Genomic DNA, 109,427 nt, shown 5'->3' with positions numbered 1-109,427 from the left:
GCTTGGCAAGTTGCTGCAATGCATCTTGTAGACAGTACAAAAACAGAAAATGCTGGAAATACTCAGCAGGTCAGGCAGCATCTGTGGAGAGAAAAGCAGAGTTAACATTTCAAGTTGATGACCGTTCACTTGAAACGTTAACTCTGCTTTTCTCACCACAGATGCAGCCTGACTTGCTGAGTATTTCAAGCATTTTCTGTTTTTGTTTCCGATTTCCAGCATCCACTGTATTTTGTTTTTGTAGATGGTACTCTGCTGCCATTGTGCGCCTATGGTGGATGGAGTGTGAAATCAAGAGGGCTGCTTTATCCTAGATCATCTCATCCTATCAACATATCCTTCTATTCCTACCTCCCTCAAGTTAATATGTCACTTCCCTTCTGCATGTTGGCTGCCCATGTAGTCAATCTGTTGCTTTAAGTTCACACAGCGGTCAGCCCATTTGGTCACTGCTGAAACGTTAACTCTGCTTCTCTCGCCACAGATTCTGCCAGACTTGCTGAGTATTTCCAGCATTTTTTGTTTTTATTTCTACATAATGTGTCTTTGTGCCTTTTGCGATCGTCACATTCGCTCCTTGCCCTGGCGTAGCTCCAACCGACTCCTGTCCGGCACCGGGCTGCTCCTTCACCCCCTTAGCAACCGGAGGAGCGGCCGCTTGGTTACCGGCCCAGGGTGCAGCGCGGCCGCTTGGTTACCGGCCCAGGGTGCAGCGCGGCCCTCATCAATGAAGGGGAGGAAGATGGTGGCGAGTGTGCAGGTAAGAGGCTGTAGGTGGGCTGGTGTCCAAGTTTTTTATTTTTGGGATGCAGGACGCTCCTTGTAATGAGGAATAGGAGTTTGCCACCTGTCTGGATAGTGAGAGAGAGAGAGAGAGAGACACCCCGACCGTGCACTATTGATCGTTTCTGTTGGAGGATAGTAACCATAGAGATTATGGTGGAACCGCTAGTTTGCTAAACATTTCCAGTATCCCTTCTACCAGCTCACTTAATTCCCTGTTAGTTGCTACAACAAGTAAGCTGTGCGAATGCTGCCTAAAGTTGATGGTTGTTGGAGGGGAAAGCACTTAGGGGCTTGTAAGGTGTCTTGGGATGTTTAGGTTAAAAGCTCTGTGTAAATTAAGATTATCAATCATTTTAAAAGGGTCGTCCCGCCCATGCAGGTACAGTTGTTGTTTATCACCTGAAGGTGTGAACTTTCAAGCACAATCTCTCCGGTTTCTGAATTTGGTTGAGGCGGGCGTTCTTACATAAACTGATATTTAGATTATAGCGCAAATTTCTGTAATTTGCCTTCCATTTGTGCATTGCGATTTTTGGCAGTTGAAATAAAGAATACTCAACTGGTATTAAAAACAAGAAATGCTGAACATACTCAGGTCTGGCATCATCTGTGGAGAGAGAAGCAGAGTTAATGTTTCAGGTCAGTGACCCTTCTTCAGAACGGAAGAAAGTACCTGAAACGTTAACTCTGCTTCTCTCTCCACAGATACTGCCAGACCTGCTGAGTATTTCCAGCATTTCTTGTTTTTATTTCAGATTTCCAGCATCTGCAGTATTTTGCTTTTACTCAACAAGTATTACTTGCTTGTGAAAGCTTGTTCGAGATGCATTGGCCACACATGAAGTATTGTGCTATTTAAAAAAAAAGTAACCAGCCATTTCTAATCTACATAAAGTACCTATTCAGTTGGCATAACCCAGTCTGCTGGAGCTTGTAAGAATAAATTCCTTCCCTATCATTTTTCTAGTTTTTTTTATTGTCTCTTTAAAGTTGGAAAAGACCTTTTGTTATGTAATGAACTACAATTTCCCTGAGTCACAGTATGTACAGGGTCATTCTTCCAGTCACCAGTGCTGTGTATACTTTCAGACTACTTGATCCATGTAAAACCAGAATGTCACTTTTATCTGCTGTGTTACTCTCCCTTCATAAGTTATATATGAATTAGGAGCAGAAGTAGGCCATTCGGTGCCTCTAGCCTGCTCTGCCATTCAATGAGATCATGGCTGATCTGTTTGTCTCGAATTCCACACTCCCATCTACCACCAATAACCTTTGATTCCCTTGCCTAAAAAGAAACTATCTACCTCTGCCTTAAAAATATTCAATGACCCTGCCTCCTCCACCTTCTGAGGCAGAGAATTGCACAACCCTCTGGAAAAAAAAATTCTCATCTCTGTCCTAAAAGGGCAACCCCCTAATTTTAAAACAGTGCTCCCTAGTTCTGAACTCATCCGCAAGTGGAAGCATCCTTTCCGTATCCATCTTATCAAGACTGTTCAGCATCTTATAAACTTCAAATTCTGTCAAGTGCAATGAATGAGCCACCATCTTTACCTGAGAAATATACATATTTATGTTTTTATAAAAATTCTAACCAACTTACTGAAAATAGCCCTGGGAGAGTCATGAGTATGTTTAGATTTTGAAATAAAATTTGAAGTGTCAGTTAAACTTATAAAGAAGACTGCTGCTCATTTATAATTCTTGTCTGTTTAGGATAGTCATTCAAAGTTAATCCTTTATTTATACTGTCCTTCATACATTCTCAGGATGTGAATGTTGCTGGCAAGTGTGGAAAAATTAGCTTTTCCCAATATTCAATATAATTTTTTTAATTTATATTTTTATTTCCTAGTAGCTAGAAATCTTTGTTACATAAAAAGCATCATGTCAAATATCACCATGAGAGCATGCATTTTTAACACAAGCAGAACACTAAACAAAATTTAACAGGATGATTCAGGTACATTCTTGAATCCAGGGATTGTTGATCGATATTTCCCCAAATTTCCATACCAATTCTTCAACCCCTTGTTATTCATTGATTCAATCTCAGCTTTTACGATGACACAAGTGTTAATTTCATGCCTTCCTTCTGTGGCAAACCCCTAGTTGAGATGAAAAATGTCCAAATTAGCTTAACTCACAAAACCTTGCTGGGATTGGCAGTATTTGAGTTTGACAGGCACAAAACCCCCCTACATCGCTCCAGTTCTGCAGATTGGGCTGGGAGAGGAATCCATCCCGTCTTGGTGGCAGGAGAAAAACAATATGCTAAGTGGTCAAGAGTTATCTACGCTAGTAAGGTTGCAGCAGTAACAACTTTCCCTATATTTGTAAACTAATTGCACCAGAAATTCTCATTTTAGGAAATGTTAATGTATACAAATTTGCCAACCAATGAGAAGAGAAACTCTTTGACTTAAGTGTTATGACCCCTTCCCACTGGTTTTCCGATGGATATAGGATGGACAAGGCAGAATGTAATCCATTGCATCCTTATCTGCCGCCACCCGCCAACCTTTCCTTTTTCTGAGGGAAATTCCAGCAAATTCCACATATAAATCGTGGAGAACGAGGGAAATGAAATGCTTGGATGCAGGGACTACCTGTTGGCTGCCATCATTCAGTTATCAGTTAAAGGGGCATAGAAGTTAACTTCAGTAAAGCTCTCAGTGCACAACCATACATAAGCTCGAGCAGAAGCAGTTCAGAATTTTGAGATTGTTCTCTTGATGTAGTTTTCCACAGCAATCCTCCACGTTTGTACTGTCAAGGCTGTCCAGCAAAGGCCGGAGAATCTGCTTCCTTGTATGTGACAGACCCTGAGACCACGTATGTGGCCAGGACCAGTGGAGCTTCTCTTGGGTGGGTTTTTTAGAAATCCTTTAATGGGATGTGACAGTCGCAGGCAAAGCCAGCATTTATTTTCTGTACCAGGTTGCCCTTGAGAAAGTGGTTGTGAACCTTTGCCTTGAACTGCTGCAATGCATGCAGTGTATGTACACCCACAGTGCTGTTAGGGAGGGAGTTCCAGGATTTTGACCCAGTGACAGTGAAGGAGCGGCGATATAGTTCCAAGTCAGGATGGTGTGTGGCTTGGAGGGGAACTTGCAGGTGGTGGTGTTCCATTAGTCTGCTGCCTTTGTCCTAGGTGGAAGAGGTCATGGGTTTGGAAGGTGCTTTTGGAGGAGGCTTAACAAGTTGCTGTAGTGCATCTTGCATATGGTACAGAGTACTACCACTGTGTGGGGGTGGTGGATGGGGTGCCGATCAAGCAGGCTGCTTTGACCTGGATGGTGTCGAGCGTCTTGAGTGCTGTAGGAGCTGCTCTCATCCAGGTAAGTGGAGAGTATTCCGTTGCACTCCTTACTTATGCCTTGTAGATGGTGGACAGGCTTTGGGGAGTCAGAATGTGAGTTACTCGCCACAGAGTTCGCAGCCTCTGACCTCTTGTAGCCACAGTATTTATATGGCTGGCCCAGTTAAGTTTCTGGTCAATAATAACAGCAGTATTTTGATGGTGGGGGATTCAGCGATGGGAACGCTGTTGAATGTCAAGGGAAGATGGTTAGATTTTCTCTTCTTGGAGATGGTCATCACCTTGCACTTCTGTGGTGCGAATGTTACTTGCCTGAATGTTGTCCAGGTCTTGCTGCATGTGGAAATGGACTGCTTCACTATCTAAGGAGTTGTGAATGGTGCTGAACACTGGAATCACAAATCACAGAATAATACAGTGCAGAAGAGGCCCTTCGGCCCATCGAGTCTGCACCGATGCATTAAAGACACCTGACCTGTCTACCTAATCCCATTTGCCAGCACTTGGCCCATAGCCTTGAATGTTATGACGTGCCAAGTGCTCAACAAATCATCAGCAAACATCTGCAATTCTACCCTTATGATAGAGGAAAGATCATTGAAGCAGCTGAAGATAGCCTAGGGCACTGCCCTAAGGAGCTCCTGCAGTGATGTCCTGAGGTGGAGATGATTTGCCTACAATAACCACAACCATCTTCCTTTGTGCTAGGTATGACTTCAACCAGTGGAAAGTTTCCACCCCCCCCGCCCCCCCCCCCCCACCCCGATTCCCATTGAGTTCAATTTTGCTAGGGCTCCTTGATGCCACACTCTGTCAAATGCGGCTTTGTTATCAAGGGCAGTCAATCTAACCTCATCTCTTGAATTCAGCTCTTTTGTCCATGTTTGGATCAAGGCTGTAAGAGGTCTGGAGCCGAGTGACACTGGTGGAATCCAAACTGAGCATCGGTGAGCAGGTTGTTGCAGCATAAGTGCCGCTTGATAGTACAGTCGATGACATGTTCCATCACTTTACTGATGGTTGCAAGTAGACTGATGAGCAGTAATTGGCTGGATTGAATTTGTCCTGCTTCTTGTGGACTTCTCACTCCAACAAAGTAGACTGTAGTAAATGGCAAAACGTCCAGGCTATTATCTCCAAAAGCTGAATCATCAGTAAAGTTTTACACTCGTCATACTTCCAGATGGAATTGTTTTGGACCGTGGCACATATGAAACTCCAACAACCCCTGCCAATACTTTTTATAGTATCTGTGATCTTGAGATTTAAAACCTGTGCTTGTAAGCCCCTAAGGAGTTTAGTTCCTGGTTTTGACTGCCTATATATATGAAGCATTGAAATGGGGCTCTGTGACATCCTTGCTCATGTAACCTTTTAATCGGGTAATCAGTTCAAAGAATTTTTGACTCCTTTTTTTCAGCAGTTTTGTAAGTGAAGTATTGTACTTGTATCTGCTGTCCTATGCAATTACTAAAAATAAGTTAGTCCACTAGTTTTAACGTGAATGAGACATTTTGGATGTGTGATATTTACCAACTTTCAAAGTGGAACGAGCATGGTGGGGAACCCTCTGGTGCAAAATACCAAGGTAAAAGAGTAAATATGAGTCCTATGGCCTGCTTTCCCATTAATGTATAAAGTTAAAAGTAAAATATTGCAGATGCTGGAAATCTGAAATAAAAACAAAGTGCTGGAAATACTCAGGAAGTCAGGCAGCATCTGTGGAGAGAGCAGCAGAGTTAACGTTTCAGGTCTGTGACCTTTCATCAGAAAGTTGCAAGGTTCAGTTCATGGCAGATATAAGTGAACATTAGTTTTGAAGTTGACATCCCCAAAGCAAGAAACTGAGGTATGGTCATTTTGAAAATCGGGCTTTCTCAGTTGGTGCTATTTACTTCCCAAATGAAGTTACTGATTTGTTGCGCTATAATGATGACTCCGTTCCAGCCTCCAGAGCTTTGTGCACCACTTACAGCCAAAGAATTTGTAACCATTGGATAGCTGTTAAGAGCTCACTTCTTTAATCATTTGAGAACCATTGGGATGGAATGTTAGGCCTGCTTCCCAGTGCTTGGGAATGAGAATGATCAGATGTCCAGTACTACCTTTACTGGGCAGGAAAAAACTGAGTTGAGACTTTCAACAAGCTTTTAGCCCACTTCTTCATTGTTTTGTGCATAACCTAAACATGCTAAATATCATTGGATGTAGAAATTACCTCCGCAGTAAAGGACAAACTAACTATAATTTCTCTACAATTTGCGAGGGGTGATTTTTGTCAAATTAATAGAAAATTATATGCTAGCGCCAAATCCTTGTATTTCTACCTTTCTTTCTCCACCTTCATTCTTTGTTTTGGAGTCATTTTGATTACTGTAAATAGTTATAGTTACTGTGTTGTCATTGTAGTAATACAGTACTGACTGTATTCTTGCATTGCTCCACACAGTGGTTGGAGTCAGACACTACAAAAGTATGATATTTCAGCATAGCAACCATCACCTAATGGCAATAATTGAGTACTACATCAATATTAAGAAACCTATTTTCATGACAAATGTGTAGAAGTTTTTTCTTAAGAATCTTTTATGGGATTAGGATATTCCAAGCAACAAAGTTCCTTAGTTCAAAGTCTCCTCTGCAAGAAGGCACCTCCGACAATGCTGTAGTCTCAGTACTCCATTGGAGTGTCAACCTATATTGTAAGAAGAATATTCTCTTGATCCTGATCAAAAGCAGTAGATTGGGAATCTTGAGGGAAACAGTCTTTTGTCCTGTTTAAATGTTTAAATTTCAAGAGTATTTGTCTGTATCACTAGGTTTTGCAGAATATTGTATGAGCAAAGGCTCTGCCTATCTCATCTTTATCTCTCACCCTCAAAGTTTTTTTTGACTGTTATTACTTTAATACATTTTGCTAGTGAAGATTTTCTGTTTTATTAGTATTCACGTTGAGATTTCATTTCCTGTATAATGTCAGAACTATTCAAGCTTGCAATTGTAGCCTTCAAAAGATAAAATGAAGAAAGCATTTTTTAGTTTTACTTTGTTTGAACGAAAATTCCATTATCAATTTTCTCCCCTCCTCTTCATTCACTTCTGAATGATTGATTCCTTACTGGGGTGTAGTTCCATAGGCAATGGTCAGCACTTTGGATGGTGTGTGTGCGTGCGCGTGCGTGTGCATGTACGTGTGTGTGTACGTGTATACACCGACATGCCCATGCGCCCGTGGATACAGCAGCTGTGCTTTCACGATGTGTCGTTGGATGTATGGTGCATTCGCTGCACACAACGCGGCCATGTGGCCCATTATGGCGTTTGTCAACCGATAAAAAGCCTAATCTCACTTTCCTGTAGTCCTGTAGGTTATCGTACGTAAGTGCATTGCCAAGTTTTTTTTTTCATTGCAATGAGGGTTTCTACCTCCACCATCCTTTCACGCAGTTCCAGATCACCACCACGCTCTGGGTGAAAAAATTCTTAACTCCCATCCAATCCTTCTGCCAATTAACTTGCATCTATACTGCCTGGTTATTGACACCTCTGCTAAAGGAAACAGGTCTTTCCTACTCACTGTATCTAGGCCTCTCGTAATTTTGTACACTTCAATTAAATCTTCCCTCAGCCTCTTCTGTTCCAAAGAAAATAACCCTAGCCTATCGAACAAATTCTCAATTCCTGGCAACATTCTCGTAAATCTCCCCGTACCCCCTCTAGTGTGATCACATTCTTCCTGTAATGCGGTGAGCAGAACTGTAGCCTAACAACTGTTTTATATAGTTCCAGCACAACCTCCCTGCTCTTATATTCTATGCCTCAGCTAAGTATCTCATGTGCCTTCTTAACCATCTTATCTACCTGTCCTACCTTCAGGGATCTGTGGACATGCACTACAAGGTCCCTCTGTTCTTCTACACTTCTCAGTATTCTACAATTTATTGTGTATTTCCTTGCCTTGTTTGCACTCCCCAATAGCATTACCTCACATTTCTCCAGATTGAATTCCATGTCACTTCTTTGCCCATCTGACCAGTCCATTGATATCCCCGATAGTCTCTTTTTGTACCATCCGCAAACTTCTTAATCATGCCCCGACATTTAAGTCTAAGTCGTTGATAAATACTACAAAAAGGAAGGGACCTAATACTGAGCCCCCATGGAACCCCACCGGAAACAGTATTTCAGTCATAAAAACACCTATAGACCATTACTCTTTGCTTCCTGCCACTGAACCAGTTTTGGATAGAACTTGCCACTTGCCTTGAATCCCATAGGCTTTTACTTTTCTGACCAGTTTATCATGTGGGACCTTGTCAAAAGCGTTGTTAAAGTCTATAGACTACATCAAAAGCACTATCCTCACCGATACACTTGTTACCGCCTCAAAAAATTCTGTTAAGTTAGACAAATGCGACCTTCCCTTAACAAATCCATGCTGGCTGCCCTTGATGAATCCATACCTTTCTAAATGGCAAATTATACTGTCTCTCAGAATTTCTTTCCAAGAATTTGCCCACTACTGAGGTTAGGCTGACTGGCCTGTAATTACTCGGGTCTCTCGCTTCCTCTCCTTTTAAACAATGGCACATTATTAGCAGTCCTCTGGCACCATACCTGGAGTGAAGGCCTAAACTGCTCAATCTCTCTTCATAAGACAGACTGTCCCTTCTCTTGTTGGGCTTGTTATGAACTGGCTCAAAAAAAGGTTCTCCTGAATGCCTGTTAAGAATTCTGCACCCTGTATACCTTTTACACTAATTTTATCACAGTTAATATTAGGGTAGTTGAAACCCCTTCTATTACTACCCTATTGCTTCTGCACTTCTCAGCGATTTGACTACATTTTTGCTCTTCCAAAAGATGGCGTTGATGGTGATTAAGATGTCAACCTTGATTGATTTTGCCTGTTCCCTAACTCGGGGCACTCAGGCCAATGTGACATCTCATCGCAGTCTCAGCTGAGAACTACAATTACAAGGTACCACAGGATAGACATGGGATCCTCCTAGTCTGTACTGTGCAGCTACTCACTGCTTAAATTTATGGCATGAGAGGAACAGAGACAACACTTTTAATACAGACCACATAGCTCTGTATGCTGTGATTAACTATACAGAAGCAGTAGTACTTTCAGATTCTGTATCTTTAGTAGTAACAATTTTGTACAGATTGAATCATGGCCAAATTCACAGATGTATGGCTGAATTTTATTCGGGCACCACGCGGCAGCACCCTTTAAACTCTGCAGGGTGCCCGCATTTAGCGTCTGCCGCAGAGCCCCTGCGATATCTCGCACAGGGGTTCATTAGCATCACTGCGCCGAGCTGCCCCCATCCCCCCATATTACGTGGGGAGAGGCGGTACATTCGGCGCAGTGAGAGACATTTTGACAGCTGTGAAGCAGGTGCTGGGGCCCTATTTAAAGCGCCCCAGCACCTGCTTCCTGACAGCTGTCAAATAAATATTTACCTGACTGCTGAAGAGTTGGGCTGCTGTCGATCTGGCAGCAAAGCCGAAAGTGCTGGAGAAACTCAGGTCAGGCAGCATCTGTGGAGAGAGAGAAGCAGAGTTAACTTGACCAAGTTCACAGACCTGAAAGTTAACTGCTTCTGTCTCCACAGTTGCTGCCTGACCTGCTCAGTTACCTTGGTACTTTCTGCTTTGCTGCCACATACTTACCCTTCTTTGTCCCAGTGTCCGATGAAGTTGCGATCCTGTTCTTCCACTCAAGTGTAACATTCCTTCTTGTAGGCTGCACCTGGGTGAATGATCTTAATTTTGCACATTCCAGGACGTGACTTAAATCTACCATAAAAGGCAAATACACAACAGAAATAAAATCATAATTGAAGAATATCTACGTACTATGGGCTTCTAATCATCTGAGTGTGAAAAGCAGCAGACTAATATGCGTTTGGAATCTGTTTTCATTTCTCTAACGGTTATGTGAAAATACATGTAACTGCAATTGTGTGATCTTTGTTTTAAAAAAAACAGGAAAATATGTTCATATTCTAGCTGTGTTGCCAACTAGAAATATTACACCAATAAATATGATCAGCTGCTGCAGAAGCAAAGTGTTCGTGAACATGTGTCAATGTATAATAGTTGAAAAACCATGAAGCAGCACAGATTTCCCCACCAGTTCTGCATTAGTTTTCAAACATGTGCAAGACAAATCTTGCAGCCAGAAGTTAGAGCTGTTACATGGTGGAGTCACCTTTGCATTTAAAGGACAACACCAAATGCCGTGGATGGCAGAGGGGTACTCTAGGGTGGCCCCACAGTTCAGCGATGCCTCCCTGCTCACTCGGGCTGTGTGGGCAAGGTGGGAGGTCCTTTTCCGCAGCAACAGTAAGAAGAGGCCCTCCCGCCTGAACAAGGCAGTCTGGGTGGCGATGGCAGAGGAGGTGAATAGCCGTGGGGCCAGCCGTCGTCAAAGGGCCTGGTGCTGGAAGGGGATGAATGAGCACTCCTCCAGCCAGCCGGGGCCCATTAGGCCTCGTGTGCACAGAGTATGAACGCCAAAGTCATCCACAGCCAAAAGGCAATCAGATCAGCAGCCTTCCTCCAGTCAGGCTGCAAGCGCAGGGGTTGCACCAAGAAGAGTCAACCTCTTCGTTTACAGAGAGCACACTGACACAAATGGAAATGCAGTATAAATGCATTTCACTAAATGTTCCTCACCAACATGTGTGTCAATTTCTCTGTGTGAATGATGTGTGCCAGCATGTAGCGCCAATGTCATATCCCTTTCCACCATTGGCCCTTCAGGAGAGCCAACGTATGCAATAACATTGCCATGCCACCATTACTTGAGCGTCTCCACGGAAGCAATGACATGGACAGTCAGCTGCTGCCTCTAATGGTTTACACAGGGATGCTGCAGATGTGGACTGGAGCACAGTAGGTGAGCGAGGGTGATGTGTTGCTTGCAGAGCTCATGTCTGTTCTTATGGAGCAGACAGCCTTTGTCTGATAAGCCACTGTCATACATTCCTAATTCACTGCTAGTCCTGCATGCAGAGCCTCGGTGCCAACTGCCCTCCCATGTCTTTCATGTTGTCGGTCTTCAGCGTCCTCATAGTCTGAGGAGGAATCCTGTTGATGTCTCTCCTCGTCATGCCTTGCCTGGTCCCTATTGGATCCGTAGTTGTGCAGAGCATCAAAAAAAAAAGAGTTGGCCTTTTCGGCCTATAGTGCAGGCATTGGAAGCGCTCTTTCAGCATGCCGATCTGCTCAATGGTGGCTCTTGTAGCTCAGTGGCTAGCATTGTATCTCCTCTGCAGCAGTAATGGGGTCTCTCATCGGTGTCGGGAGCCATGTCTGCAAAAGATAGCCCTTGTCTCCAAGAAGCCACCCCTCCATCTGAGCCAGTTCAGTGAACAGCGGTGGCAACCGGGACTGGCACGGGTCCCAGGTGTCCTGGAAGCTGCCCGAGAAGCAGTCACAGATTTGCATGAAGCAACTGCGGTGATCACACACCAGCTTCACCTAGATTGAGAGGATTCCTTTAATGGTGACGTCTGCAGGTGGTAGCCTGGCGGGAGGCTTGATGGCCATATGTGTGCAGTCTATGAAGATTGCAACCTATGGTTCTCCGGCAATGGTGCCAGAACCAATGGCCCTCTGGGCCTGGCTGACAGAGTCCGTCCTGAAGCGGACATACTCACTGGCCCCCCCGGTGCAGGGCATTGGTGACCTCCCTGATGCGGGGGTGCACTGTTGACTGTCTGACCCCACAAATATCTCCGGTGGGCCCCTGAAAAGCTGCATAGGCGTAAAGCTTGAGAACCGCTGCCACTAGGAGGACCAAAGGCATAGGATGTCCACCGAAGCCATGGGCTGCATGTCATCTTTGAGCAGGGCACAGAAACGTGTCACCACCCTCTCTACATGTGCAATCACCTCTGACACTGGTGCTCTGACATCCGCTAGCATGTCATGTGGGGCCTGTAGATGCACAGCAATCGTAATGGCGAGCTCCCCATGGGGGCTGCCGCTCACGAGCAAGGGCCTCTACATGGATCACACCTGCCTATTAATTTTGCCTCTGGCACATATGGATCCTCAGGAGCACAGGATCACACAATGTAGGATGAGCCATACCTATTTCCATGTGATGAACAAAGTTGAACCCTTCATGTATTTGAAGGTTCCTAACGGCAGGGATTAGTGTTGACTGGTACATCAGCTGCTTTCATGGATCAGCTGTGTGGCGTGCCATGGCATCTTGGCAAACAGAGTGGCACAGCATGACCACATCAAGATCCTACCAGCTGAATCAATAGCCCCCACCATCCATATTACCTTCATGCTCCTACCCTTTCTGGTACCCTCCCCACACAAAGGGTGACTAGAGTGCCGTTGCTCCGTCACAAACAAACGCAGAGTGTACACTGTTTACGGAGGGAGGGTACACAGTACTTTGCTTCATGCCTGAAGAGCTTTCCCTCCAGTAATCCCAGTACCCCTCCCTCCTCCCTTTAAGAATGCAGAGCTGCGACCCCTGTAATACCCCCTCCTCCCTTCCAGTATGCAAAGTGAGACCTCTGTGATTCCCCCCTCCCTTCTCCCTTCCAGTATGCAGAGTGAGATCCCTATGATTCCCCCCTCCCTCCTTCCAGTATGCAGAGTGAGACCCCTGAAAATGGAACTTACCTTCTGTCACGAAACCTTCTGCCTCCGATGATCCGCCAGCTTTTCTAATTGTGAACGGGACGGCACATAACGCCGCCCGTTCAAAGAAAAATCAGGAAGTGTCCATGGAGAGGCGATGGGCAGCATAATCTGTAGAGGTAAGTACCATTTAACGTATTCTAATTGGGGTGCCGCCGCTGGTAATTTGCGGCAGTCCCTTCTTGATGTTGCAGGTCGAGATGGGCCTCTCCCCACAGAATTTTACCAGCCCCCGTGCCGCGGACCGCGGTGTTGAGGGGCCGGTAAAATTCAGCCCGTAAAGTGGCTTGTATCTGAAAGTTATAATGTTCATCAGCTTTACCTTTTTTTTGGGAGGACGGAAGGTGTGTGGTTCAAATTCAAATCCTTGTTTACATTTTCAACTTTGTGAAAATATGTGATCAACAGAATACGTTTTGTTTTAAGGAAACCATGGAGATGGATCAACGAAATACTGTAGTTTTTAATGCATCAAAGAAAGAGCTCTTTACCGCCAGTAGTGGATACAAGTCATTGCAGAAGAAACTTCGAGCCAACTGGAAGATACAAAGGCAGGTGTTTGTTTGCATTTTTAACTTGTGATTGCTTTATTTCAGGCCCACCTTAGATATTCAAGTCATTAAAACAAAACACTTTTCCTGTGCTTTAAGTACTTTCGCAATCTGTAGGCAAAACGCAAAGATTATTACTATTTGTACACTGGAAATACTCCAGGCCCTAGATTACACCAACTGGTGACAGAAACTACACAGACAAACCATGTGACTCAAACTGAAGTAACAAATCAAGTTTACTGAATAAAGAAAATTGATAATGGATTTAGTTACATTACAGTACTGTTTTGCATCAAAATATTTAAAGTATTAATACCTTAACAGTTCTCTTCAGTAACTTTGGAGCATACAGCCATGATTAAAATCTTCAAGTGTTGTCTATAGAAATTACTGACTAACCACAAGTATGGCCTACATTATGAGACCAGTTGACTGTCCAAGAAGAACCATTGTCATTTTAAAAGTTATTTGAGAAGTTATGAGTTCGGGAAGCTAGACAACTAGATATAAATCTCACCTTTCCATCTTTTAAACTCATAATACTGGAAAGCTATAAATTCCTAAAAAAAAAATAGAGATTCTTAAGATCTGAAACAAGATGGGTGTGTTTTTTTTATATATATCTAGGGTTAAGATTAAGTTTTACTGTTAGGGCAGCAAATAAGTAAATGTATTTGCTTTAACCAGCTTAGATATGTTTTTGAGAAAACAATTTCAGGCTTAATACTTTTCTTGTGTTTGACAGTTTTAAAGATGAAATCACAGAAGAAAAACTGATAGGTGTGAAACTGTGGATCACAGCAGGACCCAGAGAGAAATTCACTGCTGCTGAAGTAAGAAAGCACATTAATTCTGTAAATGGAGTTTACTATGTTCAAATTAATTTTGCAGGTATATGACAGTTTGTGATCCCAGCAACAAAATAAATGACCAGTTCCTTTAAGCTCCAGAATTCAATATAGCATCCTATTTTGGATTTAAAAATCTTCCTTTTAATTTCTTAAAATATCGGAAACCAGCTATTTCTGATAAAAGTCCCAAAAGATATAGCTTACATAATATATGCTTCTTTAAGTCAAACATTTAAAACTCCTGGGAACAGGAGTAGGCCATTCAATCCCTTGAGCCTGCTCTGCCATTCAATTAGTTCATGACAGGTCTGTACCTCAATTCCATTGCCCAACTTTGCTCCATATTTCTTGAAAGCCTTGCCTAACAAAAATCCATTGATCTCAGTCTTGGAAATTTCAATTGACCCAGTATCCACAGACATTTGAGGGAGAGTGTTCTAAATTTCCACTACCCTTTGTGTGAAAAAAGCTCCCAGATTTCACTCCTAAATGGCCTAGCTGAAAGATTGTGCCCTTTGTTCAGCATTCTAAGCAGGTCAGTTTATATTTCTGATTGACTCCATAGATGCATCCAGCAAAAATGAATTATTCAATAATTGAGACACATTTCACAAGACTTTAACCAAATGTCATGTAGCCCCTTTTAGATTTGAAAATTCCACTGTAACAATTTTTTTTGAAGAATTGTAGCAACGTTTATTTCCTTTTCTGTTTACCATGGCTTGTATTGCAGTTTCTTTTTTTTTAGTTTAGTTTATGTTTAGTTTAGAGATACAGCACTGAAACAGGCCCTTCGGCCCACCGAGTCTGTGCCGACCATCAACCACCCATTTCTACTAATCCTACACTAATCCCATATTCCTACCACATCCCCACCTGTCCCTATATTTCCCTATCACCTACCTATACTAGGGGCAATTTATAATGGCCAATTAACCTATCAACCTGCAAGTCTTTGGCATGTGGGAGGAAACCGGAGCACCCGGAGGAAACCCACGCAGACACAGGGAGAACTTGCAAACTCCACACAGGCAGCACCCAGAATTGAACCCGGGTCCCTGGAGCTGTGAGGCTGCGGTGCTAACCACTGCGCCACTGTGCCGCCCCAAATAATTTTTCCATAAACTTCCATAAACCAGTAGTTAATAACATACAAATGTGTGTTCAGTTGTATTAATAATAGTTTGGGAACTGTGCTGAACTTTAATAATACATGCATGTCTCTGTGTATATATCATTGTCATAATACAGTACTTACAAATTATTTCCTTTCTATTGACTATGTAAAGTGCCTTGTATGTGTGTCTGCACATAGGGGGCTGGAGTTTAAGAGCTCTGGCGAGCTCAAAATGTGGCTGGACACCAAAGAGACGCCACAGTCTTAAGCGCGGTGTCTCATTCAAATAGCCAGGGCAGCCCGCCCCGCAATCACATGGAGGGGACGGCCTGTCCATCCCTGGCAATGGCGTCAGCTGCCTGCCTACAGGTGCTGATGCCATTTTTAAGGACAGCCAGCCCTGCCAGCATATTTAATGTTTTCAAGAAAGATCCCCCAAAATTAAATAAATAAATTTCTTATGGCCTTTTCCCATCCCCCCCCCCCAATAACAATTACAATAACTATTTGCCCCCCCCCCCACCAAAACACACCTTTTACATCTGACCTCTCCCCCTCCACCCCTGCCCCCCAACTCCAAACTGCACAAAGTTTAAGGTTCCACCCTTCCCAACATTCCCTACACCCCTTACGTGTATTTGACCCCCTCTCGCACTGACAAACTTACCTCCTCCCCGCTCTCCACCAGTGTGGCACCGCATTTCCCTGGTTGGGGATCTGAAAGCACAGGGAGTGCCAGCTGCTGCGCTGTATATCGCGGCGGGCCCTCAATATTGAAGTTAAGTGTATTTAAATTGATCAATTTTATTGATTTGCATATTTAAATTGTTGCATTGCCCAGCAGCGGGGAATGTCCACCACAGAGCCTCGCCACTTCTGGGAGGATCGGGCCAGGCACTGCTGGCGTCGAGGTCCATGGTGGGCCTCATCCTGAGCCATCTTCAGACCCCCCCTGCCGCCATGGATCACGACGTCAAGGGCTTGGTAAAATCCAACCCAGGGCGTGCTGTAGAAAGACATATGTTAGTGTAAATTATTATCACCATGAAATTATGCTGTGGAGATATTAACAAAAAAGTTTTATACAAGAAAATTTGTGATCTGTTCATGTTTGTAGTTGATTTTGCTGGCTAAGTGCTTCAGTATTCCACCATAAAGTTAAAATAAAGAAATACAGGCTAATTTTCTGGACACTCAAACAAATTCAATGAATAAGATCCTCAGTTGGGCTTTCACTGCTTTACTATTAATTTGAAATGCTTCTGGGATTCCAGTAAACAAGGACTATAAGATTATCACTGATGCAGTACATTTAAGGTCAGTGACTGAGAATGTGAGTGATCTGATAGGCTAGTAAAGACTTTCCAGTGCAAACGCATCAAACATATGTAGGTTTCTGATAAATTGCCTCCTAATAAACACTGAACTGAAATTTCTGAAAAGTTGGTAATGATTTTTTTTCTCTGTAACTGATATCCCACTAATGAAATTGCTTAGTTAGAAATTGTACCTTGCAGATCTGCATGTTTTCATGAATTTGTTAGTAAAGAAAGAGCTTGCATTAATATAGCTCCCTTTTACATCCTCAAAGCATGCCAAGCACTTTAAAGTCAATGATATATTGTTGAAGTGTAGTAGCCAATGTGATGTAGGCAAACTGTTGAATTGTTGAAAAGTAAGTAATTAATTATGGGGTAAAACAAGATTTCTAGTATTTTTCATTAAAAAGGCATTTCAGGCCCATGTATTTTAATAAGATATATAGTAGATTTTCAGTTTAAGCTGGCAAACAGTTTTTTTAAACTGCAGGCTAGTCATTTCTGTATGTTACTGTACTTGCTATATAATCATTATGAGCCTTATTTTCAGGCTGTAAATTGAGACCAAGTTTTATTTTGAAGAATACTCTTTATTTATTGAATTCAGAATTGATCATTGTAATTTTTTCTTTTTTTTCAGCTTGAAATATTGAAAAAGTACCTGGAAACTGGAGGGCGTATTCTTGTCATGCTGGGGGAAGGTGGAGAATCTAAATATGACACAAATATTAACTTTTTGTTAGAGGAGTATGGAATTATGGTAAATAATGGTGAGCATTGTAAACTTTCTTTTAAATTCTGTTTGTTCATTTGTATCTTTCTGTATAAGGGTTTAAATCATCATTTTAAATATTTTTGTCCTCAAGATGCTGTAGTGAGAAATATGTACTACAAATATTTCCATCCTAAAGAAGCATTAATATCGAATGGGATTTTGAACAGGTAACCTTAAGATTAACCTACAGCTTCATCTAATTATTTTCATTCTGTGTGATGCTACTTGAAAAGTACTTGGAGATACTTTACATCTTTAGTTAATAAATTATTTGAGGGGAACAGGGCAAAATAATATTCCAATGACTCAGTTGGTAATTATAGAAAATGCATTCTGATTTTTCCTATTAATTTTTGAGAACGGAGCATGCTTCTGGCTCTTTTTTCCATTCATTTTTTGATATCTATGTACCTAGCTTTTGAGGGGGAAAGGAAGTACTTTCAGTTTTATTAATTTTCCTCATCTCAGTTGCTACTAAGCTTGTGTTGAGACCATGCTGTGTTGGCCAGCCTATGTTTTTCACCATGGTAATTGCTTTCTAATCATGATTGGACTTACTTGCTGACTTACTTTCAGGCACGAACAATAACGCAAAGTGTGGAGGCAATAAAACTGGGCTATTTTGCTGAACAGTAAATATACAGTAGTTAATGATTACAACTGGGGTGCCACTTTTCCATTGAGTCTTAAATTTTGGAAAATTGCTTCCCTCATTTGAGAATGCACATTGCTTTCCTGTTCTGTTTCATTTTCTTTGAAGTCCCAATGTTAAAATTACTGCAGCCTGAAAAATGGACCAGGTTGACAAATGGTCCTACTCCCAAATGAAAAAGTTTGTTGCGCTAATTTCTTAATCAGGAAGAGTTTCACTTTGGTTAGCCTTTTCAGTAACTTTCTCTTGCAAATAATAATGTAGGATTTGGGGAGAATTTTACTGCCACAATTTATAACACTTGATGCAGAGCTTCATCTAATCCTGCAATCAGAATCCCAAAGGTTATAATTGTATAGGATAGCAAGGAGGAAGGTGAGGTTTAGTTGTGGATCACAATTTTTTCCTGAAATGTATCTTAAGTGGGATTTGATCTTGTGTATGTTGATTATAAGTGGAATGAATTGCTTTAGAGGTTGCTATGGTAAAGGTGCTTTTCCTTCAAATGAGATTATGGAAAATTAATTGTTGTTCACAGAGAAATTAGTCGAGCTGCTGGGAAATCTGTGCCAGGCATAATGGATGAAGACAACAATGGCAACAACTTGCAGTAGGTTTTTCAAAAGTCATTAAACAGAAGCCTGGTTTCTGTCCCACAGAATTGTAATCATCTACCTACTCTGTTTATGTGGTACTTATGCTTGATAATCACTTATGATTTGAATACATAAATTGACCACTTAAAAGTATTGCAAAGAGACATTTTAATAAGCCAAACTACAGTTCAACAAAATGCACACAGTGGTACCTACATTGAGAATAAAGACAAAAGAATTTGCATTTATGTATTAACCTTGTTGTCTTAAGTGTGTCCAGTTGCTTTGTAAACAAACTAATGCATTGAGCAGCATAGAATGCTACAGACTGATTTACTGAAATTCAAAAGCTAACATTCCCTGATTAATGCTGTTTTCTTTATTATTGAAACAGTAATAAAAATCAAAACACATATAATTAAGGAGTATTAATTACATGATAAACCATCAGTGCAATAATTTAGCTGTCTCCAAAATTGATCTTTTATTCATTCTACCACTTACTTGTACAGCTACTCTGTGTACAATTACAATAGCATTTTTAGCAGCGAAATACATCAGTGCTCTACTGTACTGTGCCATAAAGTAGTAAGATATGAGTTGATGATTTCCGATTCCATATTAGTTCAGTGCAGAGAAAAAAATGTGAAATGGGATAGAGTTTTTTTTTAAAGATACATTTTTGGCAGTGGAAATGGGTAATTATGTATCAAATGCACAATTATTCAGATTTAAACAAAATTATAACATGATACTCATCGATAATGGGGGGATTCCCATTGTTTGAAAATGTAGGACTTAATGGATTTCTGGAAAACATCTTTATTATTTGGTTATGAAAAATAGTTTATGGACAAGATGGCTATCTTCTTGTACTTTTAATAACCTCACTGTTATGTGCTGCAGAGCCCTAACGTTTGTTTATCCATTTGGTGCCACACTGAGTGTAATGAAGCCAGCCATTGCAGTGCTATCGACAGGTTCTGTGTGCTTTCCTCTCAACAGGCCAATTCTGGCATTCTACTGTTCCAAGGTACTGTTTCAAATAATATAACTGCTATATATTTAAACCCGTGCATCAATGCGCAGTTCGGTCTACAAGACCTTACTTATCATCCAGGTGAAGCAGTAATTTACTTGTACTTCCTTCAATTTAGTATATTGTTTACGCTGCTCACAGTGTGGTCGCCCCTACACCGAGGAGTCCATGCGTAGATTAGGTGACCGCTTTGCGGAACATCTCCACTCAGTCCGAAAGCATGACCCAGAGCTTCCAGTTGCTTGCCATTTCAACACACCACCCTGCTCTCATGCCCACATTTCTGTCCTTGGCCTGTAGCGCTGTTCCAGTGAACATCAACGCAAGCTCTAAGAGCAGCACCTGGTCTTTCGATTAGGCACTCTACAGCCTTGCGGACTCAACATTGAGTTCAACAATTTCAGAGCATAACTGGCCTTTTTATTTATTTTGTTTTATTTTTTTACCCATATGCCTGTTTTTCATGTTGTGCTTCTGGACGTTATTCTGCCATTAACACTCTCTAGACTAATGCTTTGTCTTTCACTGTAACCGTTAACACTCTCTTTGCCTTTGTCCCATGACACCTTTGTTATTTTATCTCTCCTGCTCTCTGCCCTATGACACGCCTTCCCTTTTGTTCTCTTTCCCCCCCCCCCCCACCCCAGACTTGCTTTTAACCTAATATTTTTCTAACCTTTGCCAGTTCTGATGAAAGGTTACAGACCTGAAACGTTAATTCTGCTTCTCTCTCCACAGATGTTGTCTGACCTGCTGAGTATTTCCAGCACTTTGTTTTTATTTCAGATTTCCAGCATCTGCAGTATTTTGCTTTTCTGTCAGTGGTAGTGCCTCAATTATCCATCTCAGTTCCTTAGCCTGTACCCCAGAGAAACGTCTATGCTCCAACCAGCTCTATTCTGCTTCCCAAATTGTGACCGTTTTGATATTTAACTATAAGTAATACAAAATCAAAGTATTTTACAAAAATAAGGACCAAATATATGACTACAGGATGAGTCCTATCTGCACATCCTGGTCCAGTTGCCTTCCACCCTCTAGCTCCACTTCACTTCAAGACTACACTTGTCTTGATTCCTCATGTGCTATGGGAGATGAAGTAGTATATATAAAGGTTTTGCAGCTTTAACTACTCTGCCCATTTCTAAGAAAGCAGTAGAAAAGCACTATGTTGAAGTGAGATCATTGGTGCTAATCAATCAACTAGCAATGTTGCACTATCTATTGAGCTACCTACAACCTATCGATTGCTTATGCTTACCTCTTTGAAATTACTGGGAAAGCTATTTTTCCTAAGCCGTTATCAGTGTTTATAATGCAGCTGGGACAAAAACCTTTCTAACAAAGCTCTGCTTGTATTTTTTTGGGTGCATCTATTTTCATCTTAAATACTTGTACATTGTCTTTGTAAGTTTGTCAGATTTCAAGTATCACATTGACTGGTGGTGGCTTTCCATTCAATTGTAAAATATTGAAAAAAATTGCAGCAATTTGTAAAACTGAGCAAACCAAATACTTGCAGCATTTTATTTCTATTTGATCATCTGCCTTTGTGTAACTTGTATGTTCTGCTTAGCAGTGATAAATGATGGTAACAGCTGCTCCTTTAACTAATGTCTCGGAAGTCGTTGCAAGGCAGAGAGCTGGACACCAAGCCGACATAGGAGAGATTTAAGCAAGGGGAGATTAAAGACACGGTGGGAGATATGTATTTTAAGTGACTTTGAAAGGCAAGAAGTAAGGTCACAAAGAAAAGTACTTTTACAAATGAGTTCTAGAAAATTGGGTCAGAGTGACTGGAAATATGCTGTAGGTGATGAAGTGCAGGGAGTAGGGAACAAACTAATCCAGAATCTAAATAGCTGAGTGTGTAAATCGGAGAAGTCGGGTAGAAGCAGATGTTCAAGAACACTGCTTAAATCAAATATGACTTTCTTCAATAACATTACTATTTTCTTTTTCCAGCTTACTAACTTACACTGCTACACCTTGCATATAAATTTCATAATTGTTCAGTGACGTGCATAACCAGGAGTGATCACCATCCCCACATCCAGAATAATAGCCCTTTCTTTTGGTCTTTGATTATTGCAGTCAGAAGAAAACCACAGAATAGCTCTTCTAGAGGATCCTAAGCCTTTGAAGCTGGACCTGTTCCCCTGTTTTAGCATTTAAAGCATTAATGATGAATGAAAACCTTACAGTAGCTACTTCGTCTCAAAATAATTTCAAGGGTAATATGTAAGACATGTAATAATTGATAATTAGCGTCAGAACATAAAATATCTCCATTTACTTTACAAACTTCTTTTAAAGAATTGCAAAATCATTTAATTATATCTATACATTATTAAAATTCTGTGTAGGGTTTGCTCTTCCTGTTCGCAAAACTTACTATTGTCACAATTTTTTGTACGGCCTCTACGTCAACATTTACCTTTCAATTTTGTTATGCCAACTGTCAATTTAGTGATCCAGATTTTGCTATCAATACTCTCCTTTATTAACAACCAAACCGGTCCGGCATCCATGCATGCGCAGTTAAACATGGAAATCGAGAAGTTGCTATCTGAGTTGTCCTACACCTCCAGAAACAGCACAACACCAGTACCTCGCTGAGAGACTTAGCACAGTGAAAAGTTGCAGTATTCAACCACTAGATACCCACTAAACACCAGAAAAAGTTAGGGCTTCTCCATTCAAGTATACATTAATTTTTGACAGCTTGATAACTCTTAATTATTGCCAACCACTTCCACTGATACTGGAAATTAACTTTTCCAAGTGAAGAAGCTCATTCCTTCAAATTTTAATTGTTGGAGATTTTAAAATATTACTTTTAACGTTTTCTTTCAGTCTCCTTTATCTCTGCAATCCTTATTTTCCTTTCTGTACATAATTTGGCATTGAATTAAATATTCTAATTAGCACTTTCTGGTTTATACTCTGCGTGTCTCAGTAAGGATTCTTCAATCTGATTGGTTAAGGGGATACACAGTTGCTTTCCATGTTCACATATGTCCCAGATCCCCTGTAGAATGTGCTGAGCTATTTTTGATTTCTAACTGCTGGTTCTAGTGCAGAAACCCACAGAAAGTCTGTGCGTAATTGCAAGTATAATGAATGGCTAGCACTGTTCATTTACCACTAACTGCAAAATCAAGGCCATTAAGTACAAGCTCTGGCAACCAGGTTGCTCTGTGGAGCAAGTTTCTGAAGTCTCTCCCAACTCTACCACCATCTTTTTTTTTAAACAAATTTTTATTTGTTGTTTACTGTGGGTGGGAAATGCCATGGGCAATTTGCTAGTTTCAAAATAAACATTTTGAAATAAAGCAGAAGGCAACATTTCCTGGAAACGAAATCTTGCTGCCTCTGAGTTTCTACCAATTTTTTAAATAGATATTTTATGTACTTCGTCACCAAAGTACCTTATTAACAATAACAGATGCACACGATCTTCGGTTCCGGAGAGTTGAGAACCCTGCACGTACCCTTTTGGGCTTCAGATAAGTAGGTAGCAGCTTAATGTTGTTTTCTGTAAGAACCAAGGCATTCCTTTGCAAATAGCCAGATTATAGGGATAATGGTTCAATACCACTTGGGACTCCTCAAATACTGAAGCAGTCCATGCCCGCTTGCAGCAAGAGCAGGACAATATTCAGGTTTGGGCTGATAAGTGGCAAGTAATGTTCATGCCACACAAGTGCCAGGCAATGACTATCTCTAACAAGAGATTATCTAACCATTAGATGGCATTACCATCACTGAATTTCCCACCTACCCTTGACGTTCAATGGCATTACCATCACTGAATCTCCCACCAAAAACATTCTGGAGGTTATCATTGATCAGAAACTTAACTGGACTGGCCATATAAATACTGTTGCTGCGAGAGCAAGTCAGAGACTGGGAATTCTGCAGCGAGCAACTCATCACCTGACTCCCCAAAGCCTTTCTGCTATCTATGAGGCACAAGTAAGGAGTGTGACGGAATACTCTCCACTTGCCTAGATGAGTGCAGTTCCAAAAATACAAGGAGCTCGACACCATCCAGGACAAAGCTGCTGGCTTGATCAGCATCCCATCCATGGCACAGTGGCAGCAATGTTTACCATCTACAAGATGCACTGCAGCAACTCGCCAAGTCTCCTTCAACAGCACGTTCCAAACCAGCAACATCTACCACCTAGAAGGACAAGGGACAAGGGCAGCAGTCGCATGGGAACACCACCACCTTCAAGTTCTCATCCAAGCCGCACACCATCCTGACTTGGAACTATATTGCTGTTCCTTCACTGTTACTGGGAACTCCCTTGCTAACAGCACTGTGGGTGTACCAACACCACGGACTGAGTGATTTCAAGAAGGCAGCTCACCACCACCTCAGAAGCAATTGAAGATGGGCAATGGATGGCTGGCCTTACCAAACATCCATCCCGTAAAAGTATAAAAAATAATATATAAAATAAAAATAATAGATGTTTTAGTTTTCAGAAAAAGCCAATTATTGACCAGTGGATAATAGGAAAGTGTCACTTTTGTTTACAAATGCCATCTTGGATTGATGACGGTAAACTTTCTTGTGGATTAGAGAGGTGGTTTAGGTATCAGCTGATGCATATTGAGATATTTTCTTGCCCTTCCTGTCAGGAAAAATGCCAAATAATTTTAGGGGAAATACTTGAAATATATTCATACTAAGAAGAGAGGCATGTAGAATGAAACCTTAAAAGCTTATCATATCAGAATATTGAACTGAGACTATAAATTGTCCTAATAATAATAATAATTGTCAACAGCTCCAGGGTGGAAAGTTGGCTGTGCTGGGATCTTGTCACATGATCAGTGACCAGTATCTTGACAAAGAAGAAAATGGCAAAATCATGGTATGTTGTTTCGGGACAATTTTTTAAATTATTTAATTGATAAATGGTTATTGTGCACATCATTTCTCTTTTTTTCTCTGTGATTTAAAATGTTTAGTTTTACTCCAGGGGTGTAGAAAGAACGATAAAGATAAAAGTGGAAACCAACTGACAGTAATATTCAGAATTGTTTAGTGAATGAAGAATGAGTGTATTGTACACTTGTTTGGATTTATTTTCAACAAAACCTATGTGTAAGATGGTTGCCTAATTTAGTTTGAGAAAATGCTTAATAACTTTGTAATTTTGTATTATTTGTTAAACACCTCCCTTCTCAGATTTAGTGAGATTTACTTTCCGCGATACTTCTTGTTTGTTTCTCTGCAGTTGAAGATCGTAATTTAACAAGAATCCAACAGAGTATAATAGCTGCAATTCAGTAACTGTCTCACATTCCTTACAAAAATAATATAGGAATGAAAAGCTCACCTAGGTCCTATTTCGAGAACTAATCTGAGACCGTAGGGCTAATTATCTCAGTATGTACAGCTTGTTGGGGCATAACTGCCCCCCCCCCCCCCACATATTGAGAAATTGCAGGTGCACTGCCTTTCATGCTCTGTCTATTAATTGTAATGGATGGAAAATTATGGGCAGCACACTTGTGACATTCTGATACAGGGAGACGGTGGCGTAGTGGTAATATCACTGAACTAGAAATCCAGAGGCGTGTGTGTGTGGCGGGGGGGTGGTGGGGAGAACAGGTTCAAATCCCTTCATGGCAGCTGGTGGAATTTAAATTCAATTAATTAAAAAAAAATCTGGAATTGAAGGCTGGTCTCAGTAATAGTGCCATGAAACTATCATCGATTGTCGTAAAAGCCCACCTGGTTCACTGATGGAAATCTGCCATCCTTACCTCGTCTGGGCAACATGTGACTACTCTCTGAAATGGCCTAGCAAGCCACTCAGTTGTGAATGGCAATTAGGGATGGGTAACAAATGCTGGCCTTGCCAGCGATGCCCGCATCCCATGAAAGAATAAAAAGTATACTCCAGGTAGCAGGCAAGGCTACCTGCATGTAAGGCACACTTGGAAAACAACTCGTGCTTCTTTTTCTTATTCCAAAGGCCAAATCCTTCGATTTCCTTCTTAATGAGGAATTGAATGAGTTCCCACAGTTTCATCTGAGTTAATCTATACATAAGTCATCAGTTGTAAACATAAGATCATTATTCTTTAGACTAAGTTTAGTATATGACTTCTTCAGTTTACAGTTGAATTTCCTCCACCTGGTATTGCACGGGATACCTCTTTGCATCTGTGTTACTGATTCAGTACTTGTTTTAACAGCTTAGATCATTGGCTTCCCCAGAGTGTTCCTGGCTCCCTGAAGTTGCAATTTTTCAGCTCATGTAATGCTATAATAAATAATTTTACATAAGCTAGTTGGATGTCAGGAATAGTATTATTGTATTAAAATAATGTATTTTAATTAGTATAAAGTTGTCAGTTTTAAACAAAAGTGCATCTTTTTTTAAACTGCTGTTCTAGCAGTTAAAAAAAGAGTTATCTGAACACAGGTTGTTGTTGCCAGCAACGCAGTCTATCTGGCCAGTCCCCCTGTCCAGAAGATATATATCTCAGCATCTGTTGTACCTCTTCTATCAGATTTTTCACCAGGGCCTTGTTCAGCTCTCTTGAATTTGCTGATACAGTCAGCAGCACTGCCTCCCTTGGCGATCCATTCCATAATTCACTTCACTGCATAAAGTAGTTAAGTCTAAGCTGTCTTTTTACTCTCCCTATTTTAAGTTTAAGGCTGTGTCCCCTTATAGGATTATTTGTGTTCAGCGTGTTTGTGTTTATCTTGTAGAATCTTGATTGCCTGAGACGACTTTCTCCAATGTAAATATTCCCAGCTTCTGCAACCCCTCCTCATAATTCAGCTACCTAATCCCAGATATCAATTCATTTGCCTTTCACTGCACTCTCACCAGTGCCTGGATGTCTTTGTTATAGTAGGATGATTGTCGTAAAATACTTCAAGTGGGGCTGCACCGGCATTTTGTACAAACTCAATCACTTTTTGGGATATGTGTTATATTCCTGCTATCTTATTTGCCTTCTTTACTGCTGCACAACATGCTGATGGCGTAAGTGATCTATCCGCCAGTGCTTGCAAGTCTTTGAAAGCTGTTGATCAGATGCATTCAGAAAAAAAGTCTATGACCAAGCTTGGACTCTATAGATAATTTCTGAAACTTAATTCTGTGCTTTGCTGACCCTCCACCTCTGGTTTCTTTTGTCTCAGGACGTTGTTTTTCAATGGCTGACTACAAATGAAATCCAGTTGAACCAAATCGATGCAGAGGATCCGGAGGTAAACTAGTTATTTGGAGTAAATAGTGAGAAATGCTGCATTCCTTTTTTTTATAACTAGATAACTATGCACTTAATACAGTGTGAGAAAATAGTTGTCCTGAAAATCCATAAGCCTCATTGCTATAGAAAAATTAAGAAAAACTTGCATTTATGAAGCTCTTTTCATATCCTTACTGGATAAACTTATTGAGCCATCAGGACAGCAATACAGCACAGCATCAATTCTATGTTAACCACATTATACTCAGGCAGAACCTAGTTGATTATCACTGTACACTGTGACACCTGGGGGACACGAAACAAAAATGGAATCTGAAAAAAATGTTTTCTGTGGGGTGGGGTTAGAAGGAACTGTGTGTCACACTTTTAAATGTATCTGCTCATGGAACAGAGTGTATACCTATGTCAAGAACCACTTGTTAAAGTGTAAAGATTGGTGTCGTTTAATTGATTGAAAAGCATAAAATTATTTTGTTTTGTGTTGCTACTCTTGTACTGTTGCTTTAAAAAAAACTTTATTATAAGATTTCAGATTACACCATGCTTCCAGATACAGCTAAACTGTCTGACAGACTGAGGGTATGTCTGCAGGAAGGGGATGAAAATCCACGAGATTTTACCACTCTATTTGACATGTCGGTCTTTAAACTGGACACAATGGCTCTTCCAAAAGTTATCACGTCAGTATCAGATAAAAAAACTTGTTGAACATGAAACGTATTGTACGTTTGAGGTACAAACTTTAAGGAGAAGGAGAAATGAGAGAGTAGAATTTAAAATACAAATTAATTATAAAAGTTTTTAAAAAAAGGTCCTTCCTTGTTGTTTTCCCCCATGCCATGCACTATTCCATAGCAGAAAGAATGGGCAGGCAACTTTATTCCAGGTAGGTAACTGGATTGAGCTAGTTGAGTGGTAGTCCAGTTTCTCAGTGCATTGGATAGTAAGAGGGTGATACATGCTTAGAAGCACAAGGCACGGGTAGAATACTGAAAGAGTACTTTGTATCGGTGTTTACTGAGAGGATGCTGACAAAATATCAGTAGAAGCAGAGGTGGTAAAGGTAATGGATGGGGTGACAATTGAGAGGCAGGAAGTATGGGAAAGCCTATCTATGCTTAGAGTTGATAAGTACCCTGGTCCGGATAGCTTGCATCCAAGGTTGCTGAAGAAAGTAGGAGTGGAGATAGCGGAAGGGCTTACTGTAATCTTCTAGTCTTCCCCAGATACAGGGAAGTGCCAGAGGATGGTTCAATGAAGAGTGCAGGAGGGCATTCCTCAAAATGAGGTGTCAACCTGGTGAAACTACAACACAGGACTATCTGCATGCCAAACTGCGTAAGCAGCATGTGATAGACAGAGCTAAGCGATCCCATGACCAATGGATCAGATCTAAGCTGTGCAGTCCTGCCACATCCAGCCGTGAATGGTGGTGGACAATTAAACAACTAACTTGAGGAGGTGGCTCTACAAATATCCCCATCCTCAATGATGGGGGAGCCCAGCACATCAGTGCGAAAAATAAGGCTGAAGCATTTGCAACAATCTTCAGCCAGAAGTGCCGAGTTGATGATCCATCTCGGTCTCCTCCTGAAGTCCCCAGCATCACAGATGCCAGACTTCAGCCAATTCGATTCACTCTGCGTGATATTAAGAAACGACTGAAGGCACTGGATACTGCAAAAGCTATGGGCCCTGACAATATTCCAGCAATAGTACTGAAGACCTGTGCTCCAGAACTTGCCGCGCCCCTAGCCAAGCTGTTCCAGTACAGCTACAACACTGGCATCTACGCTGCAATGTGGAAAATTGCCCAGGTATGTCCTGTACACAAAAAGCAGGACAAGTCCAACCCGGCCAATTACCGCTCCATCAGCCTACTCTCAATCATCAGTAAAGTGATGGAAGGTGTCATCAACAGTGCCATCAAGCGGTACTTGCTTAGCAATAACCTGCTCAGTGATGCTCAGTTTGGGTTCAGCCAGGGCTACTCACCTCTTGACCTCATTACAGCCTTGGTTCAAACATGGACAAAAGAGCCGAACTCAAGTTCCCCTCCAAGTCACACACCATCCTGACTTGGAACTATATCGCCGTTCCTTCACTGTCGCTGGGTCAAAATCCTGGAACTCCCTTCCTGACAGCACTGTGGGTATACCTACCCCAAATGGACTGCAGCGGTTCAAGAAGGCAGCTCACCACCACCTTCTCGAGGGCAATTAGGGATGAGCAATAAATGCTGGCCTGGCCAGCGACGCCCACATCCCATGAATGAATAAAAATATAGATTGGAGATTGGCAAATGTGACACCCTTATTCAAGAAAGGGTGTAAGTACAGTCCTAGTAACTACAGGCCAGTCAATTTAACATCATTGGTGGGTCAGGTTTTAGAAACAATAATGAGGGGAAAACATAAACCTGCACTTGGAGAGGTTTGAGTTAATTAAGGATAGCCAGCACGGATTTGTGAAAGGCAGATTGTGCTTGACTAATTGAATTTTTTGATGACGTAACAGAGAAGGTTGATGAAGGGCATGCAATGGATGTTGTCTATTTAGATTTTAAGAAAGCGTTTGATAACGTATCACATAAAAGGCTGCTTAACAAAATTGAGGCTCACTGAATAAGAGGGTCAGTGACAGCGTGAATAAAAGATATTGGCTTAAGGGCAGAAAACAGCGAGTTGTGGTAATTGGTTATTTTTCAGACTGGAGGATGCTGTTCCCCAAGGGCCAGTGCTAGTACCACTGCTTTATATACACAAATGATTTTGACATTGGAATACAGAGTAACGTTTCAAACTTTGCCGATGATACCAAACCAGGAGTGGCAAACAATAAGGATGATACCAATCGACTGCAGCAGGACATGGATGAGCTAGCAGAATGGTCAGACAAGTGGCAAATGGAATTTAATACAGAGAATTGTGAAGTGATGCATTTTGTCAAAGGGATGGGGAGAAGCTATAAAGACTTAATGGCACAGTTCTAAAGAACATGCAGGGACTGAGGGACCTGAGGGCGCATGTGCATAGATCTTTGAAGGTTGCAGGACAAATTGAGAGAGTGGTCAGCAAAGCATATGGGACCTTGGGCTTTATAAATAGAAATTTTGAGTACAAAAGCAGGGAAGTTGTGCTGAACATTTATAAATCTTTGGTTGGGCCACAACTAGAGTATTGCATCCAGTTTATGTCACCACACTTTAGGAAGAATGTGAGGGTCCTTGAGAGGGCGCAGAGGAGATTTACCAGAATGGTTCCAGCGATGAGGGATTTTAGCTACAAGGTTAGGTTGGAGAAGCTGTGGTTGTTCTTGGTGAAAAGGGGATTGTGGGAAGATTTGATAGAGGTGTGTAAGATTATGACAGGCTTAAATAAGGGACAAGGAAAAACTGTTCCCATTAGTTGATGGCACAATGAGTAAGGGACACAGATTTAAGGTTTTGGGCAAAAGATGTAGGGGTGATGTGAGGAAGAATTTTTTTTTACGCAGAGAGTGGTAATGACCTGAAACTCGTTGCCTCTGACTCTGCTTTCACCACTCTCAATCAATAATTTCAAAAGGAATTTGGATGGGTACTTGAAGGAATAAACTTTTAGGGCTACACAGGAATAGAACAGGGGAATGGAACTAACTAGATTGCTTTACAGAGAACCAGCTTAGACTCAAAGAACAAAGAACAGTACAGCACAGGAACAGGCCATTCAGCCCTCCAAGCCTGCGCCGATCTTGATGCCTGCCTAAACTAAAACCTTCTGCACTTCCGGGACCCTCTATTCCCATCCTATTCATGTATTTGTCAAGATGCCTCTTAAACGTCGCTATCGTACCTACTTCCACCACCTCCCCCGGCAGCAAGTTCCAGGCACTCACCACCCTCTGTGTAAAGAACTTGCTTTGCACATCCCCTCTAAACTTAAACCTATGTGCCCTAGTAACTGACTCTTCCACCCTGGGGTAAAGCTTCTGACTATCCACTTTGTCCATGCCGCCCATAACCTTGTAAACCTCTATCATGTCACCCCTCCACCTCCGTCGTTCCAGTGAAAACAATCAGAGTTTATCCAACCTCTCCTCACAGCTAATGCCCTCCAGACCAGGCAACATCCTGGTAAACCTCTTCTGTACCCTTTGTACTCGATGGGCCAAATGGTTTCCTTACTGAGCCTTAATGACTCTATAATGTGTTGCAGCACAGAATGGCTTGACATGTCCATATTTCCCCACAAGATGTATTCCTGATACTGTACAGATGGGGGTCATTGGAATGTCAACCCAGATTGTTCACAGAGAAACAACCTATCCTCCTAAGATTGGAGCAACATTTTCAAAGACTTTGAATGAAGTTGTCTGCTTGTTTCTCTGCTAGGAAATAGTATGTGGCATGAGGAAAAGCAAAAATGACGATTCGGTTTGAAATTATTACATATCAAACTTAAAACTTTCACAGCAACAAGTCTGCTTACTAATTTTAAACAGTATTTGAATGTTGCGATAAAATGTGCATAATTAATACAATTTCCTTTACAGCTCAATAGGCATAAATGCTGCATCCTTAGTAAAATGAGATTCTTTCCTGACATGCTGTTAAATTTATTTCTACTATTTAAAGTTCCTTGGTATCTGAATTTACTAAGTTTGCCTAATTTGTTAGTTGAAAATCAAGACTAAAACAAAATTATTTTGCAAATGAAAAGAAAATAGTAAATAAACTGCTTCAATGCGAGTCCTAATGAAGTGTGCATAATTAAAACACATTTGTGATTACAGTTTTTGAAATAGTGATTCAGCTATGTTTGTTGTACTGCTATAGCCGCCACTTCAATCTTATAGATTTTCATTGTGTGTTTTCAGGGCATATGAACAACTGAATGTGAAGCATGAGTCACTCCAACTAATACAACCTCAGTTTGAAACACCGCTCCCTATGCTGCAGCCAGCTGTAAGTTGAATTCCTCAGGCTACAGAACAAAATATTTGAAGCAGCCATAATAGCATCATCAAATGCAAATAAGATCAACAAATGTAATGATCAAACCTTTATTTGCTACGCTATGTTCTCTTATACGGTAATTCACTGATTCCCTTCAGTGATTTTTTTTAAATCTGCAAGAAACTGTACCTGGTTGTCTTATCACAGAAGTGAGGGTGAAAATGTTGGGACCGTAAGAAAGTAAATATTATTTACTGTTACTATGGTACTGTTGTATTAGGTGTCCTGGTGGCAATATTGTCACTGATAGTAATCCAGCACTCTTGTGATAATAAGGCTATAATGGTGACAATGTAGCAAGTGTATTGTTAAGTCCAGTGTATTGAGACTGCAAGGCCTTTATTAATTCATGGGATGTTGGCGTCGCTGGCTAGGCCAGCATTTATTGCCCATCCCTAATTGCCCTCGAGAAGGTGGTGGTGAGCTGCCTTCTTGAACCGCTGCAGTCCATGCGAGGTAGGTACACCCACTGCTGTTAGGAAGGGAGTTCCAGGATTTTGACCCAGCGACAGTGAAGGAATGGCGATTATAGTTCCAAGTCAGGATGGTGTGTGACTTGGACGGGAACTTGCAGGTGGTGGGTGTTCCCATGCATTTGCTGCCCTTGTCCCTCTAGTTAGAGGTTGTGGGTTTGGAAGATGTTGTCTAAGGAGCCTTGGAGCATTGCTGCAGTGCATCTTGTAGATGGTACACACTGCTGCCACTGTGCGTCTATGGTGGAGGGAGTGAATGTTTATGGATGGGGTGCCAATCAAGCGGGCTGCTTTGTCCTGGATGGTTTTGAGCTTCTTGAGTGTTGTTGGAGGTGCACCCATCCAGGCAAGTGGAGAGTATTCCATCACACTCCTGACTTGTGCCTTGTAGATGGCGTACAGGCTTTGGGGAGTCAGGAGGCGAGTTACTCGCCTCAGGATTCCTAGCCTCTGACCTGCTCTTGTAGTCAAGGTATTTATATGGCTACTCCAGTTCAGTTTCTGGTCAATGGTAACACCTAGGATGTTGATAGTGGGGGATTCAGCGATCGTAATGCCATTGAATGTTACGGGGAGATGGTTAGATTCTCTCTTGTTGGTCATTGTCTGGCACTTGTGTGGCGCGAATGTTACTTGCCACTTATCAGCCCAAGCCTGGATGTTGTCCAGGTCTTGCTGCATTTCTACACAGACTGCTTCAGTATCTGAGGAGTCGCGAATGGTGCTGAACGTTGTGCCATCATTGGCGAACATCCCCATTTCTGACCTTATGATTGAAGGAAGGTCATTGATGAAGCAGCTGAAGATGGTTGGGCCTAGGACACTACCCTGAGGAATTCCTACAGTGATGTCCTGGAGCTGAGATGATTGACCTCCAACAACCACAACCATCTTCATTTGCTCTAGGTATGACTCCAACCAGTGGAGGGTTTTCTCCCTGATTCCCATTACTTCAGTTTTGCTGGGGCTCCTTGATGCCATACTTGGTCCAATGCTGCCTTGATGTCTAGGGCAGTCACTCTCACCTCACCTCTGGAGTTCAGCTTTTTTGTCCATGTTTGAGGAAGTGACGAGGATGATTGATGAAGGACGGGCAGTGGATGTTGTCCATATGTACTTCAGTAAAGCCTTTGACAAGGTCCCTCATGGCAGACTGGTACAAAAGGTGAAGTCACACAGGATCAGAGGTGAGCTGGCAAGATGGATACAGAACTGGCTCGGTCATAGAAGACAGAGCGTAGCAGTGGAAGGGTGCTTTTCTGAATGGAGGGCTTCGACTAGTGGTGTTCCGCAGGGATCAGTGCTGGGACCTTTGCTGTTTGTATGATTTGGAGGAAAATGTAGCTGGTCTGATTAGTAAGTTTGTGGATGACACAAAGGTTGGTGGAGTTGCGGATAGTGATGAGGATTGTCAGAGGATACAGCTGGATATAGATCGGTTGGAGACTTGGGCGGAGAAATGGCAGATGGAGTTTTATCCGGACAAATGTGAGGTAATGCAGGTGGGAAGTATGCAGTAAATGGCAGAACCCTTAGGAGTATTCAACAGGCAGAGAGATCTGGGCGTACAGGTCCACAGGTCACTGAAAGTGGCAACGCAGGTGGATAAGGTAGTCAAGAAGGCATACGGCATGCTTGCCTTCATCGGTTGGGGCGTAGAGTATAAAAATTGGCAAGTCATGCTGCAGCTGTAGAGAACCTTAGTTAGGTCACACTTAGAATATTGCGTGCAATTCTGGTCGCCACACTACCAGAAGGACGTGGAGGCTTTGAAGAGGGTACAGAAGAGGTTTACCAGGATGTTGCCTGGTCTGGAGGGCATTAGCTGTGAGAAGAGGTTGGATAAACTTGAATTGTTTTCACTGGAACGACGGAGGTGGAGGGGCGACATGATAGAGGTTTACAAAGTTATGAGCGGCATGGACAGAGTGGATAGTCAGAAGCTTTTTCCCAGGGTGGAAGAGTCAGTTACTAGGGCACATAGGTTTAAGGTGAGAGGGGCAAAGTTTGGAGGGGATGTGCGAGGCAAGTTCTTTACACAGAGGGTGCTGAGTGCCTGGAACTTGCTGCCGGGGGAGGTGGTGGAAGCAGGTACGATAGCGATGTTTAAGAGGCATCTTGACAAATACATGAATAGGATGGGAATAGAGGGATACGCTCCCTGGAAGTGCAGAAGGTTTTAGTTTAGACAGGCATCAAGATCGGTGCAGGCTTGGAGGGCCGAATGGCCTGTTCCTGTGCTGTACTGTTCTTTATTCTTTGAACCAAGGCTGTAATGAGGTCAGGAGCTGAGTGGCCCTGGCGGAACCCAAACTGAGCGTCACTGAGCAGGTTATTGCTAAGCAAGTGCCGCTTGATGGCACTGTCGATGCCACCTTCCATCACTTTACTGATGATTGAGAGTAGACTGTTGAGGTGGTAATTGGCTGGGTTGGACTTGTCCTGCTTTATGTGTACAGGACATACCTGGGCAATTTTCCATATTGCTGAGTAGATGCCAGTGTTGTAGCTGTACTGGAACAGCTTGGCCAGGGGTGCCGCAAGTTCTGGAGCACAGGTCTTCAGTACTATTCCCGGAATATTGTCAGGGCCTTTGCAGCGTCCATTGCCTTCAGTTGTTTCTTAATATCACGCAGAGTGAATTGAATTGGCTGAAGTCTGGCATCTGTGTTGCTGGGGACTTCAGGAGGAGGCCGAGATGGATCATCAATTCGACACTTCTGGCTGAAGATTGTTGCAAATTCTTCGGCCTTATCTTTTGCACTGATGTGCTGGGCTCCCCCGTCATTGAGGATGGGGATATTTGTGGAGCCACCTCCTCCAGTTAGTTGTTTAATTGTCCACCACCATTCACAGCTGGATGTGGCAGGACTGAAGAGCTTAGATCTGATCTGTTGGTTATGGGATTGCTTAGCTCTGTCCATCGCATGCTGCTTATGCAGTTTGGCACGCAAGTAGTCCTGTGTTGTGGCTTCACCAGGTTGACACCTCATTTTGAGGTATGCCTGGTGCTGCTCCTGGCATGCCCTCCTGCACTCTTCATTGAACCAGGGTTGGTCTCCTGGCTTGATGGTAGCAGTAGAGTGGGGAATCTGCCTGGCCATGAGGTTACAGCTTGTGGTTGAGGACAATTCTGCTGCTGCTGATGGCCCACAGCGCCTCATGGATGCCCAGTTGTGCATTGCTACATCTGTTCGAAATCTATCCCATTTAGCACGGTGGTAGTGCCACACAACCCAATGGAGGGTATCCTCAATGTGAAGATGGGACTTCGGCTCCACAAGGACTGTGCGGTGGTCACCCCTCCAATACAGTCATGGACAGTTGCATCTGCAACAGGCATATTGGTTAGGACGAGGTCAAGTATGTTTTTCCCTCTTGTTGCTTCCTTCACCACCTGCCGCAGACCCAGTCTAGCAGCTATGTCCTTTAGGACTTGGGCAGCTCAGTCAGTAGTGGTGCTACCGAGCCACTCTTGGTGATGGACATTGAAGTCCCCCACCCAGAGTACATTCTGTGCCCTTGCCACCCTCAGTGCTTCCTCCAAGTGGTGATCAACATGGAGGAGTACTGATTCATCAGCTGAGGGAGGGCGGTAGGTGGTAATCAGCAGGAGGTTTCCTTGCCCATGTTTGACCTGAGCCTGCCTGTCGCAGATCCCGCCTACTTTGTACATCAAAAATATAAAGTATTGCCAGTTACAAAATAAAAACAAAATTGCACCATTCTACTTTTATCAGTGTGGGTAACACCTACTGTAATGCAGTATGTGAATATATATGGATTAATTGTTGTTATATGACAGGTCTTTCCTCCCTCTTTTCGAGAGTTACCAGCACCGACCTTGGACCTCTTTGATCTTGATGAAACATTTTCATCTGAGAAAGTCAGACTTGCTCAGCTGTCTAACAAATGTGAGCAAATAATTTATTTTGTATTGCCTAATTTTTATTTCTGAGCCACTATTTTCAAGTATATGTTTTATTTTTTGGATATCTACCATTTATGCAATGTATTACAATTTTTTCTGATTGTGTAAATTTCAGAAAAATATTATCTATGATTGGGGCAGGGAGGAGGTTCTTGATGGAAAAACACAATGTGTTGCAGTGTGGTACTGAGGAATTTAGACCAGGAAAATGCCAAGTTAGTTGATCAAAGCCAAGGATGCAGCGAAAGCACTATAATTAGCCTTGCTGCCCTGGAACTAGTGGAGGAGCATATCAGCCAAGGTTAATTCTACCTTATTGCTATTCCTTGATCCCTGCTGCAAGGCCAAGGATGGGTAGTCTGTCACATAAGTTCATTGCAAATTTGCTACATGTTGAGTAATTTCACTTTTAAACACAAGAAACCAGATGAACTTCAATTCATCTCCATCCCATTGGCTGCAGTTTCTTTCAGTCCTACACTCGCTAAGTTCCCCATAACAGTACTTCCCAGCTCCAATCAGATCTGGTATTGTTGAGGGCTTCTTTGCTGTTCAGTAGATTGCTTCAGTAATGCACTTTCACTGATTTTCCTGGGCGCTTCAGCATTCCTGGCCCCCATTTTCTTGGTTGGTGGATTTCTGGCCTGCTTAATTCTTCTACAATCTCAATAAGAGAGGGAGGAAAGGGGAAAGAGAGAGAACTGGTGGGATAGAGAGAAAGACCAACTATGAGCATAAGCAGGGAAGTGAGTGAAAAGACAGCAAACTAGAATAGAGCAGATCTACCAAAAAAAAGTATGAGAACCAGAAATGGGGAGAATAAAAGCAAACCAAAAAATGGGAGCGGGTGAATGAAAAAAGGAAACAATCAGAAAAGGAAAAAATGAACTGGATTAGGAGCAATGAAAGAGAGAGAGAATAAACAAATGAAGAAATAAGAGTGAATAAAAAATGAGAATGGAAGGTGTGAGAGTGAGTGAGTAGGGAAGGATAGGAAGAGAAAGAGAAGAACTTGCGTTTATCTAGCACCTTTTACAACCTCAAGATGTTTCAAGTGCTTTAAGTGTAATCACTATTGGGGGCGGGGGGAAGGAAAGAAAGACAGACAAATAAAAAATTGAGGGGAACCAATTTTTCAGGCATCCCAGTATTTGTCATTTTAGAGGGTGTGAAAAGATCCTAATTTTTGGCCAGTTGTGTAAACTGTTTCGAGGACTGCACTGATTATTTTGCTTATGTTTATTGCCTATAATTTGTCACATAAGTGAGCTTCAAGCAAATGTGGGTTTAAAAAATCTAGATTTAATATATAATTCTGTTTGAGTCTCAGGATTTTGCTCCAACAAAATTAGGGCATGCCCACTCATAAAAGCATCAGCCGAGTAAAAGTTCAATCTCAGTTGTGATGTTCTATATGGTCAAATAGCCCTCTAATGCTCACTGTTCGGGTTCATGTGGTTTGGACAGGGACCACATGAATTATACCTCTGTTAGTACCTTCAGAAGGGGGAAGAAATTTGGTGATACACATGTGTTTACTATAGTGGGGTTAATTTAGAAAATGCCAATCCTGGACAAATGTAAGTGTAAACTCTTGGCATACAAAATGGTGTCACTTTTGAAATGAGAATTGCATGCATGTAATAATTTAATGGTAATTGTTTAGTTTTGAAAATTTATAGAAAAAATGTGCAAAACTAAGACTGTCTTTTGTGATAAGGTATGAAAATGTAAAGGGCATTTGATACCATTTCCTGCTTAATTAGGACAAGTAGTGTTCCTGTTTAGCCACCTATTAGAAATTGCAGAAGTGCAAGGTGCCTGGTCGTCATTTTTCTATAAATGTTTCCTGGATTCAATTTAGCACCTTGCTCTGGTTTCTGTGGTCAAGATCAGAATTGCATTGTGCAGTTAGTTGAGTGGTGAATCAGTGTAATTATTGAAATGCTTTTGGATCTTTGAGAAACACAAGATGTTATGTAATTTAAGTCACTTATTTTTTATTGTGGAAAGGCAGAAGAGCCACATGGCAGAAAAAATGTTTAATGTAACAAGTTGTGATCTGGAATGTGAAATTCTGAAAGCATGTTGGAAGCAGATTATCTAGTCACTTTCAAAAGAGAATTGGATATATACTTAAAAAGGAAAAATATGCAAGGGAGCATAGCTGTTCCAAAGAGCTGGCATGGGCACTAAAGGCCAAATACCACCCTCCTGTCTGTATCCAAGGGACACAGATTTCAACATCTTTGGTAAACAACTAGTCTAACCATCCATTGCCAGATCTGGCTGGATCACTTACAAACATTATCTGGTTATGCTCACTACTCAAAGATCATCCAAGAATGCAAAGATAATCCCATCTTTTTAAACTACCCTCCTCTGCCTCTTCTGCCCTCACTTCCAACAATAAGCGCAAGGAGCTCGGATTTTTTTTTTGGCACAAATATCCCTTCCCCAAATGTTACCTGTATTCACTGCTCACAATGCAGTCTCATCTTTCAATCCTGTTCTAACCACTTCTGGACCGGCCACAATATTGGATCAACCCTCAGTCACGTGACATTCTTTGTGTGACCATGATAAACTCTCATCCTTCGACAATTGACGACACCAACCTACTCCTCTGTTAGCTGGGTGGAACTGCCCTAGCAGGGTTCCATTCATATCTTCCTGATCGTAACCAGGGAATCACCTGCAATAGCTTTTCTACCCCCTCCCCCTCCCCCTCCCCAGTTTCCTCTGCAGTTCCTCAAGGATCTTCCCTTGCTCCCCTTCTATTTTTCATCTATATGCTACCCCTTAGCGATATCATCCAAAAACACAAGAGCAGGTGAGCAGGTTCTACACGTATGCCGACACTCAACTCTATCTCATCACCACCTCCTTGTACCCCTTTGCTGTCTGATTTGTTACAAAGCTTGTCCAATATCCAAAATTGAAGGAGAACTTTCCTCCAACTAAATATTGGAGGGGGTTGAAGCCATTGTCTTTGATCCCTGCCACAAACTCTGTTCCCTGGCCACCACTTCCATCCCTGGCAAATATCTTAAGCAGAACAAGACCATTTGCAACATTGGTGATGTGTTTAACCCCGAGATAAGTTTGACACATCTGCCCCAACACTGCTTGCTTCCACCTCGGTAACACCACCCCCCCCCCCCCCCCCCAAAATCACCTCTGCATGCAATTGCGAGAGGTGTAACACCTGCCCTTTTACCGACTCCATCATCCAAGGCCCCAAACCCTCCTTCCAGGTGAAGCAGCAATTTACTTATACTTTCAATTTAGTAACTGTATTCACGGCTCACAATGCAGTCTCCTCTACATTGGAGGCTAAATGCAGATTGGGTGACCACTTTATGAAATACCTCTTCAGTCTACAGCCATGACCCTGAGCTTCTGATTGCTTGCCATTCTAATTCACCACCTTGCTCTCGTGTCCACATTTCTGTTCTCGTGTCCACATTTCTGTTCTCGTGTCCACATTTCTGTTCTCGTGTCCACATTTCTGTTCCCGTGTCCACATTTCTGTTCCCGTGTCCACATTTCTGTTCCCGTGTCCACATTTCTGTTCCCGTGTCCACATTTCTGTTCCCGTGTCCACATTTCTGTTCCCGTGTCCACATTTCTGTTCCCGTGTCCACATTTCTGTTCCCGTGTCCACATTTCTGTTCCCGTGTCCACATTTCTGTTCCCGTGTCCACATTTCTGTTCCCGTGTCCACATTTCTGTTCCCGTGTCCACATTTCTGTTCCCGTGTCCACATTTCTGTTCCCGTGTCCACATTTCTGTTCCCGTGTCCACATTTCTGTTCCCGTGTCCACATTTCTGTTCCCGTGTCCACATTTCTGTTCCCGTGTCCACATTTCTGTTCCCGTGTCCACATTTCTGTTCCCGTGTCCACATTTCTGTTCCCGTGTCCACATTTCTGTTCCCGTGTCCACATTTCTGTTCCCGTGTCCACATTTCTGTTCCCGTGTCCACATTTCTGTTCCCGTGTCCACATTTCTGTTCCCGTGTCCACATTTCTGTTCCCGTGTCCACATTTCTGTTCCCGTGTCCACATTTCTGTTCCCGTGTCCACATTTCTGTTCCCGTGTCCACATTTCTGTTCCCGTGTCCACATTTCTGTTCCCGTGTCCACATTTCTGTTCCCGTGTCCACATTTCTGTTCCCGTGTCCACATTTCTGTTCCCGTGTCCACATTTCTGTTCCCGTGTCCACATTTCTGTTCCCGTGTCCACATTTCTGTTCCCGTGTCCACATTTCTGTTCCCGTGTCCACATTTCTGTTCCCGTGTCCACATTTCTGTTCCCGTGTCCACATTTCTGTTCCCGTGTCCACATTTCTGTTCCCGTGTCCACATTTCTGTTCCCGTGTCCACATTTCTGTTCCCGTGTCCACATTTCTGTTCTCAGCCCTGCTGCAGTGTTCCAAGTGAAGGTCCACACAAGCTTGAGGATAAGCACCTCATCTTCCGATTTGGCACTTTACAGCCTCTGAACTCAACAATTTCAGACCATGTGCTAGTCTTAAACTTGATTTTCATGTTTTTGCTTTCAGACAGAGCTGTTCATTCTGTCGCTAACATTCTGGGAAGAACAGTTGACTTGAAATGTCAACTCTGTTTCTCTCTCCATGGATGCTGCCAGACCTGAATATTTCCAGCACTTTGTTTTTTTATTATTGCTGGACTCCGACCCTGCCTTAGCTCATCCAATGCTGAAATCCTCATCCCTGCCTTTGTTACCTGTGGACTTGACTATTCCAACGCTCTCCTGGCAGGCTTCCACTCTACATAAACTTGTGCTCGCCCAAAACTCTGCTACCTGTATCTTAACTCATTCCAGGTCTCATTTTCCCATCACCCTTGTGCCTGCTGACCTTACTTGGTCCCAGGCAGACAATACTTCAGTTTTAAAATCCTCATGCTTGTTCTCCGTTCCTTCCATGGCCTTACCCTTCCATATCTCTGCAGCTGTTTCAATTATTGCCTTTTGTGCATCACTGATTTTAATTGCTCTACTGTCAGCAGCTGCCTTAGCCCTAAACTCTAGCATTGCCTCCCTGAATCTCTATCTCTCAAGATGCTCCTTAAAACGTACCTCTGATCAAGTTTTTTTGTCATCTGTCCTGATATATCGTCCTGTGACTCGGTGCCAAAATAAATGCAAGTCATTACATGATTTATGAAAGATCTAGGATGGTTTTTGGTCTTATTACTGTTTGTAATAGGTTAGGATATTTGAGCAATTTAACTTTATTTATTTACATCAATGGTCAAATTAATGGATGAAATTTTTTTAGCTGAATTCCTGTGTGAATTAATGTGCGCGTATATAATAGCCTTTCTTTTGGAAAGCCATCACCAGTTTTCAAACCAAGTTACTAAAAAGTACAAGAGGCAGAGTTTGTGTTTCTCCAAAGTGCATAACTCACTTATCAATCTGTCTGAACTTGGTTTTGGTGCTCCAAGGGTTTGCAGAAGAGCTGCTGAGTTAAACCAGTTTCATGAAGTTTACCAGCAAAGAATTACAAACTCAGTATGGCAGGTTTGAAATTTAGTCCATAAACCTGCCAGTTCTGGTGTTGGTACCAGAAAAGGTGGCCATACAAGTTACTGAACAGTCAGAAACCCAACCGGTTTACTAACATCATTTTAAAGGAAGAAATCTTGGCCACATGTGCCTTCAGATCCATGTGATTGACTGGCAACGTTATCTATATCAAAGAACCTAACAGTCAGGATCACTACTTATTAGGGCTTTAGTTTACAGGTTGACTGCAGTCAGATAAGGAGAATCCCAGCAACAGTTCAACCACTACGGTTTTCATTAACTAGTTAACCTAACTCAATGGAACAATGCCCTTACTTAGTGGACCTGCTCACTCCAGCATTAGGTTACCAAGACTGAGTGTGTTCTGATCTTCCATTGGCAGGTTTGACCTGTTTATCTTCACCTAGAAAGATTATCCTCTTCTACATTTTTCATTCCTGCTGGTGTAATAGTGAGATGTTACTATATTAAAAAGGCACAGTAAGAGTCGATTTGTTTTGGTTAAACAATCTGATTTGTTTTCAGGTACTGACGATGATCTTGAATTCTATGTTCGAAAGTGTGGTGACATTCTAGGTGTATCAAATAGACAAGATAGTCGCAGTGCAAGAGAAATTTTAGAGCATGTCTTTTTCCAGGTGGTGGAGTTTAAGAAGTTGAATCAGGTAAAATTTAAATAGCAAATTGTTTTTATGGTTTGATATCAATGCCCTTTTAAAATTGTGATCTATTTCAAAAAATTCTTCATTGAGTACTATTGAAATCCTGTCGGATGCATTGCTCCAGTGATTACACTGTTTCTCTCTACAGGAGCATTATCTAGACACAGATGAGGCTGGCATAATTACTGCGCCAAATAACTGAAATTGAGCAGCTGCACCACCACTGATTCAGCACACCATCTCCTTGTGATGGATATATCAGCAGGAGTTGGTTCTTCTATAACTTGTAACTTACAAAATGTATATTTTTGTATTGAAAAGGTTAATTTTGTCTGTATACAACTAAGACATTTTATACACTATTGTTACATTTAAGATTATGGTAAACTTATCCTATTATAAAACACTTATGCTTGTAAATACCTCCAGTTACTAATTTGCACTCAACTCTGATTTAAGTTGATCTTTCCACAGTATTAATTTAGAAGTGACTAGTACTTGAGAATTTTTATTTTCAAATTACATATACTCACTTAGGCATTACTATTTATATATTCCTGTTTCCAGTTTTATCTGTAAATAAAAGTTTTAAATACTGGCATTTGAGAGATTGCTAGTCGGGCAATAGTAGCAAGGAGTTCTCCCAACTTCTGCAGTTACAATAAAATGAGACACTATGGAAATTCAGCCATTTATTTCAGGACATTGAGTTCCATACAAACTAGGAATCAAAGATGTGTTTCCCCCCCACAATTGTCATCCAAAGCAACGTTCTGAAATTCTATAGGAACTGGGTTCCCTCAAATTATTCCTGTGCAAGAGTTAACCGGTTATTCAAGCATGGGAAGAATGATCCTTTATCTGAGCTACATAGCAGGAGACCTGGCCAATTTTCCCCCATCCTGATCTTAAACCCAGAGCCCAACTGCAATTTGCTCATTTTCCCTTCCTTACCATGACCCATACCAGTATCCTGAGTGACTATTTAAAGCAACTTATGAGCAGTTAATTCTGGGAGCTTCTTGGGCATGTAGTCAGCTACTTGATCTGAGAAAACCAGGTCTAGACATCTAGGCACAGAAATTTAGTTAGCCAGTGCACTAGTTTTCTTCAGAAAATGCATCTTAACCCATTTAAAAATCAAAAGCTTCAACAAAAAAGTGGCCAAATTATCATTGCCTAAGCACTCAGCAAAAGAACCAGAGGAAAGGTCAGAATTCAGGCAGCAAGCTTGATTCAGATGGACAACTCTTCAGGCCTCTGGGCCAAAATGATCTCAAACTGTAAAATTCTGAACACAAGTACCATTGAGGATGGAAATACATTCTATATTTGGAGCATTTTACTTCTGGAAAAAGGTGATCTTGGAATAAGGTTATTGGTTTATTCAATTTACCAGTTAAACAAATAGGTAGAAATCAAGATATGTCTGATCTTGCTAGGGATATTTTTCAGCAGCCATTGTCAAAGTTAAGTAAGCTCTGGTCAAGTAGAGCATGAATTAGACAGGTATTTAGAATACAATCATAGAACGTTTACAGCACAAAGAGGCCACTTGGCCCATCGTGTCCGTGGTGGCTGAAAACTAGCCACCCAACCTAATCCCACCTTCCAACATTTGGTCTGTAGCACTGCAGGTTACAGCACTTGAGGTGCATCTCTAGATACCTTTTAAGTGAGTTGAGGGTTTCTGCCTCTACTACCCTTTCAGGCAGTGAGTTCCAGACCCTCATCTCCCCTCGAATCTTTTCTAGAACTTTAAATCTACGCCCCCTCGTCACTGACCTCTCTGCCAAGGTAAATAGACCCTTCACAATTTTGTACATTTCAATCCGATCTCCCCTCCACCTTCTCTGTTTAGAGAGCAACACTAGCCTATCTAATCTTTCCTCATAGCTGCATTTTTTCAGTCCTAGCAACATCCTCATATCTCCTCTATATCCTCTTTAGTGCAATTACATCCTTTCTGTAACAAGATGACCAGAACTGCACACAAGTTGTGGCCTAACCAATGATTTATACAGTTCCAGCAGAACCTCCCTGCTCTTGTATTCTATACTTCAGCTATAGAAGGAAAGGATTCCATATGCCTTAACTACCTTATCGATCAGTCCTGCTACCTTCAGAGATCTGTGGACATTCACTCCAAGATCCCTCACTTCCTCAATAGTGTATTCCTTTGCCTTGTTTGACCTTTATATTACTTTAACTTAATTCCCAAAAGCATACCTAAGCACACGAGTACTGGAGTAGTTTTAATCCATTTGTTATTTAGAAACAGGAGCTGGCCATTTAAGCCTCCAACTTGCAAATAAGTCAGGGCAGCCTACATCTGCACACGAGCAAATTTCTTCAACTTATCAAGTTAAAAAGCCTTTACCAATCTGCCATTTAACATTGAATGGAGTGGAGGGGAACCAGGATTTATTGATAGAAGATACACAGCGGGGGAATTAAATACAAACGGTAGGCTAGTCAACATGCTCATTTAGAGAAGCGAGACAGGACTCTGAACTGAAAATCTGCAAGGAACGCATAAAGAACCAAAGCTTAGTACAAACAGAAACCAAGTTTGAAATTAAAATGCAAATTACACTTGTACCAAGAAAACGGACCAAGGTGTGAGACATGGTAACAATAGAAGTTAAGAAAGGTTTCTAAAAACTTGATTCATGAACAGGATTGGAGAGGGGTGAAGGAAGAGGAGGTGAGCCACTTAACTCTTGTCCGTGTTTATCCCAATTGTAAACGCCGAAAAGAGTAGTAATTTCTGGGATGAAGTGGGAAAACAGTGGTGAACTGCCCGGTACTGAGAAGTCAATTACAACGGCTTTGATAAATGGTGCATGATAATGAGCTTTAATTTTTATTCACGTAAAAAAAAAATTGTGATTACTACGAAACTCGATTACATGGCACTAACAAAAATAAAGTACATTTACTCCGTATTTGCCCGACACGGTTTTTGTTATAGGTGTTTTCGGCTGGGATAGGAGTCCTCTATTTGCAGGGATCTTGTCCGTTCCGAATCTCCTCGGCTGGTAATGAAGAGGGTGTAGTAGAGGTGGCAGCTTTTAGCATATCGCCCGATGCCGCTGTTTCAGAGACATCCTCTAAAGTCAACGCGACATGAAGGATGCTGGAAAGGTCACTTGGGATTTCTGCAGTCCCCTTAGTCTCTGCATCCCAGAGTGGAGTGGAAGAAGTTGTACCCAACAAATCCAAAGAGAAGTCCTTAGACATAGACGGAGAAGGGCAAGGTCGGTGCTCTTGAACGAGAATGCTGAAGTCCGTATTCGGCGGAGGGCTACGAGGTGATCGATTTAGTAAGGTTGAATCTGCAAGTGAATCAGAAGGACACTCGGACCAATTTGTCTTTTCTGGATTAAGTGCAGAGAATCCTCTTCTAAGCAGTACAGCGGAGGCCTTGGGTTTTGAGAACAGGTCGTCAGCTTTCTGGCAACTCTCATCATTGCCAATCACTCCGCACTCCCACTTTGAGGAGTTCAGTCCTCCCTCTGCATTCGTGCGTTGTTTTCCATCAGTTACAGCCGAGATGTTAGCTGGCTGGTCAGAACTGGATAGAGATAAGGAAATAGTTGCAAAGCCGTCAATCATAAAACCTCGGTCCAGCGTCGAACTCATATTTATCCGAACCGAAACTAAATCAACTGCTTTTATTTGAAAGTCATTTATACTGTCGCTGAGTCTTATATGTGCTTGTGCAATTATTGGAAACCCACGGACTTAGTTGATTTGTGTACGTTCTGGGATCGATCATTTGTGCAAATTATTAATGTCAATTATCATCTAATTAGCTCAGGTCTAGTCAGTACCTGTTGTGTGATGGATTATTAAAGTAAGTCCCCACTGCTGGGGAGTGCGGTGTGTGTCGGCTATATGCGCTTTCATTAGGAGAACTACCAGGCATTTCTGGTTGTCAGTTTGATTCTTGGTGGGTAGATTTACCTTCTAGGATGTGAGTGATTTTCATTCATGAGTAGTCAGCATATGCGGCTCTGTAGTAGGATTTAGCGCTGTTAGGGCTCAGCCACACCATCTTGAAAACTCTAAACAGCTTTTTAAAAGGTTCAGATCGGTTTTGGAGCCTCACAGACTCTTTAAAGATGAATCAATGTCTTCCTATCATATATATTACCCCCAACTCCATGAGCCCTTATCTTGCCAATTAACCTTTTGTGTGGCACCTTAATGTCTTTTGGAAATCCAGGGGGAGGGGGAATTACAATGCTATTAGGCAGGAACTGGGGAGCATAAACTGGGAAATGCACGACAGAAATGTGGAGGTTGTTTAGGGAGCACTTGCTGCGACTGCTGGATAGGTTTGTCCCGAAGAGGCAAGGAAGGGATGGTAGGGTGAAGGAACCTTGGATGACAAGAGATGTGGAACAGCTAGTCAAGAGGAAGAAGGAAGCTTACTTAAGGTTGAGGAAGCAAGGATCAGACAGGGCTCGAGAGGGTTACAAGGTAGCCAGGAAGGAACTGAAGAATGGACTTAGGAGAGCTAGAAGGGGACATGAAAAAGTCTTGGCGGGTAGGATTAAGGAAAATCCCAAGGCGTTCTACACTTATGTGAGGAACGAGGATGGCCAGAGTGAGGGTAGGGCTGATCAGGGATAGTGGAGGAGGTAGGGGAGGTCCTAAATTAATACTTTGCTTCAGTATTCACTAGTGAGAGGGACCTGGTCGTTTGTGAGGACAGCGTGGAACAGGCTGATATGCTTGAACAGGTTGAGGTTAAGAGGGAGGATGTGCTGGAAATTTTGAATGATATGAGGACAGATAAGTCCCCGGGGCCAGACAGGATATACCCAAGGATATTACGGGAAGCGAGGGAAGAGATTGCTGCACCTTTGGCGATGATCTTTGCGTCCTCACTGTCCACTGGAGTAGTACCGGATGATTGGAGGTTGGCAAATGTTGTTCCCTTGTTCAAGAAAGGGAATAGGGATAACCCTGGCAATTATAGACCAGTCAGTTTTACATCGGAAGTCAGCAAATTATTGGAGAGGATTCTGAGAGACAGGATTTATGATTATTTGGAAAAGCATAGTTTGATTAGAGACAGTCAGCGTGGCTTTGTAAGGGGCAGGTCATGCCTCACAAGACTTATTGAATTCTTTGAAGATGTGACAAAACACATTGATGAAGGAAGAGCAGTGGATGTGGTGTATATGGATTTTAGCAAGGCGTTTGATAAGGTTCCCCATGGTAGGCTCATTCAGAAAGTGAGGAGGCATGGGATACAGGGGACGTTGGCTGTCTGGATACAAAATTGGCTGGCCCATAGAAGACAGAGGGTGGTAGTAGATGGAAAGTATTCAGCATGGAGCTCGGTGACCAGTGGTGTTCCACAGGGATCTGTTCTGCGACCTCTGCTCTTTGTGATTTTTATAAATGACTTGGATGAGGAAGTGGAAGGCTGGGTTAGCAAGTTTGCCGATGACACGAAGGTTGCTGGAGTTATGGATAGTGTGGAAGGTTGTTGTAGGTTGCAATGGGACATTGACAGGATGCAGAGCTGGGCTGAGAAGTGGCCGATGGAGTTCAACCTGGAAAAGTGTGAAGTGATTCATTTTGGAAGGTCGAATTTGAATGCAAAATACAGGCTTAAAGACAGGATTCTTGGTAGTGTGGAGGAACAGAGGGATCTTGGGGTCCGTGTCCATAGATCGCTCAAAGTTGCCACCCAAGTTGATAGGGTTGTTAAGGCATATGGTGTGTTGGCTTTCATTAACAGGGGGATTGAGTTTAAGAGCTGCGAGGTTATGCTGCAGCTCTATAAGGCCCTAGTTCGACCACACTTGGAATATTGTGTTCAGTTCTGGTCGCCTCATTATAGGAAGGATGTGGAAGCTTTAGAGAGGGTGCAGAGGAGATTTACCAGGATGCTGCCTGGACTGGAGGGCATGTCTTACGAAGAAAGATTGAGGGAGCTAGGGCTTTTCTCATTGGTGCGAAGAAGGATGAGAGGTGACTTGATAGAGGGGTACAAGATGATGAGAGGCATAGATAGAGTGGATAGCCAGAGACTTTTTCCCAGGGTGGAAAGGGCTATCACCAGGGGGCATAATTTTAAGGTGATTGGAGGAAGGTTTCGGGGAGATGTCAGAGGTAGGTTCTTTACAGAGTGGTGGGTGCGTGGAATGCACTGCCAGCGGTGGTAGTAGAAGCAGATACATTAGGGACATTTAAGCGACTCTTGGATAGGTACATGGATGATAGTAGAATGAAGGGTAGCTAGTTAGTTTGATCTTAGAGTAGGTTAAAGGTTCGGCCGAAGGGCCTGTACTGTGCTGTACTGTTTTATGTTCTATACATCTACTGGTTCCCCTTTATCTACCCTACTCGTTATATCCTCAAAAAACTCTAATAAATTTGTCAAACAGGATTTCCCTTTAGTAAAACCATGTTGACTTGTTCTAATCATACTGTGCTTTTCTAAGTGCATTGTTAAGACTTCCTTAATAATAGATTCCAGCATTTTCCCAATGACTGATGTTAGGCTCACTGGCCTGTAGTTTTCTCTCTCCCTCCTTTCTTGAAAAGTGGTGTAACATTTGCCAACTTCCAATCTGATGGGACCGTTCCCGAATCTAAGGAATTTTGGAAAATCATAGCTAGCACATCCACTATAACTGCAGCTATCTCTTTTAGAACCCTAGGATGTTGGCCATCAGGTCCTGGAGATTTGTCACACCCTCCAGCAGCACCTCAAGTGAGGCATCTGAGAAATGGGGGCTGCCCTGGCATAGGGGCTCTCCCTATCCACTGCCCTCTGCTCAGTTCCTCCTTCCATTATTAAAACAATGGCTGCTGCTTATCCATTAAATCAGGCTTGCTGCTTCCTGTGTCCCACCACCTTCCCACGCCCTCTGCTGCTAATTTGACGGCGAACACGACTCTGGACCAAGTCAGTGAGATTTCAATTGAAATCACAACTTGTGCATATTTCCAATGTGGTGCAGGGTCGGGACCTGGAAATGAACACAACGCCGGGGTCCCAACTCTGGAATTGAAATTCCGCCCATTAGCAGGATGACCAAAAATTTGATCGAACAGGTAGGTTTTAAAAAAGGTCTTAAAGAAGTGAACTCCAGAGAATGGAGCTATGTGGCTGAAGTCATTAACAACAATGATGAAGCAAAGAGATGTAGAAGAGATGAAGGAATGGAGAGTTCAGAGGAATGGCTGGTGCAGATTACAGAGATTCATGGATAGCTTTAAAGACAAGGATAAGCATTTTAAATTTGAGGCTTTGGGGAACGGAGATGTAGATCAGTGTGGGTGGGGTGGCTGAGCAAGCCAGACTTCTAGTGGGATAGGACTTGAGCATCAGAATTTTGGATGAACGTGAGTTTTATAGAGGCTGGAGTTTGGAGCCAGTGAAGAAAACATTGACGTAATTGAATCTGGAATTATTCAATGGAAACGTGTTATGAGGGTTTCACTGGCAGATGGGGGGAAATAGGATTGAAGGCAAGTGATGTTATCAAGTTGGAAGGAGGCAGTCTTTGTGATGCGGAGGATATGGGGGTGAGAAAATCAGCATGACTGCCAAAAGTCCAATTCTGACTGAGGCAGTGGCCATAAGAGGAGGATGGAGTCATTGGCAAGGGAGCGTATATTTCTAGCTGACTCTTAAGTGATTTAATCATAAACAATCTCCTTTCTGGTTATGGCCAACTTCTTTAAAAGGTTATACACCCCATGCTAGCCAATAGATCCAATGAAGACAATAAACTTTTGTGAAAGTTTTTTTTTAAAGAATTTTACACAGATATTTCACATAGACTAATTTGCTGGAAGGCTTTCTAGAGCTAAATTTTCCCCTTAAATTATCCAAAGTGCAGAATTGTTACATTACTGCAGTACTTATGTTCATCCACCACTTAGCCTTAGCTATCAGGTCTCATATTTTATTGCATTTATTCTGAATCATGATTACAGCAAAAAAAATGCTGTGGCCAAAGGACAACAATCTGACCCCTCTCCCTACCTTCTTCTGAATCATGACCCCCATTACCAAATATCAAACTATCATTTGCTAAGACAGTCACTCATCTCATTTGTTGTTGAGACCTTTTGTCTTCATGGGCCTCATAAAGGGGTTACCTATAAAGCTAAAACCTACGTTATATTATTTCTATATATCTTAAATTATTCACACAAACAGATCTTGGTGCTCTAATTTTGGATTTATCCTTTCATGGAACAGCAGCAATAAAACAGCCCACTGCAAAACCTGAAGCTCACAAAAATATGAGTACTACGTTTGTATGTTGGGAAAAGGTTTTAATGGAATGTTTACAATGTTCCCTCTAATTTCTTTTGTTGTGGGCAGCCAATTCCTTTAAGTACACAGATCCCTAAACATTTTTTGCATGGCCGTACATGTGTGGTAACTTAAAGGGACAGAGTTGTGCTCAGCCTGTGTGGGAACTTTGGGGTTGTTACACGGCTGCATAGCTAGATGGACATTGATACCTAGTTTGGCTATCCATTCAATGAACGCCTGAGATGCAGAGTAGAGAAATGAGGTGCCTCCCACAACAAATCTTGGTGGGCAGGTTGATGTGGTGTGTTCCATGGTCAGGGACTTGTGGCTACACTTGTGGCACTTTGGGTCGCCCATCATCTACACTTACGAAGTAGGTGGCAGCGTCGTCTTCACTGAGTGGATTTGGTTGAGCGCTGTCCACTGGGTGGGTGGGTTTAAAGCCAGGGACCTCTGCTGTTGGATCAGTGAGGTGTTGGTTCTTTAAGCCGTTATGACCAGGTGAGGAAGGGGTCTCAGGCTCCCCTCTCGCCCTTTTTCTGGTTTGGCAGTAACAGGGTTTAACTTTAAAAACACTGTTTTTAGCTTCACCTCAGAGTCCTTTCTCACTGCTCTCTAATTGTGATTGTAAAAGAACCAATCAGACTGTCTTTGGTTTGGATGTAAAAACCTTGATTGGAGTTAAGTCTTGCAGTTCTCGTTGGGGCCAGGTGTGCACTTTCAAATTTGTTTTGCTGGGTACCAGAAGGCTGCAGGCCTCCACTGTCTTGAGGCTTATGTTGCTTCCATGGGTCCCTGGAGCTTTGCGAGAGAGAGGAGAGACAGGGAGCGAGCAGTGCTTTCTTCTTGAAGTTCAATTGCAGTCTGCCCGCACACCTTTTTGTGAGGAACAATTCAATCAATTCACAGGTTGGCCAGCAGGTTAGTCATGTGACCAGCTCTTTGTTTGAAACAGCATCGCCTCCGAGGGTTGTTGATTTTCCAAAGCTTACAAGACACACTTTTGGGGGTGGGGGTGGGTGTGTGCAGGTGGGGTGGTGGTGAAGTGCTGCTCTTACACAGACAATGGCTCTCAATGTCTTTTGATCATCACTTTTGCCCAGCCCAATCTTGCTAATTGAATCAGGGAGCACTTCCAGTGTCTCTCTATTCAACTGTCTCTCGGAATGTAAATGTGCAGTCATGTTTTCAGTCGTTCAGCTCTGTGGTCTTTTTAAACAAGTTATGTTCAATGTCCAGTAAAAATTCAAATAGTGTTCCATATGATGAAATTGATATGTTTCCATTTGGCAGATGTGGTTTCGTCACTCTGCATGCATCCCACAGTTGCATCCATCTGGACAGAGTTGATGAATACCGACCTATACATGGTCTCTCTGTGTGCGCTAGTTTGTCAAGACCTTGCCAGCTAATGTCATCAAGATGACAACTGAATGCCTGAAAATGCCCTCCCAGTCTGAAAAGCATGAAAGCCCACAAAAGTCAATCAACAAAAATAAAGTTGTGAGAAGTCCTTTGAAATTATTTTCAAGGATGATAAAAGGTAATATAAATATATTTAGAGTCTTACTTTTTTAAGATTCAATACAGATGGTGGAGAAGATGTTGCAAGTAGGCAGGAGGTGGGTTGCAGGTGATGCTTGTAGTACTAGTGGGGATAAAGATTAATGGGAATGTTCATTGGGTGGGTGGTAACAGCAGAGGTGGAAAGCAGGGTTGTCCAACCTTTTCACTTGGGGGGGACCACATTACAATTTTTGTCTTACATGGGGGGTTGGTAAGACTATTTCAAAAAGATTAAGGCATTAAAAATGTATCTAACTATTAATCAAAACAACAATAAAGGTGCTTTTTTGTGAAAAAGCTTTAAATGGGAAGACTAATTTATTGACTTACTTTCTGGTAACTCTGATTTAGTGAGATACTTATTTTTTGCTTGCACAAGCAGTCACTTGTTGTACTGATGCGGAGTATTCTGGATAGAAGCCATTTTGTCAGGAGTGATCTTGATCACTGTCTCTCTCTCTGTCCCCCTTTCCCTCTCTCTCTCCCTTTTCATCTCTCCCTTCCTTTTCCTCTCTGTCTCTCGCCTCTTCTCTCTCTGTCCCCTTTCCCTCTTTCTCTGTCCCCTTCCTCCTCTCTGCCCCCCTTTCCCCCTCTCTGTTCCCCTTTTCATCTTTCTCCCTTTTCCTCTCTCTGTCACCTCCTCTCTCTATCCACTCCTCTCCCTCTGTTCCTACTGCTCTTTCTCTCTGTTCGTCCCTTCTCTCTCTCTCTTCCTCCCATCTCTCTCTGTCCCCCCTTCTCTCTCTCTCTCTGTCCCCCCTTCTCCCCCTCTCTCTCTGTCCCCCATTCTCTGACAGTTACAGAGAGCGGAAACGCTCAGCATCCGGCCCACGGCTGTAAACTGTACCGCGACTGTTCATCATCCTCATCAGGGCGCCGTGACCGCAGATGGGAAGTTTCCCTTTGTCAGACCGACTTTTTTTAAAAAACCTAAAGTCAGTTTCACAGCTGACAGATTCTGACATCGGGAACAGCAGTTTCTGAACTTTGGACAGATTTGGAGTTTTTTTAAACGGCCGCCAGAAAACCTGAAATCTGTCCAAAGTTCAAAAACTGCTGTTCCCGATCTTTTAAAAGTCGGTCTGACAAAGGGGAACTTCTCATCTGCGGTCACGGTGCCCTGGTGAGGATGATGAACAGCCGCGGTACAGCTTACAGCCGTGGGCCGGATGCTGGACAACCCTGGGGTAAGGGATCAAGGAGCAGTGAGGCGGGGATTCTTGTAAGTGGAAATAATTTCGGAATGTGATTGATTACAGCTGCATTGAAAGCAGCGTTGGAACAGTTTGAGCTATTTCATGGGCAGCTCTTTGGCCTCCTTATCTCGAGAGACAATGGGTAAGCGCCTGGAGGTGGTCAGTGGTGTGTGGAGCAGCGCCTGGAGTGGCTATAAAGGCCAATTCTAGAGTGACAGGCTCTTCCACAGGTGCTGCAGAGAAATTTGATTGTCGGGGCTGTTGCACAGTTGGCTCTTCCCTTGCACCTCTGTCTTTTTTCCTGCCAACTGCTAAGTCTCTTCGACTCGCCACACTTTAGCCCCACCTTTATGGCTGTCCGCCAGCTCTGGCGAACGCTGGCAACTGACTCCCACAACTTGTGATCAATGTCACAGGACTTCATGTCGCGTTTGCAGACGTCTTTAAAGCGGAGACATGGACAGCCGATGGGTCTGATACCAGTGGCGAGCTCGCTGTACAATGTGTCTTTGGGCAGTACAGAAACCCACTAATCCAACAACCCACCGGATGGAACGTTAACCCAGGAATGGAACCGCTGACGGGTACAATGACGCGAATCCGCCAAACAATCGCCCCGCCCCCACCAAAACAAATAATTAAAAAAACAACAACGCTCTTCTCACCAAAGGCATGCGAGAAAGATCGGGAGAGAGAGCAGGAAGACCAGGAACAGCAACGGGTCGGATTTGCAAAAGGGAGGGCAGCGGCTTTCACTTTGTTTTTTGTAATAACTGCAACTGCAGATTGGGGATGGAAATGACTTTGAGAATGGAACGTCAGCCCGGACGGAGCGGGGCCAGCGCGCAGGCGCGGCGGCGGCCAGCGAGCGGCGGCGTATTTGGCGGGTTTTAGGAAACCGCTTTCCGGGGGCAGAGCGGGAGAGAGCCGTAGACAGATGTTAGGCCGGTTCCGAGACACAGCCGAGTAGCAAACCGCCATCAGACATATTAGCGACCGCTTTATGTTTTAATTTTCCCCAGTTCAGGGTGGTGGCCGACTCCCAGGCCGCAGTCACCCTAAGCCAGTTCCCCTGGGCCTCCTACGGAGATGACTATGGCTCACCAGACCCTCTGGTAAGTGAGCGACCAAAATGATCCTCATTTGACTGCATTAAAAAGACTAATTTTGATTCCCTGTCTCTCTGTATTTTATGCCTGTTGTCTCTCTCTTTGTTTCTTCCCCACCCGCCCCATCTCTACAGTAATCCGAATAATGGGGGTAGCGGGAGGTGGGGGCTTTTCCCACTGACACAATGAAGGTTAAAGGGGATTTAGCGCGTTTTCAACATTTATAAAAGGTTCTGAGAGGATAAGCAGGGAAAGATTGCTTCTGCAACTTGGTGAATCCGTGCTTTAGAATCAGGATTGTTGTTAGGAGGAGGAAGGGGCAAGTTGGATTTTTTTTTTACTCCGGGTTGTTAGAACAATATTACAACTAACTACTGGGAAATAATATCGTTCAAATGGGTATTGGATAATTGAAAAAAAATACAAAGATATGGAAAAGGGCAGGGAAGTGGCATTAAAGTTGCCCTGGGTGTATTGGGTGAGCCTGGTACAATGAATACAGAAAGGAGGAGTGTATGCCTGTAAGGGAGGGAAACTGCCTGATTTTGTTTTTTGAGTTCATTTAAGTGAGTGGGTGGAAAATTTCGTGGTAAATCCTGTTTTCCAGATTTTCCAATTATAGATGTTGGCTGTGGGTCAGTGGGTAGCACTGTTGCTGCGCCCCCCCCCCCCCCCCCCCCCCAAGTCCCACTCCAGAGACTTGAGCACACAATCATAGAAATTTTAAGGCACTGAAAGAGGCCACTTGGCCCATCGTGTCTGTGCCGGCCAAAAAACGATCCACCTATTCTAATCCCACCTTCCAGCATTTGGTCTGTAGCCCTACAGCTTATGGCACTTGAGGTGCATATCCAGACTCCTTTTGAATGAGTTGAGGGTCTCTGTCTCAACTACCCTTTCAGGCAATGAGTTCCAGACCATCACCATCCTCTAGGTGGAAAAGTTTTTTCCTCATCTCCCCTCTAATTTTTCTACCAATCACTTTAAATCTAGGCCCCCTCGTCACTGACCTCTCTACTAAGGTGAATAGATCCTTCACCTCCACACTATCCAGGCCACTCAAAATTATGTACATTTCAATCAGATTTCCCCTCAGCCTTCTCTGTTCCAAGGAGAACAACCCCAGCCTATCCAATCTTTCCTCATAGCTGCATTTTTCCAGTCCTGCCAACATCCTTGTAAATCTCCTCTGTACCCTCTCTAGTGCAATTACATCCTTTCTGTGGTGAGGTGACCAGAGCTGTAAACAGTACTCAAGCTGTGGCCTAACCAATGAGTTATACAATTCTAGCATAACCTTCCTGCTCTTGTATTCTATACCTCGCCTAATAAAGAAAAGGATTCCATATGCCGCCTTAACCACCTTATCAACCTGTCCTGTTACCTTCAGGGATCTGTGGACATTCTCTCCAAGGTCCCTCACTTCCTCTACACTTCTCAGTATTTTCCCATTAATCGTGTATTCTTTTGCCTTGTTTGACCTCCCCAAATGCATCACCTCACACTTCTCCAAGTTGAATTCCATTTGCCACTTTACTGCCCATCTGACCAGATCATCAATATCTCTTGCAGCCTACAGCTATCCTCCTCGCTATCTACCACACAGCCAATCTTTGTGTCGTCAGCAAATTTCTTGACCATGCCCCCCTACATTTACATCCAAATCGTTAATATACACCACAAAAAGCAGGGGACCCAGTACTGAGCCCTCCAGTCGCTAAAACAGCAGTCAACAATTACCCTTTGTTTCCTGCCACTGAGCCAATTTTGTATCCACCTTGTTGCATTTTCCTGGATCCCGTGGTATTTTATTTTTTTAACCAGTCTGCCAGGTGGGACGTTGTCAAAAGCCTTGCTAAAATCCATGTAGACCACATCAATTGCACTACCCGCCTCTATCTTCCTTGTTACTACTTCAAAACATTCGATCAAGTTGGTCAAACAAGATCTTCCCTTAACAAATGCACGCTGATTATCCTTGATTAATCTAAGTAACAGTTTACCCTGTCTTTAAAAATGAATTCTAATAATTTTCCCACTACTGAGTCTAGACTGACTTGCCTGTAATTATTTGGTCCATCCTTCGCTCCTTTTTTAAACAGAGGTACAATGTTAGCAATTCTCCAATCCTCTGGCACCACACCTGTATCTAGTGGGGACTGGAAAATGATGGTCAGACCCTCTGCTATTTCCTCTCTTGCTTCTTTTAACAGCCTAGGGTACATTTCATCTGGCCCTAATTATCAACTTTCAAGGATGCTAATCCCATTAATACTTCCTCTCTCCCTATGTTTATCACATCCAATACATCACACTTTTCCTCCTTAACTACAATATCTGCATCGTCCCCCTCTTTTGTGAAGACAGACACAATGTATTCATTAAGAACCATACCACTATCCTCCGCTCCTACACATAGGTTACCTTTTTGGTCTTTTATTGGCCCTAGACTCTCCTTAGTTATCCTCTTACTCTTAATGTATTGATAAAACATCTTTGGGTTCATCTTGATTTTGCTTGCCAATGGTCTTTCATGCCCTCTCTTTGCTTTCCTAATTTCCTTTTTGATTTCACCCTCCACTTTCTGTACTTCTCTTTGCTTTCTGTAGTATTGAGTTCTCTGTGTCGGACATAAGCTTTCCTTTCCTGCCTTATCTTACCCTGTAGACTCCTTGACCTCCATGGGGCTCTAGATTTGGCCATCTCACCCTTTTTCTTTGTGGGAATATGTTTACCCTGAGCCCCTTGAATCTCCGCTTTGAATGCCTCCCACTGTTCTGACACAGATTTCCCTTCAAGTAGCTGTCCACTTTTGCTAAATCGCTCCCCAGTTTAGTAAATCAAGTCTAATGCTCCAGTGCAGTACTGAGGGAGCGCTGCACTGGTAGAGGTGCCATCTTTCTGATGAGATGTCTTCCCTCTCGGATGTAAAAGATCCAAGAACACAAGAAATAGGAGCAGAAGTAGACCATATGGCTCATTGAGCCTGCTTCGCCACTCAATACGATCATGGCTGATCTTGGGCTTGAATTCACTTTCCTGCCGGCTCTCCATATCCCTCAATTCCCTGTGAGACCAAAAATCTATCTATCCCAGCCTTAAATGTATTCAATGATGGAGCATCCACAACCCTTTGGGGTAGAAAATTCCAAAGATTCACAACCCTTTGAGTCTAGTAATTTCTTCTCGTCTCAGTCCTGAATGATTGGCCCCTTATCCTGAGAGTATGTCCCCGTGTTCTAGATTCTCTGACCAGAGGGTAGAAGCTGATAGATTGTTCCCAATCAACTCTTTTCAGAATCTTGTATGTCTCAATTAGATCGCCTCTCATTCTTCTATACTCCAGAGAATATAGGCCCAGTTTACTCAGCCTCTCGTCATAGGACAACCCCCTCATCCCAGGGACCAATTTAGTAAATCTGCACTGCACTGCCTCCAGTGCAAGTATATCCTTTCTTAAATGTGGAGACCAAAACTGTACACAGTATTTCAGGTGCGGTCTCACCAAAGCCTTGTACAATTTTAGTAACTTCTTTATTCCTGTAATCCAATCCCCTTGCAATAAAGGCCAACATGTCATTTGCCTTTCTAATAGCCTGCTGCATGTTGACTTTGTGCGTTCCTTGTACGAGTAGCCCCAAGTCTCTCTCAACATCAACACTTAACAGTTTCACACCTTTTTAAAAAAAAAATTCTGCTTTTCTATTTTTATGACCAAAGAGAGAACTTCACACTTCCCTACATTATACTCCATTTGCCATCTAGTTGCCCACTCACTTATCCTGTCTATATCTCTTTGCAGCCTCTCTCCTTCCTCCCTGCAGCTTACCTTTCCACCGAGCTTTGTATCATCAGCAAACTTAGTTACGTTACTCTCTGTCTCTTCATCCAAGTCATTAATATAGAGTGTAAATAGCTGAGGTCCCAGCACTGATCTTTGCGGCACCCCACTATTCACTGCCTGCCAATTTGAAAATGCCCCATTTATGCTCATTCTCTGCTTCCTGTCTTCCTGCTTCCCATGGCAGTGCCCTGTCCAATGTTTATCCTTGAACTAATACCTAAAAACCCATTATCTGGTCATTATTACATTGCTGTTTGTGTGACCTAGTTGTGAATAAAATGGCTGCTTCGTTTCATATGCTACAATAGTGAACAGACTTCAGATATTGGCTGTGAAGCACTTTGTGACATCCTGAAGTTGTGAAAGGCACTATATGAATGGGAGATGTAGAACTAAAACTCGACCCCAACTTATCTCTAGCTAAATAGTTAGCATCGGTGCCATAGGCTGAAAGTTTGAAAGGCCTTCTATAGTATTGTCAATTTTTGTGGAATTTTTTGTTTGAAAAAAGGGAAATCGTGGAAATACATAGAGAATTTAAATTTAACCTTTCTGTTTGTGACCCGTCAGCATAGTTTGCAGTGTTTTATGTGTGTTTGATTCAGTTGCCTACAACAAAGATAATTTTGTGAATAAATGTTTAACAAGTAATTTTTTTGTTTGGAAGAGCAAGATAGTTATGAATTGATTTGCTTGTAACTGCTGTCATTAAGAAATATTGAACTGTACTATACAGCTCTTCTTTCCCAAATATATTCCTAAAAGGCAATTCTGCCTTAAGCTAGTGCTGACTACAACAGGAGCATGGTTTTCATTCTGTCAGCTCCTAGATGTTTAAGAGTTGACCTACAGAGTTCAGATAACATCACAGACATTTTTGTTGGGCTTACAATCTGCTGCTAGATTAGACACCACCTGTTCTTGTCTAAGTGTGTAGAGCCTGTTCTGTGTATCTGCTTGCTTCATGGGAGCCATTACTGCATCAGTTCCTCGCTTAAATGTGCCCAGCCTCCTCACTCCCCCTTCTAAACTTTTCAACTGATTTTAGAGGCTTCTTGGTCTGTTGCTGGTAAGGAGAATTTTTATTTTTAAATGTTTTTTTTTCTGTTAGATGGAAACATGGCTTGTTTATGCATGTTCAGAAACCAGTCTCTGCTTTGCAAATTGACCTTTAATGAGCCTAAAAGGAAAAGATGTACTAGAATTGAGCAGATTGTAATATAAATCAGGAACGTGGGTGCACAGATGTTGGTTGATTCTGGTTCTCCAGGATCCAATCAACAATGCAAAATCAGAAAAGAATGGGATAATTTAGTCCTGCATTATGATGCCTGTCCTACAACAGCTATTGACTATGGAGACAATTGGTTGTGAAGCTCATTGCTAGCAATATTGTGGATGTAGATCCTGATCCAATTCTAGCAGATGAGCATTCTCTGCAGTGCAGATGCCAGTCTTCCTTGTGTCTGCTCTTCCAGGCTCAGTTTATGTGTGCAAAATACAGATACACTAATTAAATGGCTGACCGCATTAGAAACTGTTGAAGCAAAATAGCTTCAAAGTGTTCTACACGCTGATCTTTACCATCTGTTGTGTAATGGCCTTTGTCTATTTTGATTGAACCAACAGAATGGCCCCAGGTTTCCCCAATTGCACAAAGCAACAACCACTGCCTGATGAGTGCTGCTTCTGTGGATTGGTCTACAATTGGTTCAAACAAACTAAAGCTGCATGCATGAGTTAGAATATAATTTTGTCCTGACTGTCAACAACAAAATGTGTGTCTTACAATGCCCACAGATGGTTTGAAGCGAGCTGGAGGACACTGATTCTGCTTCAGGGTCACCCAGGTACACACAAAATATTGGCCTCTCCGCAAATTTGTTTCTGTTACTCTGCATGTGCCTATTCCTGCTCTTGGCCATATTCCCTAATCCTAGGACTGCAGTGCTCTCCATGTTTTCTCCCAGATTTGCATTAATGCTATTGAAATCTTACATTTGTTATATAAATACCCAATAAATGAATCATTTACAATTATTGTTGATCTGGTTGTTTACGTAAAATATAATCTTTTATCTATATAAGTAAACATTTATTGACAATTGTTTCCCACAGATCTGATTCATCTCTACTAATCTTGTGAAAATCTATGCATTTTCACTTGTTACAAGGGCCTAATGCTTGCACTTCTGGCTCAGCTATCACAGAGGAACTAAACCCTGCCTTCTAGCTCTCTTTAAGCCCAAGTCACAGCCCCAGGCTCCCTACTTCCTTTGAGTGCCAAACTTCACCTTCCTACTCCCTCAACATAATGCTGTCTCTCACTGCCTCCCAACATAAGTCTTGGGTCACCCCCTTGCATAATGATGGCAAGTTGACAAGTCACAGCACTGTCAGAAGTTTGGAGCTCTGAGCCTGCCTCCTAATTTGCATGGCAGATGCAAAGAGAAAATATAAGATATACCAAAAGTGAGATGTGCATACATAGGAAAAGGCACTGTGTGACAGGAAAGAAAGTAAGGGAGAGATGTACAAAAATGAGGTGACAGAGACAAGGAGTGACTTGAACAAAGAAGGACAGTAATTAAACAAGTAGGAGAAATGACAACAAATGGAAGTTGTAAAAAGAATGCAGTGGGGGGGGGGGAGAAAGAGAGGTGGGTGGTTGTGGGGGGGGAAAAGAGAGGTGGGTGGTTTGGGGGGGGGGAAAGAGGGCTGGGTGGTGGTGGGGGGGAAGAGGGCTGGGAGGTGGTGGTGGGGGGAAAGAGGACTGGGTGGTAGGGGTGGGAGGTGGGGGGGAGAGAGGGTTGAGAGGTGGGGGGGGGGAGAGGGGTGGGAGGTGGGGGGGGGGAGAGGGGTGGGAGGTGGGGGGGGGAGAGGGGTGGGAGGTGGGGGGGGGGGGAGAGGGGTGGGAGGTGGGGGGGGGGAGAGGGGTGGGAGGTGGGGGGGGGGAGAGGGGTGGGAGGTGGGGGGGGGGAGAGGGGTGGGAGGTGGGGGGGGGAGAGGGGTGGGAGGTGGGGGGGGGGAGAGGGGTGGGGGGGGGAGAGGGGTGGGAGGTGGGGGGGGGGAGAGGGGTGGGAGGTGGGGGGGGGGAGAGGGGTGGGAGGTGGGGGGGGGGAGAGGGGTGGGAGGTGGGGGGGGGGAGAGGGGTGGGAGGTGGGGGGGGGGAGAGGGGTGGGAGGTGGGGGGGGGAGAGGGGTGGGAGGTGGGGGGGGGAGAGGGGTGGGAGGTGGGGGGGGAGGGAGGGGTGGGGGGAGAGAGGGGTGGGAGGTGGGGGGGGGAGGGAGAGGTGGGGGGAGAGAGGGGTGGGAGGTGGGGGGGGAGGGAGGGGTGGGGGGAGAGAGGGGTGGGAGGTGGGGGGGGGAGAGAGGGGTGGGAGGTGGGGGGGGGAGGGAGAGGTGGGGGGAGAGAGGGGTGGGAGGTGGGGGGGGAGGGAGAGGTGGGGGGAGAGAGGGGTGGGAGGTGGGGGGGGGAGGGAGAGGTGGGGGGAGAGAGGGGTGGGAGGTGGGGGGGGGAGGGAGAGGTGGGGGGGAGGGAGGGGTGGGAGGTGGGGGGGGGAAAGAGAGGGGTGGGAGGTGGGGGTTGGGAGAGAGGGGTGGGAGGTGGAGAGAGGGGTGGGGGGGGGAAGAGAGGGATGGGGGGGAAGAGAGGGGTGGGGGGGGGAAGAGAGGGGTGAGAGGTGGGGGTTGGGAGAGAGGGGTGGGAGGTGGGGGTTGGGAGAGAGGGGTGGGAGGTGGAGAGAGGGGTGGGGGGGGAAGAGAGGGGTGAAAGGTGGGGGGGGAGAGGGGTGGGGCGGTAAGGGTTGGGGGGGGTGAGGTGGGGGGTTGGTGGGGGAGAGGTTTGGGGGGCGAGGGGTGGGGGGTGGGAGGTTGGGGGGGTGAGAGGGGCGGGAGGTGGGGGGGGAGAGGGGCAGGGGGTGGGGGGGGTGAGAGGTGGGGGGTGAGGTGCGAGGGCTGAGAGGTGGGGGGTGGGGGGGGTGAGAGGTGGGGGGTGGGGGAGAGAGGGGCGGGAGGTGGGGGGGTGGGGGAGAGAAGGGTGGGAGGTTGGGGGGGGGGAGAGAGGGGGTGGGGGGGGCGAGGGGTGGGGGGGTGAGAGGTGGGGGGTGGGGGAGAGAGGGGTGGGGGGTGGGGGAGAGAGGGGGTGGGGGGGGCGAGGGGTGGGGGGGTGAGAGGTGGGGGGTGGGGGAGAGAGGGGTGGGGGGTGGGGGAGAGAGGGGCGGGAGGTTGGGGGGGGAGAGGGGCGGGAGGTGGGGGGGAAGAGGGGGGGTGGGGGGTGGAGTGGGGGCTGGGGGGTTGAGAGGTGGGGGGGGAGTGGGGGCTGGGGGGGTGGGGGAAGGGAGGGGTGAGAGGTGGGGGGGGAAGGGAGGGGTGGGGTGAGAGGTGGGGGGGAAGGGAGGGGTGGGGTGAGAGGTGGGGGGGGAAGGGAGGGGTGGGGAGAGAGGGGTGGGAGGTGGGGGGTAAGGAGAGGTGGGGGAGAGGGGTCAGGGGTGGGGGAGAGGGGTCAGGGGTGGGGGAGAGGGGTGAGGTGTGGGAGTGGGGTGAGAGGTGTGCGGGTGGGGGAGTGGGGTGAGAGGGGTGGGGGAGTGGGGTGAGGTGTGGGGTGGGGAGAGGGGTGAGAGGTTGGGGAGAGGGGTGAGATGTTGGGGAGAGGGGTGAGATGTGGAGGTGGGGAGAGGGGTGAGATGTGGGGGTGGGGAGAGGGGTGAGATGTGGGGGTGGGGAGAGGGGTGAGATGTGGGGGTGGGGAGAGGGGTGAGATGTGGGGGTGGGGAGAGGGGTGAGATGTGGGGGTGGGGAGAGGGGTGAGATGTGGGGGTGGGGAGAGGGGTGAGATGTGGGGGTGGGGAGAGGGGTGAGATGTGGGGGTGGGGAGAGGGGTGAGATGTGGGGGTGGGGAGAGGGGTGAGATGTGGGGGTGGGGAGAGGGGTGAGATGTGGGGGTGGGGAGAGGGGTGAGATGTGGGGGTGGGGAGAGGGGTGAGATGTGGGGGTGGGGAGAGGGGTGAGATGTGGGGGTGGGGAGAGGGGTGAGATGTGGGGGTGGGGAGAGGGGTGAGATGTGGGGGTGGGGAGAGGGGTGAGATGTGGGGGTGGGGAGAGGGGTGAGATGTGGGGGTGGGGAGAGGGGTGAGATGTGGGGGTGGGGAGAGGGGTGAGATGTGGGGGTGGGGAGAGGGGTGAGATGTGGGGGTGGGGGGGGGAAGGGAGGGGTGGGAAGTGGGGGCTAAGGTGAGAGGGGTGGGGAGAGGGGTGAGATGTGGGGGTGGGGAGAGGGGTGAGATGTGGGGGTGGGGAGAGGGGTGAGATGTGGGGGTGGGGGGGGAAGGGAGGGGTGGGAAGTGGGGGCTAAGGTGAGAGGGGTGGGAGAGGGGTGAGGTGGGGGGGGGGGAGAGGGGTGAGGTGGGGGGGGGAGGGAGAGGGGTGAGGTGGGGGGGGGAGGGAGAGGGGTGAGGTGGGGGGGGGAGGGAGAGGGGTGAGGTGTGGGGGGGGGGGAGAGGGGTGAGGTGGGGGGGGGAGGGAGAGGGGTGAGGTGTGTGGGGGCGGGAGAGGGGTGAGGTGTGGTGGGGGGGGAGAGGGGTGAGGTGTGGTGGGGGGGGGAGAGGGGTGAGGTGTGGTGGGGGGGGAGAGGGGTGAGGTGTGGTGGGGGGGGAGAGGGGTGAGGTGTGGTGGGGGGGGAGAGGGGTGAGGTGTGGTGGGGGGGAGAGGGGTGAGGTGTGGTGGGGGGGAGAGGGGTGGTGTGGTGGGGGGGAGAGGGGTGAGGTGTGGGGTGGGGGGGGGGAGAGGGATGAGATGTGGATGTGGGGGGGGGGAGAAGGGTGGAAGGTGGGGGGGTGCGAGGGGAGAGAGGTGGGGGGTAAGGTGGGGGTGGGGAGAGGGGTGAGATGGGGGGGGGAGAGGGGTGGAAGGTGGGGGGGTGGTGAGAGGTGGTGGGGGGGTGGTGAGAGGTGGGGGGGGGGGAGAGGGTTGGAAGGTGGGGGGGGGAGAGGGTTGGAAGGTGGGGGGGTGGTGAGAGGTGGGGGAGGTGGGGAGAGGGGTGAGAGGTGGGGGGGTGGGGAGAGGGGTGAGAGGTGGGGGGGTGGGGGAGAGGGGTGAGAGGTGGGGGGGTGGGGGAGAGGGGTGTGTGATGGGGGGTGGGGGAGGGGGGGGGAGTGATGGGGGGTGGGGGAGGGGGGGGAGAGGGGTGTGTGATGGGGGGTGGGGGGGAGAGGGGTGTGAGATGGTGGTGGGGGGGAGAGGGGTGAGAGGTGGGGGGGTGGGAGGGGTGAGAGGTGGGGGGGTGGGAGAGGGGTAAGAGGTGGGGGGGGGGGAGAGGGGTGGGAGGTGGGGGCGGGAGAGAAGGGTGGGAGGTGGGGGCGGGAGAGAAGGAGAGGGGTGGGGGGAGAGAAGGAGAGGAGAGGTGAGAAGGAACCAGAAAGAGAACAGTGCTAACGGACGGTTTATGAGGCAGAAGGAATTGAGGGTGGGAGAAAAGATGAGGTACTAGAGGAATAGCAGCCAATCATTATTTTTTTTTAATTGTAAGCATTACCACAGATCATGTATAATTTGAGGATAATTTATAACTAATTTGTAAAATTACAGTTGTATAATTGAATTTAATAAGTTCAAATTCTCATTTGTGCAGTCAGTATAATGGGGATTTCATCTCAAAATTAAGATATTTGTAACTTACATTTGGTGCTTCGTAGGCATTTGCTAGAATGATTTTCTGATGTTTCCGCCTGTGTCCCTGCTCCTTCATGTTAACTGAAAAATTGAATTTACTGCCTTTTCACGGGATTATTCCATCCTTAGTATGCTTCATTTGTTAGTTGTTTGGATTATTGAAAATTGCAGACTATACAGCACAGAAATAGGCCATTTTGCCTGACTGTCAGCGTTTAAGGATGCGAGTTTTCCACGCTGGTTCTGTTTCAAAGTTTCATTTCATAACAACACACTGACTTCCCAACAATGACTCACCCCAGTGATGGAAGGGGGAAAATGATGTGTGGCATGTTAGTTATATCTGTGTCAGCAGGCTGTTTTAAGTAACCACATTTATTCGCCCACTGACCCCAAATTCAGTTGAAACGAGAGGTCACTGATCTGGAATGCTAACCCTACGTTTTTCTCTCTCTAGTACAGCCTGATCTATTGATTGTTTCCATTATTTTTTGTTTTTATTCCCAAATATTTTTAACCTGCTTTTCAGACTTGGTCTCAATACGACTATCTAAGAATTGGAAATGGGTTGAGTGTTTGTGTGTTGCAGAGCTGTTGCTTGTTTGGATACTGGGTCTGAGAATAAGTTTTTTTTCTTGTATGACTGCAGGAAAATTTCTGAGTAGTCAGGAACAGATGGAAATACATTGAAAGTTTTGAATTTGTCCCATAAAATGATTTTGATTCAGGCACTGCTGGTACTTTGACATGTTAACGGAAAATATGACTTGGCTGTTAAACTGCACTTAGTACCTTGTGAACTTTGACAAACTTGCATGATAAATGAGGAATTTACTTTTTTTTAAAATCTCATCACTTGAGAGGGGAGCCTCATGCAATCTATGATTGCTGGTCAGAGAAGGGGTTTAACTACTTGGAACAGTGTTAATAACAAAAGAGCTAACTTTATTTTTGGATGATTGGGCACTGGGGGAAGTTGATCATACGGGTACCCAAATGGCCAAATGAGACTCAACTTGGTTAATCCTACTTAACGCGCGAATGATGTTGAACCTATTGATTAATATTGCAGCTGCAAGTCAAATGTTCTATCTGCTTACCTGAATGCAAAATGTTCTTTATTTACTCCATGATGGATTATGCTTTCTTTTCATATGTGTGTATATATAGTGAAGAATTGGATGAACCCTCACAGGATTTGGATTGTGATGTTCCAGACCACAAAGATGCAAATAAACTGTACAAAATCAAATGGACTTCGGAAGAGGTATCTTCTCTGCAACCAAATTGCTTATATTTAGTGCTTTTTAAAAATAAAAGTTACTTTCAGGATTGTGCAATGGATAAGATTTTAATATCTGATATCACGCAGAATGGTGTCATTATCAACTGAAGCAGGATGTGCCACCTTTGGAGTTGGCATTTAAATATGAAATGCAGTGGATGTGCAGAAGTCTAGAGCATCTTTCATTAGTATCCTGCCTGGTTTCAAAAGAAATTCAACTCTTTTTTTAGTAATGGATCGATATAAAAGCATTAAAACAAATTCCTTCCTAATTTGCTATTAAAACTTTTTCATAGCTATCCTGGGCAGGAGCAGGTATTGTTCTAATTTTTTTTTCAGCAAGTTAAGCTTTTCATCCTTTCCTTTCAGGGCTTGTTGATTGATGTCATGTTAATGCAGGAATATTTGTGAAAAATTATCAGAATGACACACAAGTTTTTAATGTGAAAGTGGAAATCTGTTCTTTCAGTAAGAACAATATGCAGATTATTAGTGGGTGAAGCAGTAGGAGTACCCAATTCTTATGGTGAATTTGCACAAAGAGCTCTGATGCAAAGAAAATCAAGAATCTACGGAACTGCTATTTCAAAATATGGGTGTAAATCTGTAAGTGCACAGATGTGTGTAGAATCCATGCAGCATATCACCAGTGAAAGTGGCTGTGGTGACCTGTGCTGAATTTGAACTATTTTCAGGTGAGGATATTGCACTTATTTGGACACTGCCATGTGCAAACAATTGAACATGTTGTTGTGTCCCTTCATAATCTCAAGAGACTGTTGAAGTTTTTAGGTTTACCGAAAGACATTAATCAAACTCGCTCAATCTAAACCATTGCAGCTGCTTGCCTGATAATGATTCTCAATTTCATTGAAGCAGTGCCAGAGCAGCAACAGGTTGAAAATACCACATTTTGGTGCTTAGATTTTAGGTAGCTTGTGATGCCATCTACTGTTCTGCTTCATCTGCTGCAGAACACCAGACCTGTGGTTCAAATTCAAGTTAGTGCTCTGTTTCTAGTAGACTAGTGATTGATGTGCTGGTCAGTGGTATGCTTAACTGGCTGTCTGGCACAACCAGGTTAATTAATGACAAATTTTAGAGGGCCATCTTTCTTTTGTTTAGGGAAACTTTGCTAATGACATCAATGGCCTAAAACAAGCAATATGTTAACAAAAGCATGTAATGTAGTAGTTTTTAAAAAAAGATACACAACTGTTCTAGCTGTTGTTGATTCCCAGTGGTAAATGTGTTTATCATACATTCTTTTATGAGGAAATTGCTATTTCGAAGTTGCTTGACAGACACATTACAAACAAAGTTCTAGGTTGATGCAACTTTTTCCCCTTGCACAAGTGAATCTAATTTAGAAAGTGCTGAAAATACAGCAGTTACAATCTACACAGGTCTCCGTTTCATGGATTTGAACCTCCTTATTGTTGCTTTACTGCAGCGTTCTTGATTATAGAGTCCTGTGCCACATATATAATCTTATGGAGGTTGCAAATGGCACCACACTGTGTCTACAACAAAATATTAATGACATTACCGTGTTAAAGGGGTTTAAGTTAAACTTTTTACTTTTGTATAGGATGAAAGGTTGAAGAAGCTGATAAAGCAATATGGCAAAAATGACTGGAAACTTATAGCAAGTAATTTCTCAGTAAGTATCTTTGTAGTTGTGACTTTTGAAGGTAGTCATTCTTGTCCTGGTTCTTCATAAGCAAAGCTGATCTTACAAACTACCTTCCCATTAGTGGGAAAGTTAGTAAATCTGCTGGTGTATTTATTAATTACACACAGACACACTCATTTATCTGGACCCCTATTTGAGTGCTGTGAACAAGCAGAAGTAAGATTGGAAAACCATTGGAGGCTCAAAAAGGAAGAACTTAACCGCTGCTCATTTCTGGAAATATCTGACCTGCTCCACAATAAGCCGGGACAAAATTTTCTTGTTACAAATTAATGCACAATAGGACAATTCTTTACTTGCACTTCTTAGCAAGAAAGTAGAGTCCCTGTTGATGGTTGTAGAACTGCTGCCTATAGCTCAAGTGGTGCAGTTCATTAGAAGACTGCTGCTTGACTTTGAAACCTGGTCTTCATTCCTTCCTAAACTGGTAGTGCGGAATGAGCTTGATTAGTGTTAACCTAATTTCCAATAGGCCTGGGTTTGTAGCTTGAAAGACATCCACAGTTCTGCAGAGCTTTAGCAGTCTTGCTTGGCTCCAAGAATGGCTAGTGTGGAAACTGTGGCTGCTCTGGCGATATAGTACTTTCTTCCAAGCTTAGGGTTAAGGTGTCATGTTAGGATGGCCTACCTTAAGATCTAGATGCTAACATTGTATTCTCAGCACTAACTTTTCTGTTGTAAAATAAAAGTCTGCTTATGCTGGTTGCTTTTTCGCATATGATCTGAAAAAGTGCTCTTTTGTAGCAATTTTCTGTACCAATTATTCAAATGATCAATAGCTTCCTCCTTCAAGCTACCACAGATAACCAGGATGCATTTAAATGTTTAAATTATTTCTGATTTTGAAAAGCTTGTTTTAAGCTTTCTCTCAAACCAGATCAGCAGCACCTCCCTATTAACCTCGTTTTTATCAATAGATTTTCTGCCAACTTATTCTAAAAATGTACTGCAGGTTGATCAACATTTGAAAAGGATAGGCTAACATTTGACTGTCAATTGAAAGATGATTGAACCTCTTATAGAATTAAAGTTGGTGGAAGATGGATGTAAGAAACAGACAGGAGAAAAGAAATTATCAAATTGTGAAAGTCAGATATTCAGACCAGGTGGAAGCAGAGCTTTGAGGACAAAAATGAGATATCATTGCTGAATTGTGTTCCCTGAAATGTGTTGAGCTTTGTTGGAACTGCAGAAGAAGTAAAGGTCATCATAGGAATAGGAGGTAGTTTGAATTGTAGCGCCGCAGCCACACCAGGGTCAAGCCTGTGGATAAAGCTGAGATGTTGGAAATGGCCATCCAATCTACTTTTGGTCTCCCAAAGATAGAGGAGCATGATGAGCACAGAATACAATGTGCCAGACTAGAAAGTAAATTGTTGTATGGGTGTGTTTTTGCTACAGCTCGATGGGAAAGTCCTGAAGGAAGAGCAGCCAGAAGTAGACACAATATAAGGTTGAACAAGGGTATTGCAAAGAAAAAAGTGCTTACCAAAGATAGGGTTTGGAGGCCAGGGGAAAGTGTGGCTGTTGGTGGGATCGTTGAGCAGGTGTAAAGGCTTCTGTGATAGAAGACGGGACATGATGTTCTGAGAAGGGTGGAGGTGTTGATGGGTGGGTAGAGGGTGAGGCCGTTTGTTATAGCAGTTAGTATATCTGACTTGATTTTTTACATGTTCTCTCTCCTCTTTGTCTCATTTAATTTTATAAAGGGGTTTGCTTATCTTCCAGATTCTGGTCCAGTTTAAGGGTCTATGCCTAAAACGTTAAACTGTATTTTCTCTTTTAAAAATACTGCTTTAATGTTTCCAGTATTTGGAATTTTTTAACTTCCCTGATTGGATGCCTTGTTTTCTTCATCAGAAGGGATAATTGTTTTGAATAAGTTCAGACTGTACCCAATATCTGCCATTTTAAATATGTTATTTGTCTAATGTGAGAAAATTGAGATAATTTAGTCTACTCTATACTTGAATTATTTAATTTGATTTTTTTTTAGTTTTTGCTTTGCCTTGTTTGCATTGCTTAGTTCAAATTATGAGTGCAAAAATGATATTGAATTGGTGGTGGACTGTACTTTTTTTTGCTTTTAGCTGAATGTAAAATTTATAAACTATATCTTATTTTCAGGAAGTATATGTTTTCAGTTTCTTTAACAGTTTATTTTCAATATCCCAGACTGATTCCTGGGATGGCAGGATTGACATTTGAAGAGAGATTGGGTCGCTTAGGCTTGTATTCGCTAGAGTTTAGAAGAATGAGAGGGGATCTCATCGAAACCTACAAAATTCTAATGGGACTGGACAGGCTAGATGCAGGAAGGATGTTCCCGATGGCAGGGCAGTCCAGGACCAGGGGTCACAATCTAAGGATAAGGGGTAAGCCATTTAGGATTGAGATGAGGAGGGATTTCTTCACCCAGAGAGTGGTGACCCTGTGAGATTCTCTATCACAGAAAGCAGTTGAGGCAAAATCATTAAATATATTCAAGAAAGAGTTAGATATAGTTCTTGGGGCTAAAGGAATCAAGGGGCAGCGCAGCAGTTAGCACCGCAGCCTCACAGCTCCAGCGACCTGGGTTTGGTTCTGGGTACTGCCCGTGCGGAGTTTGCAAGTTCTCCCTGTGACCGCGTGGGTTTCCGCCAGGTGCTCTGGTTTCCTCCCACCGCCAAAGACTTGCAGGTTGATAGGCAAATTGGCCATTGTAAATTGTCCCTAGTGTAGATAGGTGGTAGGAGAATGGTAGGGAATATGGGATTAATGTAGGAGGGGATGTGGTAGGGAATATGGAATTAGTGTAGGATTAGTATAAATGGGTGGTTGATGGTCGGCACAGACTCGGTGGGCTGAAGGGCCTGTTTCAGTGCTGTATCTCTCTATGATATGGGGAGAAAGCGGGAACAGGGTACTGAGATTGGACGCTCAACCATGATCGTATTGAATGGCGGTGCAGGCTCAAAGGGCCGAATGGCCAACCCCTGCTCCTATTTTCTATGTTTCCCAAACTGGTTCACAGAGCTGAAACTGATGCTGAGCATAAGAACAGAGGTAGCTGAAGCTTAGTTAAACAGATCAGTTTTGAGGAAGCTTTTGTAGGTAAAGAGAAGGGTAGTGTGTTGGATGGATTTAGATGGAGAATTTCAGAGAGTAGGCCTGAGATATTTGAAAGCTGTATAGTAGATGGAACATGATGCACAGAAATTTGCAACCATCTTCAGCCAGAAGTGCCGAGTGGATGATCCATCTCTGCCTCCTCCTGAGGTCCTCAGCATCACAGATGCCAGTCTTCAGCCAATTCGAGTCACTCCACATGATATCAAGAAATGGCTGAAGGCGCTGGATACAGCAAAGGCTGTGGGTCCTGACAACATCCTGGCTGTGGTACTGAAGACTTGTGCTCGAGAACTAGCTGGGCCCCTAGCCAAACTGTTCTACTCCAGCTACAACACTGGCATTTACCTGACAATGTGGAAAATTGCCAATGTATGTCCTGTCCACAATAAGCAGGCCAAGTCCAATCCTGTCAATTACCACACCATCAGTCTACTCTTAATCAGCAAAGTGATGGAAGGTGTCAGTGGCAGTGCAGTTAAGCAGCACTTACACAGAAATAACCTGTACACCCATACTCAGTTTCGGTTCCACCAGCACAACTCAGCTCAAGACCTCATTACAGTCTTTGTCGAAACATGAACCAAAGAGCTGAATTCCAGAGGTGAGTGGGACAGCCCTTGACATGAAGGCAGCATTTGACCGAGTGTGGCACCAAGGAGCCCAAGCGAAGTTGAAGTCAAGGGGAATCGGGGAATGCTCTCAATTTGTTGGAGTCATACTGAGCACAAAGGAATATGGTTGTGGTTGTTAGAGGCCAATCATCTCAGCCCCAGTACATGGCTGCAGGAGTTCCTCAGTGTCATGTCCTAGGCCCATCCATCTTCAGCTGTTTCATCAGTGACTTACCCTCCATCATAAGGTCAGAATTAGGAATGTTTGCTGATTCCAGTGTTCAGTACCATTCGTGACTCCTCAGATACTGAAGCTGTCTGTACCCACATACAGCAAGACCTAGATAACATTCAGTCTTGGGCTGATAAGTGCCAGTCAATGTTACTTGCCACTTGTGTGACGTGAATGAGCATCTCCAGCAAGAGAGAATCTAGCCATCTCCCCTTGACGTTCAGTGGCATTACCATAGCTGAATCCCCCACCATCAACATCCTGGTGGGGGGGGGGGGGGGGGGGGGTGTCACTGCTGACCAGAAACTGAACTGGACCAACCATATAAATATTGTGGCTGCAAGAGTAGGTCAGAGGCTGGGAGTTCTATGGTAACTCACCTCCTGACTCTCCAGCGCCTGTCCACAAGTCAGGATGTGCAGCAGTGTATACCATCTACAAGATGCACTTCAGCAATTCACCACAGTTCCTTCGATAACACCTTCCAAACCCACGGGTCTTCCACCTAGAACGATAAGGGAAGCAGGCACATGGAACCACCACCTGCAACTTCTGTTCCATGCGACGCAACATCCTGACTTGGAAATATATCGCCACTCCTTCACTGTTGCTAGGTCAAAAACCTGGAACTCCCTTCCAAACTGCACTGTGGATGTACTTACACCACAAGGACTGCAGTGGTTCAAGAAGGTGGCCTACCACCACCACCTCGAGAACAATTCGGGATGGATAAGAAATGCTGGCCTAGCCATTGACGCTCATATCCCATGAAACGAATAATTTAAAAAAAGTTCCAATCATTGGAATACCTAAAGAAATTTGCTTCAATGTAGGGCTGGAGGAGATAGGGGTATGGTGGGGTAATGCAGTGGAGGATTTGTAAACCCTTGGCCACTCTCTTGTCACTTCCAGGCTTGACTTTTCAATGCTTTCCTCACTGGTCTCCCAAGCTCTGCTCTACAGGATTTGTAAACCGGGGTGAAGATTTGAATTTAATGCTTTGGTAGATTAGAAGCTAGTTTACATCCACAAGTATGGGTTGCTGGGTGACTGGGTCTTAATGTAGGACAGAATAACAGCATCAAAGAGTTTTGGACAAGTTGCAATTTATGTAGAGCGGAGCTTGGGAGGCCAGTCAAGCCTGGAAGTAACAAAAGAGGGGCCAAGGTTTTCAGCATCAGCAGGGAGGGTTAACAGCAGAAGCAGATGATTTTGTGATGGAAATAAGCAATTTTGGCAAGAGCAGGATAAGGGGTTTGAAGTTCAGCTCAAGTTTGAACAGGACGAGATTGTGCACAGTAAAGTTCAACCTGAACAAGCAAGCAAGGAGAATGAGGAGACAAGGTTATGGAGTTTCTGATGAGAGCTGAACAGAATGGATTTGGTCTTCGTATTAAGTTGGATAAGTTGTGGCTTTTCTATAGCCTGATATTTCAGAAATAATTTGACCGCACAATGGTATTTGTGCAGTTGAGGATGTCGGGGAAAGAGGCAGAGCTGGGTGTTGTCAGTGTATATGTGGAAACTGGCCCCATGCTCATCAATATCACTGCTAAGAGGCAACAAATAGATCGGAATAGGAAGAGGCCAAGGATGAAATCTTGGAGTACATCAGTGGTGACCATGGAGGAGTGAGAGGAGATTGTAAAATGAAGCTGAACTTCCAGTCTCTTGCATAATTTCTGCCTTTTTTGTTTGTGTTGATTGTACTTTGATTTAAATTTTTAATTGTTACAGAACCGAACTGATAGTCAGTGCCAACATCGGTGGCTGAAGGTTCTGAATCCAGACCTTGTGAAAGGACCCTGGACGAGGGAAGAAGATCAGAAGGTAATAGTGTGCAAATATATGAAATTATAAAGCTTATAATTGGTAATAATGGACTTTTGTGAGTCCCATAAGTTTATAGTTTATTTTTATTTCTGTAGCAAATATGGTTAAAATGTCAAATACTAATTTGTTTAGCAGCATTATCAATAGCATGGGGCCAGTTTCCACATATACACTGACAACACCCAGCTCTGCCTCTCTCCCAAGACATCCTCGATTCCACGAGCACCATTGTGCGGTCAAATTATTTCTGAAATATCAGGCTGTAGATAAGCCACAACTTATCCAACTTAATACGAATACCAAATCCATTCTGTTCAGCTCTTACCAGAAACTCCATAACCTTGCATCTTCTGCTGGCTCCATCATTCTCCTTGCTTGCTTGCTTGCTTAGTTTGAACTTTACTGTGCACAATCTTGTCCTGTTCAAACTTGAGCTGAACTTCAAACCCCATATCCTGCTCTTGCCAAAATTGCTTACTTCCATCGCAAAATCATCTGCTTCTGCCATTAACTCTTCCTTTGCCATTATCACTCCGTGCTGATGCTGAAACCTAAGTAAAGCGGCACATTAGTACCATTGAAGACTTGGATTTATAACTGATTCCTTATATGGTGCCAGATTTCATTTTTGCCTTCAGTAAATGGTGGAAGGTACTGAGTAAAGGTTAACTACTTATCCATTGGGATGAAGAAAGGAAATGTTGGAGAGCAAGTCACCTGGCTTTCCTTCATTATCTCTGTAGCAATATTGGCAGAGGGCTAGGATCAGGTTGGTCACTTGGTAATTTTATTTTGGCATGTTGTACAGGGAACTCTGAAAGAAATGTACAATCTATTGAGTTACATAGGACATTAAACAGAGAGCAGAGTGAATGAACTGATCTTTGACTCCTATTATTTCATTTAGGTAATTGAATTAGTTCAGAAATATGGGCCAAAACGTTGGTCATTGATTGCTAGGCATCTGAAAGGTAGACTTGGCAAACAGTGCCGTGAACGCTGGCACAATCATCTCAATCCCGAGGTGAAGAAGTCATCTTGGACAGAAGAGGAGGACAAGATTATTTATGAAGCACACAAGGTCCTTGGCAACCGCTGGGCAGAGATTGCAAAACTACTACCAGGAAGGCAAGTGTTCTATTTGGTATTGTCAACAGTGGGTTAGGAATGAGCAATTCTTTTAGTTTGTTTCTACTGGATTTGAAGTCAGCAGGAGCTGAAAGATCTAGACGATGAGTTGCTGCAAAGCTGTTTGTCCACACTTCCAGTTGCCTGATATTTGTTTATATAATGACTCTACTCCCACATCCTGTAACTGTTGTAGAGAAGAATACATTTAAGATTGACTGCTTGCTTTCCGTAGGCTTTGGAAGTATTTCCAGTGGATGCAGGAATGAGGGAAAGGTGGCACATTGAGAGCAATTGAGTAAAGAAAGAGAACAGAAATGAAGCAGAGGGAAAGAAATGTCCAAAAGCATGAATTGGGGAAGAAAGGGGGAAAAGAGTAATACATCAACATTACTTTGTCCAAATTAAATTAACAAATTCTTTATTATATTATCCAGAGGTACATGCTTATAGCTGGTGCTATAAGATGCAAAATTTGATCTGTACAGTTCAAACATTTTTTAAAAAAACAGAAATAGTCATTTAGTTTTGAGGGGTACAAATAGCGAAACTTTATGTATGTTTCCCAGAAAACTCTGCTTCAAAAAGTTAACATTTGAGGCTGGTTTATAATTTTTTTTTAAAGTGCCTTGATGTTGTTTGGAGCCATTAGAACTGAAATTCTCTGACATTGGAAATATGGTAAGATGGAATTTCTGACTGCCAGTCTGGCAGTGTTAACCCCATCCCAGCACCTGAGAATGGATCATTAGCATATCAGGGTGAGTGTCCACATCGCCTTGTGATTACCACAAAAATAGGCACTTGGCTCCCATTTCCGCATTCATGCATTAAGTACAACTGTGGAGTTTGACATCATTTGAAACTTTTGATCAGATTTTAAGCACTCCTAGCTAACTCTTTTCTATTTATAACGAATCACTATTGAGTAATGACACTAAAAATATATTTTTGATGATAGAACAGACAATGCTGTAAAGAACCACTGGAACTCTACAATGAAAAGGAAGGTGGAAATGGAAGGCTACTTGCAAGATGATAACCAGAATATGCCTATGTTTTTATTTACTCATTCAGAAGATGGTGAAATCCAGTGTTTCAGGACCAAAATGACTCAGGTTTGTTTTTTTTAAATATATGTTTTGGGGAATGTGGGCATCACTAGCTAGGCCAGCATTTATGGCCCATCCCTAATTACCCTTGAGAAGGTGTTGGTGAGCTGCCGCCTTGAACTGCTGCAGTCCTTGGGGTGTAGGTACACCAACAGTGCTGCTAGGTAGGGAGTTCCAGGGTTTTGACCCAAGCGATAGTGAAGGAATGGCGATATAGGACTTTGCAGGGTCGACAGGGCTGGGTTTCCATTGTCGTTTCCAGTGCCTAAGTTGATGTCAGGTGGTCTGTCCGGTTTCATTCCTCTTAGACTTTTAGTGGTTTGGTACAACTAGTGGCTTGCTAGGTCATTTAAGAGGGCAGTTAAGAGTCAACCACTTTTGACCTTTTCATTCCAGATTTATTAATTGAATTCAAATTCCACCTTCTGCCGTGGTGGGATTTGAACCCATGTTCCCAGAACATTAGCCTGGGTCTCTGAATTACTGGTCTAGTGGCATTACCACTACACCACTGCCTCTTAGGTTTGATGGGTTGAATCGGCTTTTCCTGTTCTGTACTTTTAATAAATTATGCTTTGTTTATTATCCTGTCCTTAGTTACTTTTTTCCTGCACAACGATCATTCATCAGTTTTCCTCATGCTTGGAAAAAATAAAAGTTTGGTTAATTTTTCTTCCTGACCATGGTCCTATCAAATAGTTTTTCCAGTAACAATGAGTTTAATTTCCTTAGTCCACCTTCATAGCTGACTGAACAACCACAGTACCTTGCTGACCTACTGAAACCTTTTTAGTAAGTAGTGACTAAACTCAGTGCAAACTTTCAGCTCGAGAGCTTTGTTCTCGTAGGATAGAAAACTGATTTTAAAAGTGTTTATCTGAATAATTTGAACACATTCAGAACAAAACAGCCATCCGATTTCGCTTTTATCTTTCAGCCTTCTTCAAAACATGAACCTGTTACAGTAGAAGCAGTTCCACAGCCGACATCTGTCACTGTAAAGCAGGTTAGAAAGTAGTATTTGAATTTTTTAAAAAACACTGCTCCAATTAAATGCAAGATTTAATATCTACTAGCCTTAGAAATATAATACAATTTTGTTGGTTTTATTTGTATATTTTTCTAATTGGCCTTTATAGCCACTCCAGGCGCTGCTTCACAAACCACTGACCACCTCTAGGCACTTACCCATTGTCTCTCGAGACAAGGAGACCAAAGAAGCGACAACATTTTCCCTGGAGTACAGTTCTAGGTAGTACTCCAGGGAAAATGTCACTGATACCGCCCTCAATGCAGCCCATTCTCTACCAGTCGTGGTTGAGCTGGACGAACAGCCAACAAAATCGGAACTCATGCCATTGATTCTCTAGCCAGTGGAAAAGTCCCTGGAAAGGACGGCATTACCCCTGAAATAATCAAGAGTGCCAAGCCTGCTATACTCTCAGCACTCCCACCCTGTGCTGGATGAGGGAGCAGTACCACAGGACATGCGTGATGCCAATATCATCACCCTCTATAAGAACAAGAGTGACCGCGGTGACTGCAACAACTACCGTGGAATCTCCCTGCTCATTATAGTGGGGAAAGTCTTCGCTCAAGTCGTTTTAAACAGACTCCAGAAGCTGGCTGAGCGTCTCTACCCTGAGGCACAGTGCGGCTTTCGGGCAGAGCAATCCACCATTGACATGCTTTTCTCCCTTCGCCAGCTACAGGAGAAATGTCGCGAACAACAGATGCCCCTCTACGTTGCTTTCATAGATCTCACCAAAACCTTTGACCTTGTCAGCAGGCGTGGCCTCTTCAGCCTACTAGCAAAGATCAGATGTCCACCAAAGCTGCTAAGTATCATCACCTCATTCCATGGCAATATGAAAGGCACAGTTCAGCATAGCAGTGCCTCATCAGACCCCTTTCCTATCTTGAGTGGTGTGAAACAGGGCTGTGTTCTCGCACCTACACTGGGATCTTCTCACTGCTGCTCTCACATGCGTTCAAGTCTTCAGAAGAAGGAATTTTCCTCCACACAAGATCAGATGGCAGGTTGTTCAACCTTGCCTGTCTTAGAGCGAAGACCAAAGTACGGAAGGTCCTCATCAGGGAACTCCTCTTTGCTGACGATGCTGCATTAACATCCCACACAGAAGAGTGTCTGCAGAGACTCAGACAGGATTGCAGCTGCCTGCAACGAATTTGGCCTAACCATCAGCCTCAAGAAAACGAATATCATGGGACAGGATGTCAGAAATGCTCCATCCATCATTATCGGCGACCACGCTCTGGAAGTGGTTCAAGAGTTCACCTACCTAGGCTCAACTATCACCAGTAACTTGTCTCTCGATGCAGAAATCAACAAACGCATGGGAAAGGCGTCCGCTGCAAAGTCCAGACTGGCTAAGAGGGTGTGGGAAAATGGTGCACTGACACGGAACACAAAAGTCCGAGTGTATCAAGCCTGTGTCCTCAGTACCTTGCTCTATGGCAGCGAGGCCTGAACAACGTATGTCAGCCAAGAGTGACGTCTCAACTCATTCCATCTTCGCTACCTCCAACACAGAAGTCCTCGAGGCGGCCAACATCCCCAGCATATACACCCTACTGAGGCAGCGGCGCTTGAGATGGCTTGGCCATGTGAGCTGCATGGAAGATGGCAGGAGTCCCAAGGATGCATTGTACAGCATGCTCGTCACTGGTATGAGACCCGCCACCCGTCCGTGTCTCCGCTTTAAAGACATCTGCAAACATGACATGAAGTCCTGTGACATTGACCACAAGTCGTGGGAGTCAGTTGCCAGTGATTGCCAGAGCTGGCGGACAGCCATAAGGGTGGGGCTAAAAAGTGGCGAGTCGAAGAGACTTGGCAGTTGGCAGGAAAAAAGACAGAAGCGCAAGGAGAGAGCCAACTGTGTAACAGCCCTGACAACCAATTTTATCTGCAGTGCCTGTGGAAGAGTCTGCCACTCTAGAATTGGCCTTTATAGCCACTCCAGGCGCTGCTTCACAAACCACTGACCACCTCTAGGCACTTACCCATTGTCTCGAGACAAGGAGGCCAAAGAAGAGATGAAAAGAAGATTTGTATACTTACGGGCGCATTTCAGCTACAATTTTATTTGGTAAATACTGTATACACATATGTTATGTTTTATATGCTTAATTCTAGTTTACTATAGTGTTGGGAGTTCAGAGTAAAACTGCAATTATACTGTTGGTAGTGATCTGAAACCAGTATCCACAAGCTATGATGCGTAGGCAACAGGCTATTAATATATAAAATGTGCAATGATCTGCATTTGACAGGTGTCCAGCTGCAGCAACAGCATCTCTGAGTCTGTTTTGAACCATACTAGGACCACTGTTCTCCAGCTAAGTTTTAATGCTAGAGGAGCAGATCAGGAGGGTCTGCTTTCTCAAAAAATTCCATCGAAAATTTTCGGGAGATCCAGTAGGCCAGTTGGGCCTTTTCGAATTTCTGAACTCAGAATGATGCCCTTTTGGAGAAGTCTCTCACTAAATGTAATTTAGAAAATTTTGGTGTGAGATGGCGAATCTGCATTACCCTCCTAGCTTTCATATCACTGTGTGCCGAAAACCACTGTGCATTAATGCAAAAATGGCAGTGTAATAGCACTCTCAATTATAGAGTTATACAGCACAGAAACAGGCCCTTTGGCCCATCGTGTCTGTGCCGGCCAAGCACCTATCTATTCTAATCCCATTTTGCAGCACTTGGCCCTTAGCTTTGTATGCTATGGTGTTTCAAGTGCTCATCTAAATATTTCTTAAATGTTGTGAGGTTCCAGCCTCTACCACCCCTTCAGGCAGTGTGTTCCAGATTCCAACCACCCTCTGGGTGAAAAGATTTTCCTCAAATCCTCTCTAAACCTCCTGCTCCTTACCTTAAATCTATTCCCCCTGGTTATTGACCCCTCCGCTAAGGGAAAACGTTTCTTTCTATCTGTCCTATCAATGCCCCCCATAATTTTTATATAGTTCAATCAGGTCCCTTCTCTGCTCGAAGGAAAGCAACCCTAGCCTATCCAGTCTCTTTTCATAGCTGAAATGCTCCAGCCCAGGCAACATCCTGGTGAATCTCTTCTGCACCCTCTCCAGTGCAGTCACATCCTTCCTATAGTGTCGTGACCAGAACAGTACACAGTACTCTCGCTGTTGCCTAACTAGCATTTTATACAGCTCCATCATAACCTCCCCCTGCTCTTATATTCTATGCCTCGGCTAATGAAGGCAAGTATCCCATATGCCTTCCTAACCATCTTATTTAACTGTGCTGCTGCCTTCAGTGATCTATGGACAAGTACACCAAGGTCCCTCTGACCCTCTGTACTTCCAAGGATCCTACCATCCATTGTATATTCCCTTGCCTTGTCAGTCCTCCCAAAATGCATCACCTCACACTTCTCAGGATTAAATTCCATTTGCCACTGCTGCTCCCAGCTTACCAGCCCATCTATATCGTCCTGTAATCTAAGGATTTCCTCCTCACTATCTATGACACCACCAATTTTCGTGTCATCTGCGAACTCACTGATCATACCTCCTATATTCACATCTAAATCATTAATGTACACTACAAACAGCAAGGGTCCCAGCGTGGATCCCTGCGGTACACCACTGGTCATGGGCTTCCACTCGCAAAAACAACCCTCGACCATCACCCTCTGCCTCCTGCCAATAAGCCAATTTTGGATCCAATTTGCCAAATTGCCCTGGATCCCATGGGCTCTTACCGCCTTGACCAATCTCCCACGCGGGACCTCATCAAAAGCCTTACTGACGTCCATGTAGACTACATCAACTGCTTTACCCTCGTCTACACATCTAGTCACCTCCTCAAAATTCAATCATGTTTGTTAGACAGGATCTCTCCCTGAAAAAGCCATGCTGACTATCCCTGATTAATCCCTGCCTCTCTAAGTGGAGATTAATCTTGTATCTCAGAATTTTTTCCAATAGTTTCCCTACCACTGATGTTTGACTCACTAGCCTGTAATTACCTGGTTTATCCTTTCTACCCTTCTTGAATAATGGTGCCACGTTCACTGTTCTCCAGTCCTCTGGTACCTCTCCTGTGGCCAAAGAGGATTTGAAAATTTGTGTCAGAGCCCCTGTTAACTCCTCCCTTACCTCACATAGCCTGGGATACATCTCACCTGGGCTTGGGGATTGATCCATTTTTAAGCCTACTAAAACAGCTAATACTTCCTCCCTTTCAATGCTAATTTGCTCAAGTATATCACAATCCCCCTCCCTGATCTCTATGCCTACATCATCCTTCTCCATAGTGAACACAGATGAAAAGTAATAATTTAAAACCTCACCTTTGTCTTCCGGCTCCACACACAGCTTGCCACTTTGGTCCCGAATGAGCCCTGCTCTTTCCCTGGTTATCCTCTTGCCCTTAATATACTTACAAAACGCCTTGGGATTTTCTTTTATCTTGCCTGCCAGTGTTTTTTCATGTCCCCTCTTCGCTCTCCTAATTACTTTTTTAAATACCCCCTACACTTTCTATACTCCTCTAGGGCCTCTGCTGTTTTCAGCACCCTGAATCTGCCATAAGCCTCCTTTTTTTTTCCTTAGCCAATCCTCTATACCCCTTGACATCCAGGGTTCCCTGGACTTGTTGGACCTGTCCTTCATCTTTACGGGAACATGTTGGCCCTGAACTCTCGCTATTTCCTTTTTGAATTACTCCCACTGGTCAGATGTAGACTTTCCTACAAGTAGCTTCTCCCAGTCCACTTTGGCCAGATCCTGTTTTATCCTATTGAAATCGGCCTTACCCCAATTCAGTACTTTTATTTCCGGTCCATTTTTGTCCTTTTCCATAACTACTTTAAATCTTACAGTTATGGTCACTATCCCCAAAATGTTCCCCCACTGACGCTTCTACCACTTGTCCAGCTTCATTCCCAAACATTAGGTCCAGTACCGCCCCTTCTCTTGTAGGACTTTCTATGTGCTGGTTCAAAAAGCTGTCCTGTATGCACTTGAAGAATTCCGCCCCCCCTTTAAGCCTTTTGCACTAAGACTATCCCAGTTGATATAGGGGAAGTTGAAATCCCCTACTATTATTACCCTATTATTTTTACACCTCTCTGAGATTTGCCTGCATATCTGCTCCTCTATATCTCCCTGACTGTTTGGAGGCCTGTAGTATACTCCCAGCCAAGTGATTGCCCCCTTTTTGTTTTTAAGTTCTACCCATATGGCCTCATTTGAGGAACCTTCTAAGATATCATCCCTCCTTACTGCAATAATTGACTCCTTGTTCAACAGTGCAATGCCACCTCCTCTTTTACACCCTCCCCTGTCATGCCTGAAGATTCGATACCCTGGAATATTGAGCTGCCAGTCCTGCCCTTCCCTCAACCATATCTCTGTGATAGCAATAATATCATATTCCCATGTGATAATCAACACCCTCAATTCATCTGCCTTACTAGTAAGACTCCTTGCATTAAAATAGATGCAATCCAGCCTTGCATTATTCACTTGTGCCTTAACAGGTCTGTATTTGTTCTGCCTTCCAGACTGACTTCGTTTCTCTTCTATATTTGGCTGGTCATCACCCCCTACTGTACCTCCACTCTGTATCTCATCCCCCAACAAATTAGTTTAAGACCCCCCCAACAGCACTAGCAAACTTCCCGGCAAGGATGTTGGTCCTGTTCGGGTTCAGGTGCAACCCGTCCAACTTGTACAGGTCCCACCTTCGCCAGAAACAGACCCAGTGATCCAGGAAACTAAAGCCCTCCCTCCTGTACCATCCCTTCAGCCACGTATTCATCTGCTCTATCGTCCTATTCCTATACTCACTAGCACGTGGCACCAGGAGTAATCCAGAGATTACAACCTTTGAGGTCCTCCTTTTTAATCTCCTATCTAGCTCCCTAATTTCTTGTTGCAGGACCTTTCTACCTATATCTTTGGTACCAAAGTGATTCATGACCTCTGACTGTTCACCCTCCCCCTTCAGAATGTCCTGCAACCGCTCCGTGACATCCTTGACCCTAGCACCAAGGAGGCAACATACCATCCTGGAGTTACGTTGGCGGCCACAGAAATGCCTATCTGTACCCCTTACAGTAGAATCCCCTATCACTATAGCTCTCACACTGTTTTTGCTCCCCTCCTGTGCAGCTGAGCCATCCGTGGTGCCACTTCCTGCACACATGTTCGCCCTGGACACTGGAAGTGTTCCTGACTTCCTACATTGCACAGGAGGAGCACTCCACGCTGCTGAGCTGCCCTGCCATGACTTGCCCTTGATTTACTCAATTTATGCTTTTGGAAGTGATTCGGAAATCTCAGTATTCTAAAATCTGGTGCATATAGATGTCTTTGAGTTTTCTAAGTTATTAGGGTGTAACATACAAATTATGGACTGAACCAGCAATGTCGTATTGCACATTGCTTTGATGTAACTCTGTCACATATTGTTGTTCTCTGAACTTGGTCACTTTTTATACAAAGTTCAAACACAGTCGGTAATTACTTGCTGATCTTGGGTTGTTGGAGCAGAATTTCTGGGAAATGTGTTCTGTGTCTGAGAGATTAATGTACAATTTTGTTAAATCATTCTGTCATTCCAGTAACCACCAGTGTCACATCTGTGATACTTGTCTGCATTACCCACATCTTTGGTTGCATACTTGCTACAAGTACTTAATATACAAAATAACATTTAAAATAGGTATTCTGGTCTATGGTCTATATTTTACAGTGTCAATCCTATCTCCTGGTACTAAAATACTCATCAATATAGGCTATATTAAACTTGTTCTCTTATTACATGTGTAAACATATTTAATATACAGGCTGCTTGAGCCAATTGTAAAGCATGAAGCGTCTAACAGGCCTTTTCCCTAAACTTGTTCGATTTTTCCACAAACTACTCAAACACTTATTTTAAAAAGTACTTCAAAATCACTCTTGAAACTGCCATACCATCTTGTTTAAGGAAGCTATTTTTTTTTTTACCAAAAAGTGTAAAACAGCTTCCTAATGACTAAAATGCTGTAATTAAAGTCTATAACACTCTCATTCTTTGTTTGTATATTATGTTTAATTTTTTGTTACTTTAACTGCTCAATTACAACAATCTCAGGATAATTGCAGGTAAGGAAGGCCACTCAGCCTATCTTAATATATTCATCCAGAAAAATCCTAAAAGAACACCCGCCCCCTCTCCATGTGCCGCCCCTCCCCCACATCCAGTTGATTCCTAAAAGATTCAAAAGTTTTTACCTGCCGTTCTATATCTGGAAGTTCATTCCATGTGTTGATCACTTTTTGTGTGCAGATCTTACTGACATCTGTCCTAGATTTACCATTTGGTGGTTTGAAGCTGCGTGCCCTTGTCACACTCATAATTTAAACTAGTACTCTGAATTGTCTTTTCCACTTCCTTAACTATCTTAACATAAGATCACCTTGCAGGTGCCTCCTTTGCAGGTTGACAATCTCAAGTTTTTCAGTCTTTTCTCATAACTTTGACCCTTGTATCAGCCTCGTGGCACTTCTGTGCACTGTCTCCCGTACGTTGCAGACATTCAAGCACAAGTGGAAACACAGAAAAGCTACAAAGGTGATCCTGAGTTTCAAAGGTTTGACTTACAAGGAAGGGCTACAGGCAGCTTGGACTTTTCAAACTGGGAAGGAAGCATCTGAGAGGTGATCTTCTAGAAGTATATATGAAAGTTGCAGGAAACTTGTATGGGAAAAAAATATATATTGCTGTTAGAATGTGCTTTTGGGTTAAAGCCTGGCTCGGGTATAAAATTAAAACCCGACCTGGGCCCGACCCGACCACAGGCAACCTGAGCCAAGCCCGAGTCCTTTAAATTTTTTTTTTCACACCCAACCCGACACGAATATCCTTACTCTGTTCTGACAGCAGGCTACTTCTGTAGCTGAAGTTGTGGGGAATCATGGGTAAGCCTGATCCCGTGACTTCCCGGAAGCAGCACCGTCCAGCCCGACCCGACCCAAGCCCAAATTTTGGACTCGGAATTTCGACCCAACCCGCACCCGACACACGTAGTCAGCTCTAGTCGGGTTCAGGTCGGGTAGCCAGGCTTTACTTTGGGTGACCGTTTTTCAGTGATGCTTTGAGTTTAAATGGCTTATTTATATTTTGCATTTGGAGCTCATTGTGCACTTCACCTCAATATCAGTCTTTGACTTGCAAATCCTTGGTAATTCCTTTTGCATTGAAGTATTAAAAGACTTTTTTTTTCTATTGACGGCAGGAGGACAGTTTTGCCAGTTGGTCAGGCAGTCTTCTCACGGATAACTCTATACTTGGTGATCATGGACTATCAGGCGCTTCTGAAGCTCAGCAAGAACAGTCTATTTCTGATCAATCTCAGGAACCTAACCAATCTACAGATGAGGCTTCTGGCAGCATGTTCCTGATAGTGGATTCTGGGAGAATATTTTCTCCACAGTCTGCCCCTGAATTCTCTGAACCTCTGGGGCTAATCAAATGTGTAAGTTCTGCAATGTGCTGTGAGCGCAGCAACTCTGAAGTTGTCTGTTGGAAAATATGAAAACATAATATGTGGCTCTTTTCAGCACAGTAGTGTTGCCAATCAGTGCAGGCTCTGTTAATTTTCGTAGCACTTGACTGAAGGACAAGGGTCCTTCTGGATATTAAAGTGGATTCTAATAGATACTGTGAATTGTTGAAGGTGTGTAGTGATCTCTTTTTGAATTGTTAAAAGTTTACATAACTATATTTAAGCTTATTGTGCCACAAAATGGATGCTGCTCCTTACTGGAAGGCTGTATTCAAAGGCTCATTTGTAATGGTCCCTGTGGTTGAATATTAAGGTGAAATTCTGATTTGAGACTTGAACACAAAGAATGGCAGCCTGTCTGAGGTACTTCAAACCTTCTCTCTAGCAGACTGTTGAAATTATTTTAGCGAGGAAGAAGGGGAGATATTGAGCTTAGCCACACTCCGCCGCATGGACGAATTTTTGTCTCTACGTTACAGGGTATTGGGTATTTCTACTTTGCAGCTTGCCTGCTCAGTTAATGATTTGAGGAAGGGGTATGCATGGTCTTACCAAACTTCACCTTCCTTCCTCCTTTCCATCAGGCTCCAAAAACATTTTGGATTCGGTGGTCAGAGGTTATGATGGATAACGTCATCAGCTTACATTGAGGAAGAAGAAATTTAACATACCAGGGGTCACAAAAGTCTTTCAGCAGGGGTTGGGTTCAGTTTACACTTTCCAGAATTCCTCCAGCTGTATTGCATCTCCTCTTAGGCAGTCCATCTGGATGAAGGATGACTTCCACTCCGGTTTATTGGGTTCTGAGATGGCTGATAAGCCCAATGCATGATCTGCAGACTCTGCCACGTGAGGGGCAGGTGGTGCTTGAAGGGTCAATTAGATGAGTAGTTTGGAGGTTTGTGTGCTCCCTCCCACATCTCGATTTCACCTCCGCATGTTCCCAACAAAGTCCCTTGATGTGTGCGATGCCTTTCCGAATGAGCTTCCTCCATCTAGGATGGTCACGAGCCAGGGCTCCCACGCATCGATGGGGATATAGTATCCCTTCAGAGATGCTTTGAGGACATCTCTAAAGCATTTCCACTCTCCTCCTGGGAGTGTCCTGCCGCGACCAAGTTCTGAATAGTACAGCTTCAGGAGTCTGGTGTCAGACATGTGCATGACGTAACCTGCCCAATGGAGCCAGTTTTAGGTGATTAGCGCCCCGATGCTGGGCAGATTGACTGGGAAAGGACGCTGCTGTTGGACATACTTTCTTGCCACCATATTTGGAGGATCTTGCGGAGGCACCTCTGGTGGTACTGCTCCAGTGCTTTGAGGTGCCTACTGTAGGTTGTCCAAATCTTCGAAGCATCTAGAGTCATTGTTATCGAGTTATACAGCACAGAAACAGGCCCTTTGGCCCACCATGTCTGTGCCGGCCATCAAGCCTATCCTAATCCCATTTTCCAGCATTTGTCCTGTAGCCTTGTATGCTATGGCGTTTGAAGACGCGTAGGTTGAACAGTTTCCTTTCTGTTCTGTAGATTATCCCTACATCCAGTCCAATGGCAGACACACACTCACCAACATTTAAGTTAGCTTGGTGGGTTGGAATCTGAGGGTAGATGTGGGGCTATCTAGGCTTGACAGCTGTCAGGTTATTGAACTCCATATATTCATAGCAGTTTGCAGCTTGTTTTGTAAACAATTTTATGCTTCTTTGAAATATTCATAGTAATCTCTTGCATTTTGCAACATCCTTGTTTTCTTTTGTCTGAAGTAGAACAAAGGTTAAACTTCTATTTTTTAAAAACGGTTAAACTGAAGGATAACAGTTCTTTTGAAACTCAATTTTATCCAGTGGTTTGAAGTTATCTAAAAATGCTACCATTGTTTTACCTTGGGGAAATAATTTAAAGGTAGTTCAATCCTAATAACCTCTAGACTTAGTTAAGTAAAATGTTATGGTGAGTACAGAAACTAGTCAAGAAGAAATTGTGCCAGCTGACTAGAGAAAAATATAGAAAAGTATTTTAATTGCAATTATTGTTTCTTAAATAATATAAGTACACTGTTGAATAAGCATTTCCCCAATATATTGTATGTTCATTTTCCAAATGTTTAGATGCTGCATTAAGTTATTCATGCTCAGAAGTGTTTAAATATCTGTGACATCTGCATTATCAAATGAACAGGCTGGTATGGAAGAGGAAGTATGTGCAATATGAAATGTCTTATCCTTCCTCTGATATTGGGTAAAGCTGTACCTGATTGAAGATGGAGTTATTGATTTATCTTTCCCATTCTCTGAGACACCACTGAGTCAAGTGGTCACTTTTTCATCTGCAGTCACTTTCAGTTGGGTTTTGATGTAAAGTACTGGCTTTTCACTTCAGCTGTTATGGAGTTATGAACACGATGGCCCGAATGGCCTCCTGTGCTGTAAATCTTTCTATGTTCTATGTTAATTCTGCTTCCAATTCTAATATTAATGGAAGGGTGAAGGAATGATTCTGGCAGCAAGGTGATAACCTAAACATACTGGAGGCAAGCTCTCATTTCTACTGAAATGGTCTTATTAATTGTGCCTGTTCTCCATATTTAAGGATCCAGATGCATGGTCTGATCTGTCATGCTTTGATTTACCGGAGGATCTCATCAAACAGACTCCTGATAAAACCACACAGCAAACTTTGACAGAATATCGCATTGATGCAAATACCATCTCAGACCTGAGCAAAGGTGCAAAGAAGGGTGAACTCATCCCCATGATCACCTCCCCAGTTGCAGGAAGCTTCAGTACACCACCAACAATCCTGAGGCGCAAGAAGAAAACAAAAATTACACTTTCACCAGTTAATGATAGCAGTTATGGTAATAGTTTTACGATCTTTGAAAGCAGTACCAGCAGCAACATGACTCCAAAAAGTACTCCAGTGAAGAGCTTGCCTTTCTCACCATCACAGGTAATATTCCAGTACTGAGCAATCATCTTTTTGCCCTCCAGGCTGACTTACAACAAAATAAGAATGTGTGCATGACCGGAGAAGACCAATATGATTCATCTGGATAGTTCAGCTATAAACCACTGCAAATTAATAATGTAAGAGTAGTTGATAAAGACTGTGCTGATTTAAGTGATTTGTTATATTATTTGCTAAAAATATGATGCGTCGTCTTTGTCTGCTTTTTTTGGCCTTTTTTCACCTCTTGCACTTCCTCAGGAGCTGAGGTTTCTGCTGCTGGGCCTCTGCCAATACCCCTTTGAAAGTGGTTACACCCCAGCAGCTCAGAGCTCTAATTTAAACCTTTCTGCAGGAAAGCACTTTTCCTGCACTCAGTGCCTCTCCTTGACACCAAGCTTGAGTTCAGAAACTTGGTGTCTGGGACAACAGATGGCTTCTGTGGCAGGAATTCTCAATGAAAAGATTGAGAGAAGGCCAAATTCCTGTGGGAGAGGTTAGTTGGCTGTGCTTCCAATTTCCACCCGGTCTGCTTTGCACAATCCGTCTCTAACACTTTTCTGGGCTATTTTTCTCCATCTTTTGTTTTCCACAAACATCTAGCTCAAATCCACAGTCTGCTAGCCCACCTCCCTTAAGCCATTGTGCTAACTTTGTCTGCATTGTATCTGCTTTTGCCTCTGGAATGTGGTTTAAACCCAAGTGAACAGAACAATCACTGTCTCTCTGCAAGAATGTATTTCACCTGGAGTTAGGGGACAGATTTACACCAGGTTGCTGTCAGTCCATATCCTCTCCATAATTTTGATAAGTGCCTCGTCAGATTTTGGCCAAACTTCTGGTCCACAATTACTGTTTTCCTTTCACAAATGGATCAACTTGAAACCATGCCAGTTTCTAGAGTCTTCTGTAAGAAGTATTTAATTGCTTGGTGATATTGGGGGATTTTAATTACCCAAATATAATTTGGGATAATTTTAGAGTAAAGGGTGGGGGGGTGGGGATTTCTGGAATGTGTTCAGGAGAACTTCCATGACCAGTATGTTCTCGGTCCAACTAGGAAGGAAGCATTGCTGGATCTGGTGCTGGGAAATGAGGTGGGCAAGTGAACCAAGTATCTGTGGGAGAGCACCTGGGTAAAGCAGTCACTGTATCATAAGGTTTAGGTTAATAATAGAGAAGAGCAAGAAACAATCTGAAGTAAAACTTGTAAAGTGGAAGAGTGCTAACTTCAATGGGATGAGAAAGGATCTAGCCAGTGTAAAATGGAACCAAAGACTGACAGGGAAAATGAACAGAACAATGGGTGATCTTTAAGGAGGGGATGATCCGGTTACAAGCTAGGTGTATTCCAGCAAGGGGAAAGGTAGGGGAATGGATGATGAGGGAGATAGAAAATATGATGGAAAAAAAAGAGATGTCTGATGCGTTTCAGGTGGATTCTTTCACATAGAACCAGGTTAAATACAATAAGTTGAGAAGTGAAGAGGAAAATAAGACTGGCAAAGAGATTATGAGAATAGAATGGCAATTAACATAAAAGGTAACCCAAAAATCATCTTCTGGCATGTAAATAATAAGTGGGTAGTAAGAGGCGGGATGGGGCCTACTGGGGCCAAAGAAGGTGATATACCCATAGAAGCGCAGGACCAAGGCTAGAATGCTCAATGAGTACTTTCTATCGGTGTTTACTAAGGAAAATGATGCTGACAAAATATCGATTAAAGCGGAGTTGGTAGAGGTAATGGATGGGGTGAAAATTAAGAAGCGGGATGTACAGATATACTGGAAAGATTGGCTATGATTAGAGTGGATAAGTCACTTCATCCAGATGGCTGGCATTCCAGGTTGCCAAAGGAAGTGGGCGTGGAGATAGCAGAAGGGCTTGCCATAATCTTCCAGTCTTCCCTAGATATGGAGGAGGCGCCAGAGGATTGGAGAGTGGCAAATGCGACACCCTTATTCAAGAAAAGGTGTAAGGACATCCCAAGTAACCACAGGCTGGTCAGTTTAACATCAGTGGTGGGTAAGGTTTTAGAAATAATCAGAAAAAATTAACAGGTACTTGGAGAGGTTTGAGTTAATTAAGGAGAGCCAGCGTGGATTTGTAAAAGGCAGATCATGTCGTTTAATTTTTTTTTGATAAAGTAACAGAGAAGGTTGATGAAGGGAATGCAATGGATGTTGTCTATATGAATTTTTTAAAAGGTTTCACGAAGTGCCATATAAAAGACTGGTTAACAAAATTGAGGCTCATGGAATAGGAGGGTCAGTGTCAGCTTGGATTTAAAAAATTGGCTAAAGGACTGAAAACAGTGAGTCTTGGTAAATAGTTGTTTTTCAGACTGGAGGCTAGTACACAGTGTTATTCCCCAAAGGTCTGTGCTAGGACCGTTGCTTTTTTGGTGGATATTGAAATATGGAGTAAAATTTCAAAGTTTGCCAATGATACCAAACTTGGAGATGTGCAAAAGTGAGGATGATGCAAATCAACTGCAACCGGATGTATGTAGGCCAGTGAATGGGCTGATAAGTGGTAGGTGGAATTTAATACAGAGAAGAGTGAGGTGATGCATTTTGACCAGAAGGGATGGAGAGAGACCATCTAGACTTCATGGTACAGTTCTAAAGAGTATGCAGGAACAGAGGGACCTTGGCATCTATGTGCATCGATTTTTGAAGGTGCAGGACATATTGAGAGTATGGTTAGCAACACATATGGCACATTGGGCTTCATAAATAGAAGTATTAAGTACAAAAACAGTGAAGTTATGCTGAACCTTTATAAAGCTCTGGTTAGACTCCAACTGGTGTATTGCATCCAGTTCTGGTTACCATGCTTTAGGAAGGATGTTAGGGTCTTTGAGAGGGTGCAGAGGAGATTTACTGGAATTGTTCCTGGGTTTGAGGGATTTTAGCTACAAGGTTAGGTGGGAGAAGCTGGGGTTCTTCTTGGAGCAAAGGAAATTGAGGGGAGATTTGATAGTAGTGTACAGGATTATGACATTTAGATAAGGTAGACAAAGAAAAGCTGTTCCCATTAGCTGATGGTACAAGGACTAGGGGGCACGGATTCTAGGTTTTGGGCAAGAGATGCAGCAGGATGTGAGGAAGTACATTTTTACACTGTGAACGGGAATGATCTGGAACTGGCTGCCTATGAGGGTGGTTGCAGCGGAGACAATTAATGATTTCAAAAGGCAATAGGAGGGGTACTTCAGAGAAATAAACTTGTAGGGCCAAGGGGAATGGGACTGACTAGATTGCTCTGTAGGGGATGAGCATGGACTAGATGGTCCGAATGGCTTCCTACTGTGCCGTTATGACTCTATGACCTAAAGTTTAAAATAATTTATGGTGATTTTAACCTAATTTATCTCTGTATAGTTTCCCAGTCCTAGCCCCACAACGTACTCCACTCATGATTCACCTCTTTCTAATTTTGTTTCTCTGTGGGACTGCGTCGAGTGTTCGGCATTGATATTGGAAGGCTGAAATAGTTGAAAATACAGGGTTTATTTTTTTCCTCTTTCCTCGCCCTTACAGTTTCTGAACTTCTGGACCAAACAAGATAATCTTGATCTAGAGAATCCGTCTCTTACCTCAACACCAGTTTGTAACCAGAAAATCATAGTTACAGCCCCACTCCAGCGAGACTACACGCCCAAAGTTCAAAAGGAGAATTCAGTGTAAGTAGCTAAGCTAGTAGGCAAGACTACTACAAAAACAAAGTACTGCGGATACTGGAAATCTGAAATAGAAACAGAAAATGTTGGAAATACTCAGCAGGTCAGGCAGCATCTGTGGAGAGAGAAGCAAGTTAACGTTTCAGGTCGATGACCTGTTATCAGAATTTGGAAAAAGTTAGTGACGTAACAGGTTTTAAGCAAGTAGAGAAGCAGGGAGAGGGGTTGGAAGAACAAAAGGGAAGGTCTGTGATAGTGTGGAAGACAGGAGAGATTAAATCACAAAGAGGATGATGGTGTATGGCAAAAGTGGATGGTAATGAACAAGTAAAAAGAAAAGCAAAAGGCAGGATTTTCCACGGGCGTCGTGACTCCAACCTTGAGACCAAATGGGGATCCTGAACCTGCACTTAACAGCAGTAAGACAGGAGAAGCTATTTTCCCAGAGGCAACCTCCTAATTGGCTGCCTCCAAACTCTCCATCCTTGCAGGCTCCCAATGCTGCAGTGGCAGTCCCCAACGGGAGAGGTGGGCATTGTTGAGGCAGGTCAGAGACTGTGAGGGTGTCTCAACATGGAGGTACCATTGGAAGGGTAAGTTTTTAAAATATAATTTCAGAGGGGCTAAGCAGGTAGGCTGCTTGTCTGGGAGGGGAAAGTCCTCCAGATGGACCACTGGGGCCTTGGGGTCTGCCTTTCCTGCCCATGGTTCCCTTGTTTGGGAGATGGAGCCTCCAGCTCTGACAGTCCCCTGAACTGTCGCGGGGAAGCTGCCTCCTTTAAGCTGGCAGTCTCCACATACGGCATGGTGGGGGCTGCTGTGCCACCAGCAAACTGGTAATATTGCCCGTAATTGAGGCCTCAAGCATGCAAATTGGCTACTCGCTTCCGTTCAGCAGGCAGCTGATCAGTTTCCCCCGCCCATTGCTGGGAACTCGCCTGGCGGCAGGAATGCGTTGGGGAGTCGTCCCAGCGCGGATGCCTGCTATTTTCACGGTGTCCCATCCGCCTCCAAGCCTGCCACCTCGGGGCCAGTAAGATTCTGCCCAAAAGATGAGTCTGGAAAAGATGTAAATGGGAAAGCAGAATCGTCACCAACAGATGCTGTCCAAAAACAAAAAAATATGGGGGGGGACAAAGTCGATTACAGTTTTCCTTTTTTCCCCCACAAATAAAAGGATGGGATAGGTAAACTAGTTATCTTATTTATTGTGAAGTATCTAGCATGTCATTGTTAATGCAAAATCCTTAATTTCCTTATTTTGTTTCTCTTGCAACAAAGGTCAACAGTTGTAAATTGGACCTGATGTACTTATTCAATAGATCAGTCCACTTTTGATTGATAAAGGGATTCCTGGAACTGCTCACCATTCCCAACATATGGAGCGATGCTTCTGATTTGTACTACATATATGTGGGGTAAATTCTGTTGGTAGTCCTATACCATGAAACTAATACAAAATCACCAGAGCTTGTTAAATTCCACTCAGAGCATTGATGATTTTACCTGGAAACTTAAGACTTATTTCCAAGAACTGTATCACATCAGTTCCTGACAACACAAGTAAATTTAAAGCTGGTGTGATTGGAGGTCATCGACCTGAAACGTTAACTCTTGTTTCTCTCTACGTAAATGCTGCCTGACCTCCTGAGTATTTCCAACATTTTCTGTTTTTATTTCAGATTTCTAGCATCCACAGTATTTTATTTTTGTACAGGAATTGCTTATTAGCGTTACAATAGGATGCCTTTTTAAAACAAAAAATCATGCTGATTTTGACCAGATAATGCAAAATCAATAGTTTACATTTTTTGAAATGTTTAAAGCAAAACATTTATTGATCATGTGGCCAATACATGGTAAGCCAATGTAGTGAGACCATTGCAAAAACTGCTTATTGAATGCTGCACTAACTACTTTTTTAATCTAGTAAAACAAAAATCTAGTGTCAGCTGACGTCTTCAGAGTTATGTAGATTGTAAAAACCTGACATGAGATTTTAGACCTCTTTTATTTACATTGCAACCTTGTGAAAGTGCAGTATTAATCATTTAACCAAAGCACATGAAATATATAATTTAGACTGACCTCCAATGTAATTAAATCTTTCAGGTATTTAATGCACAAAGCAAATGGCTGACATCAACAAATATTGACTTGTGTCTGAGTAATTCATTCTAGATAATAGCTTCAACAGTAATTATGTCAGCTACCTTATCTGCAAAAAATAAAAGCATCAAAAACTCCCCACCATGTAGATTTTTTTCATGAAAAGGTAAATATAATGCAGTAATCATTTTGGTTGGGGTGGCAGGGCTTTGGATGATGGCTGTAAATTGCTTGAATATTGCTGTCTCAGTTTGTGATGCATTCTGACCATAATGAGATTGCTATGCTGTTCATCCTGGGCACCTATTATTTTCTAATGCAGGTACTGAGTATACTAAGAGAGCAACATTCAATGTGCTTACGATACTTGTGTGTGCGATCTTAATGCTGAACTCAGTTGCTACTTTTCATATAAGTGAAAGTACTTGGGTATAATACTGTAGAAATGCTTTTTTTCAAAATCCAGCTTTGTGGGCTCGTGAAATTATTTTGGAGCTGGGCTTTTTGAGGTTAGACTCAACATTTTTATTCATCTCAATTGTGAATCTAGTACTAACCTTATAATCTGTATTGCTGCAAGAGAGTGTTTAATGTCCTAACACAAAGTTTCCGGTATCTGCTGGTGAGTCACAGCACCACTGTGTGTTGTTTTGGTCTGAAGTTCCAATAGAGGTCTAAGAAGAGTATTAAACAGCTCAAAGAAGTGGTGTAAAGACCTTTTTTTTGTAATCTAGGTCAGTCATTCACCAGTTGTCTATCCACACCCATTGTCCTGAATTAGGGCTGCATGTTTCTCAACAATTTATTCTATGTAGTTCTGCAAAGCAGAAAATAATCTAAAAGGCTAATGGAATGCTAGCCTTTATATCTAGAGGATTGGAGTATAAAGACACAGAGGTTATGCTGCAGCTGTACAAAACCCTGGTTAGACCCCACTTGAAGTACTGTGAGCAGTTCTGGGCACCACACCTTAGGAAGGATATATAGGCCTTGGAGGGAGTGCAACATAGGTTTACAAGAATGATACCTGGACTACAGGGGTTAAGTTGCGAGGCCTGTTTTCGCTAGAATTTAGAAGGTTAAGGGGTGATCTGATTGAAGTCTTCAAAATAGTAACAGGAAAAGACAGGCTAGATAAAGATAAACTATTTCCACTGGTTGGAGATTCTAAAACTAGTCTAAAAATTAGGACCAGACCGTTCAGGAGAGATGTTAGGAAGCCCTTGTTCACGCAAAGGGTGGTAGAGGTTTGGAACTCTCTCCCACAAACAGCAGTTGAAGCTAGAACAGTTGTTAATTTTAAATCTGCGATAGATAGATTTTTGTTAAGCAAAGATATTAAGGGATATGGGCCAAAGGCAGGTATATGGAGTTAAGTTGTGGATCAGCTATGATCTTATTGAATGGCAGGATGGGCTCGAGGGGCTGAATGGCCTGTTCCTATCTTCCTATGTCCTATGTTCCTATGTAGGGTTTCCGTGCCACCAAAACGCACGCTGCTGAACTCATCATAAAATTTGCACAATATCCATATTTGTGCCAAAGTTATAAGGAAGCAGCAGCACAAAATATTTTATATACTGATAAATTGTAGAGCAGAATATAAACAAATTGGAGATCTTTCTAGGTCCGAACCCAGGCACAATAGATTGCTGAGGTGCAGTGAATGTTCAGAAATCATGTGGATAAATGTACACATTTGTAAAGGAACTCATCTGATCTTTTTGCCCTACCCTTTAAATTAATGGAAGGAAATCTGGTGCGTTCCTTTACAGCTATGCACTTCCACCCACTTAATTATTCTGATATTCACTGTACCCAGGCAACCCAGGGCACAGAGCCAGGAAAAGCTCCCGTAGTAACTAGAAGGATAAACTTCAGCCAGCACTGCTGTCAGTGGAAATGTCACCGTGCAATTACATCATCGTAATTCCTACAGTAACAGGATTTATAATAAATACACAGTGTACATACCCAGTTGTGCAAAATCAAATCCTTTAAATAAAACAAATCTAACTAGTATCTTCTGGTTTGGCTAAGTTAACACACACACACATTGAATATAATATTTGAATAAAGCACAATAATAAATTAATTACTGCTATTTATTTTATGCATTAAGCTGTTTTTTAAAAATCCTAATATAAATGTTCAATTTATTTTGCTACAGTGTCAATACCTCCATTCCTACTATTAAACATTTTGTATTAAACTGAGACAAGATTCGGTGCTTTTATCTCTTTTTGTACTGTCACCATGCCTTCTCGTTATCTACTGTAATGAAATTTTGCAGGAACTGGGTAGAATTGAATAAAACTAACCATATCCCCTCCCAAAAAAAAGTTGGTTTGCTCAAAAAGACCCCCCTCTCCATCTTGTTCAGCCAAGCAGCAGGTAATGAGTCAAGTGTCTTAATGAAAAGTAACATTTTGGGTTGTTGCTGTTAGCACCAAAGAGCCACCATATTAGATCAAAGGGTCCAATCAAAAAGAAAAGTTCAGATCCATTGTGTTAACTACATTAAGTAGGTTCAGAAAAACAGTAAACATAGAATATTGAGTTGTGTTTATTTCACAAGTTTGAACTTGTGCACCTCACAAGACGTTTGAGAGTTGTATGGCTGTTTTTGTTTGTAAATGATAAATACCAACCGACTGCGAGTAGCCTCTAATTTGAAAAAAATTGCATGTGATTTGCTTCTTTGGCTACGTTCAGTACACTTGTTTTCCTGGCTTTTCTTAAAAGATTAGGTTACTAGAATTATCATTTTTGATATGAAATATTAGATTTTAAAGTGTAAAATGGTAAACTTTAGTCTTAAATTGACCAAATGTAGTTGCACAATTTCTGTAACCACTACTAGAAGGAAAGAGAAGTACCTGTTATCAAATGTTTCTGTACTACTTCAGTCATATATTAAATTGTAATGTTTGCAGTTGAAGGAATATGAAATTTGGTGTGAATTGTTCCTTTTTTTGTGTTTTTATCTTTGTAGGTTTCGAACACCCAGAAGTCGCAGATCTCTTTTGGACAGTACACCAAGAACACCTACTCCTTTCAAAAATGGACTGGAAAAATGTGGAGCAGTGAAGCCTCGTGTACATATTGGCTAGTTCATGAAAATGATTAATTCCAGTTGCATATGCTTCCATTAAGTATTTTAATTATATATATATATATCTTTCTCTCCTTTCATAAATCTAGTATCCAGCGTCTCATTTTGAGGAGGATTCAAAAGATGGTTTGAGGAGCATTTTGCAGGAAGAGGAAGCTCAGTTAGTAAAAAGAAAGCAGCATGGGGTTAGTGTGTGCATGTGTTCAGCCAATAATATTTATCTATTTTTCTTCTCTGGTCATTTTAAAAAATTCACATTTTTAATTGGGCTTTGAGATATGTGGTCACATTTTATGAAGCTGTTGTACATGTTGTTGTATATTTATAACAAGTATCTTATGGAACTATTACATAGGTTTTCATTTTCTTGTGATATCTATTTACAGAGGTGCATGTTTTAAGAGCTTAAATAATCATTACCACAATGATATTTCTCACAAATTTAACTTCAGTCTCATGAAACTCATAATGAAATCTGTGTTTACTGATTCATCTTGTGTTGAGATGATTGTAGGAAAAAGCTGAAACTGATGTCAGATGCATGGGGCACAGTCTTCAGAGTTTTCTCTGGAAAGCCTCACAAAGGGACAAAGCTCAGTGGTTCCATCTCTTAACTTATATCACACAATATATGAAATGCAACTTTTATTTGGTCAGTTATTATTTATAGAAGGCATTTTAAAATCGTGCCTTGCAACACGTTAAATATTTGTATTGTTGGAACTTTGTGATTTGTTTAAAATTCTGCAAAGAAGCATCTGTTTAGTAAGACCTCACTGTACTTGTTTGTACAGCTACACAGACCTCTTATGAAGAAAGTGCGAAAGTCTCTTGCTTTGGATATTTTGGAAAAGGATGGGAGTAATATAAAGCAGGCTGTGCCCAGCACCGTCAGCACAAGCAAACAGGTAACGTGCTCGCAAGCGTGGGTATGCAAAATGTTGATCTGCAATAAAAATCCTGTAAACTATAATGCATGTCTTTTTGTGTTTGAAGACAGTTGAAAAATTTCTTTGTTTTTTTGCTTGACTTGTTATCTATTTGAAATAATAGTCTGGAGCCAAAGAACTGTTCTTCAATAACTGATCGAAATAATTGTGTTAACCATGCTGTTTTTAGATATCTTAGCAGTTGCATAACAGATTTCAGGAAGAACAGATAAGTAGCAGTTTTGCTCTCCCAGCGATGATGATTGAGCAGTTGGCTTTCAGTAGAGGTGGAATCATCAAAGCACTTAGCCATGACTTTCATTTTCTGCTATATCTGGATGGAAATGGGCAGGTGATTATTTTTTGGGAGGTACAAGGGGAAAGGAAGGTCTTCAACTCTCTTCTGAACTCCAATATTTGTCAGCAAATCTCCTGGCTTAGTTTTTCTCTAAATATCAGTCTTTTTGGCCCTGATGTTGGGCAAACCTAGGGCTGAATTTTATTCGGGCGCCGCGCTGCACGGCAGTGCCCTTTCAACTCAACATGGCGCCCGCATTTAGCGGCTGTCACAGAGCCCCTGTGATATTATGCGCGGGGGCTCATTAGCGTCACTGTGCCGAGCCACCCCCCCTCCCCCCAATATTACATGGGGAGAGGCGGGACATTCGGCACAGTGAGGAACCCTTTGACAGTTGTGCAGCCCTATTTTAAGCGCCCCAGCATCTGCTTCCTGACAGCTGTCAAAGAAATACTCCTTGACTACTGAAGAGTGGGGCTGCTGTCAATCTGGCAGCAAAGCAGAAAGAACTGCAGAAATCCAGCAGGCCAGGCAGGATCTGTGGAGAGAGAGAAGCAGAGTTAACTCGTCCAAGTTCACAGACCTGAAAGTTAACTCTGCTTCTCTCTCCACAGATGCTACCTGACCTGCTAAGTAACCCCAGCACTTTCCACTTTGCTGCCACATACTTACCTTGCTGTGTCCCAGTGTCCTGTGAAGTTGCGATCCTCTGCTGCCACTCAAATGTAACATTCCTTCTTGTAGGCCTGCTGCACCTGGGTGAATAATCTTAATTTTGCACATTCCAGACATGAGACTTAAATAGACCATAAAATGTATTAGAGGTTTACAGAGAACACACTGACACAAATGGGAATGCATGGGTGTCACAGCAATGTAAAAACGTGTTCCTCACTGACATGTGTGTCCTTTTCTCTGTGCGAATGATGTGTGCCAGCATGTAGCACCAATATCACATCCCTTTGCACCGTTGGCCCTTCAGAAGAGCCAACGTATGCAATAACATCATTGCCATGCCACCATTACACATGAGCATCTCCATGGATGCGGTGACATGGACATTGGCTCAGTCAGCTGCTGCCTCTAATGGTTTACACGGGGATGCTGCAGATGTAGACTGGTGCACAGCAGGTGAGCAAGGGTGATGTGTGGCTTGTAGAGCTCGTGTTGGTTCCTATGGAGCAGACAGCCTTTGTCTGATAAGCCACTCCCGTACATCCCTAGCTAGTACTGTGTGCTGAGCCTGGGTGCCATCTGCCCTCTCTTGCGTCTTTCATGTTGTAGGCCCTCAGCGTCCTCATAGTCCGAGGAGGAATCCTGTTGACATCTCTCCTCATCATGCAAGGCCTATTGGGTGCATAGTTGTGCAGAGCAGCAAAGAAAGGAGCTGGCTTTTTCGGCCCGTAGTACAGGACATCACCCTATCCATCCAGGCATTGGAGGCGCTCTTTCAGCATGCCGATCTCCTGCTCAGTGGCTGGCATTGTATCTCTCCTCTGCAGCAGTGGTGGAGCCTCTCACCGGTGTCGGGAGCCATGTCTGCAAAGGATAGCCCTTCTCTCCAAGAAGCCACCCCTCCATCTGAGCCAGTTCAGTGAACAGCGGTGACAGCCGGGACTGGCGCAAGACCCAGGTGTCATGGCAGCTGCCTGAGAAGTGGTCATACATTTGTTGCAAGCATCTGCGGTGTTCATATTCCAGCTTCACCTAGATTGAGAGGGCTCCTTTAATGGTGACGTCAGCAGGTGGTAGCCTGGCAGTAGGCCTCAGGGCCACATGAGTGCAGTCTATGAACATCACAACCTATGGTTCTCCGGCAATGGTGCTAGAACCAATGGCCCTCTGGGCCTGACTGTGAGAGTCTGTTCTGAAGCGGACATCCTCACTGGCCCTCCGGTGCAGGGCATTGGTGATCTCCCAGATGCATCAGTGCACTGCTGACTGTGTGACCCCACAAAGGTCTCTGGTGGGCCCCTAAAAGGCTGCCGAGGTATCAAGCTTGAGAACCGCCGCCACTATGAGGATCAAAGGAATGGGATGTCCACCAGAGCCCATGGGCTGCAGATCCTCCTTGAGCAGGTCACAGAGAGGTGTCACCACCCTCTTTATATGCGCAATCTCCTCTGACCCTGGTGCTCTGACATCCGATGGCATGTCATGTGGGGCCTGTAGATGCAAGGCAACTGTCATGGCGGGCTCACTTTGGAGGCTGCTTCTCACGACCGGGGGCCGCTACGTGGATCACACCTGCCTGTGTGCATACAGGTCCTCTCGTGCAGAGGATCTCACAATGTAGGATGCGACCTACCTATTTCAATGTGATAAATAAAGTTGAATCCTGCATGTATACGAAGTTTCCTAACAGGGCAGGGATTGGTGCTGACGGGTAAATCAGCTGCTTTCCTGGATCAACTATGTGGTGTGCCATGGCATTGCCCATCTTGGCCAACACTCCGAGTGGCACAACATGACCACATCAAGATCCTACCAGCTGAATTGATTGCCCCCACCATCCATAGCACCTTAATGCTCCTGCCCTTTCTGGCACCCTCCCCACACACAGGGTGCCTAGTGTGCCAGTGCCCCCTCACAAACACAGAGCTTACACTGTTAACGGAGGGATGGTAGCACAGCTTTCCCTCCAGTAATCCCAGACCCCCTCCTTTTCAGAATGCAGAATGCAACCCCTGTGTATTCCCCCTCCCTCCTCCCTTCTGTAATGCAGAGTGAGGACCCACCGGCTTTTCAGATCATGAACGGGATGGCACACGATGGCCGTCCGTTCAATGAAAAATCCGGCAGTGTCGGTGGAGAGGCAGAGGGATGCATAATCAGCAAAGGTAAGTAACCATTACCTTATGTTGATTGTGGTGCAGCCGAATGTGGCGGCGGTGGGGGGGGGTCCCGTTGCCGGTAAAATGCGGCCGGCCCATCTCAACGTCACAGGTCGAGGCTGGCCTTTCCCTGCTGCATTTTACCGGCCCCACGCCACGACTCGCGGCGTCGAAAAGCCAGTAAAATTCAGCCCCTAATGAGTGCCTAACTTGAAATACTAAGAGTCGGTTGCATTTTTGTATATAAATAGAAGAAGTTGTTTTTAAAAGGGACTGTGTCTGTTAACAAATACATGTTCCAGCACCAGGAGGGTTTATAAGAACATAAAAAATGGGAGTAGGATTAGGCCATTTGGCCCCTCAAGTCTGATCTGCCATTCAGTAGGATCATGGGTGATCTTCTACCTCAACTCCACCTTCCTGCTATGACCTTAATCCCCTTAGTATCCAACAATCTATCAATCTCTATGTTGAATGTACTCAACAACCTAGCATCCACAGCCTTCTTGGGTAGATAATTCCAAAGATCCACAACCCTTTGAGAGAAGAAATTTCTTCTCAACTCCAGTGCTAAATTGGGTGAAGGTGCTAAATTGGGAGAAGGCTAATTATAACAATATTAGGCAGGAACTGAAGAATTTAGATTGGGGGTGGCTGTTTGAGGGTAAATCAACATCTGACATGTGGGAGTCTTTCAAATGTCAGTTGATTAGAATCCAGGACCAGCATGTTCCTGTGAGGAAGAAGGATAAGTTTGGCAAGTTTCGGGAACCTTGGATAACGCGGGATATTGTGAGCCTAGTCAAAAAGAAAAAGGAAGCATTTGTAAGGGCCGGAAGGCTAGGAACAGATGAATCCCTTGAGGAATATAAAGACAGTAGAAAGGAACTTAAGCAAGGAGTCAGGAGGGCTAAAAGGGGTCATGAAAAGTCATTGGCAAACAGGATTAAGGATAATCCCACGGCTTTTTATACATATATAAAGAGCAAGAGGGTAACTAGGGAAAGGGTTGGCCTGCTCAAGGACAGAGAAGGGAATCTATGTGTGGAGCCAGAGGAAATGGGTGAGGTACTAAATGAGTACTTTGCATCAGTATTCACCAAAGAGAAGGACTTGGTGGATGATGAGCCTAGGGAAGGGAGTGTAGATAGTCTGTCATCTCATTATCAAAAAGGAGGAGGTGTTGGGTGTTTTGCAAAGTATTAAGGTAGATAAGTCCCCAGGGCCTGATGGGATCTACCCTAGAATACTGAGGGAGGCAAGGGAAGAAATTGCTGGGGCCTTAACAGAGATCTTTGCATCCTCATTGGCTACAGGTGAGGTCCCAGATGACTGGAGGATAGCCAATGTTGTTCCTTTGTTTACGAAGGGTAGCAAGGATAATCCAGGAAACTATAGGCCGGTGAGCCTTACATCAGTGGTAGGGAAATTATTAGAGAGGATTCTTCAGGACAGGATTTACTCCCATTTGGAAACAAACCAACTTATTAGCAAGAGGTTTTGTGAAGGGGAGGTCGTGTCTCACTAATTTGATTGAGTTTTTTGAGGAAGTGACAAAGATGATTGATGAAGGAAGGGCAGTGGATGTTATCTATATGGACTTCAGTAAAGCAAGGTCCCTCATGGCAGACTGGTACAAAAGGTGAAGTCACACGGGATCAGAGGTGAGCTGGCAAGATGGATACAGAACTGGCTCAGTCATAGAAGACAGAGGGTAGCAGTGGAAGGGTGCTTTTCTGAATGGAGGGATGTGACTAGTGGTGTTCCGCAGGGATCAGTGCTGGGACCTTTGCTCTTTGTAGTACATATAAATGATTTGGAGGAAAATGTAGCTGGTCTGATTAGTAAGTTTGCGGATGACACAAAGGTTGGTGAAGTTGCGGATAGTGATGAGGATTGACAGAGGATACAGCAGGATGTAGATTGGTTGGAGACTTGGGCGGAGAAATGGAAGATGGAGTTTAATCCGGACAAATATGAGGTAATGCATTTTGGAAGATCTAATGCAGGTGGGAAGTATACAGTAAATGGCAGAACCCTTAGGAGTATTGACAGGCAGAGAGATCTGGATGTACAGGTCCACAGGTCACTGAAAGTGGCAACGCAGGTGGATAAGGTAGTCAAGAAGGCATACGGCATGCTTGCCTTCATCGCTCGGGGCATAGAGTATAAAAATTGGCAAGTGATGCTGCAGCTGTACAGAACTTTAGTTAGGCCGCACTTAGAATATTGCGTATAATTCTGGTCGCCACACTACCAGAAGGACGTAGAGGCATTGGAGAGGGTACAGAAGAGGTTTACCAGGATGTTGCCTGGTCTGGAGGGCATTAGCTATGAGGAGAGGTTGGATAAACTCGGATTGTTTTCACTGGAACGACGGAGGTGGAGGGGTGACATGATCGAGGTTTACAAAGTTATGAGCGGCATGGACAGAGTGGATAGTCAGAAGCTTTTCCCAGGGTGGAAGAGTCAGTTACTAGGGGACATAGGTTTAAGGTGAGAGGGGCAAAGTTTAGAGGGATGTGCGAGGCAAGTTCTTTACACAGAGGGTGGTGAGTGCCTGGAATTTGCTGCCGGGGGAGGTGGTGGAAGCAGGTACGATAATGACGTTTAAGAGGCATCTTGACAAATATATGAATAGGATGGGAATAGAGGGATACGGTCCCCGGAAGTGCAGAAGGTTTTAGTTTAGGCAGGCACCAAGATCAGCGCAGGCTTGGAGGGCCAAATGGCCTGTTCCTGTGCTGTACTGTTCTTTGTTCTTTAAATGGCTGACCCCTCATTCTGAGACTGTGATCCCTAGTTCTTGACTCCCCAGCCAAGCGAAACGTCTTCCCGACATCCCTGTCAAGCCCCTCAAGAATTTTATATGTTTCAATGAGATCGCCACTCATTCTCCTAAGATTCTAGTGAATATAAGCCTAGTCTACTCCATTTCTCCTCACAGGCCAATCCCCTCATCCCTGGAACCAGTCTCGTGGACCTTTGTTGCACTCCCTCCAAAGTAAGTATATCCTTCCTTAGGTTAAGGAGCGCAGAACTGCACACAGTACTGGAAGTGTGGACTGACAAAGGGCGTATATTGTTTATATCTTTTATAAGCAGACAGAAGACTTTTTATCAAGATCTTTGAACAGCTCTTCAAGTAAAAAAGATGATACTCTGAACAGAGGTTTTATTATACCCAATAAAGAGACAAGCTTTTCCTCCACGCATTCTAGACTGGAAGCTCCATTATGGGTAAGTAGCATTATTAATTGGAAATGTGTTTTGTTTAGGTATTGTCTATAGAAATTGCAGACATGGACCAATAAATTTCTATCTTGCTACAAAGTGTAGAGTTCACAATTTAATGTAACCTTTTTGATTTGCAGTTGCTTCTGTCTTGATTCTTCAGCCCACATGTGATTTCATCTCTATGAATGTCTGTTATCTCTCTCCACAAAACATCTTTGCTTTCCAGCACAATTTGGTGGCTTAACCAAAAGACTGAAGCATTCTGCTTCTAATGTCCTCGCAATGAGTTAAGAAACATTCAAAGGGCTGGATTTTAAGCCTGGTGGTGGGCGCAAAAAAGGTGGTCCGCATGCGTGAGCTGCTCATTTAAATATCCCGGTTTGCCTGACCCCTCCCCCCAGCACCCACAAATCACATGAACGGGGCGGGCTGTCCGACGCCAGCAATAGCGGCAGCTGACTGTGCGCAGGTGCTGGCGTCATTTTTAAAGGGCAACCAGATGCTGGCTAATTAATTAAAATTTTTAAAGGGAAACATCCACCCCACCCCCCCTCCCCTCCATTGTTCATATCACAATTCTAATGCCCCTTTACCACCCCCAATAACAAAGTTCTATATCTGCACTTCTCCTGGCCATACCCCCCCCCCCCCCCCCCCCCCACCAAAATACTTGCCTTTCAAATATGACCATCCGCCCAACAGTTCATCTATTCCCACCATCGCCTATATGATTGATCAAAATGTGACCCCCTTCCCCACCACTGCGCCGCCGCCTTTCCCCAGACAGGAAATTGAGGGCGCGCAAGTGCCGGCTGCCGCTCTTCAGATTGCGGCCCATCCGTTAGATCGCAGGTAAGTGTATTTAAATATATGCATTTAGTTAATTATGATGTGTTAATCCAGGTCCCGTCGCCCAGCAGCAGGGGGTCCGCCACGGAGCCTTGCCACCACCGCGAAGATCGGGCCCAGCCCTCCTGGCATCTGGCTCTGTGGCAGGCCACTGCCAGAACGATTTTCTGCCGCACCCCCCCCCCCAACCATGCAGCCCGATGTCGGGAACCTTTTAATATCCAGCTCAAAATGTTTTCTGGTATCTAGCCAACTGTTTAACTAATGGGCAGTTCACACTGAGTTTATGAATTTTCATTTGTCAAAAATTTGTCATCTTTCCAAATAACCTGTGTAACAATCAAGATTTGTGTTCACAAAATTTCCAATATGCTACCTGTCTTTTAAGAACATGTGACTGAATGGGGAAGGATTGACCAATCGCAAACATTGCAGGTAACCTGTACCAGGAAACATTGTACAGCATTTAGAATTTCTTAGGGTTAGGGTATCTATCAGAAACTACATTAAATACAATTATACTAGAACTTCAAGCTTTTGAAGCTGTTTGGCAAGAGTAATTTAGATTTTAGATTTAGATTTTTAGATTTAGAGATACAGCACTGAAACAGGCCCTTCGGCCCACCGAGTCTGTGCCGACCATTAACCACCCATTTATACTAATCCTACACTAATCCCATATTCCTACCACATCTTCACCTGTCCCTATATTCCCCTACCACCTACCTATATTAGGGGCAATTTATAATGGCCAATTTACCTATCAACCTGCAAGTCTTTTGGCTGTGGGAGGAAACCCGAGCACCCGGAGGAAACCATGCAGACACAGGGAGAACTTGCACACTCCACACAGGCAGTACCCAGAATTGAACCCGGGTCGCTGGAGCTGTGAGGCTACGGTGCTAAATACTGCACCACTGTGCCGCCCTTTGCATGTCAGAACGGAAACATGTTTTGTAAGTGGCATTTGAAAATATTTTTTCCTTTGATTTCTGATTGCAGATGAGCAGTGCTTGGGAAGCAGTAGCCTGTGGAAGAACAAAGGATCAGCTTATAATGACTGAGAAAGCCAGGAAGTACTTAAATGCGTTCAAAACAACTCACACCTCCAGGACTTTGATTTTATAGTGCGGCGTAGAATAGTTTAAAAATACTCTATCTGAATGACTCTTCCAAGAGAAAGAATTACCTTATGGAAAGAATACCAGGAACAGAAATCACCTTGGTGTTCCAGTCGTAGTTTGTGTCAGGACAGTATCTCATCATGGTGAGGCGAAAGATTGCCCGAAGGACAAACAATTACATAAATACAATATGTGCACTGCATTATTGGTTTGGAAGCTTCAAATCATAACGTGATTATTGTAGCCTTTCTTTTTCTTAAATCAATATACAAGATTTCTTTTGAACGTTAATCCCCTAACTCTCTCACTGGAAGGCTTCATTGTTGACCAATCACAGCACAGCGAATATTGTGCTTAGTGGTGTGATGCCATTGAGAAGGGTTCTCTAAAGATGGCTTATCATGTTTGTTACTGTAACCTTTTTCCATGAACTCTTCAAATTGAAGATGCACTGTCTTTACTGCTTATAGATATAAGATTTTAGCACCGAAATCTGAAATTTAAAACTCTTAATAGTTGTTCCAACAGTAATATGAATTAGGAAGTTTGCTTCTCCGAGTTTTGCAAAAATTCTCATTTTATAGCTCTTGTAAGACAAAAGATGTGCATTTTTAAAAGCTGAAGCTGAAGAATGTTTTCATTGTGATGGAGCATAGAAATACTATAGTACTTGCTCATGTTAACAGGCATTTGAGTTATACATGCCAGTCTGTTTCTAAAGTAACTTAATTGACCTTCACTAACATATCCTCCCAAGTTTGTTAAAGGTACTTAGGATTTTCAAATAACAAAAGCATAAAAATGTGTACATCAATTTATTTTACATGTTCATTAGCAAAGCATTTTTTAAATTCCTACCATTCCAGAATTAGGATTGTTTGTCACGTTTTATGATGCATAAATAAGAAAGGCCATTTCACTTGCATGCCATTAAAATTTATTCAGCAGCCATGTAGACTTCCCCAAACATTAATTTTTCACATACACATGAATATGCCAGCATCCAAATGGGTTATAAATCAGGGTGCTATCCATTTTAATACTCTCCATTATTTGCAGTAGCCTTGTGATGTCCTCTGCACTGTATGAAAAGTCTTGTTATGAATTCTCTGTTTGCTTTTTATCTCTGGTGGTGGTCTGGTTTTGTGGGTAGGGTGGGGATGGGAAAAGACCCCATTTTTGAGTTGAAGTTTTCTGTTCAGAGTATGACTGACTATTTGTAATTTGTGTTTTTTGGTTGATTAACAGTGTTACTTTGAAAGAATTGTGCCCTGATTGACTAGTCTTGAATTGGTTGAAGCCAATGGGCAGATGTGGACACAGTACTACACTTTCATAATCTTTCCAGCACTGGGCAGTATCTGCACTATCTTCCTATATTATATTTCTGGCAGTACATATACTGTTCCAAGGCTTCAGAGAACTAGTCGTGAACATTGTTAAAGTTTGGTATTTATCCTAAGTTGTATTTTGTGTGCCATGGCTCCTAGATGGTTTCCATAAGAATTCTGAATGCGTTGGGATCCATAACCTGGGCATGTAAATGTACTGTGTACAAGTTGGCTTTTTGTTGCTGTGTAATCATTGGAAATCAAATGCATTGCCTACCATTCTCTCCTGGCATTTCTGAAACTGAAAAAATAACACCTGCCAGGCCAGTGCATATTGGCTTATTTATAGGTTAGCTAATGCACAGAAGCCAGACGATACTCTTAAGTTACTGAACCAGCACAATACTTGAATAATATTATCAGTCCACAGGAAATTAATATATTCTTTACAGAATATATTCCTTGAAGTATGCTAACTAACAGGACTTTTGGAGAAAGTAGTCAAGTTTGACTCCTCCAGCCTTTCAAACTGTGTACATGAATGATACAAATACCAGTTCGCCAATTGAAGTTTGGATCTCCAGAACTAAGATTGAGCAATCTGAACTATGATTCACGCCACACACAGCAGTTAACCGGAAAAATTAATGGGGTTTTTGTTCAGAGCTCTGTTGCAAAAATGAAAAGGTTAAAAAAAAAGTCCACTTAGGCTGCATACCTGCTCATTCTTGAAGAGAAAGAAAAAATGGAAAGATGTCCTTTGTTTTGGTTTGGCATCCCAAATGTATATAGAAGGCTGTCACTGGGATCTTCCTAGAATAGTTCTTTGCAGGCAATGTTGAAGATCAGTTTGGGTAGGTTTTCTGAGAAATACAGCAACAGACGTTTCAGGTAGGCCTTACAACAGAAATGTGGCAACAGGTGTTTCAGTTCCCATACATTCAATAGGCAGGGTTTCTAAAAATGCAGGAGGAAAGAGGAGACTGACATACTGGACATGCAGGGTTTCTTTTTAAGAGAGCGAAATGAGCTGGGTTTTTCTTGGCAGGCAAAAACAAACTTTTTTTTAACAATTCAAAATGAAACAAAAACATTCCAGAGATTAAACCACTTGACCTCTATAAATCGTGACCTGTCACTTCTCTGTAAACATCTTCTCCAA

General features: G+C 43.5%; 2 protein-coding genes across 6 annotated transcripts; both read left to right on the top strand.

The window, feature by feature from the left end:
• The first annotated feature begins 685 nt into the window (after positions 1 to 685).
• Positions 686 to 42,979, top strand: ift52 (intraflagellar transport 52 homolog (Chlamydomonas)). Its single transcript, XM_068048840.1, has 14 exons — positions 686 to 760; positions 13,220 to 13,344; positions 14,093 to 14,180; positions 17,275 to 17,404; positions 17,501 to 17,576; positions 18,600 to 18,671; positions 19,564 to 19,690; positions 24,499 to 24,585; positions 26,880 to 26,948; positions 27,476 to 27,630; positions 31,808 to 31,895; positions 36,225 to 36,333; positions 42,437 to 42,576; positions 42,722 to 42,979. The coding sequence occupies exons 1-14, from the start codon at positions 728 to 730 to the stop codon at positions 42,773 to 42,775; spliced, it is 1,353 nt and encodes a 450-aa protein (XP_067904941.1). The 5' UTR covers positions 686 to 727; the 3' UTR covers positions 42,776 to 42,979.
• Positions 42,980 to 54,131: 11,152 nt separating this feature from the next.
• mybl2b (v-myb avian myeloblastosis viral oncogene homolog-like 2b) lies at positions 54,132 to 108,496 on the top strand. 5 transcript variants are annotated; one of them, XM_068048464.1, is made up of 16 exons: positions 54,133 to 54,749; positions 66,426 to 66,522; positions 68,132 to 68,203; positions 73,928 to 74,020; positions 74,931 to 75,151; positions 76,113 to 76,269; positions 77,201 to 77,269; positions 85,536 to 85,775; positions 88,397 to 88,756; positions 92,300 to 92,442; positions 97,544 to 97,646; positions 97,753 to 97,848; positions 98,458 to 98,571; positions 104,672 to 104,728; positions 104,830 to 104,964; positions 106,813 to 108,496. In XM_068048464.1, the coding sequence occupies exons 1-16, from the start codon at positions 54,724 to 54,726 to the stop codon at positions 106,936 to 106,938; spliced, it is 2,109 nt and encodes a 702-aa protein (XP_067904565.1). In that variant the 5' UTR covers positions 54,133 to 54,723; the 3' UTR covers positions 106,939 to 108,496. The 5 variants fall into 5 exon arrangements, with proteins under 5 accessions (XP_067904568.1, XP_067904565.1, XP_067904564.1 ...); XM_068048463.1 differs by having other exon boundaries at positions 104,827 to 104,964; XM_068048467.1 differs by lacking the exon at positions 68,132 to 68,203 and having other exon boundaries at positions 54,132 to 54,749; positions 104,827 to 104,964.
• Positions 108,497 to 109,427: the final 931 nt, after the last annotated feature.

The sequence above is a fragment of the Heterodontus francisci genome, chromosome 16 (assembly GCF_036365525.1).
Source record: "Heterodontus francisci isolate sHetFra1 chromosome 16, sHetFra1.hap1, whole genome shotgun sequence".
NCBI classification, from domain to species: domain Eukaryota; kingdom Metazoa; phylum Chordata; class Chondrichthyes; order Heterodontiformes; family Heterodontidae; genus Heterodontus; species Heterodontus francisci.
This window is presented reverse-complemented; position numbering and strand designations above follow the sequence as displayed.

Coding starts and splice junctions, on each gene's coding strand:
- ift52 (XM_068048840.1), top strand. CDS start 728: ATGAAGGGGAGGAAGATGGTGGCGAGTGTGCAG. Junction 24,586..26,879: donor AAGAAAATGGCAAAATCATG/GTATGTTGTTTC, acceptor CTTTTGTCTCAG/GACGTTGTTTTTCAATGGCT. Junction 31,896..36,224: donor TCCCTATGCTGCAGCCAGCT/GTAAGTTGAATT, acceptor GTTATATGACAG/GTCTTTCCTCCCTCTTTTCG.
- mybl2b (XM_068048463.1), top strand. CDS start 54,724: ATGACTATGGCTCACCAGACCCTCTG. Junction 77,270..85,535: donor CATCTGTCACTGTAAAGCAG/GTTAGAAAGTAG, acceptor TATTGACGGCAG/GAGGACAGTTTTGCCAGTTG. Junction 104,965..106,812: donor GACTGGAAGCTCCATTATGG/GTAAGTAGCATT, acceptor TTCTGATTGCAG/ATGAGCAGTGCTTGGGAAGC.